At 46.1% G+C, this 144,179-nt stretch overlaps 1 protein-coding gene across 2 annotated transcripts; it reads left to right on the top strand.

The window, feature by feature from the left end:
• The first annotated feature begins 86,857 nt into the window (after window positions 1-86,857).
• TREH (trehalase) lies at window positions 86,858-138,416 on the top strand. Of its 2 annotated transcripts, XM_044289574.1 has the most exons (15): window positions 86,866-87,248; window positions 113,499-113,599; window positions 115,573-115,720; window positions 116,201-116,288; window positions 116,389-116,489; window positions 118,467-118,559; window positions 119,926-120,042; window positions 120,116-120,238; window positions 123,198-123,247; window positions 123,330-123,518; window positions 126,579-126,796; window positions 129,436-129,547; window positions 131,028-131,140; window positions 135,334-135,387; window positions 137,370-138,416. In XM_044289574.1, exons 1-15 carry the CDS (start codon window positions 87,157-87,159, stop codon window positions 137,508-137,510), a joined length of 1,740 nt encoding a protein of 579 aa, XP_044145509.1. In that variant the 5' UTR covers window positions 86,866-87,156; the 3' UTR covers window positions 137,511-138,416. The 2 variants fall into 2 exon arrangements, with proteins under 2 accessions (XP_044145510.1, XP_044145509.1); XM_044289575.1 differs by lacking the exon at window positions 135,334-135,387 and having other exon boundaries at window positions 86,858-87,248.
• Window positions 138,417-144,179: the final 5,763 nt, after the last annotated feature.

The raw sequence follows: 144,179 nt of genomic DNA, 5'->3' as shown, positions 1-144,179 counted from the left end.
TAACTAAAGAAGATTGGCTATACAGTATAGTCTTCATTATTTAAATAAATGGCAGTTCTCAATTGCTGCTGGCTGTGATCCAAGCAGCTCATGACCACTCTGTGTGGTTTTACCCTAAGGCACGGACTGGTGTGTGGATTGTGGCCAGGGGTAATAAAGTAATGAAAGAAAGCATAATAGTATGGTAAAAAGCTTTATTATATCACTTCTAGGTAGGAAATGGGAGTTAAAGATGGCCTTAGACCACTCCTGACATGCCGGTTTTAATAGCTAGATGCATTCCCTGTGTAATAATTCTGGAGCATCTATTATGTCTATGTTGTCATTCCTTTATTTTTTTTCTGCTAGAAGTTATGAATAAATTCCTAGCAGTCTGCAGTAAGCGTACAGAGGGGAGGTAACCAGTTGGGGGTGGTGTTACCTGCACAGTCTGAAAATGGCAGCACTGATTGGATAGTCAGTCTGTGCAGGTACACACCCCCCAACTGGTTACCTCCCCTCTGTACCCTTACTGCAGACTGCTAGCAATTATTCATAACTTCTAGTAGAAATAATAAAGGAATGGCACAACCTACAGACATAAGAAAACTGTTCTGGAGCAACTAATCACCTGTGGAATGCATGAAGCTATTAAAACAGGCATGTCAGGAGAGGTGAAAGGTCTTATTTAATGGTTTCATTGGATTTTTGGATAACACCTTTTAAGAAACCTGCAGAATTTTATATTAAATGCCTTAAGGATATCTGCATGGTCTTTTAATTTGCCCTTTTGGCTTAAAACCTGATACATGTTGGGCTCTAACTTTGACTATTTGGCAGTTAGACCAATAGTTGGATAAGAAGAAAGTTTCCTTTCCATCCAAGGAAATGAAACCCTTTAGGCATTGACACAGGGAGGATAAACAGGAAAAAGAGGAGTTGGAGACAAAGCTGGAGTTTAAAAAAAAAAAAGGTTTTATTTGGATTTTTAAATATCAGCAAGTAGATTAAAACTTACACTTAGTACTCTCTTCTTATGGCACTAAGGTATCAAGAGTCAGTGGAAACAACTGATTTCAAAAGAAATGCGTAATATACATATCCCAGACCAGCTATGCATGTACAAAATAAGTTTCCAGTTGAGAGGAATTGATTTCCTAGCATAAAACATAAGAAGCCAGTAGAAAATCCTACAGTGGTTAGTACTCAAAAAACTGATCAAACACAGTAGGATATTTTCAGGGGAATATATAGCCAGTCAACACAGTCTAGTGTTCAGAAAATCGTGTGCTTCACCCAGAAAGTAGCAATCTAAAATGCATAGAAACAACTTGCTGCTCCATGGAGTTGATTCTGTGGTACAATAAAGTGCAGGGAGATGTCTTGCCATTCCAGGTCTGGAACAATTCTGTGGAGAATAGAATGAATCCAAGGACAGACTGCTGCTCCTCGCTGAGGATAATGTCTAACATGAATAAAAGCAAAATAAAATTCCTAAACAAATGAGACCACCTACTGCATACTGAAGTGAAAATACAAAATCTGAATATCAACCTGCAGTTAGGGGTTGGAGCTGTTTAAAAATAGGACCGAGGAACATTTCTACCATTGGCATCAACGGAATTTGCACACCACATGCAACCTCACAGGTTTAAAGTAGTTGTATGTGTTTTTTGTGGCATGCTACTTTTGTGTCCTATTGTACCATGACACGTCGCCGTGTAGCCATAGCCTAATGAATAAAAGCAACATAAAATCAAACCATCAAAATGATGGTCCTAAACCAATAAGATCCCCAATACTAAATCCTGCAGTGACACCACACAATGTGGATCTGAACCTGCAGTAAATGGAGTGAAGCAGTTCATTGCAGCTGATAACTAAATTAATGGTGTGAATATAACATTTCTCGCAGTGTCTATTGGGGGACACAGACCATGGTATAGCCTAGGTCATTACTAGTAGGAGACACTATGCAAATACAAAAAGAAAGCTCCTCCTCCCTGGACTATGCCCCCCCATGTTCCACCGGGAGGACCCCAGTTCTTGCTTAGTGTCGGATAATTCTACTTCCGTGGTCTCTTGGTGGAGCAAGTGCCGGGGTTGAATCGACGTCCCCGGCTACCTCCCACCCTCCCCCCAGAAGTTAAGTGGGACCGGGCTCGATCTGCAGCTCCGGCGGCCTACTAGATTCGGGGTCACCTTCCTGCCCTCCTCCAGATCGCTGCCACTCCTTGTGCCAGCTGACTGAGAGGTGACCTCCGCTGGTGTGGATTTGAGGGCGAAGACTACAGGACGCAGATAAGTACACTGCCTCCCCTGTCTCCCAGTGTGACTCTAGGGCCGCTTGGTGGGGTTTTGAGGGGGGAGAGGATACCTGTCTGGGGCATCGCTACATAAGCGGCTACTTCCCGGCTTCCCTCGGCGGTCCCTCCTACCCTTACCGGCAGCCGCGTCTTCTTATTTTCATATTTCCTGCGAGCGCGGGTTTTGCGCCTCCTGATGCGATTTGTGGGCGGCGCTCTGTCTTCTGCTACTTCCGGCTCAGCGCTCTCGGCTCCACTCTGTCCCGGTTGTGTGCTGCAGGAACGATAGGAGACCCTGGCCCCTTCCATTGCAGGATTACCGCCATCATGCCAAAACCTGGGGCCTCACAAAAATCTGGGGCTATGTAAGGTTTGCTGCTTACCACTTTCAGTCTCTGGATCCTGTGACTCCTTCCTCCTCCCCCTCTCACTCAGCCCAGTCCTCCCTCCGCCCTGTCGGAGCCCACGGAACCCGCTTGGGCCTCTGCCATTTCTAGGGCAGCCGCTGACTTAGCCCAAGTCTCTCGGGCCGCCATGGCCTTCATGGAGCGCATGGCGTCTACGGATCCTGCGGCTAACACCATACCGCTTCCCAGTGGTTCCCACAGAGGACGCTCAACCACTAAGAGGCAGCGTACACAGCAGCATCCTTCCTCGGATGATTCTGCTTCCCCTCCTCGCCTAGAGGCCCGTTCAGACACTTCCCCTCCTCGCAGAGAACATAGATTGGAAGGGGAAAGATCCAGTTCTGACGAGGACACAGAGCTGGAGCCCTCGCCCAAACTGTCCACTTTGGTGGCGGCGGTCCGGGATACGTTTGATATCCAGGGGGAATCTCCTTCTGCTGGTAGCCAGGAATTCCCTCTTTTCCACTCAAGTTCGACAAGGTCCTCTCTAAGGCCTGGGACCGCCCGAATCACCGGTTTTCTGCCACGAAACGTATGGATACACTCTTATCCATTTCCTGCAGAAAATGTGCAGCAGTGGTCTTCTCCTCCTAAGGTTGACCCGCCAGTGGCCAGATTGGCTAAGAATACGGCCATTCCTGTCTTGGACGGTTCGTCTCTATGGGATGCAGTTGACAGGCGTTTGGATTCTCTGTCCAAAGCCATCTTCACTCTGGCAGGCACTGGCCTGAGGCCCGCTTTCGCCTCGGCCTGTGTATCCAGAGCGCTTTCCGTATGGTTGCAGCGCCATCATCAGGACCTGGCGGAGCAGGATGCATCTGCGGACACCTTAAATTTTGTCCTTCAGATGTCTCAGGCGACGAAGTTTCTCTGCAAAGCTTCCTTTGATGTTAGCATTCTTTTTGCGCGTATCTCGGCCCTTTCCGTCAAACAGCGTAGAGAAGTCTGGTTGAAGGTTTGGGACGCTGATGCTTCCTCTAAGCGTTCCCTCACTAACCTCCCCTTTTCGGGTTCCAGGCTTTTTGGTGCTAAGCCGGACGAGATCATCTCGGACGCTACGAGGGGCAAGAGTACCAACCTGCCCCAATCTAGATCCAAGCGCAGCTTTGGAGGTCGGTCCTCTGGTTCTAAGAACCAGTCCTTCGCTTCTCCTCTTCTAGATCTGCGGCGGCCCCTTCCAGGGTGGCTCTCAGGACTCCCGTAAGAAGCCTGCCTTTAAGCCCCAGCCTTCCTGGCGCCCGCGACCACAAGTCAACCCGCCCTGCTCCTCCCAAGCAGTCTTCCGCCTGAAGGGGCGCCCCCACCTCTTACGGTGGGGGGACGATTGCTCTCCTTTTAACAGATCTGGAGAGATCATATCCAGGACGCCTGGGCCCTGGAAATTGTAACATCTGGTTACAAAATAGAATTCGCTTCCAGGACTCCGGAGTGTTTCTTCTCTTCTCGGGTTCTGGGGGAATCCGGTCCGGGCCTCGGCTCTTTTGCAGGCGGTCTCTTCCCTTTTGGACAGGGGAGTGATTGTTCCAGTCCCCTTGGGGGAGCAAGGCGCAGGTTTCTACTCCAACCTATTCGTGGTGCCAAAGAAGGAGGGATCGGTGGGTCCTGTTCTAGATCTGAAGCTGTTGAACAGGTCTCTCTGGGTCCGGAGGTTCCGGATGGAGTCCCTCCGGTCCGTTATTGCTTCTCTTCTTCCAGGGGAATTCCTCGCGTCGGTGGACATACAAGATGCCTATTTGCATGTCCCTATAGCAGAATCTCTCCACAGGTTTCTGCGCTTCGCTGTCGGCGGGCAGAATTACCAGTTTGTCGCCCTGCCCTTTGGGCTTGCTACGGCCCCTCGGGTATTTACGAATGTCTTGGCGCCGCTCTTGGCGCTCCTCCGTACCAGGGGCATATCTCTGTTGCCCTACCTGGACGACATACTGATAGGGGTTTCCTCCCTTCCCCAGGCCAGGGACAGCGTCCGGATCACTGTTCAGACTCTGGAGCAGTTTGGCTAGCTGATCAATGTCCAGAAGTCATCTCTTCTCCCCTCACAGAGGTTGACCTTCCTATGGATGGTTCTGAACACCACGGCAGCTTGGGTATTCCTTCCGAGTTCCAAGTCCTCTCGAATTCAGGAATCTGTATCTCTCTTACTGCGCTCCCAGCAACTCTCCATCCGGGAGTGCATGAGGGTTCTGGGGCTGATGGTGGCCTTCGAGGCCTTCCCCTTTGCCCAGTTTCACACTCTGCCTCTACAGTGGGCGATTCTGTCCTTTTGAGACAGGACGTCGCTCGGTCTGGCATCTCGAGTCCTTCTGCCTCTTTGGGTTCGGGCGGACCTCTTGTGGTGGCTGTCCCCCCAAAACTTGATCTCAGGGAGGTCCTTTTTTCCTATCTCCTAGACAGTCGTCACCACCGACGACAGCCTCCTAGGTTGGGGTGGTGTTCTACAGACCCGGATGGTGCAGGGGCTTTGGTCGGCGGCGGAGGCCCGCCTTCCGATCAACGTGCTGGAGCTCAGAGCAATTTTCCTCTCCCTCTCTCACTGGACTCCTCTCCTGGCAGGTCTCCCGGTAAGGGTCCAGTCGGACAATGCCACTGCCGTGGCTTACGTCAACCACCAGGGCGGGACCCGCAGCCGGACGGTGATGCAGGAGGCGGAGAGGATCCTCCAGTGGGCGGAGACTCATGTTCCAGTACTGTCGGCAGTAAACATCCCGGGGATCGACAATTGGAAGGCGGACTTTCTCAGCCGCAACACGGTGGATCCAGGAGAGTGGTCCTTAAATCCGGAAGTTTTCGAGGACATCTGTCGCAGGTGGGGCCGCCCGGATGTCGACCTGATGGCGTCCAGGCTCAACAACAAGGTTCCCACGTTTCTGGCCCATGCTCGCGACCCGGAGGCGTACGGGGTGGACGCGCTGTTATCTCCGTGGCGAGGCTTCCCTCTCCTTTATGTCTTTCCACCTCTGCCTCTGCTACCGAAGGTCCTTCGCAAGATCACGTTGGACGGGATTCTGACCATTCTCATCGCCCCCGATTGGCCGTGCCGCACCTGGTTCTCGGACGTCACTCAGATGCTGGCAGACGTGCCGTGGCCTCTTCCTCTCAGGGAGGACCTACTGTCTCAAGGACCGCTCTTCCACCAGAATTTACGGTCACTGCGTTTGACGGCGTGGCTGTTGAGACCGCCATCCTGAAGAAGAGGGGCTTCTCGGACTCTATGGTGAAGACCATGATCAAGGCCAGAAAACCAGTTTCGTCCCGTATAAACTATCGTACCTGGAAGGCCTTTCTTGCCTTTTGTGAGAAACTGGGTGTTTTTCCCCTTTGTTTCTCGGTTCCTGTGGTCCTCCCTCCAGTCGGGTCTTGAAATGGGGATGTCGTTGAGCTGAAGGGTCAGGTCTCTGCTCTGGCCTATTTTCTTTCAGCGATCCCTGGCTCTGCTCGGTCCAGTGCGGACCTTCCTGCAAGGGGTGGCACATTCGGTCCCTCCGTATGTTCCTCCCCTGCCCCCTTGGGACTTGAACTTGGTACTGTCTTCCCTCCAGGCGGCTCCCTTTGAACCTTTGAGGGAGGTTTCTTTGAATCTTCTCACCTGGAAGGTGGTCTTTTTGGTGGCGATCACCTCGATCAGGAGGGTATCAGAGCTGGCCACGCTTTCCTGTAGGGAGCCCTTTTTGGTCTTCCATCAGGATAAGGCGGTGCTGTGCCTGGTCCCTTCATTTTTGCCCAAGGTGGTCTCTGCCTTCCACCTTAATGAAGATATAGTCCTGCATTATTTTTGTCCATCTCCGGCGAACCGCAAGGAGCGCGCTCTCCATTCCCTCTGCCTCTTTCCGCTGTACGGATTCCCTTTTCATGATTCCAGAAGGGCCTCGTAAAGGTCTGGCGGCTTCCAAGGTCTCGGTAGCCCGATGGATTCGGTCGGCTATTGCCACGGCTTATCGTGCCCGTGGCGGGGTTCCCCCAGCCAGGGGTTACCGCGCACTCCACCAGGGGGCCTCCTGGGCTAGGGGTAATCGCGCCTCGGTATCTCAACTTTGTAAGGTGACCACCTGGTCTTCCTTGCATACCTTTACAAAGTTTTACCAGTTGCACTCTTTGGCATCGGCTGATGCTGTCCTTGGGCACAAGGTATTACAGGCGGTGGTTCCTGTTTGACCACTGGGCGTTTTCTCCTGGAGGTGCTGGTTTTTCCCACCCCATGGACTGCTCTAGGACATGCCATGGTCTGTGTCCCCCAATGGAATGCGAGAAAAGGAGATTTATTGTGAAACTCACCTGTAAAATATTTTTCTCGTCTTTTCCATTGGGGGGACACAGCTCCCTCCCATTCTTACCTGTTTGAGGAAGGGTTGGTTTAGTTCTTCGGGTTCTGAAGGTTTTCGGTCCGATGGCTGTATTCCGTTGTTTTGGTCTCCTTCTCCTACTGCTTTTGCACTGCACTGGGGTCCTCCCGGTAGAACATGGGGGTATAGCCCAGGGAGGAGGAGCTTTCTTTTTTTATTTGCATAGTGTCTCCTCCTAGTAATGACCTAGGCCAGGGATGGGCAAACTGCGGCTCTCCAGCTGTTGTAAAACTACAACTCCCAGTATGCCCAGTCTACCTACAGCAGGGCATGATGGGATTTGTAGTTTTACAACATCTGGAGAGCCGCAGTTTGCCCATCACTGACCTAGGCTATACCATGGTCTGTGTTTCCAACAATGGAAAAGACGAGAAAAAGATATTACAGGTGAGTTTTACAAAAAATCTTCTTTTTTTTTATTTGTGAACAAAAGTGGTAGCTGCAGCCACTGAGGTGAAAAACTGAGATTTGAAAATTCCATGATATGACGGATGGATTAAATCTAATGTGAGATAAGAAAAAGGAAGGAGACAAGTGAATTGCAGATGAAAAATGCTCGAATTTGTGTGCACTCTGACCACACAAGTTTCCTGTGGCCAACATGGGAACGTGCAGGTAGACCTCCATGAGATGTATTGTGACTAGAAAAACATTTTTCTCCAAAACACATTACTGATCAAATAGCCCTCGTTTAGAATTTATTTGTGAAGATGGCACCTCTTCAAAGGCCTCTTGCACATGAACGTTTTTTTTTCTTCTGTTTATGTTCCGTGTTTTGCGTTCTGTATACGGAACCATTTATTTCAATGGATCCGCAAAAAAATAAATAAAGGAAGGTACTCCATATGCCTTCTGTTTCCATTCCGTTCAAAGATAGAACATGTCCTATTATTGTCCGCATAACGGACAAGGATAGTACTGTTCTATCAGGAACTAGCTGTTCCGTTCCGCAAAAAACTGAATGCACACGGACGTCATCCGTATTTTTGCAGACCGTAAAATACTGAAAAAGCCATACGGTTGTCTGCAAGAGGCCTAATACTGACTTTTCCAACAATCCCTGATGAAACAGAAGAACTGGCATCTGGAAGGAGTTCTCTGAACCTGAGTGCAACGGGTTTCCATCTGTTTTCACAAAATACATATATCCTTACCGTCTTTATTCACTAGGTCAGTGATGGCGAACCTATGGCACGGGTGCCAGAGGCGGCACTCAGAGCCCTCTCTGTGGGCACCCACACCCTGGAAGAAGTCCAAGGTGTAACACTATTCCTTAGACTTTTTCTGCCATTCATCAGCGCAGGGCATGCTATGAATGGCACAGACAGCTCACTGAATGTAGGCAGGCTATTATAGATAAATGATAAAATACATGGAAGATATGTTATATTAGTATTCAGGGTAAATAGCCATGTTGGCACTTCGCGATAAATAAGTGAGTTTTGGGTTGCAGTTTGGGCACTTGGTCTGTAAAAGGTTCACCATCACTGCACTAGGTAATGTGTAAAATACATTCAACAAAAATAATAGTGAAAGAGACCTTACATCGGTAAAAATAATGAAAGACCATATGGGTTGTCAAACTGCCAGCTTCGCCGTGCATTCAACGTCCAACGTGCACTCAGCTTGGCGTATAGATTGAGCAATTCACAAGCATTTAGACCAACATACCGCCCTTGCTATCTGCAAAATTTCAAGGCACCCATCCCCTTTGACAAATGTTATGCTATCAGGGGCAGACTAGGAACTTAAAGTGACCCTGGAAAAAAACATAAGTGGCTCTAATGTTGTAGGTCAGTGATGGCGAACCTTTTACAGATCGAGTGCCCAAACTGCAATCCAAAACCACCTTATTTATCGCAAAGTGCCAACATGGCAATTTAACCTGACTACTAATACAGTATATCTTTCAAGTACTTTTTCCTTTAGCTATAATAGCCTGCCTACATTCAATGCGCTGCCTGCGCTGTTCATAGTGCGCCCTGTGCTGATGCATGGCAGGAAAAGGCATACTGGTACACCATAGACTTTTTCCAGGGCGCGGCTGCCCACAGAGAGGTCTCTGAGTGCCACCTCTGGCACCCGTGCCATAGGTCGCCACCACTGTTGTAGGTGGTTCCAAATTGACAGAAGGCAGGGCTGTGACGAATACCACCCCTCGTGCCCGCTTGACATCACCTACGTCGAGCTCACAAGATGCGGTATGGTCACGGGTTACCAAAGCGTGACTTTACGCCCTCCAGAGGAGCAGGTAAGGTCAGCTTTGTACAGTTTACACAGACACCTCCTGTCCATGCGGGCACAGAGAGGCAACAAGCTGAGAGAGCCTTTTCACTGCCACAGTGAAACAGCACCTTCTCAGCCCGGGTAATCTGCCACCAGCCCGGTCCGCTAACAGGATTATATAGGGTGAGAAACCAACCCACGGTACCTTATAACTAGGCGGAAACACGGACGGGATTCGTGATCGTGTCAAAGTAGCCCTAAATTAGAGCATTTTAGATGCACTCTGGTGCTCCAAATCAATGTACCCCCCCAGGGGTTAATAGCCACGCGTGGCTGAGAGACTAGACGCTGACACAGAAGTTGGTCAAAGCAATCTCTAACTTTTATTACATGGGGTAAGCATATATACATCTTCAGAAGAGGGCAGTCCTCACTGAGGCTTACACATTGTTTCATTGGTCAAAAAGGAAGAAGAGATAAGAGAGAGGAGATAGCACCCTGGCTTCTGCGCACTGGGTCCTACTTTGGAATGTTAACTAATGTAAACATCTGGTTACCATCGCCATTTTGTAATGGAGTTTATTCTAACAAGAATACTGCCTACGTCATATGTGACACTTCAAAGAGGTGCTTCTCTATAGGCAGTGAATAATATATAAAGAATATGGTGGCTCACTAACGCCTGTAGCTATGAATGGGTGCTACTAAGCCTGATGACTCACCCAGTCAAAAGGAAAATGTAAAATATAGAGAGGCTGAGCACTCTCCAAATGGACCACACAGGGACTGACTCAAAATTACTAATGTTGATATTTATTACACCAATTTAATAGATCAAAAAACAAAAAGTTATAAAATATACAATATTAAAAATATTCAGATTATGAACAGCATCATAAGTAAATAACTGGATATACAATGGCATGCAAAGGGTGCTTAATACAACTCAGGTGAATGAATATGTCCTGATTGAATAAAAAATCGTGAACAGTTCGATATTAGATAATCGACGATGTAAAAATCGGAGGTTAGTTTATATCGAATAAATATTCTGATGTTCGAATAAATGTCCGGACTAAAATTCAATATTTTCTTTCGATTATGCTTTTCGATTATAACTACATATTCGATCAATATTCCCTGTATGGCAAAATGAAAGTCACACTTGCGAATTGCCGTCTGACTAGAGCACACAGTGGAGTCCCACGTGGCTAATGGTGTCAGATTCGGCGGTACCTGTTAGTGGTGATTCAGCAGGAGCAGTGTGAGCGAGTTGATGGCCCTCAGTGTAGAGATTCTCCGATGTGACAGGAGCTTTGGTCGTACCTCTATCGATGTAAGGGTCAGGATATTCGCTAAATGCCAAAAGTATATCAGGGTAAAATCCTCTGATTCAAGTCATTAGACTCAGGACGTCCATCAGCTGATGTGCGGGTCTTTTGAAACCAGACAGCGTTTCGGGGTCTTTTCTTAGCCCCTTCCTCAGTTCCACTCAGGTCAACAACACTCGGAATGGACCATCAAACCAGGGTTTTAGGACTTTTCTAACGTGTCTTTTTCTACCACCCAATCTCCAGACACAAGTGGGTGGGTTCCTGGTACTTTATCAAAACCTGGAAGTGAAGCAAAAACTCGAAAATGTACTTTAGTCGAATGCTTATACAAAACTGATCACATAATCTGTCAGACAACCATGTTGCATCTGAAGCTGCTGTGGGAAATACAATCCTATTCTAGGGGCTGACCCAAAAAGGACCTTATAGGGACAAAGGCCTGTCTCACGGTAAGGCGTATACCTTACTAAAAGAGGGCTACCAGCAGGCACTCTATTAAGGCTTTGAATCTTTAACTTAGTGTCCCGTTCAGTTCCTTTTCCCTACTCTCCTGCTGCTTTGTGGATGGTACGAAGCATGTAAGGCCTGTCCTACACCCAAAACCTTCATCATCTCCTGCATCACTTCACCTGTGAAGTGAACACCTGTGTCACTTTCAATGTTCTAAGGTACCCCATATTTGCACACAACTTCGGCCATAATCTTCTTTACTTCTTTGGGTACGATTTTGGCCATCCTGAAAACAAGTCATCACATATCAATACATGCTCATACATGCCCACCTTGGGTAGTTGAAGGTAGTCTGCAAACGTTGAAACAGATACAAAAAGCAAGACGTGTTTCTTGGGTACCTTAACCACCTTGCCCACGTTGTTCTGGGCACAAACCATTTATCCTTGAGTATGTCTGACTGTTACAGTGCTGAACCCTGGGGCGTACCATATGCTACGTACTAAATCACACATAGCAGTTTTTGTCTGGTGCATCACTCCATGGGTTGCCTGTGCCATTGTGGAGTAGAGGGACCTGGGAAGGTAAAGTTTCCCTTCTTATTTGTAGTCCCCCCTATTTCATCCACCAGTCCCTTTACTCCTTCCCCATCTGGTTCTGTAAGGTCTTAAGAACTTTCGGGAGACAGGAGGAGTTATTTCAGGGACTTGAACTGTGGCCACTTAAGACAGGGGTCTGCTTAGGTAATTTAGCAGCCATTTTTGCTGCCTGATCTGCCGTGGCTTTCCCCTTTGCCTCCTCTGTATCTGTTTACAGTGGCCTTTCGTTGCTATCATCACCCCTCATGTTAGTGACAAGAGGGCTTCCATCAGAGACCTCACTGCTTCCCCATTTTCGATGGGTTTACCTGAAGCGATCAAGTAGTCTCTGGCTTTCCATATGGGCCCATAGTCATGGGCTATCCCAAAGCACACTTGGAATCAGTGTAAATGTTGGCTGTTTTCCATCTGCATATCTGCAAGCCATCTTCAGAGTCTTTTAGCTCCACTTCTTGAGCAGACATGTGTGGTAGGTCACGTTTAATCACCACTGCCCAACATGTGTAGTACCTGCCATCCTGGCCATACCTCGATCCATCCACAAAGAGCACATGATCTAGATTACCTAATGGCTGATTTACCAAATCCCACTACCTCTTGTGACATCATCTGCAAACAGTCAGGAGCCTCTTCCTTTGAATCTGGAAGAAAAGTTTAAAGTGCGGTGCCCTAACTCTTCCCTCCCCTTTGGTCCAGAGGCAACAGGGTGGCTGGGTCCAAAGTATTACACCTTTGGAGAGCAACATTATCAGGCAACAAAATGGAACACTGCATTCTCAAATAATGGGCAACAAAACAATCATTTGGATTGTACGTTCATGAGGATAGATGTAATATCACCATCACTTTGTGGTTCAGAACTATCTCAGAGCTTTCATCAAGCATAGCTAGTACAACTACTACAGCTCTGATGCAGAAAGGGGCACCTCTGGCCACGGGATCAAGTCTGAATAATATTCTACGGGGCGTTATTGCTGGCCATGCAGTTGGCTGAGGATTGCTGAGTCATGGCCACTCACTTCATAACAATACAATCTAAATGTAATAATCTGATAGGCTCAGTGTGGGGGAACACAAAATTGCCAGTTCTAGGCATAAAAAGCATCTACCACCTCATCTGTGAGGCGGTAGGGACTAAAGGACAAATCAATCACCGTGGAGTGAGTAGGGGTAATGGGAACCTGAGCCGTCAAGGTGTGTGTGTGTGTGTTGGGCACGATGTGGGTGTTAGAAACTGTGGCTTCATTAACGGCATGTAGGTCATGTACCATCCAATGGTGAGTGGTTTGCTTTTATCAGCTTCTGGGAGTACTGATACAAACATGGACCAGGGAATTTTATCACTAATGGCCAACAAACAAAGTTCCTGGTCGTTGAGGGCACCTGTAAGCTTCACAGTACCGTCCTCCTGATGTGAGATACCAGCATGTACTTTTGCAAACAAATCTGCACCTAGGAGGCAACAAGGGGCGTTACCACTGACCAGCAAACGGGCAAGCGCATCTTGGTTAGGGGCAAATCTAATATGGATGGTTTCTGTTGAAAAAAGGGAGCGTAGGGGCGTGGGCGAACCAGCATGGCGAGAGGGAGCAGGATCGCAGTGCTCCTACAAAATCCTGTTCATTACCCTGTAAACACCTGGCATAATCGGGGTTCTTTGAGCCCATTAAAGAGAATATTGGATCCCTTCATTCTTAGGGACACGGTGCTGAGCAGCGGCGGCTTGCCTATCACGCAGCGGGTGCCGTCAGAGCAGAGCAGAGGAGAGGAGTCCGGAGCTGCGTTCTGAAAGGAGAGTGGAGTGGAGTGGAGCGGAGCGGCGGCGGCGGGAGTCATTGAAAGGACCTACCGGCAGTGCTGATTCGAATGGGTTTTCCTGAGAAATTTCTGTGCTGGCTACAGATGCTTTACAGATCCCCTTCGGCAAGAGTCAGAGTAAATGGATACACATCAGACTCCTTTCCCTTGGGTAGAGGTACTAGACAGGGCTGCCCTCTCTCCCCCTTATTATTTGCATTAATTATGGAGCCTTTGTCGATACTCATTTCCTCTGACTCAGGTATAGAAGGCTGGGAAATAGCTGGAATTTCAGAAAAGATTTCATTGTACGCGGATGATATGCTGGTATACCTAGCTGATCCTGGGAAGTCCTTGGACACCCTTTTGAATGTTGTTGATCGTTTTGGTAGCTTCTCAGGTCTCCGTGTGAACTGGACTAAGTCTAGTCTCTGTCTAATTGATGACTTTGACCCGGCTCGTATTTCAGTGAACAATAAGCTCCAGATTGTGGAGAAATTTACGTATCTGGGAATTGTTGTTCATAAAGAGGTGGCAAAGTTTTATGATTTGAATATGGTTCCTACAATGCAATCCATTACTCGAAAGCTGGAAGCATGGGAAAACCTCCCTTTAACTCTGATTGGGCGTATTAATGTTGTAAAAATGATTCTTCTCCCGAAACTGCTGTATCTATATAGGGCTGCCCCAGTGCTGCTTCCTAAGAGACACTTTGCTACCTTGGATAGAGTAATAGCTCCCTTTCTCTGGAATAAGTCTTCTCCCAGAATTGCGAGATCCACCCTTCAGGCATCCTATCTGCGGGGAGGCCTTGCTTTACTGTCACGAGGGTGTCAAGAGCCACGCCTGACTCCGTTGTACCCGGGGTCAGGAGGTCGCAGCGGTTGGCTGCACGCTCTATGTAAGATAGGGATGTTTCCTTATTGTAGCTTTCTGGGTTTGCTTTGCAAACCCTTTTGGCTCACTCAGGGATCCGTAGCTCCTTCTCTCAGCTGTTCCTTGTCCAGCACTCCCAATCCTCCTTATATTCCCCTCTCACACTTCTCTGGTTGCCAGATATAGAGCTTCCTGCCTGGACATCTATTCTGACCCACTGGAGCTGTGTTGCTGCGTTCTCTTCTTGTTGCTTTAGAACGCTACCCTCCGGATCCCTGTTGGACCTTTGTGGACAGTTGTTGTCGTCCACCTGGGTGTTTGTGTTTGTCTGTGTTTGTCTGTCCTCTCCCTGGTGTTTCCCTCTTAGTGCAGTGGTGAGGACTAGCGATCCCACCGGCCCGTTCATTATCTAGGGTTAATTTCAGGGAAAGTCAGGGTTTAGGCACGTGATCGCCGCACGGGTGAGGAACCCGTCTAGGGACGTCAGGGCAGTCAGGTGCCAGCCGCAAGGAGAGTTAGGGGTCACCACCTTTCCCTCTCCCTTGGGCAGGACTTTCCCTTTTTCCTCCCTGTGCATGTTGCCGGTCATTACATTATATCTGGCCCTTATTTTTGTGTAGGTAAAAAAAATAAAAATTTTTTTTTTACCTACTTAGAATCCAGTATGGATCCAATTGCTGCTCTGTCCAAACAATTTCATGGCCTGTCTTTGGAGGTGGCAGGATTGAAGGCGTCGGTCCTCCAGCAACAGCAGCAATTACAACAGACCGCAAGCCCAGCGGTTGCTACTGGTAACCAGGTTGTTGCGGAACCCAAGGTCCCTCTCCCTGACAGATTTTCTGGGGGCAGGCACAAGTTTTTGACTTTCCGTGAGGGCTGTAAATTATACTTTAAACTGCGCCCTTACTCCTCTGGTAATGAAGAACAGCGGGTGGGTGTGGTTATTTCCCTGCTGCAGGGGGACCCGCAGTCCTGGGCGTTCTCTTTACCTACTGATTCTCAGGCGTTTCGGTCAGTGGATGAGTTTTTCGGGGCCTTGGGTCTCATATATGACAACCCTGACCGAGTCGCACTGGCTAAATCAAAATTACGGAGACTCCTACAAGGAGAGCGGCTGGTAGAGGAGTATTGCTCTGACTTCCGTAGGTGGGCTACGGATACCCAATGGAACGACCCGGCTCTCAGGAGTCAGTTCTGCTCTGGGTTATCCGAAAGGGTTAAGGATGCGCTTGCGCTGTATGAGACCCCATTTTCCCTTGATGCAGTTATGTCCCTTTCTATCCGTATAGATAGACGCCTTAGGGACAGGTTGAAAAAAACGGAGCCATTGGTAACCCCTCCCAAGCAGCAGTTAGTCTGTACGGACTTAGACGAGCCTATGCAGCTAGGATGAACTACTTGTCAGGTCCGTCCTCCTGTGGTTCGCCGTAGGCGTGGGGTTTTTTTTTTTTGTGGGGAGAGGGGTCATTTCATTAATGTCTGTCCTTCTTTTCTCAGAAACAAAAAACCGTCGGAAAAAACTACTAACCCCAGGCTGTGTGGAGGATGTCAGCCGGGGGGTATACGTTTCCTCCATACGTACATCACAATTTGTGTTGCCAGCGGTTATTGTTTTTGGTGATAAGACAGAGACTATTTCTTTCTTTCTAGACAGTGGAGCAGGGGTAAATTTGATAGATGCCCATTTTGCCCGCACTATGGGTTTGTCTCTCTGTACACTACAGAGACCTATTCCCATATTTGCTATTGATTCTGCTCCTCTGTCTCAGAGAAATCTCACCCACATTGTTCATAATTTACACCTTCGGGTAGGGGATCACCATAACGAGATGCTCTCATGTTTTGTTCTGGAGGGGCTTCCCGCTCCGGTAGTGCTGGGTCTTCCCTGGTTGGTAGCGCACAATCCAGTGGTGGATTGGCAGGCCAGGGAGATATTGGAGTGGAGTGAGCCGTGCAGAGAAAATTTCTTAAATAGCAATTGCTTAGTCGCGTCCATAGCTACCCTACCTACATTTGTGTCGGACTTTGAGGACGTTTTTTCTGAAAAGGGTTGTCAGAAGTTACCACCTCATCGTCCTTATGATTGCCCGGTTAACCTTATTCCCGGCGCAAAATTACCCAAGACCAGGTTATATAATCTTTCAGGTCCAGAGAGACAAGCCATGAAGGATTATATCTCCGAGAGTTTGGCTAAGGGACACATCAGACCCTCTTCTTCACCTGTGGCTGCAGGGTTTTTCTTCGTTAAAAAGAAAGATGGGGGCCTGCGTCCTTGCCTAGATTTTCGTGAATTAAATCGGATAACCATCCGAGACCCATACCCTCTTCCTCTCATTCCTGACCTGTTTAACCAGATTGCGGGTGCTAGGTGGTTCTCCAAACTCGATCTTAGGGGGGCCTACAATCTGATTCGTATTAAAGAGGGGGATGAGTGGAAAACAGCTTTTAACACCCCTGAGGGGCATTATGAAAATCTAGTTATGCCTTTCGGCCTGACCAATGCTCCTGCCGTCTTTCAACATTTCGTTAATGACATTTTTAGTCATCTAATCGGCAGGTTTGTGGTAATATACCTAGATGATATCTTAATTTATTCGTCTAATCTGAGAACACATGAGGAGCATGTCAGACAAGTACTACAGGTCCTACGGACGAATGAATTATATGCTAAAATTGAAAAATGTGTTTTTGCCGTTCAGGAGATACAATTCCTAGGTTATTATTTATCTGCTTCAGGTTTCCGTATGGATCCTAGGAAGGTCCAGGCAATTTTGGATTGGGATCTTCCTGACAACCTCAAAGCACTACAACGGTTCTTGGGCTTCGCGAATTTCTATAGGAAATTCATTAAAAATTATTCGGTGATCGTAAAACCCCTTACTGACATGACTAGGAAGGGGACTGATTTTTCTAAATGGTCTGACGCCGCTAAAGTTGCTTTTTCCTCTCTAAAAGAGAGGTTCACCTCAGCACCTGTACTAGTCCAACCTGATGTCTCCCAGCCTTTTATTGTTGAAGTCGATGCATCACAGGTGGGAGTGGGGGCTGTACTGTCTCAGGGTCCGTCTCCTGGCAAATGGCGTCCTTGTGCTTTCTTTTCTAAAAAACTATCTGCAGCAGAACAGAACTACGATATTGGCAATAGGGAACTGTTAGCTATTAAACTTGCGTTTGAGGAGTGGCGTCACTTCTTAGAGGGGGCAGTCCACCCCGTCACTGTGTTTACGGACCACAAAAATCTGCTGTACCTCGAATCAGCTAAGCGTCTTACCCCTAGACATGTTAGGTGGTCGCTATTTTTTACCAGGTTTAACTTTGTGATTACCTATCGTCCTGGGGCAAAAAATACCAAGGCTGATGCACTATCTCGTAGTTTCCCTGGAGGGGGTAATGTGAGTGATCCGGTGCGCATTCTTCAAAGAGGAGTGGTTGTCTCTGCGGTACACTCTGCTTTGGAGGGGAAGGTGTTAGAGGCCCAGGGGGACGCCCCGGTCTCTTGCCCCTCAGAAAAAATTGTTTGTACCGTTGAACCTACGTCTCGAATTATTAAAGGAACATCATAATTCGGCACTTGCTGGGCACCCGGGTGGTAAAGTAACCTTGGAGCTATTGTCTCGTCGTTTTTGGTGGCCAAGGTTGCGTCAGGATGTATTGGATTTTGTGTCTTCTTGTTCTACCTGTGCGCACGCAAAAGTTTCACATACACGTCCTGCAGGGTCTCTATTACCACTCGTCATTCCCAATAGACCATGGACACATCTGTCTATGGATTTTATCACTGACTTACCTTTGTCTGCGGGTAAAACAGTTATTTTGGTAGTAGTGGACAGGTTTAGCAAAATGGCACACTTCATTGCGTTCCCCGCACTACCTAATGCTAAAACTCTTGCTCAGGTATTCGTCAGTGAGATCGTGAAGCTTCACGGGGTCCCCTCCGATGTTGTTTCGGATCGGGGAACCCAGTTTATTTTCCTCAGCTTTCCATCCTCAGTCGAATGGACAGACTGAGCGTACCAACCAAAACCTGGAGACATATCTAAGATGTTTTGTGTCTGAAAACCAAGAGTTGTGGTCGTCATATTTACCCTTAGCTGAGTTTGCCATAAATAATCGCCGTCAGGAATCCACTGGCAAGTCACCATTTCTTGGTGCATATGGTTTTCATCCCCAATTCTGTACTTTCAAAGAGGGGGGGTCTTCTGGGGTTCCCGAAGAGGAACGGTTTTCGTCATCTCTTTCATCGGTATGGCAGAAGGTGCAAGCTAACTTGAAAAATATGGGAGGTAAATACAAATGCATGGCTGATCCAGGTCCGGACCTAGGAGTGAATGACTATGTGTGGTTATCTACTAGGAATATCAAATTGAAGGTTCCCTCTTGGAAACTGGGTCCTAGGTTTGGCACGGAATACCTTGGGGTGTCTTCTTTCCAAAATGGGGTCACTTGTGGGGTAGTTATACTGCCCTGGCAATTTAGGGGCCCAAATGTGTGAGAAGTACTTTGCAATCCAAATGTGTAAAAAATGGCCTGCGAAATCCGAAAGGTGCACTTTGGAATATGTGCCCCTTTGCCCACCTAGGCTGCAAAAAAGTGTCACACTTCTGGTATTGCCGTACTCAGGAGAAGTTGGGGAATGTGTTTTGGGGTGTCATTTTACATATACCCATGCTGGGTGAGAGAAATATCTTGGCAAAAGACAACTTTTCCAATTTTTTTATACAAAGTTGGCATTTGACCAAGATATTTTTCTCACCCAGCATGGGTATATTTAAAATGACACCCCAAAACACATTCCCCAACTTCTCCTGAGTACGGCGATACCACATGTGTGACACTTTTTTGCAGCCAAGGTGGGCAAAGGGGCACATATTCCAAAGTGCACCTTTCGGATTTCGCCGGCCATTTTTTACACATTTTGATTGCAAAGTTCTTCTCATACATTTGGGCCCCTAAATTGCCAGGGCAGTATAACTACGCCACAAGTGACCCCATTTTGGAAAGAAGACACCCCAAGGTATTCCGTGAGGGGCATGGCGAGTTCCTAGAATTTTTTATTTTTTGTCGCAAGTTAGTGGAATATGAGACTTTGTAAGGAAAAAAGAAAAAAAATGAATAATCATCATTTTCCGCTAACTTGTGACAAAAAATAAAAAATTCGAGGAACTCGCCGTGCCCCTCACGGAATACCTTGGGGTGTCTTATTTCCAAAATGGGGTCACTTGTGGCGTAGTTATACTGCCCTGGCAATTTAGGGGCCCATATGTGTGAGAAGTACCTTGCAATCAAAATCTGTAAAAAATGGCCTGTGAAATCCGAAAGGTGCTCTTTGGAATGTGTGCCCCTTTGCCCACCTTGGCTGCAAAAAAGTGTCACACATCTGGTATCGCCGTACTCAGGAGAAGTTGGGGAATGTGTTTTGAGGTGTAATTTTACATATACCCATGCTGGGTGAGAGAAATATCTTGGCAAAAGATAACTTTTCCCATTTTTTAATACAAAGTTGGCATTTGACCAAGATATTTTTCTCACCCAGCATGGGTATATGTAAAATGACACCCCAAAACACATTGCCCAACTTCTCCTGAGTACGGCGATACCAGATGTGTGACACTTTTTTGCAGCCTAGATGCGCAAAGGTGCCCAAATTCCTTTTAGGAGGGCATTTTTAGACATTTGGATCCCAGACTTCTTCTCACACTTTCGGGCCCCTAAAAAGCCAGGGCAGTATAAATACCCCACATGTGACCCCACTTTGGAAAGAAGACACCCCAAGGTATTCAATGACGGGCATGACGAGTTCATAGAAAAGGAGATTTTTGTATAACTTACCAGTAAAATCTCTTTCTCGCTCTTCATTGGGGGACACAGAGACCTTGGGTATAGCTATGTCCTCTAGGAGGTGTTGACACTAGTAAAAGCTGTTGGCTCCTCCCCTGGCAGCTATACCCCCTCCAGCCTGGAGAGAGAGCTTCAGTTTGTGAGAAGCAGTAGGAGAAGCAAGCTAAGAAAAAACACGGAACACCAACCATGGCAAAGGACCCAACGGGCTCAAACCATCAACTGCCACAACTGTGACCAAACAACAATACTGGGTGGGTGCTGTGTCCCCCAATGAAGAGCGAGAAAGAGATTTTACTGGTAAGTTATACAAAAATCTCCTTTTCTCGCCCATATTCATTGGGGGACACAGAGACCTTGGGACGTCCAAGAGCAGTCCACAAGGGGGGGGGAAATAAACACAGACCCATGGAGCCAGCGCCCCTGCAGGCAACTGAGAACTGCTGCCTGCAAGACCAAGCTTCCAGAGGCGGTGCCCGCCGATGCATAAGTATGCACCTGGCAAAATTTAGTGAATGCGCGGAAGGAGGGCAGTAGCCGCCCCGCACAACTGCACGGCTGAACCTTGAATCATCCGAGCCCAAGAGCGCTCACCCCTCTGGTGAAAGGAGCCGCAACACTGAAGGGTGGAACCCTGCCCCGGGGACAGAATGTTTAAACAAATGCAGACGTGCAATTGACACCCTGGAGGCCGCCAATGTTATGCGAGGACCCTCCGGAAAGACAAAAACAAAGGCGAGCACGTACGCCGGAAGGAACTGGAGGCTGGCAAATAAACAGTCAGAGCCCTGACAACGGCCAAATGACCCAACTCCCTTTCCCTAGGGTGTGAAGGGGAGGGACGCAGTGATGGAAGGACAGATTCTTCATTGAGATGAAAATCAGAGACCACCGTCGGGAGAAAGGAAGAACGGCCCCAGGGAAGCTCCTACCCCTGTCAGAACCAGGACAGGTTCAAGGGGAGAATTCCGGAGTGCTAAAAAGACTAAGGTCTGATCCCAAGGCGGTAAAGGAGGACGGCATGGAGGAACCGTACGGCCATTCCCTGTAGGAAGGAATTGTGGACCCCAGGTGGGTCAGAGGACGCTGGAAGGCTACACAGTGCCGAACCTACCCAGCCAAGAACTAAAGTCCAAGCAAAAAGCCCCGGATCCACCCCTGCTAAGGGGAAGCGCTCCACGGAAACGGAAGTGGTCCACCAATGTCCCCCCGAGCCGACCAGGCTTGACGGGAGACTGAGAAGCTGCCTGAATGAGGCATGTCCAACCGCAAGCCAGGAATCAACACATTGGATAGTCAAAAGTAGAGACGATATGAGAATCATTGACGGAAGAATTCCGTTAGCGACCGCGTATCGACGGTGTAGCAAAACCGCTTGACGGAAGCAAACAACCAAACCAAGATTAGAGAGAAAAAACTTCTGCCTCAAGGAGGAAGAATAGAAGGGGTGTTCCGTTCCAGGAACAAAACTCCATCAACAGACGTGACAGCACCCCCGCTCATCCTGGCGTGGTGAGTCTAGCCACGGAATGTGCAGTGAAAAGGTATGACTACATCGGACAGACATGCCGACACCAGTCAAGTATCAAGAGAGGTAGTGGTACACACGGGTAGTGCACCCAGGACCAACGGTAGGAGTCACCTGTAGAAGGAGGAATATAGGAAACGTCACAGCCCAACAGTCGGTCCGGAACAAGACCGAAAGAAAAAAAAAAAAAACACAGAACCAATACCCTGCATCACATAGATGAGGGGGAGTAGCAACATAGGAACCACCAAGGTTTGCGGAATGGCCGTGAACCCCGAGCCAGAGAAGGAAGAACGGAAGGAGAAAGGGGGAAGGACGAAACCCATTCCCAATCCGAGACCGGCAGTATACAGAAGTAGCCACCGGATGATAGCGGTGATGCCATACTCCGCCATAGGAGGAGCCTATGCAGCGTACGCCACCGAATACGGAGACAGAAGAATCCGTCAACTGACGAAGGAGCCGTACAGGAGGAGCCAGATTACGCAACGGCTACTACAGGACCCCCATACCGTAGAGGAATCCGGTAGAAACCACGGTACCATACCGCCCCAGGGAAGGAGAGCTAACTTTAAACGCTCCACCCGAGAAAGGCGCTGAACAGGAACAACTGCCAAGCAAGCGTCAGGGTAGAACCCCTACCTGATAGAATGCCCCACTGTAGCGACTGCGAACGCTAGTACCCGCACAGGCTGAACAGGCTGCAAAGCTAAACCAACCAGAGTGCCAGCCCAAACACTTCCCACATCAGGAATGGTGGAAGAGAACACAGAACCAATACCCTGCATCACATAGATGAGGGGGAGTAGCAACATAGGAACCACCAAGGTTTGCGGAATGGCCGTGAACCCCGAGCCAGAGAAGGAAGAACGGAAGGAGAAAGGGGGAAGGACGAAACCCATTCCCAATCCGAGACCGGCAGTATACAGAAGTAGCCACCGGATGATAGCGGTGATGCCATACTCCGCCAAAGGAGGAGCCTATGCAGCGTACGCCACCGAATACGGAGACAGAAGAATCCGTCAACTGACGAAGGAGCCGTACAGGAGGAGCCAGATTACGCAACGGCTACTACAGGACCCCCATACCGTAGAGGAATCCGGTAGAAGCCACGGTACCATACCGCCCCAGGGAAGGAGAGCTAACTTTAAACGCTCCACCCGAGAAAGGCGCTGAACAGGAACAACTGCCAAGCAAGCGTCAGGGTAGAACCCCTACCTGATAGAATGCCCCACTGTAGCGACTGCGAACGCTAGTACCCGCACAGGCTGAACAGGCTGCAAAGCTAAACCAGAGTGCCAGCCCAAACACTTCCCACATCAGGAATGGTGGAAGAGAGTAAGGAGTCAGTGTAACACTTGGCCCGTTGGCACGTAATCACCATATATGTGCAATGGTGTACGCACCACTACTGATGCGGACAATACAGTTACCGACTGGGACAATGGAAACCCATGGAGATGGGAGTCTCTAGGACTCAAGTGGTTTTGGGCAGGAGTTATAATGCTGCCCAAAACCAGCTCCAAAGGAACACAATGAGGAATAGCCACCGTATGCACTGGCGGGACTCATATAGCACTAGAGTAAGCGTTCCGAGCACCGCCGAGTACCGACTGTTGCCACGCCCCCTAATGAAATAAGCGCAGGCACCTAGAGCCGTGGCGCAGTTGAATTGCAGAAACTGAAGATGTACAGATACTCCCCCGCTAGTGATCACTAGCGAAAGAGGGTAAGGCAAGTAGTAAGAACAGTGACGCGCAACACTCCGCCTAAGGGAGGATAGTGCGACAGTTGGACCGTATCCAAACTGGTGCCACAGGAAGACACCCCACCTAAGAAGGGGGGTTAATACCCACGGTGAGAACTAGTGCATATGGCAATCCTGTACCCTGTGGGAGAGCAATTAGCACCCGAGTAAGGAGGTAATGTATACAGTACCCCTTGTAACCAGTGAGAATGGAATCGCTCCACCAATGGAAGGAGCTAATGAATACGGCAGGTACTGAACCCAGTGGAGGTACAATTCCGCCACCTACAGAAGGGGGAATGCACTGAAAATAGTGTTATTGTACCTAGTCCACCTATGGCAGGGGACAATGTATAAAGGTGAAAACCGTATCGTAGTAGTGCAATTATACCGCCTAAGGAAGGGGGTAATGCCCACGACGAGTGCTACTGGCCACCGTAGACGCAACCTAAGAAGATTGATTCGGATTCACGTCAGGGCCCGAATCAGTGATTCTCCTCACCCCCCCTCCCTTGGGCGGACCCACTCCCGTGAGAGAGGGTGCACCTGAGCGTGACCCTGGGAGGAAGGGAGGGGGTGTGGAGATATCGAGGAGAAGACGACCTGCTGTGGTCCGCTTGCGTGCAGGTATATGCTTTAGAAAATCGCCCCTAGCAGTCACGGACTGCGCAGTTGGGGGCTTATCGACCAAACTACCTGGGGGTGGATTGGGAACAGAGGTCCTGTATAAAAAAGGAACCTGCGGAGAATTATCAACCCAACAACCCTAGATGGTGGATTGGGAATTTCCAGTTTTCCCCCACTGGAATCGCGCAGGTGGGGAATTATCAACCAAACGACCCCATGGGGTGTATTGGGAATTCCAGAGGTTCTCCACAGTATGGCTCAGGTAGAGAATATCGACCAAACGGCACCGGAGGACGGATTGGGATCCCGCAGAGATCCTTAACTGAATTGTGCAGGTGGAGAATTACGGGAATACTTCAGCTGTCCTCCATGTGAGTTGCGAAGGTGGAGAGTTATCAACCAAACGACCCCAGAGGGTGGAATGGGAATTCCAGAGGTTCTCCGCTGTATTGAGCAGGCGGAGAATTATCAACCAAACGACCCCGGAGGGTGGATTGGTAATTGCAGCGGTCCTCAACTGTATTGCACCGGTGGAAAAGAATCAACCAAGCTCCCCCTGAGGGTGGGTTGGGAACTGTCAGAGGTCCTCCACTGGTTTACGCAGGTGGAGGATTATCAACCAAACGGCCCAGAGGGCGGAGTGGGAAACTACGGTAAGAGAGGTCGTCACATGCCCGGGATAGGGCACGGGCCCATTTTTGTGCCGCACAGTCAGAGTGGACATGACTGAGGGGAGTAGGGCCTGAATGGAGGTAGACGTTTGTCTCTAGCTTCATTTTTCTTATTTTTTTTTTTTTTTTTTAAACTGGTCTGCCTAGCCTCAAGTGGATAAGAGGCAGAAAGGGGTTAACAGTGCAATAAGCAATTTTTCCAGGCCATCTAACCCCTGATAATCCGGAGCTGGCCCAACAGAAGTGGCTGGCCGGGAAGGGTTAACCAAATGACTTTAAGTCCAGGGGCGGTGCTGATGGGGGCGGGGCAGCGGCAGCTAGGCGGGAAGAATTCGCGCCAGCCCGCCACCCTCCCCCTCTGGGTCGCGGCCTAGCAGGTCGCGAAACCAGAGCCTAAAGTTCCGATGCTCAGCCACCCCGGACCCTCCCCCTCTGTACTGTAAGTCAGCCGGAGGGTGGAGGGACCCGGAGCGGAGCGCGACACACATCCCGCCGGAGAAGCCGCACCGCGGCCGGGATGACAACAGGGGAAGGAAGAACCTATAGGCCCCAAGTGAAGCCGGGGCCTAAATTTTCAGCGGCGCCCGGAGGACCGGGATGTTCACCCCACGGCCGGAACTCGTGACAGCCGGAGGTCCATGCTAAGTAAGTGCCCCGCGGCGCGAGACTACCGCAAGGGGTCAGATGTCCGCGATCGGCCAGAGACATTAACCCTTTCGGAGCTGCGCGCTTGACGCCTGCTCCGAAAGAGTAATATGAAGGATACTGCCGCCAGAAATAGCCCGTGGAAGTCGGACTGCGCTCCAGTCCTTCGCCGGAGGTGCCCGGGGAGAAGATACATTAACCCTCTATGAGCCGGAAGCAGTCGGCCTAGAGGGCAAGTGAGAGGGGGACCGCGTGTCGTTGGCGGCGCATGGCGCCCGCCGGATTAACCCCTTCTCTCTTTAGGGGTCTGTGTCATAGCTGAATAAAGTCCCCTGGCCATTAACCTTAGGGCGACCCAGATTTTCAAAGATGGAGGGAGGGGGAAGAGGGCTTCATACTCACCTAGTCCCATGTACTCACCTCATCTTCATCCTCTTCTCTTCACCCTCCCAAGCAGGCCCATAAGGTACCTTCTCCAGCAGGGTCACCTCCTCAGCAGCTGGCACCGGAGTGGCAGGAGTCTGGTATGGCGGGGGAGTCTTCTCTCTGGCGGACCTAGGTGACCCCTTGGCTGGCGGAATGCAGGGGAGCGAGGCTGCCCTGGTCCCCTTGTCTTCTGTGGGGGAGGCAGCAGTGCGGGACACCGGCACTGGCGCGACTCGACCCCGGGAGAACAGGGAGGCGAGGCGACCACTGTTGTCCCATCTGAAAAGTAAGGAAAAAATAAATAAAAATAAACTAAAAATCTTCAGGAGATCCCTGCGGAGGTCTTGCCTCCTATTGACACTAGAAAAAACTGAAGTTCTCTCTCCAGGCTGGAGGGGGTATAGCTGCCAGGGGAGGAGCCAACAGCTTTTACTAGTGTCAACGCCTCCTAGAGGACATAGCTATACCCAAGGTCTCTGTGTCCCCCAATGAATATGGGCGAGAAATTATTTTTTTTTGCATAAGTTAGCGGAAATTGATTTTTTTTTTGTTTCTATCTCACAAAGTCTCACTTTCCGCTAACTTAGGACAAAAATTTCAATCTTTCATGGACTCAATATGCCCCTCACGGAATACCTTGGGGTGTCTTCTTTCCGAAATGGGGTCACATGTGGGGTATTTATACTGCCCTGGCTTTTTAGGGGCCCTAAAGCGTGAGAAGAAGTCTGGAATATAAATGTCTAAAAATGTTTATTTATTTGGATTCCGTGAGGGGTATGGTGAGTTCATGTGAGATTTTATTTTTTGACACAAGTTAGTGGAATATGAGACTTTGTAAGAAAAAACAAACAAAAAAATATATATATTTCCGCTAACTTGGGCCAAAAAAATGTCTGAATAGAGCCTTACAGGGGGGGGGGGGGGTGATCAATGACAGGGGGGTGATCAATGACAGGGGGATAAGGGGGGTGATCACCCATATAGACTCCCTGATCACCCCCCTGTCATTGATCACCCCCCTGGTAAGGCTCCATTCAGACGTCATATGATTTTTACGGATCCACTGATACATGGATCGGATCCGCAAAACACATGCGGACGTCTGAATGGAGCCTTACAGGGGGGTGATCAATGACAGGGGGTGATCAGGGTGATCAGCCCCCTGTCATTGATCACCCCCCCTGTAAGGCTCCATTCAGACGTCCGTATGATTTTTACGGATCCATGGATCGGATCCGCAAAACACATGCGGACGTCTGAATGGAGCCTTACAGGGGGGTGATCAATGACAGGGGGTGATCAGGGTGATCACCCCCCTCTCATTGATCACCCCCCTGGTAAGGCTCCATTCAGACGTCCGTATGATTTTTACGGATCCACTGATACATGGATCGGATCCGCAAAACACATGCGGACGTCTGAATGGAGCCTTACAGGGGGTGATCAATGACAGGGGGTGATCAGGGTGATCACCCCCCTGTCATTGATCACCCCCCCTGTAAGGCTCCATTCAGACGTCCGTATGATTTTTACGGATCCATGGATACATGGATCGGATCCGCAAAACACATGCGGACGTCTGAATGGAGCCTTACAGGGGGGTGATTCAATGACAGGGGGGTGATCAATGACAGGGGGTGATCAGGGAGTGTATATGGGTGATCACCCCCCTGTCATTGATCACCCCCCTGTAAGGCTCCATTCAGACGGTCCGTATGATTTTTACGGATCCATGGATACATGGATCGGATCCGCAAAACACATGCGGACGTCTGAATGGAGCCTTACAGGGGGGTGATCAATGACAGGGGGTGATCAGGGAGTGTATATGGGTGATCACCCGCCTGTCATTGATCACCCCCCTGTAAGGCTCCATTCAGACGTCCGCATGTGTTTTGCGGATCCGATCCATGTATCCGTGGATCCGTAAAAATCATACGGACGTCTGAACGGAGCCTGACAAGGGGGTGATCAATGACAGGGGGGTGATCAATGACAGGGGGGTGATCAGGGAGTTTATATGGGGTGATCAGGGGTTTATAAGGGGTTAATAAGTGACGGGGGGGGGGGGTGTAGTGTAGTGTGGTGTTTGGTGCGACTTTACTGAGCTGCCTGTGTCCTCTGGTGGTCGATCCTAACAAAAGGGACCACCAGAGGACCAGGTAGCAGGTATATTAGACGCTGTTATCAAAACAGCGTCTAATATACCTGTTAGGGGTTAAAAAAATCAGATCTCCAGCCTGCCAGCGAGCGATCGCCGCTGGCAGGCTGGAGATCCACTCGCTTACCTTCCGTTCCTGTGAGCGCGCGCGCCTGTGTGCGCGCGTTCACAGGAAATCCCGGCCCTTGCGAGATGACGCGTATATGCGTCGTCGTGCGCAGGGCTGCCGCCTCCGCGTTAGGCGGTTAAGATCGGGGTCTAAAACTGCTGGTCTTAATAAATGACCCCCTGAGCAACACTTTTAACCAATTTACACGACACAAACCATATGCATTTTGTGATCTGCAAATTACGGATGACGTCCATGTGCCATTTACCTTTTTTTTTGCAGACCTATTAACTAGCCTGCATGTTGGGGACCAGTATAGGACATGTCACATTTTCTATCCTTTGGGGAACAGACATACGGATGCAGAAAGCAAATTACTTCTATATGCTTTCCATATCCGTATGTCCGTTCTGCACAAAACAGAAAATGTGACACGTCCTATACTTCTCTACAAAATGCGGACTGCAGAGCCATTTAAGTCAATGGGTCTGCAAAAATATGCGGATCGCACATGGACCACATCCATATCTTGCCGATCCACGGACCGCAAAATACATGTGTGGGCCAGGTCCAGTCACAGGAGGGCCAGAGGGGGACAGGGGTGATGGGTGGAGTAAAACAAATAACATACCAAGTGTCAAGTTCAGTGTCTGGCAGGGACAGTGGGCACAGGGGCCACCTCCAGTCCTTACTCACTTTCTCCTGAGTTGCTGGTTTGCTGCAGGCCTCACACATTAAGCACCAACTCTGAGGTGCTGATTGCTGAACAGCTAGGAGAGGACCAGATGTGGGTGAAGCGACCGATAGGGGCGATCACCATCACATGATGGGGGCGGAGCTACAACGTCATCACTAGACGGGGGCGGAGCTACCGTCATCAGTAGACGGGGGCGGAGCTACCAGTCATCACTAGATGGGGGCGGAGCTACCGACACCGTGAAGTGGCTCAGCACAGGCCTGCCACAGGAGGCAGGGCGATCACAGATACAGCTCAGGACGGCTGCCCAGGCCCTGCTGCTCAGAGCTGTGGACGGCACAGCGCGTCCTCAGACTCAAGACAGTGAGCGGCATTGCCATGGGGGCCCCTTCTACATGCTGGATGGAGTTATGAATGGTGGAGCTGGGATCGGGCGGCTCTCTGCTTCACCATTAGAATAATCAGCTGTCTGTGCGTCCTGTGGAGGGCCCCCTCCCAAGCTGGGCCCCTGTGCAGCTGAACCGGCTGCACAGGCGGTATGTCCTGCCCCTGATTCCCACAGTAGCCTGCTTGGGAAAGAAGGAAGAAGATTATTGAACAATTTTTATTTTGCTTCTATAATAATATTACACATATAACATCACTTACTCTGCATGATGCCTTGCCTCTCTTATCTCAGGAATGTTCAGGCAGGGGAAGTAAAGCAATCCATCACAGGACGCTCAACCGTCCTAAATATTCCTCAAACTTTTACTCATTGGAATTTACAGCAGATGTGGTGGGGGAAGGGATGCCACATGGCAACTTCTTTGTTCTCTATAGGATTCAAAATCCTCCATCTTGTAATAAGAAATGCTACACATTTCTCCAACTTTCAATTTCTCTCAGTTACTTCCATGGACACTTTAAACCATAGCTCAGTATGCACCAGCCTATTATTATCCTTCAACCAACTTCTCTTTTCCTTCAATACACTTATCCATTAACTGACCATTCTTTGTACTGCTGTAATCTCTCATTCTAGGGCTATTTGTCACATTTTTAACTTTCAATTCTTAATATCACATCCTATAATCTCCCTCGCTACTTGCTAGGGGCTGTATTTTCTCCTTCTTCATAATACTGGGCCTGACCCATATCAACAACAGTATTTCAGACTGACACACACACAAAACAGAGGAGTGATCAGCACCTTTAACCCTTTCCTCCGCAGACAAAGGATTCACCCTCCCCTCTGGTTGGCTCAAATCTGACTATCACATCTGACTAGTCAGCTGGGACTCCCCGCACGTCTTCCCCAAGACCACGGGTCAGGCGGGTTCAGTCGCGTCTTCCTGGGGTCAGGTCAGGTGGAGAATATCTCTGCAGTCTTCCCTTATCTCAAGGATCTAAGGGATCATACGGCTCCACGCGTCTCCCTGCCAGGTCAGCCGGAGTTTACTTTGTCCCACACCTCGGCGCTACAGCGCCCCCTTCCCAACCAGGAGGTTACTGTCCCCTCCCTTTGTTTGTGGTCTTACCGTCTGTGCTCAACTCACTCCTCACATAAATCACAGACACACACAAAACATATACACACCAGAGTGATCTATAAATTCAGACTATGGTTCTATGGACCCCAGGCTTTCAGCATATTAGCCGACTACTATACTTACATGGGTACCACCTCACAGCAGACTAGGCCAACATGAAGTGATGAACTAAATGGCACAAAGGCAGGTAAGAGTATTCTTACCGTTCTATTAAAGCCGGCCATCTCCTCTCTGCCGTTCGCCAAGTTCCTGGGGCCTCTTGTGTGTCGGCTGTTGATGCTCCCTTCGCCTTGGGCTCCCTTCGTGGTCGCCATTTGTCAAAGTAGCCCTAAATTAGAGCATTTTAGATGCACTCTGGTGCTCCAAATCAATGTACCCCCCCAGGGGTTAATATCCACGCGTGGCTGAGAGACTAGACGCTGACACAGAAGTTGGTCAAAGCAATCTCTAACTTTTATTACATGGGGTAAGCGTATATACATCTTCAGAAGAGGGCAGTCCTCACTGAGGCTTACACATTTTTTTATTGGTCAAAAAGGAAGAAGAGATAAGAGAGAGGAGATAGCACCCTGGCTTCTGCACACTGGGTCCTACTTTGGAATGTGAACTAATGTAAACATCTGGTTACCATCGCCATTTTGTAATGGAGTTTATTCTAACAAGAATACTGCCTACGTCATATGTGACACTTCAAAGAGGTGCTTCTCTATAGGCAGTGAATAATATATACATATCATCGAGCCATATAATTGGCTTATGCACTCCTTCACAGTCTATATGACTCTCTATATAGCTCCCTTGTTGGGACGCCTGTACAAGGATGAGAAAACAGACACCTCTCACAGCACAGCCCTTTGCCCCCTCTCTTCTCCAATCTTGAAACAAAGAGGGGGGTGGGCACTTGGAAGTAGAAAAAGTTAACTCATTACAATCCTAGATATACAAAATATAGAATAAATTCACACATCTTTAACAATCGAGATACAACACAGCACAAGATTAAATTAGATATTTAATTGCCTTAAGGGCTGACTAGATATCCAAGACCTACTTTTACATGCTGACTGGACTTTCTTTAATAGTACCCCCAATAGAATGTCCTTAGCCAGCGGCAGTGAGGAGGCCTCGGGTGGCCCTGTGGAACATCACCACACTGGAGAATTCCCTGTAGGGTAGTCCGCCTCTGTATGCCATCATCATGTAGCGGAGTTAAATACCCTGTTGTATGCTCTCCTATAAAATACATATTTTGTTAAAATATCTAATTATTCGATGACTGCAGTGGGTACATCTGTACATCGGCAGCTATTCTGCCAAAAATGAAGATGAATTTTATTTATGTTCATAGGAGCGTCACAGAGGAACTCTGATGCAGACTTCAGTAAGGGTAGGTTCTGCAGGATCTCTAGACACCCCTCTTACACATCTTAACACAAATGGCTCAGCCAGATTCGCAGTGCCCTTGTCCTAGAAATAGATGTCATGACTGTTTTACCCACCGAAGGTGAGGTATAAGACATTTTTTATATCTTAACACTAAGAAAAAACCTTTCCAGGATTCATTTAGTAGAGAATGAAGTCTATGTGGGGAACAGGTAGTGGAGGCACCAGAAGCAAAGTCTTCTGGTAAAGATTACTGGCATTCCTTGCAGTGTTTAGATTTCCTGGACTTCTTCCTGGAGTCTCCATGATAGCCAGACATCTAAGAAGAGAACATACACAGTATGAGAACTCCTGGAAGACCAAAAAGGCTGCTTCTCACGTGGATTTTGTTGCAGAAAGTTCCACATCTGAAAATCAGTTCCATTCATGGGGCGTGCAGAAATCCATATGCTTCAAATGAATGGAACAGATTTTCAGTTGTGGAAGTTTCTGCAACAAAATCCGCAGCATGTGAAGGCAACCCAACATTGTCAGAGCAGAGACATCACTAAGAGGATTGAACACAGCTGTGCTAAATGTTCTGACAATGTCTGCCATACTTACCTAGGGTAAGTAGAGGGCACCATTGCTGGGTGTATGCAGCATATTGAACTAAAAAGTCAAATCACCATGACCAACACCAGATAAAGCCCGAGTGAACCCAACAAAGACTTGAACCCTTGATCCTCTGAACATAGGCAGATGCTCTAATTACTGAGCATTCCAGGCTGACCTGGCGTTTGGGAGGGCAGCCACTGTAAAGAGGAAAGAAAGAAAACAGGCACACAAAATGTACTTATCAATAGGAGAGTAGCAGAAAGTGTACAGTCTCAAGGGTGAAGAATGTATCACTTTTTATTTATGAGGGATCAGAAAGTTTCATGTTCTCTTCGAATGATGGACATCTAGCCAATAAGACTACTCCTCAGGGGTTTCAAAAAAATAGGCTCTGTCCTGGATTTGGAGTCTTGTCAGATATAGAATGTAGACCTGAGTGAACTGCCTTCTTTTCTTCTGTACTTTAGAGGTAATGTCCAAGTAAATGGAAGCTTTTGCATTTTCATAGTGAATAGCTCCTTATGTTAAGCTGCAGCTAGGATTGTATTGTGATCTCAGAATTTTCATAAGAAATGGTCAAGGTGGAGAGCCCAAGGGCAAAGGCTAAGTGGTAATCCTATGCATATTCTCTATAACAAAACAGTGTGATAGAAGTAGTGAAGAAAGGACCTTCTGGATCAATTTCTCAGCAAAAATTTCAGGACGAGTGCCTTCAACTGGCTCTGGTAGGCCCAGGATCTTCACATTATTATGCCTATTGCGGTTCTTCTCATCTTCTGCTCTAGCCTGAAGGGACTTGACCTGTTGCGTTCTCGTAATCTCAGAAGTAGTGTGAGCAGAGTCCTCCAGTCTGCGTTCAATTTCTGCCGTGCAGGATCTCATTTTGTCAGTGTCATGTCTGAGACAGTTGATGTCTATCTTCAAGTGTCTAATTTTGGCGGTTAAGCAGCTTGGCATGCAGCAATGGCAGACATGATGTTAGTGATATTAGGCTCACTTGAAGCCAGAAAAGTATCAATGGGCTCTTCCTCTATCTGACTCATGCCATCTATTAAAATCTTGGTGGGAGTTTAAGATAGGGCCAGTTTAGTCTTTCAACCCATACAGTAAATCCAGAAACAGGATTAGCGTGTTTCAGGGGTACAGGAGGAATAATGAGAAAATGCAGAGGCAGTATATGAAGAGCGAACCAAGGGGGTAATACTGAAGGGAGAGTAACCTGTAGTGAGTGTCAGTTCAGTCCCTCCTGCCACCACTAAAGCCCTCTATCATTGTGCAGCAGATGACCAGAGGACAATCCACTCGTCAGAGCCGCAGTAGATGAAAGAACTATGTATTACCAGTGTGAAAACACACCGCCAACTGCTTCTTAGGAGTTGCAGCACACATGGCCAAGATTTCCACCTTTCTCAAACCTCTCTCACCCGCTACTACACGGAAGTCTGTGCACTCTAGTGCAGTCCAGCTTGTTTCCTCAGGGTCAGAGATGTCTCATCGGGCAGAGGGTTGAGTATAGCTGTTGAGGAGCCGGGAGCGGGCATTACAACTCCAGGATGAGCCCACACAGTGATGCGCCAAGCAGGAGCCAGCTCAGAAGGCCCGAGCCTGAAGCGGCACAGCGGTATGCCATTAGATACACATGCAGATATGCCATTAGATACACATGCTTCATTCATGCAGCAGAAGATTCAGGGGAGCAGATCCTTCCAGTAGGTGGTGGCTGAAGGGCCAAAAAACTGGGTAGATGATCAGAAATCTTGTCAGGATATATGAAGAGCTCAGGTTCAACACATCTTTACGCCATGCTGGCTAGGCCACACACCCCAAAGCTGAAGTATTACTTCTCAATTCCCCAAATTCGTACCAGCAACATACTGGTCTGCAGGTCATTTGGAGCAAGTCCATCCCTAGCGAAGTCATAAGTGGGGCAATTTTCTAGAACTGTAATCTGTTGGTGGCTGGTGGCTGATAAGCCAGATGGTGTGGCCCTGGATAAGTGGTAGGGCGGCGGCGGGACAGTGAGAGATGAGAGCTTCCATTGTGGAAGCTCTCATCTCTCTATATTCAGCTGTATTGCCGTCCTCAGTGATACAGCGGAAAGCTACAGGCCTTGTGCCTGTAGCCTATCAGAGGCCAGCGCAGGCAGCGCAATGATGTCATTATCATCATGCCGCCTGGGCCGGGGGAACATACAGCACGGGACACAGACTGCATTGCACCGCTGACAGTGCCATGGAGGTAAGTATGTGTGTTTATTTTTTTATTTGACATCCTGCAGTTTTGTCAAGGATGGGGTAAAGGAGCATTATGGGGGAACAATATAAGTGAACTTTATTCTGGCACAGACTAAGGGGGGCACTAGGGGAATTTTTACTCTGGCACAGATTATGGGGGGCAATATATAGGGGAATTTTTATTCTAATGAAATAGGAGAGAAAAAAAGAGAGAGAGGACAGCGCCTCATGTGTGGTACTGCTGACAATATTGATGTATATGCATATAAAATTCGCTTACCAGAGGTTGTTGTGAGATATTCACAACAGCTGTATAGGCCCTTGCTGGTGTATATCCCGACCAGCGGACGGGTGCTTGGCTGCAGCCTGGGTTCCTGCCTGCGCCCAAAAACGTACGGGTGCTGGAGTGGAAGTAAAACTTGTACCGGATAAAAACAGATGAACCTCTTCTACGGGCACTGCCAAGGATACCATATAGATGAAGCGTGTAGTTAAAATGTTAATACGTCTATGCGTTTCAGGGGTGAATTACCCCCTTCATCATGACAGTAAAACAAGTTTAAAACAAACAGAGCTATGTTAATGGTTTTATTTATTTCTTTATTTATTTTCTAAAGGTGGGAAAAGGGCTCCACGGCGCCCCGGAGTGTGTGTGAGGGGGGGGGGGGGGGGGCGGGCCGTAGTGCCGGGCCAGCCTTTCCTATATAGGGCTAGTGCGCTCGTCAAGTGAGGGGGCGTGGTTACGGTTCCAGCCTCTCTTCTGGGAGAGCGCTATTGGTGAAGGTTCTTTCAGGGGGTGACGTCATGACCACGCCTCCCATTAGTGTCCGGAGGCTGCAATGTGTCTGCTGTGCTGCGCTGCCTTTATCTGACCCATACTCACAGCACAAGCGGGCGCTATATGCAGTGGAGTGGTACATGATTAGCTTGTCGCTGGGGCAAGAGGTTAATAGGATATATTTTTTAAAGTCTTATTGTGCGGTCATTTTTACATTCCTGCACATGGATAAGTATGACAATAGCTAATGGGGTTATATAGTGATAACTAATCCTGGGCTGGGTGTATATAGATAATAAATAAATAATAATTTGAGGATTTTTGATCTTCTTGATATATATTATATACTGTAAGTTAATCAGGCGATTGCCGGGTTTTTACTTTAAGGACCCATTATAAATATTTTTATTTGTGTTTTTATGTATACATATACCCCCTCCACCTTTATAATCCTATATAGTACACCTATATTATGAATTGATATAGATAAAACTTTTTTGATTATAGGTTTTGATTAATTTACATATATAAATTAATTTAATAAATATTTGGATGGCAAAGGATGAAGATTTCTCAACTCTATAAAAACTCACTTATAGCCCGATTTGGAGATATTTGCTCCTCTGGACAGAGGGCTTGGCAAAATGAATGTTCAGTGATTCACTCGGATGATCAGGAGAATCTAGCTCAGGATTTAAAATTGTTTTCACATAATTTTAATCACGTTTTGGTACAGTTTAATATTCTACATAGACTTTATGTCACACCTTTTTGGCTTAATAAATGTGGTATTAGGACTGATTCCAATTGCCCTAGGTGTGATGTTCCTGATGCAGATTATTTGCATATGTTTTGGTCCTGTGCAGAGCTGAAACAATATTTGGGGACTATTCATAATTATATCGAGGGAAAATTGAATGTGCGGATTCCTTTTACTGCTCAAATGTTGGGTATTGGGTGATCTTGCCAAGGTGGGCTGTCAGCAATATAAAAAAAATCATTTGTTCAAGATAATGTTCTTGGCAAGACTTCTGATAGCACGTTCTTGGTTTTCGCGAGATGTTCCCAGTATGAATACATGGGTAAATCTAGTAAATACCAATAAGAGATATGAATATATTTTGTATAAGCAAAGAAATACTGAGATAAAATGGTTTAGAATATGGGGAGATTGAAATCCTTAGAGCCTCATCCGTTTTTCCATCCTTCCCCATCTCCCCTCGGTCAGGTTACGGAGGGGTGGTGGTGAAGGGAGGACGCATCGTAGGGGGGAAGGCGGAGGGATTTGGGGGGGGGGGGTATTTAGGTTGAAAAAGATGTTAATATTGATAGGTTTGTATAAAGTTGACTGTTAATATTGGATTCTTAATAAAGAAAGTTAAAAAGTTGCATATATGAAATAATTTAATACATATTAGCTTTATTGGGGTTGTGCGATTCAAAAAAACGGACAATAAATATGGTCTTAGGTAAAAGGTGGGATAAAAAATTTTTTACAAAAAATATTAATAAGGTGTGATAAAAATAAATATAGAAAAAAATATATAAATATGAAAAACATATAAAAAAATATATAAACAAATATAGAAAAAAAATTATAAAAAATAACGTGTAATAATATGACTACAGCATATATGTCAGATAATAGATAGTAGGCAACGATAAAACATGTAAATAGTAGTGCGTAATGTCCGGCTCTAGTGTGGTGCCTTTATCTAGGTTTGTATGCGAATAAACAGGGAGGATTTTATAGTATAGTTTCATTTAATTTGTTTAGCCCAAACTGGGCTAGTTGTCACAACCAGACAGCTGAGAAGCTCTGACAGAGGCCTTTCAGAACCTCCTCTTTGAGTTTCTGTGTTGTGGTATTCAGCTCCTCCTCTCGTCAGCCTCTCTCAGCTGTTATGTGTTGGACTTATTGCTTCCCTTTAAATTCTTCCCCAGAAGGCTTTTCTGAGCGGCTTATATTACTTCCTGGAGTGTGTGTGCACGCTGATCTGTCCTCCTGTTTGCTTCAAAGCTAAGTGTACCTTTATCTGTGATTGTCTGTTTGCTGGATCCCAGGTGACCCTGACTCCCTCCGTATCTTGTGTAGGGAGCCGGTGGTCGTGTCCCCTCACTATTGTAGGGTGCTCAGGGCTTTATAGTCAAGGTTCGTGGATATGCAGACCTCCACCATTCGGATCTTTGCATAGGCTGAGCAGCCAGGGAAAGTGCCAGGTCTTCTGCAGGGGTCTCCCTTGGTTCCTTAGTTTTCGGATCCAGCGAGTCGTTTATACATGTGCTTTGCCTTATTTCCTGTACACCGTCCGTGACATTATAAGCCGCCATAACCGTCTCAAGCATGGATCCGGTTTCACTTTTGGCTGAACGCCTTCAGGGTCTTTCATTGGAGGTAGCTGATCTCCGCAGGACTTTTTCTCAGCTTCAAGTGACCGGTTCAGCTGGCGTTCATGGAGTTTGCTCTGAGCCTAAGATCTCGCTCCCGGATACGTTCTCCGGGGGTAGTGAGAATTTTGTGCGTTTTAGAGAGGCTTGCAAACTCCATTTTCGCCTTCTTCCCCATTCTTCTGGTGATGAGGAACGGAGGGTGGGGATCATTATATCGCTGCTCAGGGGTAACGCTCAGTCCTGGGCCTTTTCGCTGCCGGAGGGGGCACGGCCCCTCCGTTCAGTGGATGAATTCTTTTTAGCCCTGGGTCAGATATATGATGATCCGGATCGTATTGCTCTGGCGGAGTCTAGACTACGTCTCCTATGCCAGGGTAAACAATCCGCAGAAATATACTGCTCAGAATTTCGGAGATGGGCAGCTGATACTGGTTGGAATGATGCTGCACTCCGAAGTCAATTTTGCCATGGTCTTTCAGAGGGATTGAAAGATGCATTCGCCTTTCATGAAAGGCCTATTTCTTTGGACTCTGCTATGTCTCAGGCCGTTCGTATTGATAGGCGTCTTAGAGAGAGAGGAGAGATCTCTCCTTCCTGTCATACTCGGTCCCAGGACTGTGCAGCGGTCCCATTCTCTGCGCAGGGGTCTCAGTCGCTGTCAGCCCCTTCTGAGCAGGAGCCCATGCAGCTGGGGTTGATTGCTTCTGACAATAGAAGATTCAGCCCGCATGGGAGGGTTTGTTTTTGTTGTGGAGGTATTAATCATTTGGCAAATATTTGTCCCTCTAGGAGATTCAGGCAGTTCTCTGGGTATAATAAAGAAACAAAGAGGAAAAAATCTTTGAAAAATGTTCCGTCTGTTACTATTGGCAGGGTTGAGGCGGAGATTGAAGGTTTTCCGTTTGCTTGTAGTTCCCGTTTTGTCCTGCCGGCTAGGGTGGCGCTAGAGAGCAAGAACATTTTTTGTGAGATTTTTGTGGATAGTGGAGCAGCGGTCAATCTCATTGATAATCACTTTGCGATAACTCATGGTTTCCAGGTGTGCGCTTTGAGAAAGGATATTCCTGTGTTTGCTATCGATTCCGCTCCACTTTCTCAGAAATCATTAAAGGGCATAGTTCACAATATCCGTTTAATTGTGAGTGATGCTCATGTTGAGGATGTGTCATGTTTCGTCCTTAGCGGTTTGCCGACTCCTCTAGTGTTGGGGCTACCCTGGCTCACTAAACATAACCCCACCATTGATTGGCAAGCGAGGCAAATAAATGGTTGGAGTGACTTTTGCAGAGAGAATTGCCTCACGACATCTGTTTCTGAGGTTGCTACTAAGACTGTACCATCTTTTCTCTCTGAATTTTCGGATGTCTTCTCTGAGAGTGGAGTTCAGGATTTGCCCCCGCACAGGGAGTACGATTGCCCTATTAATCTCATCCCAGACGCCAAGCTGCCTAAATCTCGTTTATACAATCTTTCCCAACCTGAGAGGATCGCTATGCGTGCTTATATCTCTGAGAGTCTGAGAAAGGGACACATACGACCCTCAAAGTCACCTGTTGCCGCTGGTTTTTTCTTTGTTAAGAAAAAAGATGGTTCTTTAAGACCTTGTCTGGATTTCAGGGAGCTGAACAATATCACAATTCGTGACCCTTATCCGCTTCCTCTGATCCCGGACCTATTTAACCAGGTTGTTGGGGCTAAAGTCTTTTCCAAATTAGATTTAAGAGGGGCATACAACCTGGTCAGGGTCAGAGAAGGGGACGAATGGAAGACGGCCTTCAATACCCCTGAGGGCCATTTTGAGAATTTGGTTATGCCTTTTGGTTTGATGAATGCCCCAGCCGTTTTTCAGCATTTCGTGAACAGCATTTTTTATCATTTGATGGGAAAATTTGTATTGGTGTATTTGGATGACATTTTGATTTTTTCTCCCGATTTCAAAACTCATAAGGAACATTTACGTCAGGTCTTGCTCATCCTGCGGGAGAATAAATTATATGCGAAACTGGAAAAATGTGTGTTTGCGGTTCCAGAAATTCAATTTCTGGGGTTTCTTCTCTCCGCTTCTGGTTTTCGCATGGACCCCGAGAAGGTCCGCGCTGTGCTTGAGTGGGAGCTTCCTGAGAATCAAAAGGCGCTGATGCGTTTTTTGGGCTTTGCCAATTATTACAGGAAGTTCATTTTGAATTATTCTTCTATTGTTAAACCACTCACTGATATGACCAGAAAGGGGGTAGATTTTTCTTCTTGGTCAGTAGAGGCGCGTAAGGCTTTTTCTGATATCAAGGAGAGTTTTGCTTCCGCTCCCATCTTGGTGCAACCTGATGTTTCGTTACCCTTCATAGTTGAGGTTGATGCTTCTGAGGTGGGTGTGGGGGCGGTCTTGTCTCAGGGTTCCTCTCCTGCCAATTGGCGACCGTGTGCCTTTTTCTCAAGAAAACTCTCCTCCGCAGAGAGAAATTACGATGTGGGAGATAGGGAATTGTTGGCCATCAAGTTGGCTTTTGAGGAATGGCGCCATTGGCTAGAGGGAGCCAGACACCCTATTACCGTATTTACTGACCATAAAAATCTGGCCTACTTGGAGTCAGCCAAGCGTCTGAACCCGAGACAGGCCAGATGGTCGTTGTTCTTTTCTAGGTTTAATTTTGTTGTCACGTTCCGCCCTGGAGTTAAGAATGTGAAGGCAGATGCCCTGTCACGTTGTTTTCCGGGAGGCGGGAATTTTGAAGACCCGGGTCCCATTTTGGCTGAAGGTGTGGTGGTCTCTGCTCTTTTTCCTGAATTGGAGGCAGAGGTGCAGGCAGCCCAGTCAGAGGCTCCTGATCTTTGTCCTCCTGGGAGGTTGTTTGTGCCTCTCGCTTTAAGACACAAGATTTTTAAAGAACACCACGATACGGTCCTTGCTGGGCACCCGGGGGTAAGAGCCACACTGGATCTCATCGCTCGGAGATTCTGGTGGCCTGCGCTTCGTAAGTCGGTTGAGGGTTTTGTGGCAGCCTGCGAGACTTGCGCTCGTGCCAAAGTCCCTCATTCACGGCCATCAGGTCCTCTCCTTCCCTTACCCATTCCTTCCCGTCCTTGGACACATCTGTCCATGGACTTTATCACGGACCTGCCTCGTTCCTCGGGGAAGACTGTGATTCTGGTGGTGGTGGACCGTTTTAGCAAAATGGTGCATTTCATCCCTTTTCCTGGTTTGCCCAATGCTAAGACGCTGGCGCAGGCATTTGTTGATCACATTGTCAAATTGCACGGTATTCCTTCAGACATAGTCTCTGATAGGGGCACGCAGTTTGTTTCCAGATTCTGGAAGGCTTTCTGTTCTCGCTTGGGGGTTCGGTTGTCATTCTCTTCTGCTTTCCACCCGCAGTCGAATGGCCAGACAGAGCGCGTCAATCAGAATCTGGAGACATATCTGCGTTGTTTTGTGGCGGAGAATCAAGAGGATTGGTGTTCTTTTTTGTCCCTTGCTGAGTTTGCTTTAAATAACCGTCGTCAGGAGTCCTCTGATAAGTCACCATTTTTTGGTGCATATGGGTTTCATCCACAGTTTGGGACTTTCTCGGGAGAGGGGTCTTCTGGTTTACCTGATGAGGACAGATTCTCCTCGTCTTTGTCATCTATTTGGCAAAAGATTCAAGATAATCTAAAGAGCATGAGTGAGAGATATAAGCGTGTGGCTGATAAGAGACGTGTGCTTGGTCCGGACCTGAATGTTGGTGATCTGGTGTGGTTGTCTACCAAGAATATCAAATTGAAGGTTCCCTCCTGGAAGTTGGGTCCTAGGTTTATTGGGCCTTACAAAATCCTGTCTGTCATCAATCCTGTTGCATACCGTCTTGATCTTCCTCAGACTTGGAAGATCCATAATGTTTTTCATAAGTCCTTATTGAAACCTTATGTTCAACCCATTGTACCCTCGCCTTTGCCTCCTCCTCCGATTATGGTTGATGGGAATCTTGAATTTCAGGTATCTAGGATTGTGGATTCTCGTCTTGTCCGCGGTTCTCTTCAGTACCTTGTTCAGTGGGAGGGGTATGGTCCTGAGGAGAGGATGTGGGTCCCAGTGACGGACATTAAGGCCTCTCGTCTCATCAGGGCTTTCCATAGGTCCCATCCTGAGAAGGTGGGTTCTGAGTGTCCGGAGTCCACTCGTAGAGGGAGGGGTACTGTCACAACCAGACAGCTGAGAAGCTCTGACAGAGGCCTTTCAGAACCTCCTCTTTGAGTTTCTGTGTTGTGGTATTCAGCTCCTCCTCTCGTCAGCCTCTCTCAGCTGTTATGTGTTGGACTTATTGCTTCCCTTTAAATTCTTCCCCAGAAGGCTTTTCTGAGCGGCTTATATTACTTCCTGGAGTGTGTGTGCACGCTGATCTGTCCTCCTGTTTGCTTCAAAGCTAAGTGTACCTTTATCTGTGATTGTCTGTTTGCTGGATCCCAGGTGACCCTGACTCCCTCCGTATCTTGTGTAGGGAGCCGGTGGTCGTGTCCCCTCACTATTGTAGGGTGCTCAGGGCTTTATAGTCAAGGTTCGTGGATATGCAGACCTCCACCATTCGGATCTTTGCATAGGCTGAGCAGCCAGGGAAAGTGCCAGGTCTTCTGCAGGGGTTTCCTTTGGTTCCTTAGTTTTCGGATCTAGCGAGTCGTTTATACATGTGCTTTGCCTTATTTCCTGTACACCGTCCGTGACACTAGTGTGTCCAACTGATAGATCCAAAAGACCTCTCTCTTTTGAAGATTATCAAACCTTTTAAAGGGGTTTTCTGGTATTTGTTCGATGGGTGTAACTCGGATTGGGTGTTTTTCCTTCTCTAGGGTGGACGTACAATGTCTGGACAGACCATGTTTTGCGTAGTGTCTCTGGATATTGTACCGGTGCTGATTCATCCGGCAATGTAAAGGTTGTGTGGTGCAGGCAATGTATTGTAGGCCGCATCCACATTCTATCAGATAGATAACACAGTTCGCTTGACAGGTCATTCATTGTTTGATGGGGAATATTGTACCATTATGTTTAGATGTGAAAGTACTTTGGTTGTGTGTAATCATTTTGCAACACAGGCATCTATTTATTCCACATTTGTAAGTACCTACTTTTAAGGGTTTGCATCTTTTTATCTTGCCCTAATTTTGTTTCTTTTTATATAGTATTAGTTTGCTGGGGGAGATAACGCTCTTAATGGTGGGTGCCCGCCTATAGGTTATCCTAGGTGTCTTTGGTAGGTACTTTGCTAAATAGGGATCGTGAAGTAGTATGTGCCAGTGTTTTTTGAGGGTCGTCTGGATGTATTTGTTTGAAGTGCTGTATTGGGTGATGAAATTTGAATAATCGAATCGATCTTGTTTTTTCGGGGGTGTGCTTAGATGTTCTATCTGTGTTTTTGACATACATCTTTGTTCAGCATTTTTGATTAGTTGCTTTGGATATCCTTTTTCTGTAAACCTTTTTTTTAGTATTTCGGACTGTGTTAGGAATTCCTCATTGTTAGTGCAATTACGCCGGATTCTCTTATATTGGCTATACGGGATGTTTTTTAGCCACTTTTGTGATGAAAACTGGTGAAGTGAATGTAGCTGTTCATGTCGACTGTTTTGAAATAACTTCTGGTGGATAGGGAATTGTTGGTATAAGTGACAATGATGTCTAAAAACTCAATTTCTGTTTTATAAAAAATAGGGGTAAAAGCAATTCCCCAGTCTGTACAGTTAAGGGACTCGCTGAAGGATTTGGTCGATATTTCGTCCCCATCCCCATCGATATGATTTATCACTGAGGATTCTTTGGGCCTCCAATTCATAGTCATTGTAATTCTGAATTACAATGCCCCCCCCCTTTATCTGCTGGGCGTATAATACGTTTTTCATTGTTCCTTAGATTTTTGAGTGCTTTTTGTTCATGTATTGTGAGGTTTCCTTTATATTGGAACGCATTGGGTTCCTTTGGGGCCTTTCTTAAAGAGGACCTTTCACCGATTATGACACTGTGAACTACGAATACAGAATTGGAGAGCGGCGCCCGGGGATCTCACTGCACTTACTATTATCCCTGGGCGCCGCTCCGTTCCTCCGCTATGCCCTCCGGTATCTCCGAGATTTCAGTCACTAAGTTATGGTAGGCGGAGTCTGCCCTTGTTCTGCTCTAGCACTGGCCAATCGCAGCGCAGAGCTCACAGCCTGGGAGGTTATTTTCTCCCAGGCTGTGAGCTCTGCAATGCGATTGGCCAGCTCTACAGCAGAATAAGGGCAGACTCCGCCTACCATAACTTTGTGACCGGAGGGCATAGCAGGAGAACGGAGCGGCGCCCAGGGATAATAGTAAGTGCAGTGAGATCCCCGGGTGCCGCTCTCCATGTCTGTATTCTTAGTTCACAGTGTCTTAATCGGTGAAAGGTCCTCTTTAAATCTGTAGTAATGAGGTGGGAATGCAGTGACTCTGGCTTTGCATTGGGAAGAAATTTGATTTGGGACGGACGTCTTGATGTTTAGACTCCTCCTTGTCCATGAGTGATACATTTTGACTGTTAGTGGGATCAAGGTAAAAAATAGTGAGGTTGCATCTAAATTTTTGAATGTCAATAAACAGCTCGAAGGGGTTGACTTTATTGTATGGGCAAAAAGATAGTCCTTTCTTTAGTAGACTGTTTTACGATGTGGTCAATATGTGGCTGGATAAATTGAATATTTTTACAGTTTCTGTGGGATTGTTACTGGTGGGTTGTGACACTTTATTTAGGTGCTTAACGGGGAGCTTTTTTCTAGCTTGCCTCTTTTGTTGTCCTCCTCTTGTCCTACGGGTTCTAATTTTCCTTTTTGTGGCGTGGATTTGAAGTATTGTGTTATACGTGGGTACCCCTTTATCGGTGGAGGTTCTTTTACTTTGTCTAATGCTAAAAAAGACGTATTGGTGGGGGAAGCGGGGGTGATACCCTTAGGGATTAGGTTTAGAAAGGGCACAAGCCCCTCTGCCCCGGATCCAGTGTTATCGATGGTGGTAATGTTCTTGTTTTTCTGGTGGTTATGTTCACCTTGGTGGACTGTAGGCCTGTTTTGTGTAGGAAAAAGATGTATAGAGAAGTCCACTAGTGTCGTGGATCCTTTCTCGGGTGTAAGTTCACCATCCGTAGTTAGAGAAATGAGGTTGATGTTCATTTCCCACAGAGTTTGTATTGTGATGTTTGGCTTTATACTCAAGGTATTTTTTCTTAAGTGTTTTAAAACTCTCTTCAAACAAATACATCCAGGCGACCCTCAAAAAACACTGGCACATACTACTTCACGATCCCTATTTAGCAAAGTACCTACCAAAGACACCTAGGATCACCGATAGGCGGGCACCCACCATTAAGAGCGTTATCGCCCCCAGAAAACTAATACTACATAAAAAAAATCAAAATTAGGGCAAGATAAAAACATGCAAACCCTTAAAAGTAGGTACTTACTGATGTGGAATAAATAGATGCCTGTGTTGCAAAATTATTACACACAACCAAAGTACTTTCCCATCTAAACATAATGGTACAATATTCCCCATCAAACAACGAATGACCTGTCAAGGGCAACTGTAGGGTAACCAAACCCCCAGATTAGTGCGAGGCACAATAAAGGCACCGTATGACTGGGGAGAGCTATCCCTACCTACTATGTATCCTTAGTATGCGGTGATATGGCAAGGTGGATTAGAGCTGATAGCAGCAATGTAGTTGTGGTGCTGGAGGTTGCCCTACTGGGTTCCTATGAAGCTCTTACTAATGTAATATACAAATGGAAAGTTTACCCAGCTTGTTATTATTTACGTCAACTATGGAAGCAATTGTAGCCATCTGGAATGCTTTTGCTATAACATAGGGAGAGAATGGTGGAGGTGGGGAATAGTCACTTAACACCCTTATAAAGAAATCCAAAACTCCCAGAATGGATGCATCTACTTGGCTATGAGTTATGGACTGAAAGGGGTATTAAGTACTGGACCCAATTGGGATATAGCGGTGTGGCCTAACATGAGCCAAAATTGCACAAACTGCAGACAGCACGTTATAGAGCAGGAAGAGCTGAGCAGATTGATATATTGTTCTACAGGAAAAGATGCAGGGAAAAATTGAAATTTATACATTTAAAGGATAACTGTCACACTAAGACCCTAATTTCAATTTTCATATATGTAGTTACTAATAGCATGATATTCCAGAATAAGTTACTATTAGACTGACTTACCCCATATTTAACCACCTCCCGACCGCCTAAAGCACGGATGCGTCCAGAAGGTGGTTGATTTACTCCTTCTGGACGCATCCGTGTGTCATCTCGCGATAGCCGAGATTTCCTGTGAACGCGAGCACACAGGCGCGCTCGTTCACAGGAACGGAAGGTAAGAGAGTGGATCTCCAGCCTGCCAGCGGCGATCGTTCGCTGGCAGGCTGGAGATGTGATTTTTTTAACCCCTAACAGGTATATTAGACGCTGTTTTGATAACAGCGTCTAATATACCTGCTACCTGGTCCTCTGGTGGTCCCTTTTGTTTGGATCGACCACCAGAGGACACAGGCAGCTCAGTAAAGTAGCACCAAACACCACTACACTACACCCCCCCCTGTCACTTATTAACCCTTTATGAACCACTGATCACCCAATATAGACTCCCTGATCACCCCCCCTGTCATTGATCACCCCCCTGTAAGGCTCCATTCAGAGGTCCGTATGATTTTTCCGGATCCACGGATACATGGATCGGATCCGCAAAACGCATACGGACGTCTGAATGACAAAAAATAAAAAATTCTAGGAACTCGCCATGCCCCTCACGGAATACCTTGGGGTGTCTTCTTTCCAAAATAGGGTCACTTGTGGCGTAGTTATACTGCCCTGGCAATTTAGGGGCCCAAATGTGTGAGAAGTAGTTTGCAATCAAAATGTGTAAAAAATGGCCTGCGAAATCCGAAAGGTGCACTTTGGAATATGTGCCCCTTTGCCCACCTTGGCTGCAAAAAGTGTGACACATCTGGTATCGCCGTACTCAGGAGAAGTTGGGGAATGTGTTTTGGGGTGTCATTTTACATATACCCATGCTGGGTGAGAGAAATATCTTGGTCAAATGCCAACTTTGTATAAAAAAATGGGAAAAGTTGTCTTTTGCCAAGATATTTCTCTCACCCAGCATGGGTATATGTAAAATGACACCCCAAAACACATTCCCCAACTTCTCCTGAGTACGGCGATACCAGATGTGTCACACTTTTTGCAGCCAAGGTGGGCAAAGGGGCACATATTCCAAAGTGCACCTTTCGGATTTCGCAGGCCATTTTTTACACATTTTGATTGCAAACTACTTCTCACACATTTGGGCCCCTAAATTGCCAGGGCAGTATAACTACCCCACACGTGACCCCATTTTGGAAAGAAGACACCCCAAGGTATTCCGTGAGGGGCATGGCGAGTTCCTAGAATTTTTTATTTTTTGTCGCAAGTTAGTGGAATATGAGACTTTGTAAGAAAAAAAAATAAAAAATAAAAAATCATCATTTTCCGCTAACTTGTGACAAAAAATAAAAAAGTTCTATGAACTCACTATGCCCATCAGCGAATACCTTAGGGTGTCTACTTTCCGAAATGGGGTAATTTGTGGGGGGTTTTCTACTGTCTGGGCATTGTAGAACCTCAGGAAACATGACAGGTGCTCAGAAAGTCAGAGCTGCTTCAAAAAGCGGAAATTCACATTTTTGTACCATAGTTTGTAAACGCTATAACTTTTACCCAAACCATTTTTTTTTTATCAAAGACATGTAGAACAATAAATTTAGCGAAAAATTTATATATGGATGTCGTTTTTTTTGCAAAATTTTACAGCTGAAAGTGAAAAATTTCATTTTTTTGCAAAATAATCGTTAAATTTCGATTAATAGCAAAAAAAGTAAAAATGCCAGCAGCAATAAAATACCACCAAATGAAAGCTCTATTAGTGAGAAGAAAAGGAGGTAAAATTCATTTGGGTGGTAAGTTGCATGACCGAGCAATAAACTGTGAAACTAGTGTAGTGCAGAAGTGTAAAAAGTGGCCTGGTCATTAAAGGGAACCTGTCACCAGGATTTTGGGTATAGAGCTGAGGACATGGGTTGCTAGATGGCCGCTAGCACATCCGCAATATCCAGTCTCCATAGCTCTGTGTGCTTTTTTTGTGTAAAAAAACACGATTTGATACATATGCAAATTAACATAAAAGAGTCATATCTTACTTGTGTGACCAGAGAAGAGTCATATTTTCAAGTTCTGACTCATCTGAGGTTAATTTGCATATGTATCAAATCGGTTTTTATACACAATAAAAGCACACAGAGCTATGGGGACTGGGTATTGCGGATGTGCTAGCGGCCATCTAGCAACCCATGTCCTCAGCTCTATACCCAAAATCCTGGTGACAGGTTCCCTTTAAGGGGGTTTCAGCTAGCGGGGTTAAAGTGGTTAAACCCTCATCAATAGGGACTGCAGCATCTGAGCAGTTAGAGGGAGCAAGCTTCCTCTGTCCTCCGATTAACACCTCACAAATACAATTTCTGGGTGCTACGTACTCCAGAACCCTTCTGAAGGACACCAGTCTGTGCCGCTAATACACTGCCTCCAGCCGTCACAATGTACACTGTAATACAACCTGTGATGTTTTGATAGCTTTTACTATGCATTGTAAAGCCTCCTTCACAGTCACGTCAAACAGCACGCGTACCCATTCATTTTAATGTGTGTATTCACACATTAGTTTTTTACCACGGTCCGTAGGTCCGTGTTTTTAGCATGGATGCATGCTCTATTTGGTCCGTGTGCATCCAACGGCCATTATAGTCTATGGGTCCGTGAAAACCACGGATGCCATCCGTATTTTACGGATCATTAGGAAAAGATACTTTGAAAATCATTTTTCAGCTATGCGGTGTCAGTGAAACACAGATGACACATGGACAGCAAAAAACGGACACACGGAGCGAACATGGATCCATCACAGACCACCTTTTCACGGATATAAGCACGGACACGGAGGCCTAATACTGCTGTATTACAGTGGATAGTTATTGTGGCAGGCATGATAATACAGCCTGCTGAAGGCATAAAAGTTTTTTTTCCCCCGTTTCCGTTCCATTTTTTGCGTTCCGAATATGGACGTATATGAAACCATTCATTTCAATGGATCGGCAAAAAAAAACGGAAGGTCCTTTGTATGCCTGCCGTTTCTGTATTTCAGTTTTTCCGTTCTGTTCAAAGATAGAACATGTTCTATTATTGTCCGCCTAACGGACAAGGTTAATACTGTTCAGGGGCCAGCTGTTCCGTTACACAAAAAACGGACGTCATCTGTATTTTTTGTGGATCCATTTTTTGCGGACTGCAAAATACTGAAAAAGCCATACGGTCATGTGCAAGAAGCCTTAGGGCTCATTCACACGAATGTATGCTGCCCCTTGCCGTTTTGCGGACCGAATTTGTGGATCCGCCATACACCGGCACCGTTCCGTGTGCGTTACACATCACGGATGCGGATCCATTCATTTGAATGGGTCCAAAAATCCGGAGATGCGGAACGGAAGCACGGAACGGAACACTACGGGAGCACTACGGAGTGCTTCCTGGGGTTCCATTCTGTGCCTCGGCACCGCAAAACGATAGAACTTGCTCTATCTTTTTGCGCAACGGACGGATCGTGGATCCATTCAAGTGAATGGTCTGCGATCCCCATGCGGCTGGGCCACGGTCAGTGGCCGTGCATTGCGGACCGCAATTTGCGGTCCACAGCACGGGCACGGTCTTCTCACGTTTGCGTGAACAAGCCCTTAGTCTGTGATTAGAAAAACTACCACAAGAGGACACAGTTTTAAATTAGAGGGGCAAAGGTTTAAAAGTAATATAAGGAAGTATTACTTTACTGAGAGGGTAGTGGATGCATGGAATAGCCTTCCTGCAGAAGTGGTAGCTGCAAATACAGTGAAGGAGTTTAAGCATGCATGGGATAGGCATAAGGCCATCCTTCATATAAGATAGGGCCGGGGCTATTCATAGGATTCAGATATATTGGGCAGACTAGATGGGCCAAATGGTTCTTATCTGCCGACACATTCTATGTTTCTATTACACGTGCCCTTGATCTTGCTGTTTATTGCTGTTAATTGCTTTTCTAATGTGATTTGTTCAGCACTTAATGTACTTTGTCTTGCTCAGTAATAAAAAAATTATTGTCCTGTCTTAAAGGGAGTCTTTCACCTAATCTGAGCATTTTAGACCGCTCAGATCAGGTTATAGACTCTTTGACCCTCATTACAATGGTACCTTTGTTTTCTGTGTCCCTCGTCCAGATCATGAAAAAAAAACACTTTTTAAACAAATGCAAATCAGCTTCTGAAGGTGCCAAGGGGCGGCGTTACTGGGCGATGTGCCCAGGGGCAACGTTACTGGGCGATGTGCCCAGAAAAACACACCTCCTTCAGCTCTCTGGGCCGCCCTTCTGTCCTATTATTACCTCCTCCTCTGCCTCCAGCCAGCGGATGTCACAAGCGGCAAGAGAAGAAGTCAGGCTGGAAACTGGCCCGCGCCTATGCACTGCTCTGCCCATTAAGGGCAGAGGACCAGCTTTTCATATTGCACATGCGCCGGCCGGCTGTCTATAATTGGTGTCATGGTGCCGCGTGCGCTGGCCTCTGATAGGCTACAGGCACCAGAACTTAGGCCTATCAGAAGGAATGGGGCAGGGAGATGTTGCTCCCGTGCCCCGATACAGTATCTAGCTGTATCACCGTCCTTAGGTTGAATATAGAGAGATGAGCACTTCCACTATGAAAGCACTCATTTTCCTCAGCCCTGCTTCCACCCCCACTTGTCTGCAGGATCGCACTACCTGAGGCGGTTATACATGCCACTTTCAGTTCCCCTGCCACAGAGCCCTGCTGCATTGTGCCCACAAGAGAATCCCGAGTGACAGCAGCGTTTATGGCCTTACTGCAGCATTTACACTAGACTATGACTGACTGACCCCAGCATTTACACTAGACTATGGACTGACTGACTGACCCCAGCATTTACACTAGACTATGGACTGACTGACCCCAGCATTTACACTAGACTATGACTGACTGACCCCAGCATTTACACTAGACTATGGACTGACTGACCACAGCATTTACACTAGACTATGACTGACTGACCCCAGCATTTACACTAGACTATGGACTGACTGACCCCAGCATTTACACTAGACTATGTACTGACTGACCACAGCATTTACACTAGACTATGACTGACTGACCCCAGCATTTACACTAGACTATGGACTGACTGACCCCAGCATTTACACTAGACTATGGACTGACTGACCCCAGCATTTACACTAGACTATGTACTGACTGACCCCAGCATTTACACTAGACTATGGACTGACTGACCCCAGCATTTACACTAGACTATGGACTGACTGACCCCAGCATTTACACTAGACTATGGACTGACCCCAGCATTTACACTAGACTATGGACTGACTGACCACATAATTTCCACTAGACTATGGACTGAATGACCCCAGCATTTACACTAGACTATGGACTGACTGACCCCAGCATTTACACTAGACTATGACTGACTTATCACAGCATTTACACTAGACTATGGACTGACTGACCCCAGCATTTACACTACACTATGGACTGACTGATGACAGCATTTACACTAGACTATGACTGACTGACCCCAGCATTTACACTAGACTATGGACTGACTGACCACATAATTTACACTAGACTATGGACTGACTGACCCCAGCATTTACACTAGACTATGACTGACTGACCCCAGCATTTACACTAGACTATGGACTGACTGATCACAGCATTTACACTGGACTATGACTGACTGACCCCAGCATTTACACTAGACTATGGACTGACCCCAGCATTTACACTAGACTATGGACTGACTGACCCCAGCATTTACACTAGACTATGGACTGACTGACCCCAGCATTTACACTAGACTATGGACTGACTGACCCCAGCATTTACACTAGACTATGGACTGACTGACCCCCAGCATTTACACTAGACTATGGACTGACTGACCCCAGCATTTACACTAGACTATGACTGACTGACCCGCAGCATTTACACTAGACTATGGACTGACTGACCCCGGCATTTACACTAGACTATGGACTGACTGACCCCCAGTATTTACACTAGACTATGGACTGACTGATCACAGCATTTACACTAGACTATGGACTGACTGACCACAGCATTTACACTAGACTATGGACTGACTGACCCCAGCATTTACACTAGACTATGGACTGACTGACCCCGGCATTTACACTAGACTATGGACTGACTGACTGACCCCGCATTACACTAGACTATGGACTGACTGATCACAGCATTTACACTAGACTATGGACTGACTGACCACAGCATTTACACTAGACTATGACTGACTGACCCCAGCATTTACACTAGACTATGGACTGACTGACCCCAGCATTTACACTAGACTATGGACTGACTGACCCCAGCATTTACACTAGACTATGGACTGACTGACCCCAGCATTTACACTAGACTATGGACTGACTGACCCCAGAATTTACACTAGACTATGGACTGACTGACCCCAGCATTTACACTAGACTATGGACTGACTGACCCCAGCATTTACACTAGACTATGACTGACTGACCCCAGCATTTACACTAGACTATGACTGACTGACCCCAGCTTTACACTAGACTAGGGACCACAGCATTTACACTAGACTATGGACTGACTGAACACAGCATTTACACTAGACTATGGACTGACTGATGGCAGCATTTACACTAGACTATGGACTGACTGACCGCAGCATTTACACTAGACTATGGACTGACTGACCCCGGCATTTACACTAGACTATGGACTGACTGACTGACCCCAGTATTTACACTAGACTATGGACTGACTGATCACAGCATTTACACTAGACTATGGACTGACTGACCCCAGCATTTACACTAGACTATGGACTGACTGACCCCAGCATTTACACTAGACTATGGACTGACTGACCCCGGCATTTACACTAGACTATGGACTGACTGACTGACCCCAGCATTTACACTAGACTATGGACTGACTGATCACAGCATTTACACTAGACTATGACTGACTGACCCCAGCATTTACACTAGACTATGGACTGACTGACCCCAGCATTTACACTAGACTATGGACTGACTGACCCCAGCATTTACACTAGACTATGGACTGACTGACCCCAGCATTTACACTAGACTATGGACTGACTGACTGACCCCAGCATTTACACTAGACTATGGACTGACTGACCCCAGCATTTACACTAGACTATGACTGACTGACCCCAGCATTTACACTAGACTATGGACTGACTGACCCCAGCATTTACACTAGACTATGACTGACTGACCCAGCATTTACACTAGACTATGGACTGACCCCAGCATTTACACTAGACTATGGACTGACTGACCACATAATTTCCACTAGACTATGGACTGAATGACCCCAGCATTTACACTAGACTATGGACTGACTGACCCCAGCATTTACACTAGACTATGACTGACTTATCACAGCATTTACACTAGACTATGGACTGACTGACCCCAGCATTTACACTAGACTATGGACTGACTGACCCCAGCATTTACACTACACTATGGACTGACTGATGACAGCATTTACACTAGACTATGACTGACTGACCCCAGCATTTACACTAGACTATGGACTGACTGACCACATAATTTACACTAGACTATGGACTGACTGACCCCAGCATTTACACTAGACTATGACTGACTGACCCCAGCATTTACACTAGACTATGGACTGACTGATCACAGCATTTACACTGGACTATGACTGACTGACCCCAGCATTTACACTAGACTATGGACTGACCCCAGCATTTACACTAGACTATGGACTGACTGACCCCAGCATTTACACTAGACTATGGACTGACTGACCCAGCATTTACACTAGACTATGGACTGACTGACCCCAGCATTTACACTAGACTATGGACTGACTGACCCCAGCATTTACACTAGACTATGGACTGACTGACCCCAGCATTTACACTAGACTATGACTGACTGACCGCAGCATTTACACTAGACTATGGACTGACTGACCCCGGCATTTACACTAGACTATGGACTGACTGACTGACCCCAGTATTTACACTAGACTATGGACTGACTGATCACAGCATTTACACTAGACTATGGACTGACTGACCCCAGCATTTACACTAGACTATGGACTGACTGACCCCAGCATTTACACTAGACTATGGACTGACTGACCCCGGCATTTACACTAGACTATGGACTGACTGACTGACCCCAGCATTTACACTAGACTATGGACTGACTGATCACAGCATTTACACTAGACTATGGACTGACTGACCACAGCATTTACACTAGACTATGACTGACTGACCCCAGCATTTACACTAGACTATGGACTGACTGACCCCAGCATTTACACTAGACTATGGACTGACTGACCCCAGCATTTACACTAGACTATGGACTGACTGACCCCAGCATTTACACTAGACTATGGACTGACTGACCCCAGAATTTACACTAGACTATGACTGACTGACCCCAGCATTTACACTAGACTATGGACTGACTGACCCCAGCATTTACACTAGACTATGACTGACTGACCCCAGCATTTACACTAGACTATGGACTGACTGACCACAGCATTTACACTAGACTATGGACTGACTGACCACAGCATTTACACTAGACTATGGACTGACTGATGGCAGCATTTACACTAGACTATGGACTGACTGACCGCAGCATTTACACTAGACTATGGACTGACTGACCCCGGCATTTACACTAGACTATGGACTGACTGACTGACCCCAGTATTTACACTAGACTATGGACTGACTGATCACAGCATTTACACTAGACTATGGACTGACTGACCCCAGCATTTACACTAGACTATGGACTGACTGACCCCAGCATTTACACTAGACTATGGACTGACTGACCCCGGCATTTACACTAGACTATGGACTGACTGACTGACCCCAGCATTTACACTAGACTATGGACTGACTGATCACAGCATTTACACTAGACTATGACTGACTGACCCCAGCATTTACACTAGACTATGGACTGACTGACCCCAGCATTTACACTAGACTATGGACTGACTGACCCCAGCATTTACACTAGACTATGGACTGACTGACCCCAGCATTTACACTAGACTATGGACTGACTGACCCCAGAATTTACACTAGACTATGACTGACTGACCCCAGCATTTACACTAGACTATGGACTGACTGACCCCAGCATTTACACTAGACTATGACTGACTGACCCCAGCATTTACACTAGACTATGGACTGACTGACCACAGCATTTACACTAGACTATGGACTGACTGACCCCAGCATTTACACTAGACTATGGACTGACTGATGGCAGCATTTACACTAGACTATGGACTGACTGACCCCAGCATTTACACTAGACTATGACTGACTGACCCCCGCATTTACACTAGACTATGTACTGACTGATGGCAGCATTTACACTAGACTATGGACTGACTGACCCCAGCATTTACACTAGACTAAGGACTGACTGACCCCCGCATTTACACTAGACTATGGACTGACCCCAGCATTTACACTAGACTATGGACTGACTGACCCCAGCATTTACACTAGACTATGGACTGACTGACCCCAGCATTTACACTAGACTATGGACTGACTGACCCCAGCATTTACACTAGACTATGACTGACTGATGGCAGCATTTACACTAGACTATGGACTGACCCCAGCATTTACGCTAGACTATGGACTGACTGACCCCAGCATTTACACTAGACTATGGACTGACTGACCCCAGCATTTACACTAGACTATGGACTGACTGACCACAGCATTTACACTAGACTATGGACTGACTGACCCCAGCATTTACACTAGACTATGACTGACTGATGGCAGCATTTACACTAGACTATGGACTGACTGACCACAGCATTTATACTAGACTATGGACTGACTGACCCCAGCATTTACACTAGACTATGGACTGACTGACCACAGCATTTACACTAGACTATGACTGACTGACCCCAGCATTTACGCTAGACTATGGACTGACTGACCCCAGCATTTACACTAGACTAAGGACTGACTGACCGCAGCATTTACACTAGACTATGGACTGACTGACCCCAGCATTTACACTAGACTATGGACTGACTGACCCCAGCATTTACACTAGACTATGGACTGACCCCAGCATTTACACTAGACTATGTACTGACTGATGGCAGCATTTACACTAGACTAAGGACTGACTGACCCCCGCATTTACACTAGACTATGACTGTCTGACCCCAGCATTTACACTAGACTATGACTGACTGACCCCAGCATTTACACTAGACTATGACTGACTGACCCCAGCATTTACACTAGACTATAGACTGACTGACCCCAGCATTTACACTAGACTATGGACTGACTGACCCCAGCATTTACACTAGACTATGGACTGACTGACCCCAGCATTTACACTAGACTAAGGACTGACTGACCCAGCATTTACACTAGACTATGGACTGACTGACTGACCCCAGCATTTACACTAGACTATGGACTGACTGACCCCAGCATTTACACTAGACTATGACTGACTGACCCCAGCATTTACACTAGACTATGGACTGACTGACCCCAGCATTTACACTAGACTATGGACTGACTGACCCCAGCATTTACACTAGACTATGGACTGACTGACCCCAGCATTTACACTAGACTATGACTGACTGACCCCAGCATTTACACTAGACTATGGACTGACTGACCCCAGCATTTACACTAGACTATGACTGACTGATGGCAGCATTTACACTAGACTATGGACTGGCGACCATGCTGGACAAACAGCAACTGTGGCAGGTGGAGGTTAGGGGATGTGTCAGCAGCAGAAAGACATGGAGCTCAGGGACACCCTTATTCTCCCAACTATAAAAAAGATTCAAATTATGGGTTCCCCCACCAGACTTAATCCGGCCCTGTTTACAGCGCTCATCTGAGGTTTTTAGCCCTAAAGGAGGTTTTCAGATCTTTAAAATTTGCAGTATCTAGACGTATTACAGGACAATCATCATTTGGGAAGGAACGTTCCAAGAAATGCTTCTTTCAGATAATTGCCTTGATCATTGGCCCATATAAAAGGTATTTTCCTAATCTTCTGTCAGTATCTCAAATACCTCTGTAATCTAGTCTCAAGTGCAATCATATGACCATGCTCCTGGTGTTATCTCCTGCTAGTATGATTTCTTGTACTCAAGATTATCTTCCCTCTCTCCCTCCTTCCCTGAAGTAGGCCTAAAGCTGCTTTAGAATTAAACCAGTGAATCATTTTGAGCAACATCTCATTCTCTATAGCAGTACCCTTGGGTTTCTTTTCAATCCCACTGCAGATGCTGTGGGAGGATCAAACTCCTGAAGTGATCAACTGTATCCGCCATCAAAAATACAAAAACAAAACCAAGAACATGAAGTTATTCTGTGCGCCAGGGGCGTAGATAAGGGGGGGGGGGGGGATAGGGGGGTTCAAACCCCCCCCCCCACCCCAGAGTGTCTGTCCTCCTAACCTGCCAGAGAACAGCCTGGGCGTGCCGCTGCCTGCAATAGTGGCGCGGGCAGTGCGGCACACAGAGAGGTGATGGAGGCTGCAGGGTGGGGCCGGGCAGCGCAGGGGGGCAGGTACGGCGGCACAATTAACTCACAGACACACACCTTCAGGCTCCGCCTCCGCCTGTCGTACGTCTGGACCCCGGCCAGCTTCCTGCCTGCTACTCCTGGGCGGCGGCTGACAGAGCACAGAGCCTGGAGATCTCAGAAGATTAGAAGAGAGAGAGAAGAAAGAAAGAGTTTGAGAGAGACAGAGACAGAGACTCTGGAGCACTAGTGTAAGTAAAAGTAATAGTTAAAAAAGAAAATCAAGAAGACAGTGTTAAGTCATATATTTAGTCCAGCCCCCATACTCTTATGAATTCAGGGAACTGGCCACCACCATGCTGGTCCACATCGCTTATTGTGCAGGCTGCATGGTTTGATGGATTTTTTCTAGTCTCTCACACTCTAGTCTCCTCAACAATAAAGAGTAAGCTAGCATGTGATGTGTCATGCGTGCCATAGACTGTCACTCCAGACTGGAGTAGGTAGGTACCAATTACGAGTCTTTTTCAAACATGTTTTTTCCATATGGTGTCAAGCAACTAAATTGGTATTGCTCAAGGTAAAGGATTGGTTTAGGAATTATATGGCTGGTATATTTTTTTCAAACCCTGGTGTGTCTGCTAGATAAAGTCTTATAATTTGAGAAAGCTGAACCCCCCCAGGAAAATTTTTATCTACGGCCCTGCTGTGCGCCAGCATTCTGCCTTGACTACTCAAGATTTGCTATTTGTCATCCACCAGTGTCAGACTGGGTTTAGGGTTTCTGTTTGTGTCAGGCCACAAGTGCTACCACTGTTTATTTGAACGACTCCATAACTTAAAGTGACATTTCACATTGGAGAGCTGATAAAATTCTTACAAACTCAAGCCAGGCTGGCGTTTTCTTTCTCAGGGGAATACTCAGGCACGTGCTACATGACCAGTTATGGGAGGGGGAATACTGTAGAACCTGGTAAGATTGTAGGCTGTTGTGCTGCACCGCAGGCTAGTCCGTAACACACACCCATACAGTGGTTCTTGTTTTTAGGGTAATAACAGGTAAGGTGTGGTAGTTTAGTTGTGTCCGCCAGTAGGTAAATTACTGCTCTTTCCTCCTTCATCTATGGGAGGGCACCGTGCTGTGCAGCACAGGGGTCTCAGCCTTCGGGCTGGGTGTACGTAAATCGAGTGTATGTTCCCAGCATTTGTGGTTGTGTTTATTGCCACTTTTAAGTAAAATTCGGTTTTGGCAATAGCTGGTGTTGGGGTTGCTTTCCTCGTTCGTGACTTCAATGTATCTTGGGGAGCCCACCCCGGTACACGGCTTACACCAGCAATACCATATTGCGGCACAATATACTGCCCCAGCAGAACTAAATACCATAGTGAATCAGAAAATACTGCCCCACCAGCACAAAGTACCTCTCCAGAAGCTTCCCTTCTGTGGTGACCAGTGCCACATTCTGCCCTCCTATTACTGTTGCCTCAATGGCAATAAAGTTGAATTCAGAAGGGCACCTGTGGCTGCTGGACAGGTACATAAGTACTCGCTGCTCCCAGAGTTAATTAATTCTGGGAGCATCAGATTATTACGTATATCGCTGGCGGCTCCGGGGGCCCCCTTGGACACCGGCCCACCGAAAAATTTCTCTGCAGTGTGTACGGCCAATCCGCCCCCTGGATCTGCTCAGCTCCTCTTGCTCTATAACATGCTGCCTGCAGATTGCAATGCATTTCATGGTGGCAGGTTCCTTTTAAGACTGCATACGTTTACACTGTCTACAGGGTTAGTAAATCTGCCCAGTGTTGAATGGTGGACGTCAACCCTCCGAAAAGACAGAAAGTGGCCTGATCTATTTACACAGCCCTCATTGAGCTCTGTGTATACAGCGATGGAGAAGATAGGGACAGCAAAAAACTGACTCTTCCATCTTTATGGGGAGTCTGCTTGTCACGGACAACAGGTTCTGCACTCTTGCAGCAGCAAGATTGCCATGCATTTCTGCAAAGATGTTCAGAAATGTCCTTGCAAAAATAAATGCGGACTGGCCAGATGTTTAAAGTCTATGGACGATCTGGAGCAGCTTAAAGGGGTTTTCGGGTTCAGAGCTGAACCCAGACATATCCCCGTTTTCACCCAGGCGGCCCCTCTGATATGAACATTGGAGCATTTCATGTTCCGATGCTCTCCCTTGCCCTGTGCTGAATGGCACAGCGCAAGGGCTTTTTCTGAAGATCAGGTGACATACCGAGCTCTCCATGGGTAAGTTAAGCAGAGGCTTCCACCTAACATTGAGCCCGGTGACGTAATCGGCACTTATGGGTGAGCTTTAGCGCTGCCCTAGCCTGTAAAACGGCTAGCAGTGTAAAAATGTAAACAGAAAAGCCCTTGCCCTGCGCGATCCAGTGCCAGGCAAGGGAAAGCATCAGAGCATGAAATGCTCATATCACAGGGCCTGCCTTGGTGAAAATGGGGATATGTCCGGGTTCAGCTCTTGAATGGGTTATTGTGCATTCCCCGGGGCCTACTTACTCCACATAAAAACTCCCCCTTTTTACCCCCCAACCTCTCACGCCCCTTAAATGAATACACACAGTCCGAGTTGGATTAAATCGGCCACAGCAGCCGTTTATTAATAAATAAATACATAACATATATAAATATATAACAATAACTTTTTCCATACCCCTGACGAGGGAGGTCATAGAAGCCCTAAATTTCTCACATATATGTATAAACACGCCAACCCGGCACTTCCATCTTGCCTCCAGCCGCAAAACTCCAGCTCGGAGACACCAACTGATGGACGCCTCTCTGAACGAACCAAAAATGCCCCAACTATGAGAGTCCAGCCCCCCCTCCTGGGGGCCCTCCCATTTTCCACACCATTCAAAACCACCAGCTTCTATGACCTTCCCCCGCCACGACTGCCGCGACATCACTCACCACCATCATCCTCCCCACAGAACACCCAAAATTAGGGCGGGTGGGAGGGAGTTGTCCGCTCTCCTGCTCCTCTTCTCCCGAAATGGCGCCGGTCCGTTGGCGCCGCCCCTCTTGAAGCTCCGCCCCCACCCAGCGCCACTCCGCCCCCTCACTATCCTAACCCTTCCTAGCCACTCCTCGGCCCTGGAGCCCAAAACCCCTCATGCAGGCCTACCTCCAGCGTCCGGCCTTTCTTGAATGGGTTATTGTGCATTTCCCGGGGCCTACTTTCTCCACATAAAAAACTCCCCCTTTTTACCCCCCAACCTCTCACGCCCCTTAAATTAATACACACAGTCCGAGTTGGATTAAATCGGCCACAGCAGCCGTTTATTAATAAATAAATAAATACATAACAGATATAAATATATATATAAATATATAACAATAACTTTTTCCATACCCCCTGACGAGGGAGGTCATAGAAGCCCCAAATTTCTCACATATATGTATAAACACGCCAACCCGGCACTTCCATCTTGCCTCCAGCCGCAAAACTCCAGCTCGGAGACACCAACTGATGGACGCCTCTCTGAACGAACCAAAAATGCCCCAACTATGAGAGTCCAGCCCCCCCTCCTGGGGGCCCTCCCATTTTCCACACCATTCAAGACCACCAGCTTCTATGACCTTCCCACGCCAACAACGCGCGGCTTGACTCCTCCCTCAAGCCTGCGCGTTCCTCCACATGCAAAGCGCCCTCTTGATGCCTCCCTGCAGGCCCAAAGACCACAAGTCAATCCCCACCGCGTTCAAATGAACACCATCAGCCCTCCAAAATCCTCCTGTACCCGCCTCCAACTCCACATGCCGAACCACCACCGCCCCATTCCTGGCCGCAAACTTACCCACCGCCCTGTTCACCTTCACCCTTGTCTTATCCACCCTCTCAAACGACCTGGCCTCTCGCCATGGCTGCCTATACACCATATCCGACCAAACCGTGATCATCCCAGGAAACAAGGACCACAAGCGCAACAAGTCAAACTTGATATCCTTGATCAAATCCCGACAAGACCTCACCCCCAAGTCATTACCACCCACATGCAGCACCAGAATATCCGGGGCCCTATCCAACCTCGCATGCCTATGAACCTCACCCATCACACTCCCCCACAACATCCCCCTGCGTCCAATCCATCTCACCACTGCCTCATCCCGTCCTATCCCCAACTGCCGCCCGTTGGGCCTCACATCCGCCCGCAAAGCACCCCAAAAAACAAACGAATGTCCCAGGATCCAGACTAACATATGACTTAAAACGGGCCGACTCCCACCGCCCAATCTTCTTAATCACCTCGTCCCCCAACCCCAATCTGGCAGCCTCCGTCGCCCCCCAAATACGAAAGGAATGACCCGTAAAGCCACTAGAGTCCATTCCCAGCACCGCCATACACTTCTTGAATACCGCCACAAATTGGAACCTTGACAAAAAAGAACCATCGTGATGCCTCAACAACCCCCCGCCCTATATACCCTCAAACAATTCACTGGACAAACCAAGCACCCTGCAACTGCATACAGACACACATTCCGACCCCTTCCTTCCCTGTCCGTCTTAGATACCCTAATCCGTACAACCACCCTATCCTCGTACAAATCCACATCATCACTCGCCAAACCGCCCCCACACACCGTACTCTTACTCACCAGCTCCCCCAGCCGGAAAGCCCTGAAAAAGGCCAACGCGAATGCAAGCCTAAATAACCGGACCTCACTCCGAGCTACAAACCGACTCCAGACAAACCCCCACTCTCAACAGCAACTCAAAGGACACCGGCCTCCGACCGTCCGCCTCCCGGCCCCCACGTCGAAAACCCTTCAGTACCTGCTTAACCAAAAATGATTTGGTAACATCCGGAAGGCCCCTCAACCTAAAACCAAAAACTAAACCAGCAAAACACTGGTTAACCCTTGCCACTGACCAACCCTCCTCCACCATGTGCCCCAAAAACAACACCAATGGGATCTCCCCCCCCATCAACACCAACCCCAATACTCACACACCACTGCTCCCAAGAACGCAACGCCTTACCATAGTCAGACCAAGTACCTTCACTCAAAGACCTCCTAAACAAATCCGCTATAGCACCTCCAATAGGTCCCAGAGCCACGCCGGGCACTCCAACCCCTCCTCCTCCGCCTCTGGAGCCAGCTGACGAAAACCCTCCCACTGCAAACGAGAAAGAGAGTCAGCCACCCTGTTATGAACACCCGACACATGCACCGCCACAACCCATGTGTTCAGCGGCAAACACATCAGCACCAAGTGCTGCAATAACCTAACTACAGGAGGCGAAAATGCAGTCAGACTATTAACGGCCTGCACAACACCCAAGTTATCGCAATGCCACCTCACTTTCCTATCCTTGAACTTGCCCCCCCCACAGCACCACCGCCAGCACTATCGGGAACAATTCAAGCAACGCCACGTTCCTAACCCAACCCCTCTCAAACCAACTCACCGGCCACTTACCCGCACACCACTGTCCTTCACAATACACACCAAAACCCACCCCCCCAGCAGCATCTGAAAACAAGTCAAAACTCTCCACCACCTCCCCCATGACCAACGCCCTGCCATTAAATTGTCCCAAAAACCCGTCCCAAACCTCCAAGTCCTTCCTCAATTCCTTCCCCAGCCGAATAAAATAGTGACCCGACACCACACCTGCCGTCGCCGCCGCCAACCTCCTACAAAATATTCTGCCAATCGGAATAATCCTACAAGCAAAATTCAACTTCCCTAACAAGGATTGCAACTCCTTCAAACGAATCTTCGGCCCCACCCTCGCCGACTGCACTGCAGCCCTCACATCAACCAATTTGTCCTCAGGTAACCTACATTCCATCCGAACCGTATCCAGCTCTATGCCTAAAAAACACAACTCTGTAGTGGGGCCAACCGTCTTTTCTGCCGACAACGGCACCCCGAACTCCCTAAACACCGACTGCAACGAAGCCAACAGCAACCCTGGAACCCGCCGGCCCCAAACAAAGGAAGTCATCCAAATAATGAATGAGCGACTGACACCCCGCCACATCCTTCACCACCCATTCCAAGAAGGAGCTAAACTTCTCAAAATAAGCCGTCATGGCACCCAACAGGTAGGTTACAATGCAGGTACGTGGAACCTACACTCCCTGAAGTGTACGGTAGCCGTTATGGCACCTAACAGGTAGAATTTAGCGTAGGAACCCGTCTAACAGAGAACGCCTTGACGCTTGGCAGACGGGCTCAAATAATTTTGTACAAAATAATTTGCCAAGTATCTCGCACTTATAGTGTAGCACTTGTTATTTCCATGCAATTTTTGTACTTTATATTGCAGTGCATTGTCACATTGCATGTCTGTCTTTCATGTTATTTCCTTGCCCCAGCAATGTGCTCCTGCGGTTGTTATGTGACTGAGCCCCTTTTTTGGTTTCCCTTGTAGTTTGTAATTGAGGTGTGGCTGCCTCCTCAGTCTCACATTTCTGACCACCCTGTCTGCCCCATTGGCTGATTTTAATTAGTGTCAGTGCATAGTCAGGCCTGCTCCACTTCATTCACTGAAGCCACAGCACCAGGACTCCCACTGCGGTCCTTGGTGGCTTGTAGGCGCCGGTGGTGTTGTGGAGTGGGCCTGCTGTGTAGCCTGCATTCCCTGAGTGGATGGTAGCCGTCATGGCACCCAACAGGTAGGTTACAATGCAGGTACGTGGAACCTACACTCCCTGAAGTGTACGGTAGCCGTTATGGCACCTAACAGGTAGAATTTAGCGTAGGAACCCGTCTAACAGAGAACGCCTTGACGCTTGGCAGACGGGCTCAAATAATTTTGTACAAAATAATTTGCCAAGTATCTCGCACTTATAGTGTAGCACTTGTTATTTCCATGCAATTTTTGTACTTTATATTGCAGTGCATTGTCACATTGCATGTCTGTCTTTCATGTTATTTCCTTGCCCCAGCAATGTGCTCCTGCGGTTGTTATGTGACTGAGCCCCTTTTTTGGTTTCCCTTCTCAAAATAAGCGCAAGAGATCGAACACCCCATCGGCAAACACCCGTCCACAAAATACCCCCCCTCCCAAAAACATCCCAACAAGCGCAAACTATCCGGATGAACCGGCAATAAGCGAAACGCGGCCTCAATGTCCGCCTTTGCAAACAGCGCACCTGGCCCCAACTTCCTAACCCAACTAACCGCCGTATCAAACGAGGTGTAAACAACCGAACACAATTCCGGATCAATCCTATCATTCACCGACGACCCCTTTGGGAAAGATAAATGGTGAATCAGCCGAAAAGCATTCGGCTCCTTCTTCGGAACCACCCCCAACGGAGAAACCACCAAGTTCCCCAAAGGTAACTCCACAAACGGCCCGTACATTCTCCCCAAACTCACCTCCTTAGCTAGCTTCTGAGACACCACTTCCGGGTGCATCAAAGCCGACCTCAAATTCTTACCTCTTCCACCCCCCGCATCCTCATGACAAGACGGAATCACAAACCCCTCCTCAAACCCCCTCCGCAACAGCTCCGCCCCCACCCTATCCGGGTACCTACTTAAATACGGCCCCATCGCCTCCACCCTGACCGGAGTCCGTCCCTTTTCCAACCGTCTCTCACCCCCTCGGCCTATGCCCCCGGAAACACCGGCTGGCCCCGTGACTCCCCCCGCACCCCGAACACTCGTGCTTAAACTTACATTTCTGACCGAACTTGCAACTACCCTCATTGAACAAAAAGCACAAGCCCTTTGCAGAGGCAGCGGCAAAACCTGACTGCCCTCCCCCCCCTGCTCCACACGAAAAGGCTGCCCCTGTCTACCAGCCCCCATCACCCTCATCCACAGCCCTATGTCTTTATGGTCCCTCCGCATACCAGAGTGGACCGCCTTCCTCTGACGAAACTGTTCGTCATACCGCAACCACCCGTATCCTCCATAAACACGATAAGCCTCCCCTATCGCATCCATGTAACAAAACAGAGGCGAACAACTATCTTGCGCCTTTTCCCCGATCACACTTGCCAAAATAGCAAACGCCTGAAGCCAATTGCTAAACGTACAGGGTTCTCTTCCTCCTCCTTCTTCCCCAAATCCTTCCTAACCACATCCAAATTAAAGCGCTCCAACGGGAGAAGCGAGAAAATATCCACGCATTCCCCCTTCCAAATTCGCTCCCTCACTTCCTGCTTTAAATGCGCCCCCAACGGGCCCTCAAAGCACACATACACCTCGCCCTTTGCCGCATCATCAACCCTCGGCCTGTCTTCCTCACCGCCAACCTGAGTCTGCACTGAAACCCCCACCCTGGGGCCCAACCCCCACCAAAACCTGCCCAGATCCCCCAGCCACCGCTTCAACCTCGCTTCCCCTCCCCAAGCTTGCAAAGGCCCTGCCCCGCCGTGCCCTAAACCAGCCAACCCGCACAGTAACCGCCCCAAACCACCAAATAAATCAGCCTGACCACCCCCGCTGGCCCCCAACCCCACACCTTGCAATAATGTAAACAGTGTCCCCAAGGTTGCCTCACCTGGCGGCCCGGGTGCTGTGAACCCCGCAGCCGTTGATCTGGATTCCAGCCGCTCCACTTCTGATCGCACTATCCTGGACCCCGCTTCCGGTAACCGTCCACTGCAGCCCGGCGACCCAGCACTCTCAGGGCTGGCCGCGTCTTGTTCAGCCCCTGCTGTCTGCTCACTCGACTCCTCAATAAGACCAGCCGCCAGCTGTCCGTCATCTATAAGGGGCCTGTGCACCCGCTCAGCCTCCCGGTAAACAGCCCCGCAGACCCTTGCTCCACTTGCTCTCCCACGTCGAGCAGGCCTCCCCCCAGGCCTAGGAGGGGAGCCTGCAGTACCTGGTCCCGCATTCCCGCCGTCTGCAGCCGCACGCGATGAAGGGGGCCGCCCCCCTCCCTTCGCTGAGTCCCGCCGTGCATGTGGATTCCTCCCGAGCTGTGAGGACTTAGGGAGGGGTTGAGAGTGTCCCCCACTGCCCGGAGGGTCCCTAGAGGGGCTCCTAACTCGGCGCTGGACTCTGGGGGTGTCCTCCTCAATCAGGCGCGCCGGCGGCCTAGCCCGCCGCGACCGTTTTTCCTCTGACGGCGGGCAAACTGCACCCGCCGCCTCCCCCTGTAACAAGCCGGCTACCTGGTCTTCAAGCCAGCCTTGGCCATGGACCTCCGGCGCTGCCCGCAGCCTCTCCAGGACTTCATCGACACCCGACATGGTAAGCTGGGAGCTGGACAGGATGCCGAGATGTCCGCTCTCCTGCTCCTCTTCTCCCGAAATGGCGCCTGTCCGTTGGCTCCGCCCCCTCTTGAAGCTCCGCCCCACCCCGCGCCACTCCGTCCCCTCACTATCCTAACCCTTCCTAGCCACTCCTCTGCCCCGGAGCCCAAAACCCCTCATGCAGGCCTACCTCCAGCGTCCGGCCTTTCTAAACCCAGACAACCCCCTATGTACACTATAATACAACCTGTGATATTTTCATAGCCTTTACTATGCATTGTAAAGCCTCCTTCACAAATGAAATGAATGGGTCCGCATCCTATCCGCAAAAAAAAAGGAACAGAAATGGAAACGTTCGTGTGCATGTAGCCTTAATGTGTGTATTCACACATCAGTTTTTTATCACGGTCCGTGTTTTTAGCACGGATGAATGCTCTATTTTGTCCTTGTGCATCCAACGGCCATTATAGTCTATGGGTCCGTGAAAACCACGGATGCTTAGGAAGAGATGCTTTGAAAATTATTTTTCAGCTATGCGGTGTCAGTGAAACACGGATGACACATAGACAGCAAAAAACGGACACACGTAGCCAACATGGATCCATCACAGACATCTTCACGGAGGCATCACTGACCACCTATTCACGGATATAAGCACGGACACGGAGGCTTTTAATACTCCTGTATTACAGTGGATAGTTATTGTGGCAGGCATGATAATACAGCCTGCTGAAGGCAGAGTGTATTAGCGGTCGAAAGGATATTTTTTCTGTTTTACATAACAGAACAAAATGGAACCGTTATTTGTACCCATAGAACTGTATTAGGGTTCTGTTTTGCATTCCATCCTTAAAGGGGTTGTCACTTCAGCAAATAGCATTTATCATGTAGAGAAAGTTACTACAAGGCACTTACTAATGTATTGTGATTGTCCATATTGCTTCTTTAGCTGGTAGGATTTATTTTTCCGTCACATTATAGACTGATCGCTTCCATGGTTACGACCACCTTGCAATTCTGTAGCGGTGGCTGTACTTGCACACTATAGGAAAAAGCACCTACCTATGTGCAAGCATTGCCACCGCTGCTGGATTGCTGAGTAGGGTGGCCAGACGTCCGGTTTTAGGCCGGACAGTTCGGTTTTCAGACTCCCTGTCTTCCGTCCGGCACAGGATGTCCTCCTTTTTAGTAGCTCACACTCAGACAGCAGCATTGCGCTGTCTGACCGCGAGCTGCCAGCACAAACTGGCTCACTAGCAGGCTTTTCTCACCCCGTCAGTCACTAGAGCCTGCAGACATGGCTGACTGAGGGCTACCCCTAGCTCACCTTCGGTCGACAGCACGAGCACGTTCGCGTGAACAAGCCCTTAGTCTGTGATTACACGTGCCCTTGATCTTGCTGTTTATTGCTGTTAATTGCTTTTCTAATGTGATTTGTTCAGCACTTAATGTACTTTGTCTTGCTCAGTAATAAAAAAAAATCTTGTCCTGTCTTAAAGGGAGTCTTTCACCTAATCTGAGCATTTTAGACCGCTCAGATCAGGTTATAGACTCTTTGACCCTCATTACAATGGTACCTTTGTTTTCTGTGTCCCTCGTCCATATCATGAAAAAAAACACTTTTTAAACGTATGCAAATGAGCTTCTGAAGGTGCCCAGGGGCGGCGTTACTGGGCGATGTGCCCAGAATAACACACCTCTTTCAGCTCTCTGGCCCGCCCTTCTGTCCTATTATTACCTCCTCCTCTGCCTCCAGCCGGCAGACGTCACAAGCGGCAAGAGAAGAAGTCAGGCTGGAAACTGGCCCGCGCATGCGCATGCGCCAGCCGTCTGTCTTTAGTTGGCCGGCGCATGCGCAATATAAAAAGCTGTTCCTCTGCCTATAATGGGCAGAGTAGTGCGCAGGTGCGGGCCAGTTCCCAGTTTTTTTCATGATCTGGACGAGGGACACAGAAAACAAAGGTACCATTGTAATGAGGGTCAAAGAGTCTATAACCTTATCTAAGCGGTCTAAAACGCTCAGTGTGAGGAATATGGATTAATATTTACTGTCAGCCATGTCCTCACACCCCCATCTGCTGACAGATAGCGGAGGTAAGGCACTCCACAGGAGGGCCCTGCTGCAAAGCCCCAGCCCTGATTGTAATTTGATGCATCTCTTGGCATGTTCAGTGTACATGCAAAATAGGTTTCCACCCCCCCCCCCCCAGCCATCTGAGTGTCAGTTGGCAAGAAGGAAGGCCCCCAGGGGGTCCAGGCTTCAGGGAGAAGGTCACACCTCAGTGCACCAGTTTGGAGCCAACTGAATCTTGCAGGAAAACCCCCAGCATGGGGTATCCGCCCTTGCCCAGGATCAATGAGACCTCCCAGACATGTTGGCACCTACCTTTCATAAGGAATTATGAATCGCCTGGCCATCGCAGGCGCAAACCGGATACATATTTGTGTCCCGGTGGCCACGAGGTACGTTCCCATGGTCTTTGTTTACTGGGACGAGGTCAGGGTAGGGAGATATCCATATCTCCCCATAGAAACCACATAACGGTACCAGGTTTGGGCTCTACTTGTAGCCGGAACCCAGGCAGGTCCATTGGTCCCAGAACCATCTCCCTGTGACCCTCTGGTCTGGAGCTATGAACCCTAAAGGGTTTTGTGGGTCATTTGCTGCCAGCCCAGAAGAGGGGGAGTGGACCCCTCCCTGAGGCCGGGAGGGGAGGGGCTGGCTACAGGTTAAAAGTCTGGTGCCAGCAAGTAGGCGCGTCTTTCTCTGAAGAGGGGTCACATCCTACACATGTGTTTAGAGGGACCCAGGAAATAGCTGAGCTCACGGCCCTTCATGTGGACTCCAGCAAAGAACATTCTCAAAGGAACTTTCATCATACTCGGTAACTGACTTTTACACTGCTTAACCCTGTTGTAACCATATAACCTGTATCTGTAACCTCAGACCACTGTATATATTGTCTGTGTATATTGTGTTAAATCTAGTGTGCCCTTACGGCGATTAAATCTATAATTTAATCTTGTGCTATCTTGTATCTCGATCACGAATCCCCACGTCCGTGTTTTGGCCTAGTTATAAGCTACCGCGGGTTGGTTTCTGACCCTATATAATCCCGTTAGCGGACCGGGCTTATATCAAACGAGAACTGGTGGCAGTTACCCGGGCTGAGGGCGTGCTGTTTTCACTGCGGCAGTGAAAAGGCTCTCTCAGCTTGTTGCCTCTCTGTGCCCGCGTGGACAGGGTGTGTGTGTGTAAACTATACCAGCCTGACCTTACGTGCTCCTCTGGAGGGCGTAACTTCACGTTTTTGGTAACCCTGTGATCATACCAGGTCTCGTGAGCTCGACGTGGTTGACGTCAAGTGGGCATGAGGTGTGGTATTCATCACACTCAGATTAGGTGAAAGACTCCCTTTAAAGGTCCCCATGTACCTACAATAGCTTTCCGCAAAACAGCTGTACCTACCGACTTCCCTCTACACATGCATTTTCAGTGGCCACCTTCCTGTACACACGCACTGTTGGTTCTTAAAAGGCAAACTGCCCAATTCTTCTTTCCCCTGACATCATCTGTGGGAGGAAAGTCAGAAGGCTCCCATACACATTAGATAGCAGCCCAGCCAACCCAAATTGACAGTGTCATTTGAAATGTCCCTAGATCACAATCTTAAAAATTACAAGTATTTTATTATGTTGACACTACCTTTTAAGCTTTTTTTTTTGCTTTGTGTACAAAGCATTAGTTACAGATGCTCTGAAAGTGTGACTGTTGTTTTAGGTAACTTTTTAGAATAAGCTGCCGTGCGGGTGTACGCCATTTATGACCATTATGACCAAATCGAAGTTAACGAAGTGGACTTCGATCCGAATTGCAGGAAAAATTTGATTTGTCACTAGGCCAAATTTCCTCGCGCTTCATGGTAGCAAATGAATTTTTTCTGCAATCATGGCCATCTTTATTGAAAAAAATGTGCCAAATCTTGCACGCGCTGACGTGTGATGTCATCAATGAGGAGATCTGAGGAGAGGAGAGGAGAAATGTTCGGTAGACACAGGCAAGGTTTCTTCATATCTCTCTCCAATTGTATTACAGTATGAGACACAATAGGATCAAAGAATGAAAGGATGTGCCGTAAAAATAACTGTGCCCAGCAAATAGTGGCCCTGACACTAATAGTGTTGTAAACATAGTGTACCCCAAAAATAATTGTGCTAACCTGATACTTTGCCAGGGTCCACCCACAGTAATAGTGCTCCCAAAAGGCCCATCAATAGCAATATTTCTCTGCCAGAGTGGACTTAGTAATAATAGTGCCCCCAACAGTTATGATGTCTCCATTATGCCCCAGAAGTAATAATGCCCCCATAGTGCCAATAATAGTAATCATGTTCCCCTTAGTCCCCCAGTAGTAATAAAGCTCACCATAATGCCCCCCAGTAGTAATAGTGCTTCTTATAATGTGTGCCAGTACAAAAAATACCCCCTTATAATGTGTGTTAGTACAAAAATGCCCCCCTTAAAGAGCCTGTCACCGCTCCTGACATGCCTGTTTTAATAGCGTCATGCATTCCCTATATAATAGCAATTCTCATCTATTCGTATGTCTCTATGTTGGGCCATTCCTTTATTATTTCTACTCGAAGTTAGGAATGAATTGCTAGCAGTCTGCAGTAAGGGTACAGAGGGGTGGTAACCAGTTAGGGGGGTGTACCTGCACAGTCTCACTCTATCCAATCAGTGCTGCCATTTTCAGACTGTGCAGGTACACCCCCCCTAACTGGTTACCTCCCCTCTGTACCCTTACTGCAGACTGCTAGCAATTCATTCCTAACTTCTAGTAGAAACAATAAAGGAACGGCACAACATAGAGACATAAGAATAGCTGCTCCAGAATTGTTATTACATGGGGAATCCATGAAGGTATTAAAACAAGCATGTCAGGAGTGGTGACAGGTCCTCTTTAACCACCTAACTGGCTGGGCTTGGGCAGAAGGGGGGTGCTTTAGCTGCTGATATCTCCTGATTGGTAGCAGCTAGAAGCATGGAACTGGTCTTGTTTGATAATAGTAGCATTAGCCGAAGATAAACAGGAGATATCACTGTTAGAAATCGAGTCAGGAATAATCAGGTAAACCCTGCTTTTACTTTCACTTTCAGCTGCATTCACTGCATCTCAATTTTTAACAGTGATATCTTCCTATGCAGTGAAGATAATGCTGTCATTCTGGTATTATTTGAAAGCTTGGAATGTCAGCTTTCAAACAATACAGCTGCGAGCTGCTAACAAACCAGAGATTTGAGCAGCTAAAGCAGCTGCCACCGCCTCCCCTTCAGTCTGGAATAGGAGGGGTAGCAGTTGCAGAGCTGACAGGCTGCAGGAGGAAAAGGAAAATAATAAAAATATATCGAAATTTAACATTATAATCATTGTACGGACCCACATAATAAAGTTATGTTATTTTTACCACACACTGAATGCCTCAGGGAAGTTATGGCTGCTGGAATACAAAGGGGGAAATATTATTGGCCCTTAAGACTAAAATTTATTATGTCACTAAGAGGTTAAAAATGCAATTGTGTCCCCTGAGTTGTGCGCCAACAAGATTTACTGCAGACACATATTAAAATTTTACAATAAGAAAGTGACATTTTTGGGAGGGTTTTTCCAATTTTAATGTGACTGTTAGGAGGGTAAATGTGTGCCTGTAAAAAAAGACGCCTTATAGTGTGTGCCAATACAAAAAATACCCCCATTCTGTGTGCCAGTACAAAAATACCTCCTCTTAGTGCCCCCAGTAGAGCCAATGTCCCCATAGTGCCCCCATAATATGTGCCTGTACAAAAACTGCCCCCTTCTGTGTGCCAGTACAAAATACCCCTATTTAGTGCCCCAAGTAGATGCCCCCATAGTGCTCCTCTCCCCCATTCTCCATAGTGGCCAAACAGCATGGTTCTAAATGAAATAAAAATGAAAATACTTACCGCCATGCACCTGTCAACAAAGCAGTTGAAGTCTCTTCCAGCCTGTGTCCCCCGCCGTATGCGGCCCGGCAGCGAGATGATGATCATGTCATGGTGCCGCGTGCGCTGGCCTCTGATAGGCTACAGGCACCAGAACTTAGGCCTGTCAGAAGGAATGGGGCAGGGAGATGTTGCTCCCGTGCCCCGATACAGTATCTAGCTGTATCACCGTCCTTAGGTTGAATATAGAGAGATGAGCACTTCCACTATGAAAGCGCTCATTTTCCTCAGCCCTGCTTCTGCCCCCACTTGTCTGCAGGATCGCACTACCTGAGGCGGTTATACATGCCACTTTCAGTTCCCCTGCCAAGTGTCACGGCCTATGGTGTACGCTGTGAAACTGTTGCCACACTTGCGGTTGCCCGCGGCAACGTGTTGCTGTGAGAGCATGCAGTGGCAGTGTCTCGGCCTTCTGGGTGATTGCTGTGACATGGTTGCCACGCATGCTGTTGCCGGTGGTCACGTATTTGGTATGCTTGTGTGTGCACTTCCCCTTTAAGTTGTAGCCTTCCTCTGTCTGGTGCTGTAAGGGTTAACTCCCTGACTGGGTTTGGTCACTTTGCTTATATCTTCTGTGGTTTCCTGGCTGGAGTGAGTTGTACTTCAGCTGTTGTTGGTGCTGGAGCTCTGCTCCAGTCCAGGGTGTTCCATCTGTCCAGTGAGGGCCACCCTTGTGGTCATCAATGTTACACTAGAGTATGGACTAATTGCAGCATTTACACTAGACTATAGACTGACTGCAGCATTTCGACTTAATTGTAGACTGCCTGCAGCATTTACATCAGACTATGGACTGACTGCAGCATTTACACTAGACTATGAACTAACATCGCAACTTTTACATTAGACTAAGTACTGACTGACTGATCACAGCATTTACACTAGACTATGGACTGACTGACCGCAGCATTTACACTAGACTATGGACTGACTGACCGCAGCATTTACACTAAACTATGGACTGACTGACCCCAGCATTTACACTAGACTATGGACTGACTGACCCCAGCATTTACACTAGACTATGGACTGACTGATCACAGCATTTACACTAGACTATGGACTGACTGACCGCAGCATTTACACTAGACTATGGACTGACTGACCGCAGCATTTACACTAAACTATGGACTGACTGACCCCAGCATTTACACTAGACTATGGACTGACTGACCCCAGCATTTACACTAGACTATGGACTGACTGATCACAGCATTTACACTAGACTATGGACTGACTGACCCCAGCATTTACACTAGACTATGGACTGACTGACCACAGCATTTACACTAGACTATGGACTGACTGACCACAGCATTTACACTAGACTATGGACTGACTGACCGCAGCATTTACACTAAACTATGGACTGACTGACCCCAGCATTTACACTAGACTATGGACTGACTGACCCCAGCATTTACACTAGACTATGGACTGACTGATCACAGCATTTACACTAGACTATGGACTGACTGACCCCAGCATTTACACTAGACTATGGACTGACTGACCACAGCATTTACACTAGACTATGGACTGACTGACCCCAGCATTTACACTAGACTATGGACTGACTGACCCCAGCATTTACACTAGACTATGACTGACCCCAGCATTTACACTAGACTATGGACTGACTTACCACAGCATTTACACTAGACTATGACTGACTGATGGCAGCAGTTACACTAGACTTATTACTGACTGACCACAGCATTTACACTAGACTATTACTGACTGACCCCAGCATTTACACTAGACTATGACTGACTGACCCCAGCATTTACACTAGACTATTACTGACTGACCACAGCATTTACACTAGACTATGGACTGACTGACCCCAGCATTTACACTAGACTATGGACTGGCGACCATGCTGGACAAACAGCAACTTTGGCAGGTGGAGGTTAGGGGATGTGTCAGCAGCAGAAAGACATGGAGCTCAGGGACACCCTCATTCTCCCAGCTATAATAAAGACTTAAATTATGGGTTCCCCCACCAGACTTAATCTGGCCCTGTTTACAACGCTCATCTGAGGTTTTCAGCCATAAAGGAGGTTTTCAGATCGTTAAAATTTGCAGTATCTAGACGTATCACTTAAGGCACAAGGCCGACACAGCTAGAATGATTGCTCATCTCCATACACATTCATTGTTTCTGGGGAGCAGATGACTGATTAGAGTGATCTGCTGCCTAGAACCGATGATTTAGGTGACCGTACAATGATGCTTTCACCTGAACAAGATTTTGCTTGTTCATTGTGTGATCAGCAGCACTTTTACACAGGACAATTATCATTTTTGGAAGGAACGTTCTAAGAAATGCTTCTTTCCAATAATTGCCTTGATCATTGGCCCATATAAAAGGTATTTTCCTAATCTTCTGTCAGTATCTCAAAAGCCTCTGTAATCTAGTCTCAAGTGCAATCATATGACCATGCTCCTGGTGTTATCTCCTGCTAGTATGATTTCTTGTACTCAAGATTATCTTCCCTCTCTCCCACCTTCCCTGAAGTAGGCCTTAAGCTGCTTTAGAATTAAACCAGTGAATCATTTTGAGCAACATCTCATTCTCTATAGCAGTACCCTTGGGTTTCTTTTCAATCCCACTGCAGATGCTGTGGGAGGATCAAACTCCTGAAGTGATCAACTGGATCCACCATCAAAAATCCAAAAACAAAACCAAGAACATTAAGTTATTCTGTGCGCCAGCATTCTGCCTTGACTACTCAAGATTTGCTATTTGTCATCCACCAGTGTCAGACTAGGGTTTCTTGTGTTGACCAGAGGATACTGTTCTCATAGTCCAATCCTAAATCATCAATTATGCCTAATAGGTTTTGAATTAAAGAAACAGATCATGTGGAAAGTAATTGGCTCTAAAGGAAGCCAAACAAATTTGTTTTCTCCTGGATCTTTGGACGATGGTATCAGAGCCTGGGTCCATTGGAGGATCCTCTGGTGGGCCAATCCAACCCTATCCTCTGCTGTCTCTCTGTTGTGTCAAATGCAAAAGTTAAGTTGTACAGTCAAATAAAAATCTGGAACAATCATCTCATGAACAGGAATAGCTACTGTAAGGGGTTGCTTTCTCTAGCATAGAAACATAGAATGTGTCGGCAGATAAGAACCATTTGGCCCATCTAGTCTGCCCAATATACTGAATACTATGGATAGCCCCTGGCCCTATCTTATATGAAGGATGGCCTTATGCCTATCCCATGCATGCTTAAACTCCTTCACTGTATTTGCAGCTGCCACTTCTGCAGGAAGGCTATTCCATGCATCCACTACTCTCTCAGTAAAGTAATACTTCCTGATATTACTTTTAAACCTTTGCCCCTCTAATTTAAAACTATGTCCTCTTGTAGCAGTTTTTCTTCTTTTAAATATTCTTTCCTCTTTTACCTTGTTGATTCCCTTTATGTATTTAAAAGTTTCTATCATATCCCCTCTGTCTCGTCTTTCTTCCAAGCTATACATGTTAAGTTCCTTTAATCTTTCCTGGTAAGTTTTATCCTGCAATCCATGTACCAGTTTAGTAGCTCTTCTCTGAACTCTCTCCAAAGTATCAATATCCTTCTGGAGATATGGTCTCCAGTACTGAGCACAATACTCCAAATGAGGTCTCACTAGTGCTCTGTAGAGCGGCATGAGCACCTCCCTCTTTCTACTGGTAATTCCTCTTGCTATACACCCAAGCATTCTGCTAGCATTTCCTGCTGCTCTGTGACATTGTCTGCCTACCTTTAAGTCTTCTGAAATAATGATCCCTAAATCCCTTTCCTCAGATACTGAGGTTAGGACTGTATCACTGATTTTATATTCTGCTCTTGGGTTTTTACGTCCCAGGTGCATTATCTTGCACTTATCAACATTAAATTTTAGTTGCCAGATTTTTGACCATTCCTCTAGTTTTCCTAAGTCCTTTTCCATTTGGTGTATCCCTCCAGGAACATCAACCCTGTTACAAATCTTTGTATCATCAGCAAAAAGACACACCTTACCATTGAGGCCTTCTGCAATTTCGCTGATAAAGATATTAAACAATATGGGTCCCAGAACAGATCCCTGAGGTACCCCACTGGTAACGAGACCTTGGTCTGAATATACTCCATTGACTACAACCCTCTGTTGTCTGTCCCTCAGCCACTGCCTAATCCATTCAACAATATGGGAGTCCAAGTCCAATGACTGCACTTTATTGATAAGCCTTCTATGTGGGACAGTATCAAAAGCCTTACTAAAGTCTAGATAAGCGATGTCTACTGCACCTCCTCCATCTATTATTTTAGTCACCCAATCAAAAAAATCAATAAGATTAGTTTGACATGATCTCCCTGAAGTAAACCCATGCTGTTTTTCATCTTTCAATCCATGGGATTTTAGATGGTCCACAATCCTCTCCTTAAGTATGGTTTCCATTAATTTCCCCACTATTGATGTCAGGCTTACTGGCCTATAGTTGCCCGATTCCTCCTTACTACCTTTCTTGTGAATGGGCACAACATTTGCTAATTTCCAATCTTCTGGGACGACTCCTGTTGCCAGTGATTGGTTAAATAAATCTGTTAATGGTTTTGCTAGTTCACCGCTGAGCTCTTTTAATAGCTTTGGGTGTATCCCATCAGGCCCCTGTGACTTATTTGTATTAATTTTAGACAGTTGACTTAGAACCTCTTCCTCTGTAAAGACACATGCGTCAAAAGATTCATTAGTCTTCTTTCCTAACTGAGGTCCTTCTCCTTCATTTTCCTTTGTAAAAACTGAACAGAAGTATTCATTGAGGCAGTCAGCTAGTTCTTTATCTTCTTCCATATACCTTCCTTCTTAGTTTTTAATTTGGTAATTCCTTGTTTTAGTTTCCTTTTTTCATTTATGTATCTGAAGAATGCCTTATCGCCTTTTTTCCCTGACTGAGCTAATTTCTCTTCTGCCTGTGCTTTAGAAGCTCTTATAACTTGTTTGGCCTCTCTCTGCCTAATCTTATAAATTTGTCTGTCATCCTCATTTTGTTTTTTTTTATAATTCCTAAATGCTATCTTTTTGTTTTTAATGATTTTGGCCACTTCTGCTGAGTACCACAGTGGTCTCTTCCTTTTTTTGCTTTTACTGACAAGCCTAATGCAATTTTCTGTTGCCTTCAATAGTGCCACTTTTAAGTAGTCCCATTTCTCCTGGACTCCAATGAAACTGTTCCAGTCTGATAGGGACTCGTGTACCACTAATCTAATTTTAGAAAAGTCAGTTTTTCTAAAATCTAAAACTTTTGTTTTTGTGTGGTGTGACTCAGTCACTGTACTTATAGTAAACCACACTGACTGGTGATCACTAGATCCCAAGCTTTCCCCTACAGTAATATCAGATACCAAATTCCCATTTGTGAATACTAAATCTAAAATGGCCTCCTTCCGGGTTGGCTCCTCCACTACTTGCTGTAGAGATAATCCCAGTAGGGAATTTAGAATATCTGTACTCCTGGCAGAACTAGCTATTTTGGTTTTCCAGTTTACATCAGGAAGATTGAAGTCTCCCATAATGATAACTTCCCCCTTCAATGTCATTTTAGCTATTTCCTCAACTAGTAGATCATCTAATTCTTTGACTTGGCTAGGTGGTCTATATATCACACCTACACGAGTTACCTTATGATTATCAAGCTGCAAGGTAACCCAAACTGACTCCAAATTGTTCTCGCTAACTTGTATCAAATTAGATTTTATGCTATCTTTCACATACAGGGCCACCCCTCCCCCCTTCTTGCCTACTCTGTCTTTCCTGTATAGAGAGAACCCTGGTATTGATGTATCCCAGTCATTACTCCCCTTGAACCACGTCTCAGTAACAGCCACTACATCTATATTCTCAGATGCCATTATAGCCTCAAGTTCATTGATCTTATTCCCTAGACTGCGAGCATTTGTAGACAAGACTCTGAGCTTGTCATTTCTTAACCTTTGTGCTACTGGCCTCTTCTGGCATTGTTCCGGGGGGCAGTCGGACTGCTGGATTATCACTCTTTTGCCCCCCTTTCCTAGTTTAAATGCTTCTTAGCAAATACTTGGAACTGTTCACCGAGGACATTCGTTCCCTTGAGAGAAAGATGCAAACCATCTTTCTTGTACAGTTCTTTTCCATTCCAACAAGAGCTAACATGAGACACAAAGCCAAACCCTTGGTTCAGACACCATTCACCAAGCCATACATTGAATTCCTTAATGCGCATCTTCCTGTCATGCTGAAGGTTCTGCACAGGCAAAACTGCAGAGAATGAAACAGTTGATGCAACCTCCCGTATATCCTTTCCAAGTGTGTGAAAAGCTTCCTTCACCTTTGAAACCTCATTGCATGCCAGATCGTTTGTCCCAAGATGGAGAATAACATCCACTTCCCTTTCCTGCTTTGCTTGCCTAACAATATTTAGGATCCGTCGTTTATCCCTGCTAGCGGTAGCACCAGGGAGACATCTCACAACACCATTCTCCTCAAACTTCACACCTCTTATGATGGAATCGCCCACCAACAGCTGCTTACTATCAATCCTCACCTTCTCCTTTTTGTCTTTGGTTGCAGTCTTACATACTTTAGGCATGGGAGATGATTGTTTCTCACCCACTGTGCTTGAGCCATCCTCCATGTTGCTCTTGCACTCTGAAAGTGCTGCAAATGAATTATGGAGAGCCACAGACTGTGGGACATGCCTTCTATCCACAACTCTCAGTCTACCAGAACCTACAGTAACCCATCTTCCATTTCTAGGGGGCCTCTGTGGCAGTGGCGGCGGTGACAGATTTGTTTGCAGACAACAGGATTAAAGTCCAAATTGATACTTTATTTTATGACACTCTGGTAATTTACAGGCAAGCCCAGTTATAATTCACTAGGTACGGTGAGCTTCCAGCACCACAAAACAAAAAACAAACAAAATAAACTCCTGCCCGTCTGGGCTCTAATACAGATTAGTTACTAGCTCACCTATTGAGCGCAGGTCACACACAGAGACTCTGGTATCTCTAGCCAGCAAGGCAGCCCGCTTCCTAGACATTCTTCCAGGCATAACTCTCTCTGACTGAGATGTGCTTTTATTTCCCCCTAACGATCCCAGCTGGCTACACCTGGGGGTCCCTCAGGCTAGTGAAAAATCTGCCCTGGAATGGGGGTGGACTGGGAGGTCCCACTACCAAACCTACCTTCCCAGTCCAAATAAAATCCAGCCCTTGAACTTTTAACAAAACTGTCTCAGCAACCTACACCTTGCTGAAACCACTTTAGCTTTTCTAGATTTTACTTACCTCACCCAGTTGAGGAACATGGGTGAGATATACACCCCCATACAACACTTTTCCATACACTTAACCACACTACATACAGTTGCAGGAAAAAGTATGTGAACCCTTTGGAATGATATGGATTTCTGCACAAATTGGTCATAAAATGTGATCTGATCTTCATCTAAGTCATAACAATAGACAATCACAGTCTGCTTAAACTAATAACACACAAAGAATAAAATGTTACCATGTTTTTATTGAACACATCATGTAAACATTCACAGTGCAGGTGGAAAAAGTATGTGAACCCTTGGATTTAATAACTGGTTGAACCTCTTTTGGCAGCAATAACTTCAACCAAACGTTTCCTGTAGTTGCAGATCAGACGTGCACAATGGTCAGGAGTAATTCGTGACCATTCCTCTTTACAGAACTGTTTCAGTTCAGCAATATTCTTGGGATGTCTGGTGTGAATCACTTTCTTGAGGTCATGCCAGAGCATCTCAATCGGGTTGAGGTCAGGACTCTGACTGGGCCACTCCAGAAGGTGTATTTTCTTCTGTTTAAGCCATTCTGTTGTTGATTTACTTCTATGCTTTGGGTCGTTGTCCTGATGCAACACCTATCTTCTGTTGAGCTTCAGCTGGTGGACAGATGGCCTTAAGTTCTCCTGCAAAATGTCTTTATAACTTGGGAATTCATTTTTCCTTCAATTATAGCAATCCGTCCAGGCCCTGATGCAGCAAAGCAGCCCCAAACCATGATGACCCACGACCATACTTCACAGTTGGGATGAGGTTTTGATGTAGGTGTGCTGTGCCTTTTTTTCTCCACACATAGTGTTGTGTGCTTCTTCCAAACAACTCAACTTTGGTTTAATCTGTCCACAGAATATTTTGCCAGTACTGCTGTGGAACATCCAGGTGCTCTTGTGCAAACTGTAAATGTGCAGCAATGTTATTTTTTTTTAACAGCAGTGGCTTCCTCTGGTATCCTCCCATGAATTCCATTTTTGTTTAGTGTTTTACGTATCGCAGATTCGCTAACAGGGATGTTAGCATATGCCAGAGACTTTTGTAAGTCTTCAGCTGACACTGTAGGTATCTTCTTCACCTCATTGAGCAGTCTGCGCTGTGCTCTTGCAGTCATCTTTACAGGACGGCCACTCCTAGGGAGAGTAGCAGCAGTGCTGAACTTTCTCCACTTATAGACAATTTGTCTTACCATGGACTGATGAACAGCAAGGCTTTTGTATATACTTTTATAACCTTTCCAGCTTTATGCAAGTCAACAATTCTTAATCGTAGGTCTTCTGAGAGCTCCTTTGTGCGAGGCATCATTCACATCAGGCAATGCTTCTTGTGAAAAGCAAACCCAGAACTGGTGTGTGTTTTTTATAAGGCAGGGCAGCTGTAACCAACACCTCCAATCTCATCTCATTGATTGGACTCCAGTTGGCTGACACCTCATTCCAATTAGTTCTTGGAGATGTCATTAGTCTAGGGGTTCACATACTTTTTCCACCTGCACTGTGAATGTTTACATGGTGTGTTCAATAAAAACATGGTAACATTTAATTCTTTGTGTATTATTAGTTTAAGCAGACTGTGATTGTCTATTGCTGTGACTTAGATGAAGATCAGATCACATTTTATGACCAATTTGTGCAGAAATCCATATCATTCCAAAGGGTTCACATACTTTTTTCTTGCAACTGTATACTGGAACTGTGATGTGAGAGAAGTCACCATGAACTCAATCTTGTCTCTCTCTATCTTAACGGTTTCTTTAGCAACACTTTCTGTAGAAAGATCACCCCATGCATGTACTGTTGCTTAAAGGAGTTCTCCGGGTTCAGAGTTGAACCTGGACATACCCATAATTTCACCCCGGCAGCCCCCCTGACTTGAGCATCGGAGCAGTTCATGCTCCGATGCTCTCCTTTGCCCTGCGCTAAATCGCGCAGGGCAAGGGCTCTTTTGTTTACAATCACACACTGCCGGGTGGAAGCTTTCTCTCGGCAGTGTGTTCGGTGACGTCACCGGCTCTGATGGGCGGGCTTTAGCGCTGCCCTAGCCGTTTCACTGGGGCTCATTTGCATAAATTAAAAACGCCTCCTAATGAATAAAAACACCAGGTGCAAAAAAACTCTTGTGTGTCCTACAATTCATATTTCCCATAGACCTTCAGCTAACACCTGGAGCTGGCGTTCTTACAGTAAAAAGAGAGACAAAAAAATACAATTGCAAAAAACAGAACCAAAAATGCAAAAATGAAGAAAACACCACAAAAAGCTCCAGTTTTTGCAAATATATGGAAGCTTGCAGCTGTCAGGGCATGCTGGGAAATATAGTTCACAATAGATGGTGGAGAGAGGTTGAAGATCACTGCAACAAGGTGGTTTCACACATAGTTATTTTTAGAGCACTTTTGCCATTGTTATGTTTTCGAGGTGTCGCTAACTTCGTTTTATCACATTTTTGTTTGCAGCCCAATGTCATTGTAAAGTCTATAGTGCATTATGGAACACACTGAGAGTCATTTGTCATGACCCCCTATGCCAGTTTTTGGCATTAAAAAAGTCATAAGAACCTATTTTGCTACTTTTTAAACACTCCAGTGCCTAAATTTAAGCGCACATGACGGTTGTACTTCATCCTTGCCACTGGGGAGTGGTGGGCCATCGGTTTACAGATGTAAATAACAGCTAGGGGCTGGAGTAGATTTCAATTTAGAAACACAAACTGCCGGAGGCCTGTACTTTGTCATAAATTGGCATCGCCCGGGGGCTATGAAAGACCGAAGTAAAAATTAATGACCCCCACTTTGTACAAATTGATAGAATTGTTAGAGAAATTTCTGCGAGTGTCCTACGGATTTGACTGGGGCTTGCAGAAATCCATGACCATGCTGCAGAAACAACCCCATTCAGATTCATGGAATTGTTTTTTCAGTTGCATACATTTCTGCAATGTATATATGTATTCATGATTATTCGATCTTTCCAGCGTGCTTCTACTGCTTAACTTAAGAACTTAAGGGGTATTTCCATCTTATAAGGTGATGACGTATTGCTAGGATATGCCATGACTTTATGATTAGTGTGGATCCGACCTCTGGGACCACCGCCAGTTATGAGAATTAAGGGAATGCGGATCCCCTTAACTATTTTCAGGGCACAGGGGCACCCTGAGAGGCATTGCTAGGAAGTGGATGCATCACTAAACCAGTGCTATTCATTTTAATTTTTAGGATTGCTGGGAGTTCTAAAAGTCAGACCACCACTGATCATAAAGTGGTGGCATAGCTTACCTATTTGGAGCTTTACTTTACTATATACTCAGGGATGTACCACCAATGAGGCCAGGTGAAGCAGCACCAGGTAGTGACAAGAGGGGGGCAGCGGAAGGGCCATGGGCAATGAGCGCTTTCATTGTGGCAAAGGGAATAGGTTAAGAAATTGGCATTTGGCAAGGAATGGGGGGCCCTGTTTCAGTTTTTGCCTCAGGTACCAAAGAGCTTTTATGACATCCCATTCTAAATCCATACACATTAATATAGAGTTAGTCCCCCCTTTGCAGCTACAAGAGCTTAGACTCTTCTGGGAAGGCTTTCTACAAGATTTTGGATTGTCTGGGTGAATTTTTTTTACCACAAAGAAATGTGGGGGGTTCAGTTAGCACAACCCCTAGCAGGTGCACATTGCTATGGCGAAATACAGATACAAACGCAAAAACACAAATGCAATCGCACTCTGCAACCAGCACTCTGCCCTGCCTTTATGCTGGATGTTGAATGAGGCATTAGTGTACATTTTGGCCAAATCGTAATAAGCCACTCACCGCGTCAAGGTCGCCTCCATGAGTGGTCCCTAACACTAGTTACTACCTGTTATGGGCCATGACAGCCACACAAAGTCCAGGAAGCGCAGGTGCAGCATGCACGCCAGGCACACTCTGCTTTTAACCCCGTCCGGTGCCATTACAGCTTCCATCGGATCCAGGGATGCAAGTACCAATATGCATGCTGAGCCCACTATATACTTCTCCTGGAGCCAAATGGCTACTGGTAGGCGCTATGAGAGCAGACTCAGTTTTATACTGACTTTGAAAACCAGGCTCTAGGGCAGACTAACTGGTCAGGTGTGCATGACTGCATGGAGATCGCCACGCCTCCAATATATACTACATGCACACCTGACCAGTGAGTCTGCCCTGGAGGCTGGTTTTAAAGTCATTTGTCTCCAGGAGAAGTATGTAGTGGGCTCAGCACACATGTTGGTACTTGTATCTCTGGATCCGATGGAAGCTGTAATGGCACCGGACGGGGTTAAAAGCAGAGTGTGCCTGGCGTGCATGCTGTACCTGTGCTCCCTGGACTTTATGTGGCTGTCATGGCAACAGGTAGGAACCTTGACGCGGTGAGTGGCTTATTACGCTTTGGTCAAAATGTACACTAATGCCTCATTCAACATCCAGCATAGAAGCAGGGCAGAGTGCTGGTTGCAGAGTGCGATTGCATTTGTGTTTTTGCGTTTGAATTTTTTTTACCATTCATTCAGAGGAGGTCAGACACTGATGGTAGATGAGAAGGCTTGACTCACAATCTCCATTCTAGTTCACCCCAAAGGTGTTGGATGGGGTTGTGGTCAGGATTCAGTCAAGTTCTTCCACGCCAAACTTACCCAACCATGTCGTTATGATCTTTTCTTTGTGCAATGGGGCACAGTCATGCTGGAACATAAAAGGATGATCCCCAAATGTGTGCCACAAAATTGGAAATGTAAAGTTGCCTAAAATGTCTTGGTATGCAGAAGAATTAAGATTCCCCTTCACTTGAACTAAGGGGCCTAGGCCCTGAAGAACACCCCCACAGCATTATCCCTCTGCAACCAAAGCTTACAATTGGCACAATGCAGTCAGGAAGGTAATGTTCTCCTGGAATTCGCTAAACCAAGCCCAGTCCATAACACTACTAGATAGAGAAGCGTGATTCATTACAAAAAATTCAGAACATGTTTACACCACTCCATCTGACTCTTGGCATTGTGCTTGGTGATGTAAGACTTGCATGCAGCTGCTCGGCCATGGAAACCATGCCATGAAGCTCCAGGCACAGAGCAGTTTTTGTGCTGATGTTAAAGCCAGGGGAGGTTTGGACTCTGTAGTTATGGAGTCAGCAGAACATTGGTGACTTTTATGCACTATGTTACTGAACATTCGGTGACCACGCTCTGTAAATATACAGGGTCTCCCCTGTGTGGCTGAGTTTCTGTGGTTCCTAAATGTTTCCTCTTTGTAATAATACCATTCGCAGTTGATGGTGGAATATCTAGGTCAGAAGAAATGTCACAAACTGACTTGTGGCAGCTGTCCTATTATAGGACCATCATGGAATTCAGTGAGCTTTTAAGAAGGAGCCATACATTCACAAATGTTTGTAAAGGCAAACTGTATGGCTAGAGGCTGGATTTTATACACTTGTGGCAACGGGACTGAATAATCACCTCATGATTAAGAGCTACTTCTGTCCATATACTGTTATAGAAGACCTGTCATGTCCTCATAGAACTCCAACGCATATTGCATGTCTCTAGCGGTCATTCGTTTTGTTGCCCGGAAGAAGTGCAGCTCAATGGGTTTAATAAATCTGTCCAAGGACAACATCTGCATGGAGTTTGGTGAGTACTCTGGTTTCCACCCATTCTCCAAAGACATACTGATTGTAGATTGTGAGCTCCAGGAGAGGCTAAAAGAAAATAAAACATATTGCTGGAGTCACGGATGATCTGGATGGTCTGCAGTCAGACATGACAGATTTTCTTTACGATTGGAAAACCAGGCTAAAATTCTGGCACATTTAGCTCTGTAAATATTCCTCAATGTTGTAGACTTTGTGGTGAACTTTGAACATAAAAGGATAATCCATTACACTGCTGAAGTTGACTATTACACAAAATTTCAGTGTTTTTCACAAAGTTTATTACTGTCAAGTGTCTCTGGTGTTCCAGGTGATTACTTCTCAGCCACTTGGATTCCAGCAATAAAATTACCTTACTTAACACAACTTTATGTTACTCATTAGAAGCTCCCAAATCACTCCATTATGTTAATCATTAGAAGGCCCAAAACAATGCCCCACCACCTGCAGTGGAACCTTGAAGTTCCCTGTAATCTCCATCACCTTCTGCATTTAGGACACTGTCCACCATCCATGAGAAAACCACCAGGCACCACCACGCTCTGAAGGTCCACTGTGCGGCAATAATGGCGACTTCTCCGTCCACACAACTTTTCCACTTCTTCTTGGCTTTTTACTTGTTTGTGGGTCATCATTACTTAATGTCTGGAAAATCTTTCTGGTTCCAAACGTCATGTTTCCTGAGGCAAAATCCCAAGTGTTCCCCAAGGAGGAAGAAATGGATTTATTCTGAGCCTTCCAATAAATTCTACTTGTCCTTATCGATGGGATGAATTTTACATGTGCAAATATATCAAGATGCAGAAGATTGCTCTGTCCCTTCCACCTCCTGATTACACAGGTGATATACTATCCAGATTATTAAGTCAGTGACCTCTAGAGATCCGTCCTCTCCAGTATCGGAGCTATCGAGATCACAGTTGCAACTGGGTCCCAATAACCACTCACTACACTAATGATAATCAATGCTACCCTGGGTTACTTACAGGGGTTAATCCCACAAAAAATATTGTTCCTAGTTAAGTCCAGCCCAGTATTCTAAACATGAGGATAGCCCTTTAATACCGTGAAGCTGGACAAATCTGCCTGACTGAAAGATGATCTGTCATCTAAATCAGTCATCAGCAGTGTGGAAATGCTCTAGGAGCAAACAAGCAACGATTGCAGAAATGAGCAAACAGTGAAAAATGCTTAGTGGTTATTGTTTTGTGTCACTGAACCTGTTTTGAATGGAAACAACTTGCAGAATCATAGATCTCTACCCATTAAAGAAAAAATATCTGCCCATCTTAAGACCCTGAAACTTTGTACTTAGATCAGGACATCAGGTTGTCTAGAAAAAAACAAAACGACAGAGCACATGGGTGTATAAGAAACTAGATACAGGGAAGAAAGCCAAAAGAAATCATAGGTCATAACTCGTGCAGCGGCTTTTCAGAAGGAACTTGTTTTTCATTTTGTTGCACTGTCTGAGGAATAACATGGAATGGACAAGAGGGTGGCTGGCATTCTTGGTGGTACTCTGTGTGCCTTAGGGAAAAATGTTCGTACGGAAGATCTTCCTCCTCCCTGTGACAGGTAAATATGTAACATAATTTGCCATTTCTACCAGAAATATTAATCAGAAATGTGTTTAACATCCCTCCAACCACTGTTCATTCCAAACAGTGTTAGTGCAGGCAGGAAAATACTGTTTTGAACAAACACTGTTTGGGAACTGTTTGTATGCAGAAAGGGAATGGGGGAATTATGAGGGCTTTATCTTAGGCTGTCACTAGGCTACAGTTTTTTGGTCTTGTTTTTTGGCTGATAGTCAATCTTGTAAATAAGACCATGATCGTGGCACTCGTCCTGATACATTGTAAGTTACAGCCCTTAAAAATGGAAAAGCTGTTGTATTACCAACCTGAATTCTAATAGCTGTATCTCTTAATGTTCCTCACCCAGCACTGTGATCTTGGGCTTGTTTAAAGGCGTAGATAGTCAGCTTTCAGATAGGATCAAGCTTACTTCTGTAAGTTCTACCCAGTCTGAGTTATGAAGGGTTAAAATTGCCCTTCACCTGGCTGTGATCTCAACCAACTTGGAAAGGAAGGGGGGGGGGGGGGGGGGGATGTTAAATGGACTTCTGTGCATGTTATAAATCTCCCTTCACCCATCAATTAAAATCTACAGTAAACATTGTTGACATTCTCAGGAGTGTTTTTCTAATTCTTATGTGACTGCTGGGGGAGGGGGAAGTGGGTGTTAAAATATCTATCTATCTATCTCATATCTATCTATATACACAATATATGTATTTATATTATTTTGCCTATATTTAGATTTCTTGCTAAATATATATCTCCTCACTATTGCTTGAGAAAGGCTCTAGCGCTGAGCCGAAACGTTGCGCTGCCCACATGATATAAAACGGTGAATAAAAGGTGATTGTTTATTCATTTAATTCCTGAAGTGCTGCCTATTTTTGATATTTATTTATATATATATATATATAGAGAGAGAGAGAGAAGAAAAAGTCCAGTGGGAGCACCAACCAGAACGTGGGTGCACAGTCCAGTACAGGGTAGCGGCAATCCCCAATGGTATAGGAAACAAAGAAGTAGGACTGCACTCCAAAATAGTGATAAAATCAGCAGTAGTTTATTCACCCATAATATGGCTAGTCTTGCGACGTTTCGGCTCACAAGAGCCTTCCTCAAGCATGAGGAGCTTGCTTGAGGAAGGCTCTTGTGAGCCGAAATGTCGCAAGACTAGCCATATTATGGGTGAATAAACTACTGCTGATTTTATCACTATTTTGGAGTACAGTCCTACTTCTTTGTTTCCTATATATATATATATATATATATATATATATATATTGTAAGCATGCAGTGGGTGACATCATAGATGGTAGGTATGTGTCACTGAGGCTGCTACGCTCAGTGATGTAAATCCCGGAGGTAAGTAGTGACCAGTGATGGTAGATCACTGAGTTGGTGGTAGCTGGAATTTGGGTCCGGGATTTAGGAGTGACTGAAGAGCTTGGGTGGGAAGGTCACTCCCATACTCCATCTCGGGTGTTACCGCCACACACACAGGTGTGATGGTGAATTTAAAAAGGACTCTGCCAGAGAGCAGTGTGTGTGGATGGTGGTCTGAGAGGAAGACTACTGAACCAAACCTCTTGGCAGTGAGGATTTGCTGGGAGAAAACTGCAGCTGGTGAGAAGCCTGTATCACTGTGTTTTGTTATTTCATTTGGACTGTTCTGTTATTTGAAGAAAGCAAGCCTGTACTGTACTGTGTGCCTAATAAACCCTGAAAAGAGACTGTTTGAGTGGTCCCGTCTCACATATGGTGGAGGATGCGTGCAGGATTTGCTAGGAGCAACGACATGAAAACCTGTCAGTGGTGAATGTCGTGGGTTAAGGCAGCAGCAGGATTGCAACAAGAATCTGTTGAAATGGAGGAGCTCCTCAAGCAGATGGTGCAGAGCAATCTGCAGCAGCGGCAGGCACTGGAGCAGCAGCAAAGAGCCCATGCAGAGGCTTTACAGGCTCAACGGCAGGCTAATGCGCAGCAACACGAGACTAACCGTCTATTGACTGAGCAAATTGCGGCCCTCAGAGACGCTGTGACAGCACCACAAGTGGTGCATATGGCTGGGCAAGCTTCAGGTGGTGTGCGGAAAACTGTGCAGTCTGCTTTACAGAGAATGACAAATGAGGACGACGTGGAGGCTTATTTAACTGTCTTTGAACGTATTGCAGACAGGGAGAAACTGCCTGTGGATCAGTGGGCTGAGGTGCTGGCTCCATATTTGACTGGGGAGCCGCAGAAAGCATACTATGACCTGACCTTACAGGATTCGAGAGACTACCGCAAATTAAAAGCGGAAATACTGGCTCGCATGGGAGTCAGTCCTGCACTCCAGGCCCAGCGGGTACAACAGTGGATCTTTTGCCAGGACAAACCACCGAGGTCACAGATGTTTGATCTCTTCCACTTGGTACGGAAGTGGTTGCAACCAGAGTCGTCGTCCCCAGAGCAGATGGTGGAAAAAGTGGTAATGGATCGTTACCTGCACTCTCTTCCCGGGCCAGTACAACGCTGGGTTGCCCAGGGAGATCCCCAGAATGCTGACCAGCTGATAAACCTGGTTGAGAGGTACACTGCAGCGGAGAACCTCCTTGCAGGAGCTGAGAAAATAAAAATAACTCCCGGCAACCCCAAGGTTTATGCGGAACCCAGTAGGAGGGGGTTTAAACCCAGGGGAGAGCGGGGACAAGTGCCCGTGGAAACGAAAAAAGAATCACCAGAAACTGGTTCTAGACCTCCACCCCGCCGTCTTGTTTGTTGGAGGTGTCATAACCTGGGGCACATTGCAGCTCACTGTCCCATGACAAATGAACGTATGGATTGTGACATGGCACGACGGTGCTCCCTGTTTGCCCATCCCGCCTGCAGTGCCATCCAGTACCAGGCAACCGGGCCTCATATGTGCCAGGTGACTGTCAATGCTAGCCCTGTGACTGCACTACTAGACTCAGGAAGCCTGGTTACACTTGTTAGAGAAAATCTTGTTCCCATATTGCCGGCACCTGAACAGGGCATGGGGGTGATGTGTGTGCATGGGGATGTTAAGAACTATCCAGTTGCTCAGGTCACCATAGCCACTGAATGTGGGACTGTATTGCATATGGTGGGCATGGTGAAGAACTTATTGCATGCCATGATAATAGGGCGGGATCTTCCGTTGTTTTGGGAACTGTGGGGTAAAATGTCATCCATTGCCCTTTGAAATGTAGCAGGGGCCCCTTTCAACCCAAATGGCATCCTCACATAGTGGAAACATCCCTCTGACGTAGAAAAGGCTGTTTTCTCTCGGGCCTCTTTTGCTAATGGTATTTGCCAATACCCTTTGGTGAGGTCTAATGTGGTTATATACCTGGCAGGACCCAACCTTTCAACCAGTGTTGGTCCCAAAACCAAATGGAAGCTGGCGCTTTTGTAATGACTTTCGGAAACTTAATGAAGTTTCCAAGATGGATGCTTACCCTATGCCTAGGGTGGATGAACTGGTTGAAAGGTTGGGTCCCGCCAGGTATATAACCACATTAGACCTCACCAAAGGGTATTGGCAAATACCATTAGCAAAAGAGACCCGAGATAAAACAGCCTTTTCTACGTCAGAGGGATGTTTCCACTATGTGAGGATGCCATTTGGGTTGAAAGGGGCCCCTGCTACATTTCAAAGGGCAATGGATGACATTTTGCTTCCCCACAGGGACTATGCAGCAGCCTACTTAGATGACATTGTTATCCACAGCCTGGATTGGAAAAGCCATTTAAGTAAAGTCCAGGCCGTTCTAGACTCACTCAGAGAAGCAGGGTTTACAGCCAACCCAGAGAAGTGTGCAATAGGTATGGAGCAGGCCAAATACTTGGGTTATGTTGTGGGAAGAGGCATGATTAAACCCCAGGCCAACAAGGTAGAAGCCATACAGAGTTGGCCCCGGCCTCTTACAAAAAAACAAGTGCAGGCCTTCTTAGGGATAGTCGGGTATTACCGGCGATTTGTCCCCAACTTTGCCAGTATTGCTGCTCCTTTGTCTGACCTCACGAAAGGGAAAAAGTCAGTTATGGTTCAGTGGTCCCCGGAGGCAGAAAATGCGTTTGTAGAACTAAAGTCCGTTCTTTGTAGGCAACCAGTGCTAATAGCGCCAGATTTCTCCAAGGAATTTATAGTACAGACAGATGCATCAGAGGTGGGACTAGGGGCTGTTATGTCCCAGGAGGTTAACAGAGAAGAGCATCCTGTCATGTATCTAAGTAGGAAACTGAACCCCTGTGAGAGGAATTACTCGATTGTGGAACGGGAATGTCTGGCAATAAAATGGGCCCTAGAGTCCCTAAGGTATTACCTGCTAGGCAGAAAGTTTAGACTCGTCTCAGACCATGCCCCACTGAAGTGGATGAGTCAAAACAAGGGAAATAATGCTAGGGTAACAAGGTGGTTCCTGGCATTACAGGATTTTGACTATGTGGTGGAACACAGGCCAGGCAAATTGCACATCAGTGCAGATGCCCTGTCCAGAGTCCATTGTTTGGTTATGGAAGGTGCCAAGCCCCCCGGCTTTAGGCAGAAGGGGGGGGGGGGGGTGGGATATGTAAGCATGCAGTGGGTGACATCATAGATGGTAGGTATGTGTCACTGAGGCTGCTACGCTCAGTGATGTAAATCCCGGAGGTAAGTAGTGACCAGTGATGGTAGATCACTGAGTTGGTGGTAGCTGGAATTTGGGTCCGGGATTTAGGAGTGACTGAAGAGCTTGGGTGGGAAGGTCACTCCCATACTCCATCTCGGGTGTTACCGCCACACACACAGGTGTGATGGTGAATTTAAAAAGGACTCTGCCAGAGAGCAGTGTGTGTGGATGGTGGTCTGAGAGGAAGACTACTGAACCAAACCTCTTGGCAGTGAGGATTTGCTGGGAGAAAACTGCAGCTGGTGAGAAGCCTGTATCACTGTGTTTTGTTATTTCATTTGGACTGTTCTGTTATTTGAAGAAAGCAAGCCTGTACTGTACTGTGTGCCTAATAAACCCTGAAAAGAGACTGTTTGAGTGGTCCCGTCTCACAATATATATATATATATATATATATACACACACTATAATTTTTATCAAAGAATCAAAAAAACAAAATATACACATAAAATAATATAAATATAAAAAATAATTACCGGTATATGTACAGTATATAGAAAAATGCTGTGTAAAATTGTCAAGTATATTTTCCCCTGTTCATGACCAGACACGTTTATATTTTTATTTTTTAGTATGAGCTTTATTTTTATGTCATTTTTATTTTAGTATTTTTTTTTTTTTTTTTATTTTTTTTTTCAAAAATCTCTTTATTGGACTGAGAAATCAGTTGTACAGCATTGGGTATCGAAACAATACAATACAGGAAATTTGCATCAAAGCACAGATGTGCAAGCAGTTCGAAAAATAAGATTTCTCAATACACATTTTATCAAAATATTCCCCAACTCCCCCCCCCCCCAACCCCCAGCCCCCCCCCCCCCTCCCCACCCCTGAACACCAATCTAAGCTTTTTTTTTGGACTTGAAGTGGTTCACCCGCAGTACCCCCAACCTCCACCCTGGATGATTCCCTCGCCTACCAGCCGAATTAATGGGCCAATCTCCCCAGCCTATCTGCCAGCTGAGCCTTTAGATACCACCCTGTGAGTTTAAATGGGGCCATAAGTTCCTGAATTTCAATAACCGAAAGTTGTTTCTCTATGAACCTCCTCCATTTTTTAATAAACTTCTCGACCAAGCGTTCTTTATCTTGTTCCACCTCCAGCCTTTCTAAATAAAGAACATTCTTCATCACCCCTATGACCTCCTCCCACACTGGAACTTCCTTTTCTAGCCAGTGTCGTAGGAGAGACTTTTTAACCGACATCAACAGAAGATGTACACCTGGCTTCGCAACCAGCGATCCCATTTCCTCTTCCTGGTTTTTAGGTATGTAATGGAATACGCACTGTTGTGGTGTGGTACCCACCGTATCTCCCCAAATGTCATCAATAGCTTCTATGGCCTGTTTCCACAACGGTTGCACTTTCGGGCACTCCCAAATGGCATGTAATAAACCCGCCTTCTGGAGGCTACACTTCGGACACTCACGAAGATAATGGGCAGGGGCGTCACGATAGGACAAATTGAAAGCATACGTCGCTCGATGCATGAGTCTTAATTGTGTCTCTCTCCACTGCTCATTATATGTCGCCCGTCTAACCAATTCCATGCCTTCCCTCATCTTTTTTGTTATGTTCGGGTCAGATAGTTCTCTCTCCCAGGGCTTGTAGGCCCCTCTTACCAGGCCAATCGTCTGGATACTATGAAGCCTGCGTTGTAATTCAGAGAGGGGCATGTGAGAGCCATCATTGCCTAGCAGGGCCACAAACCATGCTAACCTATCGGCATCCCCAACAGAAGATGCCTGGGCATTACAATAGCTTTTAATTTGCTGATAGGGAAGATAGTGGGCATCCTGGAAATCAAATTGTACCCTGACCTGATCCCAATCTAACCAGCGGAGATCAGCAGCATGAAGCAGGTCTTTAAGTCTCAGTATATTTTTCTCCCTCCAAGCCTGAAACATACTATTCTCCCTACCTTGGGGGAACGCCGGTAGCGACCATAATGGCAATCTGGGTGACAGGTAACAAGGCAGGCCATAGATTTTCCTGATCGCCTTCCACGCCATTATGGTATCCTTCAAAAGAATGCACTGCCTTACTGACACCGGTATGTCTTTTATCCTGGTATGTAATAAGGCCTCCAAGTTTTCTCCATCAGCTAACTCCCTTTCGAATGCAATCGCCGAATAATACCCCGTGCCCCACACCCAGTCCCGCGCATGCCTGAAGAGCGCCGCCAAGTTATAGTGGCGAATATTCGGCAGTTGTAACCCCCCTTCATATTTCAGCATCGTTAGTTTAGCATAAGCGATGCGGGGTCTCTTAGTTTTCCAGAGGAAACGGTTAAACGCCCTTTGCATCCTAACTACATCCACGTGCTTTACCAACAATGGAATTGTCTGGAGCGGGTAGAGAAGCTTTGGGAAGCTCACCATTTTGATTAAGTGCGCCCTCCCACACACTGACAAGGGCAAGTCCTGCCATTTCTCCAATTCATTCTCTATTTTAAGGAAGAGAGGGGGGTAATTCAGAGTATATAATGACGCTGGAGTGCGGCCTATCTTAATGCCCAAATAGGTCAGGTAATCCCTCCGGACCTCCACTCTATTCTGTAGATGTTTAGCTGCCGGAGACCGATGATCCAGAAACAGTAACTGGCTTTTTTCCACATTGACCCTATACCCTGTGGCCCTGCCGTAGATATTCAAAGCCTCAAGAGTCCTCTCCAAGTGGAGCTCTGGGGACCCGAAATATAGTAGCATGTCATCTGCGAAGCAACTAACTTTCAGCACTCTGCCCCCTATCCTAACCCCTTCAAACGTTTCCGACTTAACTAGCCATCTCGCCAAGGGCTCCATTGCTAAGTTGAAAAGCAACGGAGACAAGGGACAACCCTGTCTCGTGCCCTTCTCCAGCGTAATTGGTTTGGATAGAAAGCCCGGTACATTCACCCGTGCCTGGGGGTTGGTATAGAGTGCGGTCAAGAAATTCCGGAAGCGTCCCGTAATGTTAACCCTGTCCAGTACCATACCCAACCATTGCCAATTGACATTATCGAATGCCTTCTCGGCATCCACTGCCAACAACGCCGGAGAAGGCTTACCTGTGGGGTCTCTATATCTGCTAAGAACGGCTAGAACCTTGCGCACATTAGTCACTGCTGACCTACCCTTCATGAACCCTACCTGATGTGAACCAATGAGATTCGGCATGCAAATGGCTAACCTATTGGCTAAAAGCTTTGGCAGAATTTTAATATCTTGATTGATCAGGGAGATCGGCCTATACGCGCTGGGTTGAGTCAAATCTCTGCCCATTTTCGGGAGAATTTTAATATATGCCATCTTGCCCGAATCCGGTAAACTACCCCCGGCCATTATGTTGTTGAACAGACTAGTCAGCGTCGGGGAAAGTTCTGGGATCATGGCCTTGTAAAACTCCGCCGGGAATCCGTCGGGTCCCGGGGCTTTATAATTTGATAGCGACTTAATTGTTGTCCCTAACTCTTCATCACTAACGTCTTGACATAACGTTTCCACCGCCTCAGTAGAAAGGCGCGGTAGATCCACCCTGTCTAAAAGGTCCCTTGCCTCCTGGGGGCGGGGGGGATCCCCTGAATATAATGTTTGGAAATATTCTCTTAATATCTCCACTATGTCCTTCGGCTGAGAGCACAGTTTTCCCGACCTATCCTTCAGGGGATGCAAGGCCGCTTGTTTCACAAATGGGCGCGTTAGATTAGCTAAAAGCCGGCCCGCCTTATTGCCTACACGAAAAAGCTTAGCCTTTTGGTAGTCTCCAAACCACTTTTCCCTTCCTTCCTGACAGTAGTCAAAACTATGTTTGGCCGTGACCCATAGAACCTTATTAGGAACTGAGGGGTCTTGCAAGAATTGAGTGTACATCTCCCGCACCTTTTGGGTAGCTTCCTCAAACTTTTTACTCGCTTCCCTCTTCTTCCCTATTGAATATGATATTATTCCGACCCCGCAGGACCGCCTTGGCCGCGTCCCAAAATAAATTCTGGTTCGATGCCTGCTCCACATTATCCTGGGAGTATTCCCACCACCACCCTTTTAGCTTATCCAGAAATTCCTTATCTTTGAGTAAGTGCTGCGGCATTCTCCACGTAACATCCGGCCCCCTGGGGACTGAGTCCATCATTTCCATAACCACTGGGGCATGGTCCGAGATTAACAAGTCCAATATTTCCACTAGCTTGACCTTTGACAACATCCTCTGAGATGTCAGGAGGTAGTCAATCCGGGACCATGACCCCCGGGCATGAGAAAAATGAGTATATTCGCGATCCACTGGATGGTGGTATCTCCAGGAATCACAAAGACCTGTATTGCTTAACAAAGGGAGCAGCGTCTGGGTCTGTCTTTGCGGGGTAACATTATCCAAAGCCCCTCTCTTCCTATCTTCCTGCTCGTTATGTACCCTATTAAAATCACCCGCCACCAGTAGCATCTGTGAGTCTTCCCCCAAAATGTCTTTCTCCAACGACCTGTAAAAGTCAGTCTGAGAGGTATTTGGGGCATAGACATTTTGTAGAACTATCTGACCAACCGGAGAATCCAAGCTTATTCGCATCCACCTCCCCTGAGTGTCAGTGGACATGGAGCGAATCTCATACTGCAAGCGTTTGTGAAACAAGACCATAACACCCGCCTTTTTGCCCACTGAGGGTGAACCTATTACTTGCCCCACCCATAGTCTGCGCATCCGGAAAAAATCAGCCTCTTCCAAGTGGGTCTCCTGCAGGAGCGCCACATCTATTTTTAGTTTTTTAAGATGTCGCAACACCGCCATACGTTTAGTAGGGGATCGTAGGCCCTTGACATTCCACGTGATTCACACGCATAGTAATTTCACTATGTGTTCGCCCTCTGCAGGAGAAGCCACCAAGAACCGGCCAACACAGAATATCACAGATTGGTACCAAGGTATCTGCATCCTAACCACATACAATGTAGTGTTCCCTCCCCTCCCTCCCCCCCACCCATAACCCCCCAACCCGCCCCACAACTTAGATAAAACAAATGTCGACTTCACTTTTTTCGCGCATCTAACAGTGTAGTAGTTGTCACTACCTTCTTCAAGCATCATTAGCTATCCCTGAACATAAACCGTTCCCCGGCCCATAATACTCGGCATAATCAATGCGTTTTAACATGTTAACATAAATGAACACAAAGTCCAATGCTATCTCACGTGACTCTCCAGGACGGCCCAATCATATTCCAACGATACCCGATGCTGTCCATATTCAACCGGGAGTCGCCCCTAGGTGTTCTGGCTCTGGAGATCTGGACCCCACTCTCCCCGACTTCTGGGTAGCTCCTCTCCCTCTGACCGAGGAAGTTGATCGCTGGGAGGATGCTTGCATCAAATCAGAAAATAGGGGATCCGAGTCCAGCGAACCCAATGCTTCTCCCGGCGAAAGGAACGTGTCAACTGTCCCGTCTGGACGAAAAATCCGCAGGGTTGCAGGGTAAAGTAAGGCGAACTTGACCTTGTTGCGAGCAAGAGCCGAGCACACTTGCGAAAATTCCCTCCTGCGCTTGGCCACTTCTGCTGAGTAATCGCTGAATAGGAGGATCTTGTTGCCCCTAATCGTCAGCGGCCTCCATTGCCGCCGAAATTTTGCTAGTATTGCTTCTTTGGCGGCATAGTTCAAATATTTAGCTATGGCTGCTCTAGGCCTCATGTTGTTGGAGCGTGAGCTTGCTGGCAACGACGGCCCCAAACGGTGCGCCCTCTCCACTGTACAAGTGCCTCGCAGCCCCAGTGCTTGTGGGATCTCTACCTCACAGATATCCACCAATTGGGTCGGCGAAATCGACTCCGGAAGGCCGATGATCCGCAGATTGCTTCTCCTGGATCGGTTCTCCAGGTCGTCTAACTTCTCCTTCAGATACTGGTTATCTCGCAGGAGGTCACTGATGCTCCTCTGGGCACTCCCCAGATCTTCTTCCACCACAACCACTCTTTGTTCCACCTCAGCTATCTGGGAGGCATGTTGCGCCACATCCGACTGTAGTTGTTGCAGGGCCGAGGAGACCGTGGCTTCCAGGGAGGCTTTTATGTCTGGTGCCAGCAGCTTAGCCACTTCTATGGCCATGGATTTACAAGAGGCTGTTAATTCGTCAGCTGATGTTAAACAGCTCTCTCCCTCTTCCTCCTCTGACCCCGATGCCTCCGCGCTCCTCTGGGTTGATTGCGAGGACGAGCGGGTAAGTCTGTGCCGCTTCTCAACCGCCGGCGCCATTTTGCCCCTGACCTTCAGGTCGTCACCTGCCGAGAGTGGTGTCCGCGGTTCTTTCTGGGAGCCGCCTCTGACCACGAACTTCTCCATTGGTACTCCCTAACGTACACGGGAGGTCTGAGGGTACCTTTCGGTCCCGGGATGCGGCGGCTCTCTCGGTTATCGGGCCGATCGAACGGAGAGCCTCTCACCCGCGCCTCTCCATGCGCGCGCCGGAACCGGAAGTCCAGTATTTTTTGTTTTTATTTTTTACCTAGAAAAATGTAAAAAAAGTTTTAAAAAAGAAATTTTTTCCCGTTTTCCTATTTTTTGTTTAATAGCATTAAGTGCAAGTAAAATAGTTTTAAAATTGTGTCCCCTGTAAGAATCTACGGTGTGGCCTGGTAGTGGTGTTTTTTTTGTATTCTTCTTAACATTTTTGTTCTTTTGTCTTTATTTAGGTATTTATTTTATTACACTTTGTGACCCCCAATAAGGTCATACAAGACCTCAGGGGGTATTACCATTACATATTCACATTTCTTCTGTAACTGGGGCTGACATATTAAATATCCTGCTGGCAATACACCCTTGCCATTTATAGTCGATTCGCTCATCCCTAATTGTTATATTGGCCTCAGCTTGCCTTTGACCGCTCTCTGTCTCGTGATTTTGGTACTGTGATTCCCATCTGGTTCTGACTTTGGCTTGGCTATTCTGACTACCCTTTGTCTTCTGATTTGGTACTGTATAGTCCGCCTGGTTCCGACCCATTCCCTTACAACCACTTTTCTGTGTTGTTCTGTGTGTGTCTGTCTCACACTTAGCAGACTAGGGAATGTTGTCCAGTTGCGGTCTTGCTGCCTAGGGCTTGCATTGCAAGTAGGCAGGAAAAGTGGGCTGGGTTCTAATTAGGACTGTGTGTTCCTGCCTACGGTGCTGACAGACAGGTTCCCTTTAACTTGCCAAACCAAAGACTGAGTGTCTCATGGATACTGCTATGTCACATCCATAGTAGTGTGTCTAAAGCTTTCCACGGGGCCATTCAATTTTTTTTTTTTTAAATCACCGATCATTTTTATCACCCATGCTTATTTTGCCCTTGTGTTTGTTCTAAATGTTATCACAGTCTAGATTCTCAAGCTAGCTATAAACAAGTTAATCTATGTGTCCTTGAGTAAACCAAAAATCATGAACATGATGCACAGTCTGGTTAATCTGAAGTTATGAATACACACCCTATTTTATGAGTCTGGGTGGAACAAGATAATAACAGTAATAAACTTATATAATAAATGTATAATAATTGTCACAAACTTTTAGTAACTAGTAAACTCAAAGGGTACCTATACGTTCACTTAATTTTTTCAAAGTGTTAGAAATGGGCAAAAATAATTCTTCTAATACCGTTTATCTATTGCTTTGCTAATTTTATAACAAAAAAGCAGCCCCCAAAGCCTCCCGGAGTGCTTTAGGTACACTTTAATATACTTATACTTGTAATAAACTTATTATAACATTAACAATGCTTTCTACTTCCTTTAAGTTGCTTTAACAGGTGTGGTGATGTGTACAGTATAAGTGCTGGAAGGTGTGTATATCCCACCCAGATACCTCACCTCGGTGAGATAAATAAAATCCAGAAAGCTGCAGGGGTTTCAGCAAAGCGTAGTTTGCTGAGACAGTTTTGTCTAGATGTTGTTCTGGGCTGGATTTCATTTGCACTGGGGGATAGGTTTGGTAGTGGGATCTGCCAGTCCACACCCTTCCAATTCGGGTGTTGTCTTTTACCTGAGGTCATCACAGGTGAGGCCTACTATAATCAAGGAGGGATAAAACCAACCCTCTGTGTGTCAGTCTGGGGAGAGAAAAACTTGGAAACAGAGGCTCTGGGTGGTCTCAGTCAGGAGGGCTGAGGGGCCACGAGGCTACGCATAGCTGGATCTATCTGGACTTGTGTTCCGCAAGTGAATCTGCTAAGGGTTGGAGCTTGAGACCATGTGTATAAGCTGTGCTTAGAGGTAAGTCAGGGAAAAGTACTATGTATAAGTTAGAGCCCAGACGGGCAGGTGGTTTTTTTTTATGGCTATGTTTGTGCTGGTGCCAAAATAAATGATCATTTGGACTGTAAATCCTCTGTCTGACGAGACGTCTGTGATTGCGACCCCCTGAGAGCAAGCGATCCCTTACACAGGTTAAAACAAATAATCAGTATCCACTAAACTTATGAACATAAAAAGGCTCCAGCACTTTTATTCCATGCAAAGGACGTAGCTGTACGTCCAGATTGCATGTAACTTGCTGCAATCAGACATACAGCTACGTCCAAACTCCTAACACTAAAAAGCATCACAGCCCGGAGTCTCCGAGAGCAGTACAGATTAGCCAATAGAGCATACGTAGTGTTAAAATGCCGGTTTCAGGCTCTTATCTCAACTCTGGAGATCAGAGCCGGAAATAAGGTATGGCCCCCCCTCCTGCCTCCGATAGCCCCTTTGTGCCCTGCGCCCTGCAGCCTGGTTCCCCTCTGTGCTGCATTGTATGTGTAACGGACGGGGCACTACCAGGGATCCCTTTAAGGTGTTATAAGAGTTTTTGTCGTGACGCCAGTTGCATTTCAGCAACGAGGGACGGAGTCCCCCTGAGTAGATGGTGATAGTGGTACCCAGGTGTAGGAATGCAAGAGTGGTGTAAGGGTTGCTTATAATGTCCCTTTAGGTGTGGCTGTGCACTTGTCACTGTGCTCCTACCTGGGCATCCTGGAACCCCTGGCGTGGTAGTCCGCAGCAGTGCAAATAGGTTGAATGGTTGGTGAAGGAAATGATGAAAAGAATTGAGTCCAGACTTGGTATAACGTAGAACGGCAGCTTTACTTGAATAAACTTGCATCAGAGAAACAATCGTCCAACTTTATCTTGGTCACCAACAGGTTTTGGTTTAACTTCTGGCAGGCAAACACATTTGGCTCTGCTACATCTGTCACTCTTGTTTTTTATAAATAAAACATTGGGAAATGGAAAAGAGAACGCAAAGAGTGCGCTGGAGTATAACAATGGCTGGGTGCGGCTGTTATACTTGTCTATTCAGCACAAGGTACGGACAAGTCCTGTGGGATCCATGCCTGGTTCATTTTAATGAACGTGAGCGTGTCCACATTGGCTGTGGACAGGCGGCTGCACTTGTCTGTGATCACCCCCCCCTGCCGTGCTAAACACACGTTCGGACAATACACTGGCCGTAGAGCAGGCCAGCACCTCCAAGACATAAAGGGCAAGCTCAGGCTATGTGCCCAATTTGTAGACCCAGAAGTTAAAGGGGGCAGACCCATCAGTCAGTACGTTTAGGCGTGTGCACACATACTGCTCCACCATGTTGCTGAAATGCTGCCTCCTGCTAAGACGTTCCGTATCAGCTGGTGGTGCTGGTTGTTGTGGCGTGCTGACAAAGCTTTTCCACATTTCGGCCATGCTAACCCTCCCTTCTGAGGTGCTGGCGGTGCCCCAGCTGCGTTGGTGACTTCATCCTCCTCCTCTGCCTTCGCCTTGCGCTTCTATTGAGCCCCCGCTGTCAGGTTGGAATGCCAACAGCAGCGCGTCTACCAGCGTGCGCTAGTAGTCGTGTATCTTCCGATCACACTCCAGTGACGGAATTAAGGACAGCACGTTGTCTTTGTAGTGGGGATCCAGCAGCGTGGCCACCCAGTAATCAGCACAAGTTAGAATGTGGGCAACTCGGCGGTCGTTGCGGAGACACTGCAGCATGTAGTCCCTCATGTGTGCCAGGCTGCCCAGAGGCAACAACAAGCTGTCCTCTGTGGGAGGTGTATCGTCTGTGTCCTCTGTATCCCCCCTGCCATGCTCCAGTGATGCCCATGAGCTGCTTTGTTGCCACCCTGCTGTGAACACGGTTCCTCCTCATCATCATCCTCCTCATCCTCCAGAACTGTGTCCTGGCTGGGCAGTTGTGTACTTGGAATCTGTTGGTGCAGGAACCCACCCTCCGAGCCACTTGTGAATGACTGGCCTGATAACCGTGGAAATGATTCCTCCTCCTCCTGTGCCACCTCCTCTTTCATCATCGCGTTTTTTCAAGGAGACATAGAAGTAGGATAGTAACGCTGAGGACAGCGCCATTGGCACTGGCCATGTTGGTGGAGTTCTCGAAACAGCGCAACACGGTACACACGTCCCGCATGGAGGCCCACTCGTTGGTGGTGAAGTGGTGCTGTTCCGCCGAGTGACTTACCCGTAAGTGCTGCAGCTGAAACGCCACTATCGCCTGCTGCTGCTTGCACAGTCTCTCCAGCATATGCAAGGTGGAGTTCCACCTTGTGGGTATGTCGCATATGAGGCGGTGAGCGGGAAGGCCGAAGTTACGTTGCAGCGCAGACAGGAGAGCAGCAGCAGGGTGAGAACGCAAAAAGTGCGCACAGACAGCCTGCACTTTCTGCAGCAGCTCTGACGTATCGAGTAATTTTTCAGGAACCTCTGCACCACCAAATTCAGCACATGCGCCAGGCAAGGGATGTGCGTCAAACCGGCTAGGCCCAGAGCTGCTACAAGACTTCGTCCGTTATCGCACACCACCAGGCTGGGCTTGAGGCTCAGTGGCACCCACCACTCATCGGTCTGTTATTCCATGCCCGTTCACAGCTCCTGTGCAGTGTGGGTTTTTTCCCTCAAACAGATGAGCTTCAAAACAGCCTGCTGTCGTTTCCCTCTGGCTGTGCTTATGTTGGTGGTGCAGGTGTTACGCTGACCGGATGAAGAGGCGGTAGAGGAGGAAGCAGAGTAGGAGGCAACGAGAAACGTCCTGCAATCCTCTGTGGCGGAAGGAAATGCGCCAAACTGCTATCTGCCTCAGGCCCAGCCGCCACTGCATTTGCCCAATGTGCAGTTAGGGAGATATAACGTCCCTGCACATGCTTACTGGTCCACGTATCCGTGGTTTTGTGGACCTTGCCACAGATGGCGTTGCGCAGTGCACACCTGATATTGTCTGCCACTTGGTTGTGCAGCGCAGTGATGGCTCGCCTGGAAAAGTAGTGGTGGCTGGGAACCACGTACTGTGGGACAGCCACCGCTATTAAGGTTTTTAAAGTCTCCGTCTCCACCAAACGGAATTAAAGCATTTCAAAGGCCAGGAATTTTGAAATGCTGGCATTTAGGGCCAGGGATCGTGGGTGGGTAGGGGGGTACTTCCTCTTTCTTTCCAGTGTTTGGGGGATGGACTGCTGAACGCTTCCATGGGACAGTGTGGAGATGCTTGGTGAAAGTGACGGAGGTGGCGGTGTTGCTGCCACATCCTCTGTTTGCAGGGTGGCAGCTGTCACTGTCACTCCGGAGAGGGAGGAAGAGGCTGAGACTGCAGCAGAAGAGGGAGCACGAGAAGCCTGAAATTCCGTGGTTTTTGAGGCGTTTACTCCACTGCAGCTCGTAATTTGCATTTAGATGCCTGGTCATGCAGGTGGTGCTCAGGTTTAGAACATTTATGCCTCGCTTCAGGCTCTGATTGCACAGCGTGCAAACCACTCGCGTCTTCTCGTCAGCACATTGTCTGAAGAACTGCCACGCCAGGGAACTCCTTGGAGCTCGCTTTGGTGTGCTCAGTCCCTGGGTGCGGTGGGCAGTAGCAGGCGTACTGACTAGGGGACAGCCACTCTGCTTTTGCACCCTGCTCCCTCTTTTGCTGTGCGGCTGGTGCTGTGTAACCACCACCTCTTTCTCTGAACTGCACACGTCACTCGCATGACCTTGATTCCATATGGGGTCTAGGACCTCATCATCCTCCACATCATCTTCCGCGCACTCTTTAAAGCCGCCGCAGTTGGCACCTGTGTTTCGTCATCAGAGACGTGCTGCGATGGTCCTCCCATGTCCACATCCTGCAACATTAGCGGTTGGGCATCAGTGCACTCAATCTCTTCCACTTCTGGGGCAGGGCTAGGTGGATGGCCCACGGAAACCCCGCCAGCAGAGTCATCAAAAAGCATAAGTGACTGCTGCATGACTTGGTGCTCAGACTGCTTGGCTGATTTGCAAGGGGGTGAGGTAAAAGACAGATGCCCATGGGCTGCAGGTGCCAACTCTGCGCTTTCAGCAGGGGACCAGGTTGGAGACAATGTGAAGGAACTGGAGGCACTGTCAGCCACCCAATCTACTACCGCCTCTACTTGTTCTGGCCTTACCTGTCACAGACATTCCCTCGACAGGTGGCAGGAGATCATAAAACTGGCAACATGTGGTTTGATCTGACAGGTTTTCCCTGTGGATTAATAGGCGTCTGTGTTGTTTCTGGAAATGGCCACACCCCTTGCCTCAGGTTGCTTCTCCCACAATGCTGTGCGGTTTATAGCTTCAGTTTAAGTTGTGGATTGCTGGTGTGTGGATCTCGGCGGAGTTCCTGGTGCTTCCATAGCCCCTTTGAAGTTGAGTCTTTCCTTTCCCTTCTTGTATTTTGTTTGGGTTCTGTGTGGCATGCATTTTCCTATTGTTTGTATTGGCCTGTTGAAGACTCCTGTTCGTCATTCCTTTCAGAGGAACAGGTAGTCTCGTCCCTGCCATTAGTACCAGGCTCCTATAGGGCCAATACATCTTCCTTCCCTTGTTCTCAGGCCCGATTCCCTGTTCCCCCCTTCCCTCTTATGCTCAGTGTGGTGTTTCCTTCCCATACCGAAACGTGACATCACCATTTGTACACCGGTATTCGGGCCTACAAAATAACGCTGAATGTTCTGTCACCTACATGCCTGGGGAAGGTGTTTCATTTGGGCGTGTAGCTGGCACAGATCGACCACGTCCTCTACCTGCAACAGGAGCTCCACCAGCACCAGCAGCACCATGACCAGGGCCACATCCCTTATTTTATGCTCTTCTCATTCTTTTAGGTCACCCACTGAACTAACAGACGGATTAACTATTTTAATTTCCCTGTCACGTATGTGTAATGGCCAAGTGACATTACCACACCTATGCCCTGTTTCTATCTGGGTATGGAATCTCAATGTAATTTTATAAATTTCTTCCAGGTCCCATATATTGTGCATTTCCTGTTATGCATCTGTTTATATTCAAATGCAATGTGCCTGGTTCATCAGCAGGTGGCAGCAAATATGGCAGAGCAGTAGATAGAATAGAATGGAACCTTCCAGTCCAGTCACCCACAGAATAAATAGCCAGATGAGATTCCTAACACTTTCCCTCACTTCAGCTGCCTGCTTCCTTCCCTGCACTACTCAGAGCTGATGGGTGGTGCTACACGTGATCCAGAGTGTATAGAGGCTGGGTCACATGATGCACCGGCCAATCACAGCCATGCCATTACTAGGCATGGCTGTTATGACTTCTAAGTTCTATGTGCCCACAGATTAAAAGTTTGTTGATAGGCTGCCCTGCAGCTTTTCAACCGGCTTTATTAAATGCCCAAACACCGAACTCGAACCCAAACTTTTGCTGCAAAGTTCGGGTTCGGGTCCGGGTCCCCGAACTCGCAAAGTTCGGTACGGACCCGAACATTTCAGTTCGGGTTTGCTCAACACTACTGACAGTACAATGCATTGCAATAGATGACTATTGCAGTTCACTGTACAGCGATCAGACCCACTGAACCTTCAAGATCCAAGTGGGAATTGGTAAAAAAAGTGATAAAAAATATATAATTTTTTTTTAAATAAAATAAAAATTCCAATTAAAATATAGCTTTTTTTCTATATCCTCTCATTGATAAAAAAAAAAAAAAAAAAAAAATATATATATATACATAATTGGTATTGCTGCATTGGCAATGACCTGACCCTGTGGTGAACACTGTAAAAACGAAAATTAAAAAAACATTGTCAGAATTGCAATTTTTGCACACTTCACCCCCCAACAATTGTATAAAAAGTGATCAAATAGTCATATGTACCTCAAAATGATACAAATAAAAACTACACCTTGTCAACAGAACAGGAAACAGTCAACAGAAAAATAAAAAAGTTATGGCCATTAAAAAGATTACAGCAAATTCCATGTTAGAAAATCCAGGTACAGCTCCTTAACTTCTGAATGCTGCTGAGGTGTTGCCATATTCAGGAAAAGTTGCATAGCAAATCGTGGAGTGCATTTTCTCCTGTTAGCCCTTGTGAAAATTAAACATTTGGTGCTGAAGCAATATTTTATTTTAAAAAATGTAATTTTTTTTTTTCACAGCCTAATGTTTCTAAATTCTTTGAAATACTTGCTGAGTCATATCGCTCACTGCACCCCCAATAAATTCCTTGTAATGGAGGTTCCACTGTTGTGGTATCTCAGGGTCTCTTCAAATGCAACATGGTGCCCGAAAACCATTCCATCAAAACCTGCCCTCCAAAAACAATATTGTGCGCCTTCCCTTCTGTGCCCTGTCGTGTGCCCATGCAGCAGTTTACAACCACATATAGTTTTTTCTGTAAACAGCAGACTCAGGGTAATCAATATTGAGGTTTTTTTTGCTGTTAACCTTTGTTGTGCTACAAGAAAAAAATGATTAAAATGAAAAAAATTAAATTTTCCTTTAATTCTTGTGGAAAACCTAAAGGGTTAACAAAGTTTCAAATCAGTTTCGAATAATTTGAGGGGTGTAATTTTTAAAATGGGGTCATTATTATATCAGCTGCTTACAGTCCTTAACCACTTCAGCCCCGCTAGCTAAAACCCCCTTAAAGGGAGTCTTTCACCTAAAATGACCATTATACACCACAAACATCATGATATCCATTACATTCCCCATATTATAATCTTACCTTTCATATTGCTGTCCGTCGCCAATTCTCTCTTAAAAACCATCCTCCAGTCAATGACAGATCCGGCGCCTGCGCCTGCGCACTCCATTACCCACTAGGGCAGAGGCCGCAGAGCGTTTAATGCGCATGCGCCGGCCCGTACATCCCGATATTTTGGCAGTTTACTTCCGCCGGCTAGATCGGGCCGGCGCATGCGGATTAAACGCTCTGCTGCCTCTGCCCTAGTGGGTAATGGAGTGCGCAGGCGCAGGCGCCGGATCTGTCATTGACTGGAGGATGGTATCTCAAGAACCGAGGGCGGGCCAGAGGGGTGAAAGGGGAGGGGTTTGATTTGAACAGCGCCGTGGAGCCTGGGCACCGGCCGCATAAACGCCGCCCCTGGGCACCTTCAGAACCTAATTAGCATATGGATTAAAAGCGTTTTTAAGAGAGAATAGGCGACGGACAGCAATATGAAAGGTAAGATTATAATATGGGGAATGTAATGGATATCATGATGTTTGTGGTGTATAATGGTCATTTTAGGTGAAAGACTCTCTTTAATGACCAGGCCACTTTTTACACTTCTGCACTACACTACTTTCACCGTTTATCGCTCGGTCATGCAACTTACCACCCAAATGAATTTTACCTCCTTTTCTTCTCACTAATAGAGCTTTCATTTGGTGGTATTTCATTGTTGCTGTCATTTTTACTTTTTTTGTTATTAATCGAAATTTAACGATTTTTTTTGCAAAAAAATGAAATTTTTCACTTTCAGCTGTAAAATTTTGCAAAAAAAACCGACATCCATATATAAATTTTTCGCTAAATTTATTGTTCTACATGTCTTTGATAAAAAAAAAATGTTTGGGCAAAAAAAAATGGTTTGGGTAAAAGTTATAGCGTTTACAAACTATGGTACAAAAATGTGAATTTCCGCTTTTTGAAACAGCTCTGACTTTCTGAGCACCTGTCATGTTTCCTGAGGTTCTACAATGCCCAGACAGTAGAAAACCCCCACAAATGACCCCATTTCGGAAAGTAGACACCCTAAGGTATTCACTGATGGGCATAGTGAGTTCATAGAACTTTTTATTTTTTGTCACAAGTTAGCGGAAAATGATGATTTTATTTTGATTATTTTTTTTTTCTTACAAAGTCTCATATTCCACTAACTTGCGACAAAAAATAAAAAATTCTAGGAACTCGCCATGCCCCTCACGGAATACCTTGGGGTGTCTTCTTTCCAAAATGGGGTCACTTGTGGCGTAGTTATACTGCCCTGGCAATTTAGGGGCCCAAATGTGTGAGAAGTAGTTTGCAATCAAAATGTGTAAAAAATGGCCTGCGAAATCCGAAAGGTGCACTTTGGAATATGTGCCCCTTTGCCCACCTTGGCTGCAAAAAAGTGTCACACATCTGGTATCGCCGTACTCAGGAGAAGTTGGGCAATGTGTTTTTGGGTGTCATTTCACATATCACCATGCTGGGTGAGAGAAATATCTTGGCAAAAGATAACTTTTCCAATTTTTTTATACAAAGTTGGCATTTGACCAAGATATTTTTCTCACCCAGCATGGGTATATGTAAAATGACACCCCAAAACACATTGCCCAACTTCTCCTGAGTACGGCGATACCAGATGTGTGACACTTTTTTGCCGCCTAGATGCGCAAAGGTGCCCAAATACCTTTTAGGAGGGCATTTTTAGACATTTGGATCCCAGACTTCTTCTCACACTTTCGGGCCCCTAAAAAGCCAGGGCAGTATAAATACCCCACATGTGACCCCACTTTGGAAAGAAGACACCCCAAGGTATTCAATGAGGGGCATGGCGAGTTCATAGAAATTATTTTTTTTTTGCATAAGTTAGCGGAAATTTTTTTTTTTTGTTTTTTTCTCACAAAGTCTCACTTTCCGCTAACTTAGGACAAAAATTTCAATCTTTCATGGACTCAATATGCCCCTCACGGAATACCTTGGGGTGTCTTCTTTCCGAAATGGGGTCACATGTGGGGTATTTATACTGCCCTGGCATTTTAGGGGCCCTAAAGCGTGAGAAGAAGTCTGGAATATAAATGTCTAAAAATGTTTACGCATTTGGATTCCGTGAGGGGTATGGTGAGTTCATGTGAGATTTTATTTTTTGACACAAGTTAGTGGAATATGAGACTTAGTAAGAAAAACCAAACAAAAAAAATATATATATTTCCGCTAACTTGGGCCAAAAAAATGTCTGAATGGAGCCTTAGGGGGGGGGGTGATCAATGACAGGGGGGTGATCAATGACAGAGGGGTGATCAATGACAGGGGGGTGATCACCCATATAGACTCCCTGATCACCCCCCTGTCATTGATCACCCCCCTGGTAAGGCTCCATTCAGACGTCCATATGATTTTTACGGATCCATGGATCGGATCCGCAAAACACATGCGGACGTCTGAATGGAGCCTTACAGGGGGGTGATCAATGACAGGGGGGTGATCACCCCATATACACTCCCTGATCACCCCCTGTCATTAATCACCCCCCTGTCATTGATCACCCCCCTGTAAGGCTCCATTCAGACGTCCGCATGTGTTTTGCGGATCCGATCCATGTATCCATGGATCCGTAAAAATCATACGGACTTCTGAATGGAGCCTTACAGGGGGGTGATCACCCATATACACTCCCTGATCACCCCCTGTCATTGATCACCCCCCTGTAAGGCTCCATTCAGACGTCCGTATGATTTTTACGGATCCATGGATACATGGATCGGATCCGCAAAACACATGCGGACGTCTGAATGGAGCCTTACAGGGGGGTGATCAATGACAGGGGGTGATCAGGGAGTGTATATGGGTGATCACCCGCCTGTCATTGATCACCCCCCTGTAAGGCTCCATTCAGACGTCCGCATGTGTTTTGCGGATCCGATCCATGTATCCATGGATCCGTAAAAATCATACGGACGTCTCAATGGAGCATTACAGGGGGGTGATCAATGACAGGGGGTGATCAGGGAGTGTATATGGGTGATCACCCCCCTGTAAGGCTCCATTCAGACGTCCTTATGATTTTTACGGATCCATGGATACATGGATCGGATCCGCAAAACACATGCGGACGTCTGAATGGAGCCTTACAGGGGGGTGATCAATGACAGGGGGTGATCAGGGAGTGTATATGGGTGATCACCCGCCTGTCATTGATCACCCCCCTGTAAGGCTCCATTCAGACGTCCGCATGTTTTTTGCGGATCCGATCCATGTATCCATGTATCCGTAAAAATTATACGGACGTCTGAATGGAGCCTTACAGGGGGGTGATCAATGACAGGGGGTGATCAGGGAGTGTATATGGGTGATCACCCCCCTGTAAGGCTCCATTCAGACGTCCGTATGATTTTTACGGATCCATGGATACATGGATCGGATCCGCAAAACACATGCGGACGTCTGAATGGAGCCTTACAGGGGGGTGATCAATGACAGGGGGGTGATTAATGACAGGGGGTGATCAAGGAGTGTATATGGGTGATCACCCGCCTGTCATTGATCACCCCCCTGTAAGGCTCCATTCAGACGTCCGCATGTGTTTTGCGGATCCGATCCATGTATCCGTGGATCCGTAAAAATCATACGGACGTCTGAACGGAGCCTGACAGGGGGGTGATCAATGACAGGGGGGTGATCAGGGAGTTTATATGGGGTGATCATGGGTTAATAAGGGGTTAATAAGTGACGGGGGGGGGTGTAGTGTAGTGTGGTGTTTGGTGCGACTTTACTGACCTACCTGTGTCCTCTGGTGGTCGATCCTAACAAAAGGGACCACCAGAGGACCAGGTAGCAGGTATATTAGACGCTGTTATCAAAACAGCGTCTAATATACCTGTTAGGGGTTAAAAAAATCAGATCTCCAGCCTGCCAGCGAGCGATCGCCGCTGGCAGGCTGGAGATCCACTCGCTTACCTTCCGTTCCTGTGAGCGCGCGCGCCTGTGTGCGCGCGTTCACAGGAAATCCCAGCCCTCGCGAGATGACGCGTATATGCGTCGTCGTGCGCAGGGCTGCCGCCTCCGGAACGCACATCTGCGTTAGGCGGTCCGGAGGCGGTTAAACAGGTCGGTTTTGAAAATTTTCTTTCAAATTTAAAAAACTGCTTTTCAAATTCAAAGCTTTCTAACGTCCTAAAAAATGACATTTACAAAATGATGCCAACTTAAAGTAGACATATAGTGAATGTTTATGAGTTATCACATCTTGAAAGCAGAGGAATTCAAATTTAAAAAAATGTATACATTTTTATAAAAGATTTGTAGATTTTTTTTTATAAATAAAGGTAAAACATATCAACTCAAATTTTCCACTAACATGAGTTCCAAAGTGTGATGATAAAACAATCTCAGAAAGGCTTAGGCTACTTTCACACTAGCGTTCGTCGGTCCGCTCGTGAGTTCCGTTTGAAGGGGCTCACGAGCGGACCCGAACGCAGCCGTCCAGCCCTGATGCAGTCTGAATGGAGCGGATCCGCTCAGACTGCATCAGTCTGGCGGCGTTCAGCCTCCGCTCCGCTCGCCTCCGCACGGACAGGCGGACAGCTGAACGCTGCTTGCAGCGTTCGGGTGTCCGCCTGGCCGTGCGGAGGCGTGCGGATCCGTGCGGATCCGTCCAGACTTACAATGTAAGTCAATGGGGACGGATCCGTTTGAAGATGCCACAATATGGCTCAATCTTCAGGCGGATCCGTCCCCCATTGACTTTACATTGAAAGTCTGGACGGATCCGTACGAGGCTATTTTCACACTTAGGCTGTTTTATGCTAAAATAATGCAGACGGATCCGTACTGAACGGAGCCTCCGTCTGCATTATTATGATCGGATCCGTTCAGAACGGATCCGATCGAACGCTAGTGTGAAAGTAGCCTTAGATGAGTAAAAGCGTTCCAAAGTTATTACCACATAAAGTGACAAATGTCAGATTTGAAAATACGCTTGGGCATTAAGGTCAAAACTGTCTGCGGAAGTAAAGGGTTAATGCTCTGACTGCGTCCAACACCAACCACCCAGAACTGACTAGTCCTCACTATTTTCTGATAAGAATAGGGCCTTTAGATTGCTAGATTATAAAATATATTTATATAATTCTAATTTCTAAACTTTCCTAAATTCACATTAAAGTAAATATGCAACAGGCTGTGCCTTTCATACTGTCATATTCATAATTTATATTTAAAGGGGTTATGCCATGATTAATGTAAAAAATGATACTCAGACATCATACAGTATAGAACATGACAATCTATTTCTAACAAAGCTAGAACCAGCCCTGTACCTCACATGGATCCAGAGATCTCCCCATTCATTGTTCCAATTGCACTGCTAGATTTATATCAAGCTGACAGCTCAAGAGGAGTGTCCTTTCTCAGGGGGTTGTCTTTCGTATGTAGCTCTCTACCTATCACAGCTCAGGAGGCGTTTCCTTTCTCTCCCTATCACAGCTCAGGAGGCAGTTAAAGGATAAAACTGAGCATGTGCGGCCATCTCAGTAAGTAGGACAAAGAAATAAGAAAAGAACAAACAGCAGGTGGCGCTATACAGATACATTTTATTGAATAGCCCACTTGCTGTACTAAATGTTTAATTACATGCAATTACAAAAGTATTCAGATCCAGGTGCTGGTTTGAAAACTGTAGAATATTTTTCATGGGACAACCCCTTTAATATTTTTAATTTAAAGCTGGAGTTGTCATCGGTACCATCTCCATCCAAAACTGACTCAAAATTCACAGCCCTGGTCAGAATGGCTTAAAAAAAATAATAAAGAAATACCTCACCGATCCCTTGAGGCTCCCATTCTGACACTTCTCGGGTCACCTGCCGTTCTCTGACACATGGTGTGACCACTCAGCCAATCATGTGCAATGGTGACACACCTAAACCAGTGATTGACTGGTCAGAGAGGTACCAGGAGATAGACACGGGAAGAGGGACCCAGGAAGTATCAGAACGGGAGCAGTGGGGGAATCGGTGACAGAGTATTACTTTTTAAAAAATATTTTAAGCCATTCTGCCCAGTTAAAGGCGTTGTCACTTCAGCAAGTAGCATTTATCATGTAAAGAAGGTTAATACAAGGCACTTACTAATGCACTGTGATTGTCCATATTGCCTCCTTTGCTGGCTGGATTCCTTTTTCCATTACATTATACACTGCTTGTTTCCATGGTTACGACCACCCTGCAATCCATCAGTGGTGGTCGTGCTTGCACACTATAAGAAAAAGTGCCAGCCTCTCTGGTGGACTGTGGGAGCTCTAAAGTGACAACCCCTTTAACTGTTCGAAAAACCTCTTCTGTCAATGTTCAATGCTAATACCTAAATGTGTTTTTTTTTTAAACCATATAAACTGGAATTATATTTTAATTGTGTTCTCTGTGTCTTCATTTCCTACTTCTATTTCTGTATTAAACTCCTGTCTCCTGACCATTTAATAATAACTCGTTATTCACTTAAAAATGTCTTCCTTATGAATGCCACTTAATACATTCTGTCTGCTCTTGCCCATCTCTTCCTCCATCACTACCATCCTCTATTAACCTTGTCATCCACTAGTATTCATCAGCATTTCTCTTCAATTCTTCCTTTCTCAGTAACATCTATTGCACAGGAGAAATCCTTCATCATGTCCAGCTGGCCAAGATTTTCAGCGATGATAAACATTTTGTAGACATGGGTCTCCTGGATACACCTGGTTAGTTCCATTTTGGGATTCTATATGCTTATCATAATTATATATTTTATATAATATACGGTTTTGAGACTGAAAACTTTGGTTTTCACAAAGTTTGCTGCTTCACCTTTCATGGTACATTAGCTCTAGATTGTTTTGAATGAATTACAATAAATTGCAAAGTCATTGAAAATTAACTTACTTATAAACAAACTGTAGAACCCCTTTAAAATCAACCATTTATTGGATCACCAAGAACTTCAAGGCGGGAGGTTCAATTGCTGTGAAGAAGTTTTCAGGGTGCCTGAAAAAGTCCAGCAAGTGTGAGGACCATCTCATAAATAGTATTCATGGGGTCACCACCAGTGCAGAGCTTGCTCAGAAATATCAGCAGGCAGGGGTAAGTGAATCTGCATACACAGTGAGGCAAAAGCCTGTGGAGGAAGAACTGAGCAAAGACTGAGGAAGTACGGGGAGTAGACTGCAGAGGACTGGGGTAAAGTAATTTTTTCCGATGAAGGCCCCTTCACACTGCTTGGGACATCAGGAAAAATTATTGTCTAGAGAAGAAAAGGTGAGCGCCAACAGTAACGTATCCTAAGACCATTTATATGTGGGGTTGCTTCTCATCTAAGGGAGTGGGCTCACTCACAATTTTTCCTAAGAACACTGCCATGAATAAAGAATAGTACCAAAACATCCTACAAGAGCAACTTCTCCCAACGATCCAGGAGCAATTTGGTGATGAACCTTGCTTTTTCCAGCACAATGGAGCACCATGTCACAAGGTAAAACTAAGATGATAACTAAGTGGCTCGGGGAACAAAACACTGAGATTTTGGGTCCATGGCAAGAAAATGCCCCATATCTTAATCTCATTGAGAACCTGTGGTCAATCCTCAGACAGTTGGTGGACAAACAAAAACACAGAAATTGTGATAAACTCCAAGCACTGATTAGAAGACAATGGGTTTCCATCAGTCAGGATTTGGCCCAGAAGCTGATATCCGCATGCCAGGGCGAACTGCAGAAGTCTTGAAAATGAGTGTTTGCATAAACTTGATAGAATTGTCAATAAAAGTCTAAAAAGACATGAAATGCTTATAATTGTACTTCAATATACCATAGAAACATCTGACATAAAGATTGAAAAATACTGAAGCAGCAAATGTGAAAACTAAAATTTGTGTTAGTCTGAAAACTTTTGGTGACAACAGTAGACAGAAGATATATGTCAGCTTTTTTTTTTTACTGTATAGAAAAGCAGTGAGGTATATGTTTTTTTAAATAATGAGAGCCTATGTGGTATGCATTGGAAGCTTCCATCAGATTTCCTTACCTTGTATACCTCGGATATATGGTATTAGAGTCTGGATCCTTTGGATCTCTGGAGGGCCAGTCTGACCCTGATACTGAAAAAAAATAATAATCAGAGACATTTGGAGGTACAACATGATCCCACGGACTACTATGGGGGATGTTTCAAAGGAACCAGTCACACTATAAACATGCTGTCCGATCTGTAGATATCACCTTATAAAACAGGAGGAGCTGAGCAGATTAATATACAAATTTGTAGGAAAAGATTCAGTTACATTTGTATTTCATTTATCTAAACTTCTGCTCTTTCTATGCTTAGGAGTCCAGGGGCCCTCCTACTATTGATTGACAGCCTTCCTTGTATAACTGTGTGTACGGAGAAGGCTGTCAATCACTAGATAAGACGGCCCACAGGACTCCTAAGCCCAGAATGAGCAGGAATTAAAATAAAACATCATTCAGTCTCTATATAAATCTGCTCAGCTCCATCTGCTCTATAACATGACACCTCCAGACCTGACTACATTTCAACGTGACGGGTTCCCATTAAACTCTAAGCTCGGAGAGAGCCATAATATTTATAGGTATATAAGCCCTAACTGTGGAAAATAATATACTCTATGCAACGATGAAGACATTAATGTGCCAAATATAATACATGTCCATCATTCCAGAGAAAACAATAAAAAAGTTCCAGGCTCTACTGAACAGCTCTTCGAGTGGAGATGTTGATCGGAATCAGATTATTCAGTTTCTAAACACATCATTTACTCATCCTGGAGCAGAATTTAAAGAGTGGAACCCACTGGACTGGAATAAAAGGTACAGACTGAAAGCCAATTTGTGTAATTACTTTTACTTACCTAAAGCTAACCTGTCACATTGACCATGACCTTCTGCCAACATGAGTGTCATAGAGCAGGAGGAGCTGAGCAGATTGTTTTGTGCTAAAAGATTCAGTATAACATATTTGATTCAATGATATTCCCGTTCTTTATGCATTTAGGTGTTAAGTGGGAGGGGGTCTAAATCAGTCATTAACAGCTATCTCTATATGAACACTTACAAGAAAGTCTGACTATCAGTGATAGGACCGCCCACTGGACTCCTAAACGAAGAATGAGCCGATAGTTGTTACACTGAATCTTTGTCCACAAAATGATATATCAATCTGCTCAGCTCTCCCTCCTCTATAACATGATGCCTGCAGACTGCAAGGTGACAGGTTCCCTTTAAGCATTTGAAACTAATTCTAAATATTTTTATTTTATAATTATTTTTTTACATTTTTTGTGCCAACAGTCCTAAATTCTTGTCTCAAATTGCTGATTCGAAGCTGCGCGCATGGGCTGCAGATCTTAATAATCTCTGGAAGTCTTTGGGGAGGAAGGTAACCAAAGAAAATCAGAATTACAATGTTCTAGAAAACACCCAATGACATGGCTTTAAATGTATATCATATGAAAATGTCTTCCACATATATCTTCCAGATAAGTCAAGATGTAATGGATCATCCAGAACTTCACTCACAAATCTACGTTCCAAACCCCATTATAGTACCAGGAGGCCGATTCAGAGAATTTTACTACTGGTGGGTAGAAGATCTGCGCTAAGGTCTAAATGATAGAGTCCAAGATCTTTGTGGGAGCAGAATTTCCAACTGCTCCTCTGAAGTTGAACTCACAGCATAATAATGATTTTAAGGTGCTGTGAATTTCATCTCACTGTGAGCCTACTGAACTGTATTCACATCATGCTCAGTAGACCGACGGTTGAGAAGTAACACCCAACATCATAAATCATTGTGATGCTGTGAGTTCTCTTCAGAGGAGCAGTGTGAGGGAATATAGTTGTCACATAAAGTATGTTTACCAGCCTAAATATGCTAATGTGAAACTGGCCTAAAAGGGGTTTCTGCTTTGGAGAAGCCGTATTTAAATTAAATGCCCCCTATGAGTTATTTTTATTTGTGCTGGTAGCCCCCCAAAATTAGTTATTATTAGTTGGGGAATCAGAGAGCAACCCATAGATTTCATTGACTATATCATGGGTATAGGTGTCTCCTAACAGCAGATATCATGGGAGTGAAGGATCGGTAATGCAGAACTTCATCATGCCTCCAGTTGTTTTTCCCTCAAGAAATAAGCAGCTACCAGGGCAATTTAGCTGCGACTTATTCCGCTCTTCCCGCTTTAAAAAATAATGGTGGAGTTTGCAAAAACATCTTTAGATGAACAAGCATTCAGCAACAGCTATCTAAAGAAAAACTAAAAAAACACTAGAAAAGAAAGGGTATACATTGATTGCTGTGTATCCCAGAGATCCTCCAAAGCATAGAGCATGAAACAACTTCTATGTTCTAGCTAAAGCAGGTTCTGAATAGGAAACAAATAGCAAAAAGGGTTTGCAAAGTGTACCGTTTCCAATGTAGGGCTGAATGACATGGTTGATTTTTGAACAACTACAATCTTAGGCTACCTTCTAGTCGTTTTGTCATAGCAGGAAGCTGAACATTTCTTTTTCAGTGTCCTGTTTCCTCCCTGCATTAATCATAGAGATGGATGCAGGGCGGGCATAGAGAGAACTGTGCAGCTGTAATTGAAAAGCAGCACAGTTTTCTCTATGATCAGGCAGAGCGCTTCCTCAGCATTTTGTCCAATTATTTAAGAGAAGAGCTCAGGTAAAGACATTCCCTGAGCATAGGAAGCTTATAAGTTACTCCTCAGCACTGTCGCCCCAACTTAAAGTGTAACTGTAATTGTTTTTTAATGTGTAGGGGCAGTGATAGTGACCATTTTTGTAATATACTTTAATTACTGAAATCAGATATTTCTGTTCGAAAAATAGCTCTAAAGCAATGCTTCCTGCTGAACACTGACTGTATTAAGTAAACAGAAGACAGGGAGCGCTGCTAAGGCTCAAAATGGGCCACTTTAGAGCAATTTTTCTAATATAAATGTACGATTTCAGTAATTAAAGTATATTACAAAAATGGTTAGTATCACTATCCCTACACATTACAAAAAGAAAAGAATGACAGTTATACTTTAAGGCACACAATCGTATGTATTTTGCGGTCCGTAAAAAAAAAACACAGAACGGAACAGCTGGCCCCTAATAGAACAGTCCTATCCTGGTCCGTAATGCGGACAATGATAGGACATATTGAAATTTTGGGCGGAATGGACATACGGAAACGTAATGCACACGGAGTAACTTCCATTTTTTTTCTGCGGACCCATTGAAATGAATGGTTCTGCATGCGGTTCGCAAAACACAGAAAGAAAATACGTTCGTGTGCATGAGCCCTAAAGAGAACAGTGCCGAGGGAGATTACTTTAGGGATGAGGGTCCTGGACAATTATGTCCCCCTAAAGCTGGCGCTGACACACTTAGTGAGAAGACTAATAGGAATAAACTATTGTGTGTACCTTAATTAACTTTTTAATAAACCATTAAAATACTATAAAATGGTCGTATTTGCATAAAATGTCTTGTTTTTCTTCATCTTTTTTTTAACCATGAATTAAAGTGGAACCTCGTGCTATTTATTATTAATTGTCCTTAGGGATTCATACTGGGTGATCAATGGACTCCTATTGTCAGAGATGTACGACACAGCCAGAGGCATGATAGAAAACTTCCTGTACATCGTGGACAGGTGACGGACGGAGAAAGAAAATGCATCCAAATTAGCAGAATAAGAGACTAATTTTTATATTGAAAGAATCCACTATTTTGTGTTAGGGAATATTTTAATATCTTGATAGGGGGGTCGTAGCTTAGTTTTTCTGATGCAGAGTTCTGAAAACCCTGCCTACATACATACCAGGTTAAATAATGATTTGGGGGGTACTATCTCTCCTTGGGGAGAGAGCGCCTTAATCGGCGTGAGGAGACTTATAGGCCATAGATGCTCCTTTGGAATTCTGGGAAGAAAGAGACTTAGGCTTCTCATGCAGCTGTTTGTGTCCGGCCAGTTCTCCGCTTGTCGGCCGGAATGCGTACGGATCTCCGCCAGACCCCAATATACTTAATGGGGCCGGCGGACATTCCATATGCATCTGGCAGCTCTGGATCCCGAGAATTCCATCAGGCTTTTCTCTGCCAAAAAAACCTGCTGGAATTCGAACCGGAGATGTGAAAGTAGCCTTAGTCATTCCCATATACTTGCATTGAATCTCTATACAAGTCTATTGTAACAATGTTTCTGTTTAGGCTATGCTTCTCCATTCCACTCCCACCCCCCCTACTAGAAGGTTTTAGTTCAGCCAGAAATTGTATATAAGGAGAGCATTCAGAGCCCTTGGTTGTCTGCAGATAGAGACCAGTTATTTGTAAGACAGACTCCGCCTAGACTGAGTGACCAGAAGAAGACACTGAGATGGGGATGTTGAGCCACAGACCCTAGGTTACCAGCCTGTTGACCAAGGAGCCAACTGGACAACTGAGCCACAGAGCCTGGGCCACTAGCATTTGGCCAGGGAGATAGCCTTCTGAGACAGAGGGACAACAAGCTTGGGCTTTTCCTCGGCATGAACCCTTCTTCTGCACTGTAGGGAAATGGAGAAGCCAGCCAAGTACCTTTCCTGTATTGTTTTGCACTTGAGTTCCTCCAATGAAGCACACTGGTTTACTGCAGACCCTGACTCTCTGGACTTATTTCCCATTGGGGTTCACCACACCCAAACTCAGCCACTGCACTATTGAGTCCAAAGTATAAACAGTATGAAATAAGCTCATGAACCCCCTCTAGTGGTAGTTGTAAGAAGCCTTAATTTTATCACTTAACTCCCTGCAGGGGATTTGGGGCTCTGTATCAGAAAATTAAATTTTGTTATAAAGATATATTTTAAGAAATGGTCAAAAATAAAAATAAAAAACCACAGCCCAACCTGTGGACGATTTAACTACAACATAATACACACAAGTCTACACATTAAAATAAAAAGACAAATGATATTTTATGACTATTCCACTAGTAGTTTTCAATGAAGAAATATTTTTCTTACTCACTGTCCACACAGATACGGATTTATCCCCAATGGAGGCAGGGTGTATTATCTGAATAGGAGTCAACCACCATTCCTAACCTTGATGATGGAGAGCTATATGAACAGTCACAATAACATGACTTTTCTCAGGTACTCGCATATCAATTGGCTAGTAGGCAACATGACTGCAAGCAGTAATAACATAAAGATTCTCCTCCCTAAGGGAAAAAATCAACCTTCTGAAGAAAGAATATGACTTTTGGATGACTAAACGGAATATTTCAGTGGAACAAAATGGCAAGAAGTATACACTAAATCGATATTATGTACCAGCAGGGGGACCAAGGTAGGATGAGTTATGGCTGTGCTTCTCTACATATTGGGGGCGTTTATTATCCAGAAATACGCCTATATTAGGCGTATTCATGGTGCAGATTGTGGCGCAAAGGTTATTTGCACTGCAATCTGCGACTTTTCCCCGCCAGGTCTAAAAAAGTGGGCGCGATGTGGGCGGGGAAGGGCCAGCAGGGCGGTCTCATTCAACATTTTCTACGCTTGTTTTAGGCGTAGAAAATGGTCTAAATGTAAGACAGCAAGGAAACAGTCTTACATTTAGACTGGCGCTGGGTGCACCGAAATTATGTAAGAGGCCGGCACCTCTTCAGAACTTTGGCGGATCCACCGCCAGATATAAGGGTTATTAAGACCGGCATCTAAAACGCCGGTCTTAAGAAATGACCCTCTTGATTTAAACAATAGCTCATTTTCTGATGAAACAATCACTTTAAGAGTTTAATTGATATTATTTATGATACGCTTTGCTGGGGTACAAACCGGTTTCCAAAAAAGTTGGGACACTAAACAAATTGTGAATAAAAACTGAATGCAATGATGTGGAGATGGCAAATGTCAATATTTTATTTGTAATAGAACGTAGATGACAAATCAAACGTTTAATCCGAGTAAATGTATCATTTTAAACTAAAAATATGCTGATTTAAAATTTTCACGGTGTCAACAAATCCCCAAAAAGTTGGGGCAAGTAGCAATTAAGCCATAGCAACGTGCCCCTGCGCTTTGGGATGTGCTGACTGACCCCCTTTTTCTCTGCAGTTTGTGAGGGAGGTGTGGCTGCCTCCTCAGTCGTGCACTCCTGACCAGCTCGTTTGTCCCACAGGTTGATTTTAATTAGTGTTAGTATATAGCCTGGCCCGCTCCCCCTCACTCACTGAAACCATCTGGCACCAGGAGAGAGATAGTGTGTGGACTCTCATTGCAGTCCTTGGTGACCATGTGGCGCCAGGGGTGGTGTGGAGTGGGCCCGGCGTGCATGCTGGTAACTGCTTTCCCTGGATATAATGGAGGCCATTTTGGCACCTATAATGACAGAAATTCAGGCGGATCCAGCATGTAAGTGGAACCTGCACTTTCTGAATTATATGATAGCCACTATGGCACATAACAGGTATATTTAGTGTTAGGAACCCGTCTAACTAGAGATTGCCTTGACGTTCGGCAGACGGGCTAAAATAATTTTGTACAAAACGATTTGCCAAGTATCTCTAACTTATTAGTTCAGCATTTGATATTATGATGCAATTTTGTACTTTATTTGGTTTGCAGTGAGCTGTTGCATTGCTTGTTTTGTTTAACAGTCTTGTTCTCAGCCATAGCAACGTGCCCCTGCGCTTTGGGATGTGCTGACTGACCCCCTTTTTCTCTGCAAGTAGCAATTAAGAGGCTGGGAAAAGTAAATTTGAGCATAACGAAGAGCTGGAAGACCAATTAACACTAATTAGGTCAATTGGCAACATGATTGGGTATAAAAAGAGCTTCTCAGAGTGGGAGTGTCTCTCAGAAGCCAAGATGGGTAGAGGATCACCAATTCCCACAATGTTGCGCAGAAAGATAGTGGAGCAATATCAGAAAGGTGTTACCCAGCGGAAAATTGCAAAGACTTTGCATCTATCATCATTAACTGTGCATAACATCATCCGAAGATTCAGAGAATCTGGAACAATCTCTGTGCGTAAGGGTCAAGGCCGTAAAACCATACTGGATGCCCGTGATCTCCGGGCCCTTAAACGACACTGCACCACAAACAGGAATGCTACTGTAAAGGAAATCACAGAATGGGCTCAGGAATACTTCCAGAAACCATTGTCAGTGAACACAATCCACCGTGCCATCCGCAGTTGCCAGCTGGAACTCTACAGTGCAAAGAAGAAGCCATTTCTAAGCAAGATCCACAAGCTCAGGCGTTTTCACTGGGCCAGGGATCATTTAAAATGGAGTGTGGAAAAATGGTAGACTGTTCTGTGGTCAGACGAGTCACGATTCAAAGTTCTTTTTGGAAATCTGGGACGCCATGTCATCCGGACCAAAGAGGACAAGGACAACCCAAGTTGTTATCAACGCTCAGTTCAGAAGCCTGCATCTCTGATGGTATGGGGTTGCATTAGTGCGTGTGGCATGGGCAGCTTGCATGTCTGGAAAGGCACCATCAATGCAGAAAAATATATTCAGGTTCTAGAACAACATATTCTCCCATCAAGACGTCATCTCTTTCAGGGAAGACCCTGCATTTTTCAACAAGATAATGCCAGACCACATTCTGCATCAATCACAACATCATGGCTGCGTAGGAGAAGGATCCGGGTACTGAAATGGCCAGTCTGCAGTCCAGATCTTTCACCTATAGAGAACATTTGGCGCATCATAAAGAGGAAGGTGCAACAAAGAAGGCCCAAGACGATTGAACAGTTAGAGGCCTGTATTAGACAAGAATGGGAGAGCATTCCTATTTCTAAACTTGAGAAACTGGTCTCCTCGGTCCCCAGTACGTCTGTTGAGTGTTGTAAGAAGAAGGGGAGATGCCACACAGTGGTGAAAATGGCCTTGTCCCAACTTTTTGGGGATTTGTTGACACCATGAAATTCTGATTCAACATATTTTTCCCTTAAAATGGTACATTTTCTCAGTTTAAACTTTTGTTCCGTGATTTATGTTCTATTCTGAATAAAATATTAGAAGTTGGCACCTCCACATCATTGCATTCAGTTTTTATTCACGATTTGTATAGTGTCCCAACTTTTTGGGAATCCGGTTTGTACTTGGGCACATTATACTGCACTATAGGGTGAGATGGAACATGTTATTGGCTATTATGTCTATTTTTATTTATCCGATAAAGACATTTAAATGTAAATACAGACATAAGGATTTTCTTGACCCATCAAATCTAAGCATTTGTCCCGGCTAAGAGGAAATTATGGTTACTTAGTTCTAAATATTCTATTTTTTAGGCCAGAGTCATATTCTAAGGATTATGAGCTGGCTGTGAACCTCACAGCAGGTATGACCTTATTCACATTGTCTTCTATGTTGACGTTATATTATTCTTTAGGGCTGTCACTAAGTCTTTTCTATTTCTTTAGGTGCAGATCAGTCTTTATATTCAGAGCTGAAAGCAGCTGCGGAGTCTGGTTGGGATTTCTCGTCACGCTGGTTCTTTGGTTCTACGAACACTTTGAGGGACACGAAAACAAGCGTAATGATTCCTGTGGAACTCAACGCCATCTTATGTCGGGTTGAGAGATTAATGGCTAAATTTTACACCGATTTAAGTAAGACACCTCTTAACCTAATAAACTGTTTCCTGAACTAATGAGATATGTAAAGCGACAAGGGTCAGAGGAAGAAGGGCGTTTTAGCATCATTCTGTCTTCTAAATGGAGTCTTTTGTCTCCAAAATCAGTATACCGCCATGAAGGGTAGGGTGCTCCAAAGCATAATCTTGGGAAAATCTGAACCTCTGATCCTAAGAAATGCTTCAGGTTTGTGCTGTACCATGGGCAGGCCGCTCCATTTGGTGAACCTGACTTCCTACGTGTCATTGCTAATGGCACTGGAATCTCAGGGTCTGTCAATTAAACAAGCGGGGAGGTGCTGGTTGGCATTATGATGGAGCGATGGTACAAATGCAGTGAGGAACAGAAGTATTTGAACACCCTGCGATTTTGCAAGTTCTCCCACTTAGAAATCATGGAGGGGTGTGAAATTCACATTGTAGGTGCATTCCCACTCTGAGAGACAGAATACAAAATAAAAAAATTAAGGAAATCACATTGTATGACTTTTAAAGAATGTATTTGTCTTGCACTGCTGAACATAAGTATTTGAACACCTGCGAAACACCAAGAATTCTGGCTCTCAAAGACCTGTTACTGTTCACTCATTAATCTAACTTAGTAGCATCTGTCTGAGCTATTTAAAGACACCTGTCCACCCCACAGGCAACTGTCCGATGTCCAGCGAGTATCATGCACTGGATTTATTCTAATAGATAGGATACTTGATGGGCATGATGGCTGCTTAGGCAACTTGATTATTCTATTTACAGTTGTGTCTCCTAAAATGTATTCTCATTTCAGCCATTTACTCATCCTATGTGGCGGCCAGAGTTGGCCAGGGTATGGAAATGGCAGAGCAGCCTGTCCTACTTTGCTTCCATAACCCCAGCTACCTCTGAGTATTCCAATTGCAGTCATGAATGGAGAATGAGATGGGAATATCCCTTTAAGGAGTTAAAAGGGATATACACTTATCGATAAAAAATAAAGAAATGCCACCCCAGATAGAAATGTCGGATTGCTGCAAGACTCGACATGCAGTTAAGTTATGTCTCAGACAGGCATGTAAAATATTACAGTTGTGGTCTGGTTAGACATTGGGTCTTGGCACAAGAAAGCATAAAAAGGGTTCCCCCATTACCCTATAAAAAAGGCTCCAAGAGGCTACTTTTGGGTAGTGTACCTCTTGGTGAGAGATCGTTGACTGCTAGACATGCCTGTACAACGCACTCTAAGACGTTTTTCCCCGTCGACAGACTTTGAGAAGGGGCACATCATTGCACTGAGAGAAGCAGGATGGTCATTATGATGAACTTCCCACCATCTAGGTTGTTCTGACATGTCTTTTAGGAAGTGTTAGGATCAGCTAATACTTGAGGGCACGCACACAAAGTGAACGGGCTGCAGATTACCCAGACAGCCCACTAGTAGAGAGGATAGTTTCATATGTTAACAAGCACAAGCAGCTCACACATTTTTGATGTCCATCATCCAGACACAGGTGGCACCTTTATTCACACTCCCTTCTCTGCCTGAAGAGGTAGTGATGGTGAACTCACTAAAAGAGGGGCCTGGGTGTATTTCTGGAGTGTAATAATATTACAGGTTATAGTTATTAGATTTGTGGAGAGGTTGTTGATCCAGGGAGTTATTCTAATTGCCTGATTGGAGTCAGGATGGAATTTTTGTTCCCTAAAATTAGAAAAATTGTCTTCCTCATGTTTTCTTTTTGCCTTCCTCTGTATCAACTTTGCAGGATAACAGACTGAACTTGGCGGATAAACGTCTTTTTTCAGCCTTACAAACTATGTTACTATATTACCCCTAGTAGTGAAATGAGGGACACTAACAGCTCAGTGATATGTGCAGGCCACGTTGTGGCCACATACATTGTCTTCATAGCAGGGCTTTAAACTAGCAGTTTTCAGCAGGTTAATGCTCAACCACACACAGAAAGAGATTCCCATAAATGTCTCCACCAGATTAGAACACTTCCTTGGCTGCCCGATCACCAGATTTATCACCAGTCAAGCATTTATGGGACCAGCTGGGACACCAGCTTCAGCAACCTACGAGTGTGTAGGATCTACAGGCCCAGCTGTAACATCTGTGGACAAATGTGCTGCGGGATACCATACAGAACCTGTATGCCTCCATGGCCAGCCGTATCTCGTCTTGTATCCAGGCTACAAGGCCGTATCTCATCTTGTATCCAGGCTACAAGGCCGTATCTCATCTTGTATCCAGGCTACAAGGCCGTATCTCATCTTGTATCCAGGCTAGAGGCTGTATCTCATCTTGTATCCATGCTAAAGGCGTATCTCATCTTTTATCCATGCTAGAGGCCGTAACTCATCTTATATCCAGGCTAAAGGCCGTATCTCATCTTATATCCAGGCTAAAGGTTGTATCTCATCATGTATCCAGGCTAAAACCGTATCTCATCTTGTATCCAGGCTAGAGGCCGTATCTCCTCTTGTATTCAGGCTAGAGGCCATATCTCATCTTGTATCCAGGCTAGAGGCCATATCTCATCTTGTATCCAGGCTAGAGGCCATATCTCATCTTGTATCCAGGCTAGAGGCCATCTCTCATCTTGTATCCAGGCTAGAGGCCGTGTCTCATCTTGTATCCAGGCTAGAGGCTGCCTCTCGTCTTGTATCCAGGCTAGAGGCCGTGTCTCATCTTGTATCCAGGCTAGAGGCTGTATGTCATCTTATATCCAGATTAGGGGCACCCAACAGGGTCCTAGAGACTCCTTTATTGTAGAGTTTTTTATCAATAAACATCTCCTTTTGCTCTAATATTGTAATCACTTCCATATATCATCATTACATTCACACAGATAGTTTTATTCCAACAACTCCTTCTTGGTGCTTTATTTTCTGTCAATGAGTATAGCATTCATGAACTTACATTTATCAGTGCATTGACAAATCTCCTAATGGAAGGTTCTTTCCACGGTACTTGTACACTGCAGTTCTGTGAAATGTTACTTGCACTTCTTTTTACATTGTATAATCACTTGCTTTATTGTCTGTTTCTTTACTATAGATATGCCTGATGAGGCATCAAAATTTTCAACTGCCCTGAACCAGCGAGTTGAAGCTGTACAGGCTGTACTCTGGGATGAGAGTCTAGGGATCTGGCTGGACTATAATAGAAATAATACTAGTAGAAATAAAAACTTCTACCCTACCAACCTGTCTCCACTTTGGGCCTCATGTTACACAGACCCAGCGGTTGTAGAGAAAGCTGTCTCCTATCTGGAGGTTTGTTCATTTTCTTCTATTAATACTGATGCATCTGACTATTGATGAATGAACTTCCTGAAATTCGATTCAGCCGTTTTGGTCGACCGATAATTTTGACCCAAATCTAAAGTGCTCCAATTGCCCTGACAAGTTGTGGATGACGCGTTTGGGTTTCCTAGGACTGTATCCAACCCCCCTTAAGCTCTTCAATGCCAAGACAGCATTAGTAATGTCAAAGTGACAGTGACATATATGGCTATAGGTAAACGAATGGCAACCAGTGGTAACAAGTAGCCTGTTTAACCCCCTTAGTGACCACCCATACGTGTTTTTACGGCAGTCACTAAGGGGCCTTGGGCTGGAGCGCCGCCTTTTTACGGCTACACTTCAGCCCAAGTCAGCGATAAAATCAATCGCTGTAGCTCCGTGGTCGCAGCTACCGGAGGTAACTGAGGGCTCGGGGCAGTGATCAGAGACCGTGACAAGCGGTCTCTGATCACATGATCGCCGTAATACACTTTATCACGGCGATCACAGAAAATGTAAGAGAGGAGGGAGAAAGTCTCTGGTACAGCGATCGGGTCCCCCAGCGCTTCTGGTCCTAAGCTGGGTCCCGATCCTCACCCCCCACCCTCAAGAAAGATGGCGGCGGCGGCCCGGCGCATGCGCAGACTGAATGCCGGCCACCGCCGCTCACAGTAAGGTCTCTCTCCTCAGGAGAGGAGAGGGAAGTTCAAATTATGCCCCGATCGGGTCCCCCAGCACCCCGATCGCGGCCCCCTAGCACCCCGATTGGGGCAATATGGCCCCCAGATATGTTAAATAAAGTTATTAGGGTTCCCCCCCCCCACATCTAATTAAAAAATATATAAATGGTGCAGACATGCACACTGGGTACTGTGCTGAAGATCTGCCTTCAGCACAGTAACCTTCAGGGACCAATAATAATGTGCTCTGTAGGAAAAATATGTCTTTAGGTTAATACTTTTGTGTAAAAAAATGAAAATTTAATTTTTTTTTCACCTTCTTAGCATTCATTTCTTTAAAAAGCTAGTGGGTCAAAAAACTCATTACACCCATAGATAAATACGTTAAGGGGCCTAGTTTTTAAAATGGGGTCACTTTTGGGGGGTTCTATTATTCTGACACTTATAAGCCTCTGCAAACTTGGCTTGTTGCAGGAAAAAATATGTACTTCAAAAATTTAAAAATTTATGGTAAAATGTTCAGTCTCCTAAATAAAATAAAATAAAGTAATTTTTTTTTTGTAAGTGCAGCCAAAATAAAGTAAAGATGTGGAAATATATTTCTGATAAAAATATTGAATAGTATTTATGTATGTATGTGAAATATTGCAGTTGAAAATAGGAAAATGTGGCAATTTTTACAAATTTTCATAAATTTTCACTATTTTAATAAAGATACGCATATTTTATCGGTAGAATTTTACCACCTAAGTAAAGTACAATATGTGACGAGAAAACAATGTCAGAATTACCGTACTTTGATGTGCAAAACCGTTACAAAGTTATTCTAAGCTAAAATGACACATGTCAGATTTCCAAAATTTGGCTTGGTCATTAAGGCCCAAACAGGCTTGGTCACTAAGGGGTTAATAACTTAGCTTTTGTCCTTTTTTTTATATAATCCAAACATTTTCGCTATTAAACAGCAAATGCCTGCCAGTATGTACACACAGACACCTCCCGGGGATATGTTATCCTCCTTCTTCACCTTTCCTGTCTTCTGGTCTGTAAAATAGCTGACCCCAATTTTATAAATTTAGCCCAACTATATTGCCCAAAATTTGGATTCGGTTTCAAATCATATTTTTGTAAAAATTTGGCTCGAATTCGATATGCTCCTCTCTGCTTCCTAAAGAATATAAAAGATTATGTGACCCGATGTGTGTCTGTGATTATCTTTCTTTAGAACAAAGGAGAGAAAAGAAAAAAGAATGCGGCACTCACCCAAAAATACTCTTTGCAGCTTTAGGCCTCATGCACTCAACTGTGCCTTTTTTTGCGGTCCGCAAACCGCGGATCCGCAAATAACAGAAGCCGTCCGTGTGCCTTCCGCACTTTGCGGAACGGAGCGGGCGGCCCATTGTAGACATGCCTATTCTTGTCCGCATCACGGACAAGAATAGGACATGCTATATTTTTTTTGCGGGGCCACGGAACGGAGCAAAGGATGCGGACAGCACACGGAGTGCTGTCCGCATCTTTTGCAGCCCCATTGAAGTGAATGGGTCCGCACCCAAGCCGCAAAAAACTGCGGCTCGGATGCGGACCACAACTACGGTCGTGTGCATGAGGCCTATTCACATAAAAAAGTCAACGTCATGTGGGCAAAACACAGCTAGAAGGCAACAGCCGTTTCGTGCTTGTTGCGCTTTTTGAAAAACGGCTGTTGCCTTCTAGCTGTGTTTTGCCCGCATGACGTTGACCTTTTTATGTGAATAAAGCTGCAAAGAGTATTTTTTGGTAAGTGCTGCATTCTTTTTTCTTTTCTCTCCTTTTTTGCAAATACTACTTCTTTTTTTATGCTGAGCACCACCACTACTCACATTCGATCAGTGCAGCCCCAAATTAAATCCCACACCTACAGCAGGGCCAACCGTATCCTCTACATATTACTTTCTTTATCATTTGCAGACAAGTGGAGCACTATCATATCAGAATGGACTTCCAACGTCTTTTAAAGAAAGTGGTGAGCAGTGGGATTTTCCAAATGCCTGGCCGCCTTTACAGCACATAGTGATTGAAGGTGAGAAGCACGTAACACTTTATGTGTCATATTTGTGGTGATATTTCTCAGTTAAGATGACATGGTATAGTCGGGTACATTTACTGTTCAGTCAGCGTCCTGGTAATTTGAAGGTCCACTTGAGTCATGTCCTATTAGAAACAACCCTGTGAAGGCCATAGTCTTAGACGACTCATATTTGTGACCAAATTATGGAGAAGTACCAGTCAGAAGATTGATTCAGTAAACATCCCTTGAGCACAGACAAGTCCATTTACAGTACAACAATGGTCATTTTGCCTACGGCAATACTGGCCATACATTTTTTGATTTACATTAACCAGATCCACTGATTTTGATGGGACTAATTCAGCATATGGCGGATGGGGAGGGAAAGGAACCAGGGGTGCATGTGTATGGAGGGATCAGAAAGAACAGCTGTTGGCTGAACACTCAGCTATTGAAGGTGTTTGGCCACCTTTAGCCATGATTAGCATGGATGGCACCAATGAGAGAAGATACTGAGAGAGCAAAGTCAAGTTGGAAGGAGTTACAAGCTTTCATAGATGAGATGGTAGAGGCCATGGGGGAAATTTATCAACCCCCGTGGGCCAGAAAGGGGCTGTCAAGAAGTCGCAGTGGCTCTGCTGCATCATTTGCTGCAGTATCACACCCAATACTTCTCAAAGTTGAGTGTTTACATCAGTTAAGTTCAGACTAATCAATTAGTGGAGCATCAAAAGCTACATCATTGAGCTGCTAGTTGAGGAATAATAATGTAAAGTATGGTTGCTAGTGGGGGGCTATATTCCCCTCTGGACATTTATGGCATATCTGATGTCTGAAAGGAGCAAGTCCAACAGGTAAGACCGGCAGCTATCTCGATAACAGGGCCCCATCTCATGGCTGCCTCATGGGACCCACACCTATCAGACTTCTATGGCATGTCCTGTGGATGCCACATGAAAGGTTTGTTTAGGACTCGAAGAAACCTGGCTGCTTTCTTCCAAAACAATGCTAGGTCATCAGTATCTGATAGGTGGGGTCCGACACCCGGGACCCCGGCCGATCAGCTGTTTGAGAAGGCACTGGTGCTCCTGTGAGACCCGCGGTCTTCTGGCAGCTTACCAAGCACAGCGCCGTACATTGTATAGTGGCTGCGCTTGGTATCGCGCTCAGCCCCATTCACTTTTGTGGGGCTGAGCTGCTCCTAAGCCATGTGAAAAGCTGTGAGAAAGCCGCAGCGCTCACAGGAGCTCCGGTGCCATCTCAAACATCTGAGAGCTCATACTGGAAACTGGCCAAATCCCCTCCAGATCCCATTATAGCCAATGGGCTTCAGCAGTGAAAAGCTCCGGCAGGCTGTTTCTCTGCCTGGAACAGACTGACAGATAACTTTAGCACATGTGAAAGTAAATGTGTTCCAGAAATTTAAGTGGGGTTTATTACCATATCCTTCAAGTATGACATGTACTCCAACTCATTGTCTCATCTCTGGCAGGTTTGGAGAAGACCCAATCTAAAAAAGCACAGGACATTGCATTTAGTTTAGCTCAAAAGTGGGTGACAGTCAACTATAAGGCTTATGATAAATACAAAGCTATGTTTGAAAAGGTAAGTTGTCAGTTTAAAGGGAATAAATAACATAAAATGCTATGTAATCTTCCGGTAGCCTGTTATAGAGCAGGAGGAGCTGAGCAGATTGTTGTATAGTCCTGTAGGAAAAGATTCAGTATAACTTCTGTTTCATTTATTTCAATTCCTTCATGTTCTGGGCTTTGTAGTCCAGGAGGAGGTCCTATCAGTGATTGACAGCCTGCCCTCTATGACTGTGTATACACAGATAGCTGTCAATCGATGATAGCTCCACCTCCTGGACTTCAAAGCCCACAATGAGCAGGAATTGAAATAAATGGGGAATTTAGGGTACTTTCACACTTGCGTTGTGAGGATCCGGCAAGCAGTTCACTTACTGAATCATTCCCATAAAACTATATATCAATCTGCTCTGCTCCTCCTGCCTGATAACATGCTACCTGCAACTGCAGTGCCCCAGAGAAGCACTGCAAAGGGTTAATTTAGTGTTACTAAGTTACATGTTAAATCACTTATTTCTTTGTGCACTATGTATACCTAATGGCAATGTATGGGCAATATGTAGTTAACACTGGTAGAGTTGATTAGGTTACCAGGGTGATGGACTTCGTCCACTCCCTGGCTAGAGAGTCCTAGCTGAGAGATGCTAAAGCCAAGACCTACATGTGTGAGCTCCTGCAAATTAGGCCCAGAGAGAAGCCTAATCCAGAAGATACCACTCTGAGGCTGAAAAGCTATTTAACTGAGAGACTATCCCTTAGGGCAAGGATGCTCAACCTGCCTGCCCTCCAGCTGTTGTAAAAATACAACTCCCATCATGCCCTTCTGTAAGCTGATAGCACTGTCCAGGCATGCTGGGAGTTGTAGTTTTGCAACAGCTGGAGGGTCGCAGGTTGGGCATCCCTGCCTTAGGGGAAGGGAACAGACAACCATAGAAGGTCTAGAACCACTAAGGCCATGCAGTGGATTCAGACAGTAAGGTACCGCTTGTTTATGGCATGAAAGACTTTACTTCTGTGGAGGTAGTTAATTGCCTCAGGTGTCTGCCACACTATGAAATGGACTGGCTATCTGGATCTAAGATCAGTACAATGAGGCCCTGCAGCTCTGTAATATAAAGCCATTGATACATGAAGGTACAATGTGAGCACATGTATGTCAATGGGTGCTGTTTTACAGGTGTCTACTTCATAATTCTGTAATATGGCTGCTCATAAAGCCTTACAAGTAGGTATAGTACAATAGAAGTTAAAGGTAAAATATAGTTTTAAAGGGGTTTTCTGACACCCCAAAATTCTAGCATGGATAGAGTGTCATAAAATAAGAAAAGCAGCCGTACTCACTTGTCTGATTCCTGCCATTCCAGTGCTCCCTGCTTGTCTTTGTATTCTGGTGCTACATCGATGATATCCCAAACTACCCCATGGGATTGCTGCAACCTATCGCTGGCCTCAGCAGTTACATGGGGAATAATGCTCCTGTTTCTAGATATTCATACTGCTCCATACTTGAATTTGGTACCCCCTGTGTTCTTTTGATTCCCTCAAGGAAGAGAACCATCTCGCCAACCTGGCTCCCTATGAGTCATAATCTGACTTTCCAACAAGCCTTGGGATTTGACAAGGGAAAATAGCCAAGCCCAAGATCCAGTAGGATTCTTGCTGGCTGGGTGTGATACTTTGAATGTGGTTTAGGCAGAGTGCTGAATCTCCTTAAAAAGATTAGCTCTATATGGACACTTGGGGGAAGTACTTCATGGTATGGAAACTTATTGGTAATGCTCCATGGGAAACCAATATGCAAAGAGGTCGCTCCCAAGGAAGAGAACTTTCTCACCAGCGCAACCTCTTGGAATGCCCAGGCCCCTTGTATGGGCTATACTTACCTGCTCCCGGGCTCCCTGTCATGACATGGTGTGGGAGGGAACACCACACCCAACACAAGAGGGGGGGGGGTTGGCCTAGAAGCTAGGGAGAGGAAAAGGTCACCACCTAATGAATCCTAACCCTAGCGCTGACTGCTAACCGAATGAACGGACCTTAGTGGTAGGACAGTTCATTCATTGGAACCTAAAGTCTGACTACCCTGTAATGCCCTGAGGTAGTGAAAAGGCCCAAAGACGACCTGTTCCTTAAGCAGAAGGAACAGGGGTCTTGACTCAGACCAGATACCAGAAGGCAAGGCTAGAGGTGTGGTCATTACCATCAACAACAAAGTGAAATTAAAAGAGGCTGTCAGATGACATCACACACAGGCAGCCTCTCTGACCTTCTAACACTTAGCCTGGGAGTGATCGTGACACCCCCTCGGCATCTCCTCGTCACTTGGATCAAAACATCCGGCGATGTGGGGAGCAGCCAACAGCAAGTAGCAATAGGGGTGCGCCCCCTTGAGGCTGGTCACCATCGTGGCCTGCTATTGGCTGCTCCCCCCGTCGCCGGATGTTTTGATCCGAGCGATGGGGAGATGCAGTGGCTCATACCCTGGATACCTGAGGCCCTGAGAATCCCTCACAAAGGAGAGGCGCCCTGTTCTTCCAGGACACAGAAAAACAGGAGTCTCAAAAGGTCTAGAAGCAGGGAAAGGAAAAGACCATATGCAGCAACTGGATCGGCAGGTAAGAACACCGGAAAACACACTTACCTGCCGCTGCCACCACGACTGGAACCCGTGCATACGTACAGAAGCCCACACACCAAACCGGGCACCGTACAAACAACACATACAGGAAACCAGCACACCAGTAACTGCCTGGACCTCCATGCAGCAAGATGCACAGCGGCCCCGGGCAGCGCAGCATACAGACTATTGGTTCACCCCTCCGGGAAACCAGCCCCCTTCCAGAGGAAGACAACAAACAGGGGAAATGTCAAGCAACCAAACATGGAACACCAAGCTAGACATAACAACACACCAAATCATAAACCTCACACCAAACACACAACACATGTAAGGGAGGGAAGACATCGCTGGAGACCTCCATGTCCCACTAGGAGGCCCTCATTCTGGGAGATGAAACATGAAGACCAGGAGAATAATTCCAGCACACCCCATGGCTGGAGTACCACTGACTCCTGGCCTCTAGCCACAGTTAAGTTGAAGTACCTAGTGACCACACCCAACAAGGTGGTTAACCCCTCCAGCACCGGACAGAGGAGGAAACAACTTAAAGGGGAAGTGCACACACAGCAGAAAAAGCTACACGTTCCCGCAGGCAACAACATGCAAGGCAACCATGTCACGGCACACACCACAAAGGCCGTGACACTGCCTTCGCATGCTGAAACAGCAACACGTTGCCACAGGCAATAGCAAGCGTGGCTTAGGTGTCACAGCGCACACCAAAGGTCCTGACAAATATCTATACATGAGCAATTGAAAAATTGTTCTATTTTGAATGATCTAACAAAATGTAATGTTTCATTGTGGAAAAAACCCTTTAAAAGTCCAATTTTACCTGGCATCATTTACCGAAAGGAAGCCAATACCTTCTAATCCCCTGCCACTCCAGAGCTGTCAGATACCGTTCTCATGTTCCCTCGGGTCACATAGTCTGGAGCTTTTGGATGTTCTGTACCAGTATTTGATCATCCGGCCAATCACCGGCCACAGCATTCACGTGCTTAATGAGATCAACGCAATGTGGTTCTGTGGTTCCTCTTCCGGGTTAGTGTCTATTCAGGCACTTTGGTTACATTGAGGCTGCAGTTACCATGAAATCGGGGCAAAATACCATAGTTTTGCAAACACTCAATCTCTATGAAGGAAAATGAAAAGGCTTATTAGACAACACAGTTCTGGTCCCGATGTCTTCACATGTAAAGTTACATCTCTACAGCAGGGATGGTCAACCTGAGGCTCTCCAGCTGTTGCAAAACTACAACTCCCAGCATGCCCAGACTGCCTAAAGCTATTAGCCTACAGCAGGACATGGTGGGAGTTGTAGTTTTACAACAGCTGGAGCGCCGCAGGTTGGCCATCCCTGCTCTAGTAGAGAGTTTTCCGTCTTCTGGTGGATAGCTAGATTGCATACTTTTCCCAGGATTGACTGAAAGACATCCTGGATCTCCGTGAGAAAAAAAAAAAACCACAGAGATCTAAGTCCCCAATATAAATTATAATTCAAACAAGATAAAAACTGCAGTACGTGGTCATGAGTCCACAGGAAAATTGTACTGATGCGAAGCTTTGCTTTCCTTGTCTCTCTGCAGTATAATGTTGAAGGTGATGGCAAACCAGGTGGAGGAGGGGAATATGACGTACAGGTAAGTGACCAGCAAAGAGTCTTGCTAAACGGCCATTAAAGGGGTTCTCTGGCCTTTTCATATTGATGACCTAGCCTCAGGATAGGTAGTCAATGTCAGATGGGCAGGGGTCCGACACCCCCGCCGGTCAGCTGTATGAAGAGAAGGCATGTGGCGTGCCTTCTCCTGTCTCTCTTCCTGCTCGCCATAGACATAGCAGCAGCGGACAGGAAGAGAGAAGGGAGACGGCACATGCACACGCCTTCCCTTCATAGAGCTAATCGGTGGGGATGCCGAACCCCTGCCGATCTGATAATGATGACCTATCCCGAGGATAGGTCATCAATATAAAAAGCCCGGAGAACCCCTTTAAGCAAGTACCTGCAGCCTGCCTGCTGAAACAGAAAATTCCTACTTACCTGGTCCGCAAAATGAGATCCACAAAAAAATGTGGATGGCACACCGACGATATCCGTATTTTGTGGATCCGCAGTTTGTGGACCGTAATATACATATGGTTGTGTGCATGTGGCCTTACAAAGCTGGAACCAGCCCTGTACCTCACATGGATCCAGAGATCTCCCCATTCATTGCTCCAATTCTTCTGCTAGATTATCCTCAGGCCTGCATTTCCATCTTGCTGCAGCTCTCTTCCTATCATAGCTCAAGGAGTGTGTCCTTTCTGCAGCAGCTCTCTCCCTATCACAGCTCTGGGGTGTGTCCTTTCATCTGCAGCTCTCTCCCTATCACAGCTAAGGGGTGTGTCTTTTCATCTGTAGCTCTCTCCCTATCACAGCTCAGGGGTGTGTATTTTATCTGCAGCTCTCTCCCTATCACAGCTCTGGGGTGTGTCCTTTCATCTGCAAGCTCTCTCCCTATCACAGCTAAGGGGTGTGTCTTTTCATCTGTAGCTCTCTCCCTATCACAGTTCAGGGGTGTGTATTTTATCTGCAGCTCTCTCCCTATCACAGCTCTGGGGTGTGTCTTTTCATCTGTAGCTCTCTCCCTATCACAGCTCTGGGGTGTGTCTTTTCATCTGTAGCTCTCTCCCTATCACAGCTCAGGGGTGTGTCTTTTCATCTGTAGCTCTCTCCCTATCACAGCTCTGGGGTGTGTCTTTTCATCTGTAGCTCTCTCCCTATCAGAGCTCTGGGGTGTGTCTTTACATCTGTAGCTCTCTCCCTATCACAGCCCAGGGGTGTGTCCTTTCATCTGTAGCTCTCTCCCTATCACAGCTCTGGGGTGTGTCTTTTCATCTGTAGCTCTCTCCCTATCACAGCCCAGGGGTGTGTCCTTTCATCTGTAGCTCTCTCCCTATTACAGCTCAGGGGTGTGTCTTTTCATCTGTAGCTCTCTCCCTATCACAGCTCTGGGGTGTGTCTTTTCATCTGTAGCTCTCTCCCTATCACAGTTCAGGGGTGTGTCTTTTCATCTGTAGCTCTCTCCCTATCACAGCTTAGGAGTGTGTCTTTTCATCTGTAGCTCTCTCCCTATCACAGCTCTGGGGTGTGTCTTTTCATCTGCAGCTATCTCCCTATCACAGCTCAGGGGTGTGTCCTTTCATCTGCAGCTCTCTCCCTATCACAGCTCAGGGGGACTGTCCTTTCAGCTGTATCTCTCTCCTGATTACAGTTCAGGTGTGTATCCTTTCTCAAGGGGTGTGTCCCTTCAGTGGTAGTTCTGTCACAGCTTCTAACATAAAAACATGGCTGGTGGCAGTGGAAGAATGGAAGTGAACATTTGCAACCAGTGAGGTGGACATAGAAGTAAGGAAAAAAACAAACAGCAGGTGGCGCTATACAGATACATTTTATTGAATAACTCCATGAACAGACTAAATTTTTAATAACATACAATTACAAAGGTATTTGGATCCAGGTGCTGGTTTGTAAAATGTAGAATATTATTTGTGGGACAACCCCTTTGAAGTGACTCATTATGAGGACTTACTTCGTAGCTCTGGTATAGATCCTCTCACCACACAGTCTTCTTCTTCTCCACAGTTGGGCTTCGGATGGACCAATGGAGTGATTATACAGCTGCTGGACCTCTACAGCTCGCGCCTGACGAGCTCCGCCGCCAGCGCCACCTTCTCTGGGCTACTTTTCACACTACCTATATCAATCATTACTTTTTGGATATGACCCCCGGACCACCACTTGCCACCCTCAATGACTAATTCACTTGACTGTCTAAGGTTCTCTCACACGAGCTTAGTGCGTATTCCTCTTATTTATAATGGAGATATCCCAAAAAACTGAACATACCAGTTCACGCAGTTTACAATACCACGCACAAACTGTGGAAGAAAGCAGAGATCTTTTTCTGATCCTGGACAACCCCTTTAATTTCTAAAAGAAAAAACGTCTACAGCATGTGGGTGAGGTTTGCTCAAATCCCATCCACAGGGCTGACCGTATATTCTGCTATGGACATTGTATGCACAGTTTGGCACCAAAAATTCTTGACATTTCTGGTACGTAGACTTCTAGCTATTGGCCATTAAAGGGGTTCTCCTAGCTTTTCATGTTGATGACCTATCGTCAGAATAGGTCATCAATATCAGATCGGTGGGACCCGACACCCCCGCCGATCAGCTGTATAAAGGGAAGGCGCGCGCAGGGTGCACGTGCCATCTTCCTTTTCTCTTCTTGTTCGCCATAGATATAGCAGCAGAGATGCCACGTGCAAACTGCGCATGCGTTCCCTTCATACGGTGTCGGATCCCCGCTGATCTGATATTGATTAACTATCCTGAGGATAGGTCACCAATATTAAAAGCTTGGAGAACCCCTTTAATCTTCCATCTATCTCGGATTTACAGTGATAGACTAGGTTTAGGCCGCTGGAAATGTTGACAGATGTGTATTTCCTGCATTTTGTATTTGGAGGTATGCGGTGGCCTTTATAAACTTGGCACAGTTTACACAAATGGGATGCCATGTGTTCTTCTTATCTGCTTTCTACTCCACGTTCCACTGTAATACGCACTGTGTAACATTTTCATATAATTTTAAAATTTCTTTAATAAATAAAAAGCAACAAAAATATTTCATCTGTGTTCAACTCTGTATAATAGAAACGTGTTTCAGGATGGGGAGAGCAAAAGGGGCCCCAACATCTTCCCTCAAGCACTTTAAAGGGGTTGTGCACGTTTGGGGGTGGGGATTAAGTTTGGCAAACTCCCCCCTCTTGGGGAGACCTACAACAGGTAGCATACCACCCTGCATCCCAATGCTGGCTCCCAGCTCCTGTGCTCTCTGGCCTCCACTGCTCAGCTCAGGTCCCTGAATGTAAAGTTCCATTTTGACCATGGCTGGTAGCAGCGGTGACCTGCTCCATTTGCGTCATGACAAATTGTCACGTGATGCTAGGGGAGCAGGTCATCACTGCGGCCATCGATTTGCTGCACTGGCGTCAAAATGGGATTTTACATCCAGGGATCCGAGCAGAGGTGGGAGAGTGCAGGAACTGGGAGCCAGCGCACTCTGCCCAGGAGCGGGGGTTGCCAACCCCTTTAACTGCTTCCCGACCGCCTAACGCAGGGATGCATCTTGGCGGCGGTCGATTCATTCCTCCTAGATGCATCGGCGCGTCATCTCGCGAGACGCGAGATTTCCTGTGAACGCGTGCACACAGGCGCACGCGTTCACAGGATCGGCCGGTAAGCGAGTGGATCTACAGCCTGCCAGCGGCGATCGCTCGCTGGCAGGCTGTAGATGAGATTTTTTTAACCCCTAACAGGTATATTAGACGCTGTTTTGATAACAGCGTCTAATATACCTGCTACCTGGTCCTCTGGTGGTCCCTTTTGCTTGGATCGACCACCAGAGGACACAGGTAGCTCAGTAATAAGTAGCACCACACTACACTACACTACACCCACCCTGGTCACTTATTAACCCCTGATCACCCCATATAGACTCCCTGATCACCCCCCTGTCATTGATCACCCCCCCTGTCATTGATCATCCCCCTGTAAGGCTCCATTCAGACGTTCGTATGTGTTTTACGGATCCACGGATCGGATCCGCAAAACACATACGGACGTCTGAATGGAGCCTTACAGGGGGTGATCACCCCATATACACTCCCTGATCACCCCCCTGTCATTGATCACCCCCCTGTAAGGCTCCATTCAGACGTCCATATGTGTTTTGCGGATCCGTGGATCCGCAAAACACGGACACAGCGGATCTGCAAAACACATACGGATGTCTGAATGGAGCCTTACAGGGGGGTGATCAATGACAGGGTGGTGATCACCCCATATATACTCCCTGATCACCCCCCTGTCATTGATCACCCCCCTGTAAGGCTCCATTCAGACATTTTTTTGGGCACAAGTTAGCGGAAATTGATGATTTTTTTTTTTTCTTACAAAGTCTCATATTCCACTAACTTGTGACAAAAAATAAAAACTAACATGAACTCACTATGCCCATCACGAAATACCTTGGGGTGTCTTCTTTCCAAAATGGGGTCACTTGTGGGGTAGTTATACTGCCCTGGCATTTTAGGGGCCCAAATGCGTGCAAAGTAGTTTGAAATCAAAATCTGTAAAAAAATGGCCTGTGAAATCTGAAAGGTGCTCTTTGGAATGTGGGCACCTTTGCCCACCTAGGCTGCAAAAAAGTGTCACACATGTGGTATCGCCGTACTCAATGTGTTTTGGGGTGTCATTTTACATATACCCATGCTGGGTGAGAGAAATATCTCGGCAAAAAACAACTTTTCCCATTTCTTTATACAAAGTTGGCATTTGACAAAGATATTTATATCACCCAGCATAGGGTATATGTAAGAATACACCCCAAAACACGTTCCCCAACTTCTCCTGAGTACGGCGATACCACATGTGTGACCCTTTTTTGCAGCCTAGGTGGGCAAAGGGGCACACATTCCAAAGAGCACCTTTAGGATTTCACAGGCCATTTTTTACACATTTTGATTTCAAACTACTTTGCACGCATTTGGGCCCCTAAAATGCCAGGGCAGTATAACTACCCCACAAGTGACCCCATTTTGGAAAGAAGACACCCCAAGGTATTTCATGATGGGCATAGTCAGTTCATGGAAGTTTTTATTTTTTGTCACAAGTTAGTGGAATATGAGACTTTGTAAGGAAAAAAAAAAAAAAAAAATTCATCATTTTCCGCTAACTTGTGACAAAAAATAAAAAGTTCTATGAACTCACTATGCTCATCAGCGAATACCTTAGGGTTTCTACTTTCCGAAATGGGGTTATTTGTGGGGTTTTTCTACTGTCTGGGCATTGTAGAACCTCAGGAAACATGACAGGTGCTCAGAAAGTCAGAGCTGCTTCAAAAAGCGGAAATTCACATTTTTGTACCATAGTTTGTAAACGCTATAACTTTTACCCAAACCATTTTTTTTTTTACCCAAACATTTCTTTTTTAATCAAAGACATGTAGAACAATAAATTTAGAGAAAAATTTATATATAGATGTCGTTTTAAAAAAAAATAATTTACAACTGAAAGTGAAAAATGTCATTTTTTGGGAAAATTTTTGTTACATTTCGATTAATAACAAAAAAAGTAAAAATGTCAGCAGCAATGAAATACCACCAAATAAAAGCTCTATTAGGCTGCGTTCACACGAGCGAGTTTTCCACGCGGGTGCAATGCGGTAGGTTAACGTATTGCACCCGCACTGAATCCTGACCCATTTATTTCAATGGGTCTGTGTACATGAGCGTTTTTTTTCACGCATCACTTCTGCAATGCTTTAAAATCGCAGCATGTTCTATATTCTGCGTTTTTCACGCAGCCCTGGCTCCATAGAAGTGAATGGGGCTGCGTGAATAACGCATTGCATCTGCAAGCAAGTGCGGGTGCAATGCGTTTTTCACTGATGGTTGCTAGGAGATGTTGTTTGTAAACCTTCCGTTTTTTATCACGCGCGTGAAAAACGCATCAAAACGCATTGCACCCGCGCGGAATAAACTGAACAACTAAACGCAATCGCAGACAAAACTGACTGAACTTGCTTGCAAAATAGTGCGAGTTTCACTGAACGCACCCTGAACGCATCCTGAGCCAATCCGTCACGCCCGTGTGAACCCAGCCTTATTGAGAAGAAGAGGAGGTAAAATTCATTTGGGTGGTAAGTTGCATGACTGAGCAATAAACGGTGAAAGTAGTGTAGTGCAGAAGTGTAAAAAGTGCTCTGGTCATTAAGGGTGTTTCAGCTGGGGGGGGGCTGAGGTGGTTAAAGATGCCAGCAACAGGACATACAGTGCCTTGAAGAAGTATTCATGCCCCTTGAACTTTTCCAAATTTTTTAAGGTTACCCTCACAAACTTAAATGTATTTTACTGGGATTTTATGTGATAGACCAACACAAAGTAGGAAGATTTTTTTTAAAATACAAATCTGGAAAGTGTGGCTTTCATTTGGTATTAAGTCCCCTGTACTCTGATACCCCTAAATAATGTCCAGTGTGACCAACTGCCTTCAGAAGTCACCTCATTAGTAAATAGAGTCCACCTGTGTGTAATGTATTCTCAGTATAACTACAGCTGTTCTGTGAAGGCCTCAGAGGTTTGTTAGAGAGCATTAGTGATCAAACAGCATCATGAAAACCAAGGAACACACCAGTAAGGTTTAGGGATAAAGTTGTAGAGAAGTGTAAAGCAGGAGTTATAAAAAATATTCCAAGCTCTGAACATCTCACAGAGCACTGTTCAATCTATCATCCAAAATGGAAGGAGTATTGCATAACTGCAAACCTACCAAGACATTGCCGTCCACCTAAACTGAGAGCCCAGGCAAGGAGAGCACTGGCAAGGAGAAGCAGCCAAGAGGCCCATGGTCACTTTGGAGGAGCTGCAGAGATCCACAGCTCAGGTGGGAGAATCTGTCCACAGGACAACTATTAGTCGTGTACTCCTCAAATGTGGCCTTTATAGAAGAGTGGCAAGAAAAAAGCCATTTCTGAAAGCAAGCCATAAGAAATCCTGTTTGCAGGTTGCCACAAGCCATGTAGGGGACACAGCAACCATGTGGAAGAAGGTGCTCTGGTCAGATGAGACCAAAGTTTAACTTTTTGGCCTAAATGCAAAATGCTATGTGTGGTAGAAAACTAACACTGCACATCACCCTGAACACACCATCCCCACCGTGAAACATGGTGGTGGCAGCTTCGGGCTTTTTTTTCAGCAGGGACAGGGAAGCTGGTCAGAGTTGATGGGAAGATGGGTGAAGCTAAATACAGGGCAATCCTGGAGGAAACCTGTTAGAGGCTGCAAAATACATGAGACTGCGGCGGAGGTTCACCTTCCAGCAGGACAATGACCCTAAACCTACAGCCAGAGCTACAATAGAATATATCCATGTGTTAGACTGGCCTAGTCATCCAGACCTAAATCCCACTGAGAATCTAAGGCAGAACTTGAGAATTGCTGCTCACCGACGTTCTCCATCCAATCTGAGTGTGAGCTCTTCTGCAAAGAAAATGGGCAACAATTTCAGCCTCTAGATGTATAAAGCTGGTAGAGACAGACCCCAAAAGACCTGCAGCTGTAATTGCAGTGAAAAGTGGTCCTACAAAGTATTGAATACAAATGCACGCCACACTTTCCAGATTCTTATTTAAAAAAATTAAAACCATCTATAATTTTTTTTTCACTTTACACATACTTCCTACTTTGTGTTGGTCTATCACATAAAATCCAAAATCAAACACATTTCTGGGTGTAACATGAAAAAATGTGAAAGAGTTTAAGAAGTGTGAATACATTTTCAAGGCCATGTAGGAGAACGCCCTTTTCTTTAGAGCTTTGGTCCCACCTGCCGCACTGCTGCCTGTAACTGAATCCAGTGGTCGAACACTAATACAAAATACAACATGCTGTATCTTGCAGCTCACAGAATACAGGCTCAGAGTTAAGCCTCATCCACACGTCCGTGTCCGTGCTCAAATCTGTGAGCAGGTGGTCAGTGATGCATCAGTGAAGCTGTCCGTGAAGGATCCGTGTTGGGTCTGTGTGTCCGTGTTACATCCGTGTTTCACTGACACTGAACAGCTGAAAAATAATTTTCAAAGCATCTCTTCTTAATAATCTGTGAAACTCGGATGCAACACGACTATAATGGACGTGATGGATCCGTGAACACGGACAAAATAGAGCATGCGTCCATGTTAAAAACACTGACCCACGGACTGTGCTAAAACACTGATGTGTGAATATACACATTAAAATGAATCGGGACGTGTGTTGTCCGTGGAGAAGACGTACAGCACAGGTCCGTGAAACACTGATGTGTGAATGAGGCTTTACTAATGTGTATGTCTAAATAAGCGACACAAAATGGCACATCATGTAGCTTCTTTAAACTTTCTTCCAACATGCTCGACAAGGGGGAAAGGGGGGGCGCACGATTAGCAGAACGTGGGCAGAGCTTCGTTGTAAAGTGAGTGGGCCTAAGACGCGACAATTTGTGCCAAATGTCGGTGCCATTCTGGCGCAAAAATCTGTCTGAAAGTAAGCCTATCAATAGTATTACCCTGGGTTCACACCTGAGCGTTTCTGAGACGCGCGTTTTAACGCGCGTTTAACGCGCGTTTTTATGCGCGTTTTTTGCAATAGTAAACGCGCGTTTGACGCGCGTTTCTGTGATTGACTGCAGTGTTGTCCAATCAGCAAATATCCCTGTGTATATGAAGTTTGGCCAATCCTAGCGCATTGGAGGTGTGAAATTCCATGTGTGTTGGTAGAGTGTGTGGTTTGGAGTCATGGAATGTTATAGACGGCGACGTGTTGCGGCACTTGTTGCAGCTATCCAGCTG

Source organism: Bufo gargarizans, chromosome 4 (assembly GCF_014858855.1).
Source record: "Bufo gargarizans isolate SCDJY-AF-19 chromosome 4, ASM1485885v1, whole genome shotgun sequence".
Lineage (NCBI taxonomy): Eukaryota > Metazoa > Chordata > Amphibia > Anura > Bufonidae > Bufo > Bufo gargarizans.
The sequence above is the reverse complement of the archived record's forward strand: the minus strand, read 5'-3'. Positions and strand labels throughout refer to the sequence as shown.

What these genes read in the sequence shown, in the direction of transcription:
- TREH (XM_044289574.1), top strand. Translation starts at nt 87,157, where the DNA reads ATGGACAAGAGGGTGGCTGGCATTCTTGGTGGTACTCTGTGTGCCTTA. An exon ending in AATAACATGACTTTTCTCAG is followed by an intron (nt 120,043 to 120,115) that starts GTACTCGCATAT and finishes CTCCTCCCTAAG; the next exon opens with GGAAAAAATCAACCTTCTGA. An exon ending in ACAAAGCTATGTTTGAAAAG is followed by an intron (nt 131,141 to 135,333) that starts GTAAGTTGTCAG and finishes GTCTCTCTGCAG; the next exon opens with TATAATGTTGAAGGTGATGG.